Source organism: Oreochromis niloticus, linkage group LG22 (assembly GCF_001858045.2).
Source record: "Oreochromis niloticus isolate F11D_XX linkage group LG22, O_niloticus_UMD_NMBU, whole genome shotgun sequence".
NCBI lineage: Eukaryota > Metazoa > Chordata > Actinopteri > Cichliformes > Cichlidae > Oreochromis > Oreochromis niloticus.
The window spans coordinates 31,010,101-31,154,279 of NC_031985.2; the positions used below are offsets into that span (position 1 = coordinate 31,010,101).

Consider the following 144,179-nt stretch of genomic DNA (forward strand, 5'->3'; position numbering starts at 1 on the left):
CGCAGCAACAGTGCTGGTAAAGGAGCAGTTTAGGCTGGAAGCAAAGAAACTGAGATTTTTGTTTTGTTTTGTTTTCAAAGTTTTCTCCACAAAGTCATATTTTCAAGCTGTTGCAGCATCTCCTCTGTATAATCTGGGAATCGCTGAGCTGATATACACTCATGACTACAAACCGGCAACACTTTGTTTCTCACCTGAAAGATTTTTTGTTTTTAATGCCAGTTCACATGAACAACAAAAAGACCATCAATCAAATCCCTCGGGGAGTTTTTCTGTCTTTTCCCATATCAAGTCCTCCATCACTGTGCTGTCATTTTGGTTAACCTGATTGTTTGGCAGGTTCGACCCCCTCCTCACGTCGAGGTTACGCGGTCCTCCTCGGGTGTCGAGTCGAATTTGTCTAGTTTGGCCTTTAGTAAAGGCGCACACAAACAATGCGCACACATGCCTTGAGTAAAAATACACTCAACGCGAGCTGTGGGCGAAGCAGAGGGTGAACCCTCTCGACTCAAACAACACCTGGATCCAGACAGCTGGCCTGATGAGGTCTGATGTGGCCTTGGGCGGCTCAAACTCTGCATTCTCAATGGACTCTCAAAGCTACCTGCAGTGCTTCCTACAGTAGTGAGGTCAGGCAGACCATCCAGCCTCAGCGGCCAAGGCTGTACTTTAGATGAATTTAAAGAAAGCTTTTTTTTCATTGCTGCAATGTTTTTGCAGACTTCTGTGGAGCTCTACGCATCAAATCCCCTGAGCTTCTTTTCCTCATCCAGGAATGGCAGTTCAGTAAAGTCTGTGTTACTGGCAAAGTCAGCAAATAACAACCAAAAACTATATTTTCTATGGATTTCTACAGGGGTCATGTGGTGAGAACAGAATGTGAAAGTCTGTGTGCCCCTGTTAGTACACTGAGGAAACAGACTAATAAAGCATGGACATGGACTGCTCTAAACATGAAAATTATGCTTAAAAAACCAAACAGAGGTCCATAAATTCCCCTGGTGAAAAATCTGGACAATAACATTAACAGACTAACAGTGTTTCACATGAAAACATTTTTCTGTACTTTTATACAAATTAAGACTTCAATTACAGCAATATGCAATCTATCAGAACACACCCAAGATGACCTTGTCTCCTAACTCCCCACATACCAATCAAATCAAGCATGAGGTGCAAAGGATGGGCTACTAGCATCAGCAGACACAGGTCCTCTGTGCGTGCCCTGATGGGTCACGGCCATTTTGGCAGCACAAGGGGACCTCAAAAAATATTAGATCAGTGGTTTTAATGCTGATATTCCTCGCTGATATACACGGACGAGAGAAACAAGTACAGCATCTGTTATCCATTCTCTGAGCCTTTTGTCGTTTAGTCTTCATACCCGCTAAACCTGCTGTCAGGTCTTGTACTGCATTGCTTTAAATTTAGCTATTTTAGGTTCTTCCACTTTGACTTAGATGTCTACACGACTTTCAAATGGACCTCAAAGTGACTTCACATCATGTTCCTCAAGTGGGACTTCAACTGCTTTTAGTTCATAAGGGTCATCCAAACAGGAAGCAATCTGCAGCTTTGTGGTGACCAGAGATTTGAGCGTTACCTAGGTAACTGGACCCTGGCAACCAACGGTCATCTTCAAAAGCAATGCAAAGCAAGCGATTCAAATCCAACATGGACGCCTCTTTACCCTTGAGTAGGATTGCTTCTGCCTCCAGTGCTCACATTTCATAATGCAAATAAGTGATTTGCACAGACAAATGGAATCGAGTTAATCCCTCACTCCAGCTTCGCTATCTGGACTCGCACCTTGTAACAGTCGTTTTGCAAGGTGCACCTTGCAGCCTCTGTTAGCTCAGGATGAAACAGCTATTTTTCTGGGGGGTTTTGCATATTTGTCAAACTTAGATGTTTCAGATCAACAAACATATTAATGTTAGGCACTAATAACCTGTTTTTAAAAAGTGTGTGATTAAATAATGATTTGATTTATTGAAGGAAAAAGGCTATCCAACCCTACCTGACTTTGTGTGAAGAAGTAATTGTGTCTAAATCTAATAACTGGTTCTCCCACTCTTGACAAAAGAATGTAATCAAACGTTAGCAATGACAGTCTTTCACAGCCCTGTGGAGGAATTTTGGACCACTCTTCTTTGCAGGATTGTTTTAATTCAGTCACATGGAGCGTTTTTACTAGCATGGCCTGTTTAAGGTTGTCATAGCATCTCAATCTGAAAGTCTGGACCACTCAAAAACCTTCACCTTATTTATCTGAACCATTCAGAGGTGGACTTGATGGTGTGTTTTAGATCATCCTCCTTCGAGTCAGCTTGAGCTTCAGGGCACAAACTGATGGTTCGACATTGTTTTTCATGGATCCACCAATTACAGCAAGGCATCCAGGTCCTGAAGCAGCAAAGCAGCAAAAGAATATCACACAATGGAATTAGGTTACTTTTACGAAATGCTGCGTTAGTTGTATAGTGGGTGTAACGGAACTCAAACCTTCCAAAAAGATCAACTTTTGTCCCGTCAGTCCACAGAATATTTTCCTGAAATTCTTGGTGATTATCAAGATGTTTTTTGGCAAAGGTGAGATGAGCCTTTGTGTTCTTTTTGGTCAGCAGTGGTTTTCTTGTTGAACTGTCCCATGGAAGCCATTTTTGCCCAGTCGCTTTCTTATTGTTGAATCATGAACTCTGACCTTAACTGAGGCAAGTGAGGCCGGCAGTGCTGTAGATGTTGTTCTGGGTTCTTTTGTGACCTCCTGGATGAGTCGTCGATGTGCTCTTGGAGTAGTTTTAGTGGGCTGGACACTTCTAAAGGGTTCAGCACTGTTCCGGGTTTTCACCATTTGTGTATAATGGCTCACTGTGGTTCACTGGCGTCCCAAAGCCTGAGGAATGGCTTTGTAACCCTTTTCAGACTGATAGATATCAATACCTTTCTCAGCTGTTTCTTTAGATTGTGGCAGATTGTTGCCTTTTGAGATCTTTTAGCCTACTTTAGTTTGTCACACAGGTTGTATGTAAGTGATTTCATGATTCAGCAGGTCTAGCAGTAATTAGGTTTGGGTGTGGCTAGAGAAACTGAACTCAGCTCTCCAAAACACTGTGGCTGATTGATGACTTAATAAGAGGGGGTTGGAGAAAATACTTTTTTCACACAGTGCCAGGTACGTTTGGATATCTTGTTTCCCTTAATAAATGTATTTTTGTGTGTTAGCGAAATTTATTTGATGAGCTGAAACATTTAAGTACGGAAAAATATGCAAAAAAACCCCCTAAGAAATCAAGAAGGGGGCAAATACTTTTTCACAGCACTGAATATTGTTTACCTTCTCCTGCCTGGTGAACTAACCCACTGATTATGCCATTTTCGGCCCATTTCAGCTCCCTCGTCACTCTCCAGTGAAATACAAGATCGAGCTCGTCCTCATTTACAGGTTAAGCACACTTCAGCGTGCCCAACTGTGCCGTATGCGTACCTCTGCCATAAACACAGCACACTCAGTGAAATGATTCAGTGATTCAGTCACCTCTAAACTTTAACTACTTTTTTCTCCCCCCTTTCCTCCATCAAGCTCAACCCTGTGAGTTAAAGCAGCACGAATTCCATTAAGATATTCCGCCCCCACCACTCTCTCCTTGTGGTTTTGAGTATAATCTGAGCAGAGGAGTTAATAAGCGTATTAATTACCTGTGCAGAAGACAAACCAGCTCCCAGAGTGAGCCCGCAACCCACCCTCCCCGCCCCCTCGCCTCGTCCTCCCACACGCGCGCACAAATCGAGGATGGCCGCGTTTAAATGAGCCATCATCCTCCCGCTGTTTCCAAGGTCGGCCGAGACTCCGCTGTTAGCACAGAACCTGCTGCAGGAGGTCTCGAAAGCCACACTGTAATGAGAATAATTAGAATAATACAAGGTCAAGCAGGGCGCCAGAGGACACGAAGGGGAGAGGGAGTGGTGATCAGACAAAGGTAGGGAGCGAGGAAATGGCTGCAAATCCTCCTGGAGACTGAACGAAATCACGGCCCGATGCTTACGTTTCTAATTATCTCCCTGTCAGAGGGCCGGTTCTCCACATTCGCACGCTCAACAGACGGCACACAGCATGTCGAGGCTTCAACCTGTCCGCGCATCTCACAATGAAGGGGTTCGCTCGACTAAACATCAAACCACACATCTTTTTTCTCTCTCTCTCTCTCTCTCACACACACACACAGACTAAGCACTGTTAACTTCTCTGAATTTTAACATGGATGTATGTGTCGCTCTGGGCGTGCCGGGGCATAGGTGCACTCTCTCAGCAAGCTGTGGAGGAGGAGGAGGGAGCCAAAAGCAGAGCCTGAAAAGAAGAGCATCGGCTCAGTGTGTGCAGCACATACAGCCAGAGGTCAGCACAGGTCAGCTGGAGCTGCCCACAGCCCAAATAACAAGCAGAACAAGCAGCAGGATTTCGTTTCCCAGCCGCAGTCTTTCTCCTCAGAATCCTTATAGAAATCGGCAGCTCTGTCATGATAGCAAGCGTTTGACTTATATACCAGTCAGAAGTTTGGGGGTTTTTTTAATAAAAAATGGTGTTTCAGACTGCCTAACAACATCCAGCATCTTACTAGTAATTCCAGAATTTTCTCTCTGACTTTTCTTCTGCTCTTTTTTTTAACATACTGCCGAGAACCAGCGTTTGAGCTCATTTGGATTTCATAATTTCGGATACAAATTTTCAGCATCTGCCCCAGAATGAACAGTAGCTGCTCCACGCGGTGTAGGTGGAGGGACTACACCCACGGCTAATGCTCAGCCATCTTTGCGAGGGCAGGGATAGACATTAATGCTTTCCCAAGCTTTCCTATCCCACCCCCCCAAAAAATGGGCCAAACCCTAACATAACTATAATACTAACTTTTAAAACCAAGTCATAGCCTCGCACAGGCCTTTCAAGAGCTGTGGAGAAAACGAGAGCCTGCCAAAAAACTTCTACAAAATATTACCACGCTGACGATGCATAATGAGGCACGCTCTGACGGCAGCTTGAGGTAGCTGGCATAGTTTTATCCCATTTTATATATATTATTTTATATATTCTACATTTTAGCTTTTGGTTACCTGTGATCATGATTGTTCAGTTTAGACGAGCAGGTCTGCAAACACACACACAGACACACACACTCTGTCTTTCTCCGTCTCCCTGATTGGCTGCTGTACTGCTTCTTTCATAGGGTCATATACAGTAACTCATTAAAGGGGAGCTCCACTAATTTTAAATACCAGCCTGTTTGGTGGTCTTGGGACTACTTCACATGTACCAAAAAATTAAAAACAGCCTTTAGTGTCACATCAGGGAACGGCCTGATGTGCTTTCAAAGGATTGTTGAATCTTCTCATCTACCTCTTGGCAATAAAGCCTTTTTTGGAGCAGGAAAGAAGTCCTTTATACTTCTGAAAATGAAGATGAAACCCAACTGGTCATGAAAGAGCAAATTTGTCCAATAGTCCTTAGAAAAAAACATCAAACGATGGATCCTCTCATTTGATTGCTGGGCTATTCGACCCTGTCAGCAAAGAACTTTTGCATTTTGCCTGCCAGATTATCTATCTATCTATCTATCTATCTATCTATCTATCCATGGCCAAGCTTTAGCAGCTGACAACCTCATGTTTGACTCTAAAGGAGTTTGGGTCCTATGGCTAAAAAAATATTTGAGCTTACCCAAGATGTAACAGTCGGGCTGCACAACGATGGACTTCAAATTGTTTGGAAACAGCCTTCTAGGACTTCCCCAGACTGCTGGGCAGTGACAACTGCTCCTTTATTATCATGGCTGAACTGTTTTCCTCCTTGGAAAGAAGGAAGAGATGTTAATGAGGATGCTGTGCAGGTCTGCTGTGCTGAAGACAGAGCTGAGTGTGAAAGCAAGACTGCTGATTTACACTGTTACCCTCACATATGCCCATGAGGTGTGGGGAGTGACCAAAGGAATGACACTGTGGATACAAGTGGCTGAAATAAGTTTCCTTCCAGGGGATCCAGGTTCTCACTTAGACATAAAGTGACAATGTCAGTCATTGAAGGCTACATCCACACTAATATGTTTTCGTTTGAAAACGCATTGTTTTCTCTCCGTTTTGGCCTCCCGTCCACACTGAGACGGCGTTTTCGCTCAAGGAAAACCCAGCGTTTTGAAAACGCTTTCAAAAACGCATATATTTGAAAACGGTGCTTTCGCGTTGCAGTGTGGACAGCGAAAACTGAGACTTTTTGAAAACGATGACACATTTTAGTCATGTGATGCACTCAAGTGACCAATTAAACTAAGATAGCGGAGAGCACTGTACAGCAGTTGTTTTGTTTGCTCTCAATTTTGACAGCCCTATTAAAGATTAATATCAGTCTGTACATGCTCCAGATAGCTTTTCTTCAAATTCTGTAATTCTCACTCGCTTTTGCAACTTTGTACTTTTGTGTTACTCGCAGCAACAACTCCACCTCATTGTTAGTCCATTTAAAAAACTCGGTGCTTTTCCTCAACATTTTGCCGCGATGCTTCAAAGAGCCGGAAGTAAATAAATGGCTGACAGAAATGAGGCAGGCCGAATCTTCTTGCATTTCATACATGAGCAGGACTGGAACGTAAGCGTTTTTGGCCGTTTCAATGTGGACGCACAACTCTGTGAAAACGACTGAAAACGATAGTGTGGACGCGGAGCGTTTCCAGGCGAAAACACCATTTTCCAATCTATCCGGGCTAGTGTGGACGTAGCCAAAGAGTGACTGAGAGTTGAACTACTACTCTTCCACGTCAAAGCCAGCTGAGGCATCTTATGAGAATGCCTCCTAAGTGAGGTGTTTCAGACACCCCTAAAGGTACACCAAGGTTCTCTGTTTTCTGAGCGCGCAGTGTGTTTGGTCTGGGATTCAGTTAAGATCAAGCTGGACTGTTTGTTGCTCAGACCTTTTCTTGTTTTAGCTGTTTGACCCTCTTGCTGTGGTCCTCCGTCAACAGCCAAGTTGATCCTGTTCCCTTGAGCCCTCCTCTCTTTTCCATCGATCTGTTTACGGCTGCTGGCAGCGACGTGGAATTTACCGCCATTAGAAATTCGTCCTCTGCAAACAGAGAACATCTGGGAAGCCACTTCAATGCTTCACAGCGAGGACTGCCGCATGCCTGTTTTACTCCAGCAAACAATATCGAGGCAGGAAGAGGAATCAGCGCATGGCCGCTAGGCTTTGGCACCGGTAGCTGTGAGCTTTCTTCTCCAGGTTGCTGGTGTTTGAGGTATCTGCCGAATACTCACGGTCTCATTTGCATTCACACGATGACAGCGGCGGCCATAAAAGTGACATAAGAGGGAAGCCTAATGTAATGGCCTTTTTTAAAGTAATAATGTACTGAGTGGGTATATTTATATGGATGACACAAAGTGTGTGATGGTAAAAGGGCAAGAGTTACAGTGTGTGTGTGTGTGTGTTTGTTAGAGAGACTGGGCGGGGTGGGGGTTTATTTTCCCGCTTCATGTGGCTGCCGCACATCATCAGTGAAGTGAAAGACAGCATTCTGGCATCTTTTACACACCAATACACAGAGGAATAAATTCCCTCACTAGACCACCCTTTCTTCCACACACTTGCGCACACAGCCACACACACACAGCTGCATCCTCTTTCAAAAAAAGAAGAGAAAAAAAAAGCATAAACATCAGGAGCGAGGAAGTTGCTGAGAAGTGAAAAGCCGTCTAAGCTGTTGATCCTGTTTGCTGCTTTGAAATTTTCCGGGAAATCTTCCTTTTCAATCTTCTTCGCTGAGGGATGAGCGCGTGGCGAAGGAGGCTGGCGGAGACGGGAGGCTTATCTGTCGCGGGGCAGAGTAGCACTCTCCGGAGCTCAGCACACTCAGGTGCTTCATCTCCCGCGTCCCTCTGCCAGTAAGCCCAAAGCCTCATGAAACAGCGGGGTGGCTGGAACACGAGATCATGTGAGGGTGTGCCGCCCGGTAAGCCGGCATAATACAGAGTGTAAAAAATATTAATATATATCTAGAGATTATGTAGACTGGCTTTGTCAAGTCCTCCAATCACACAGTTTGTGTGCTGTTGTTGTCAAAACCACCAACATGATTCATATGATCTGCTATGCAAATGGCTCTTGATGGTTGGGGTTTAGTTACACTCACAGTTCTAAATGATTGCATGGACTGCTGAACATGGAAATGGCTGGAAATAAAAGTCACTTTGCAATGGTGTCATTATTCCATAACTACTACACTGTGCAATCATCATTTATATGGGAGAAATGTTAATACAACAAAAAAACCCTGCCTATTGCTTCATGACTGCAGCTACTTTGGAGGGTACGATGTAATCATAACCCATAGAAACCTAAACTGTGATGCTCCACCTTCCTGTTTAATCAAACAGACCTTTGTGTTTCAGGTGGACTTGTGCTCGGAAAGTAGTAGTGGTTTCAAGCCATGCAGTGTATACTGACTTTGCGTGCAGCTGCTGAAGGCGTCACTTTGACTTTGTTTGCAATCTGAAGATACATTAGGAAGGTTTTACCAAGTCACATTACATCAGCCTTTGCGTCTCAAAGACAACTCCATGAGATGTCGCATGTCACATGACTTTAGGTCTGCAGTCTGCATGAAAAACACACACTCTATCAGGCATAACATCAGCACCACTTACAGGTGAGGTGAATACCACCGATTATTGTTCCATCAGGGGACCTGAACAGTTTGCCCTCAAACTTGATGTGTTAGAAGCAGAAAATGGGAAACCATAAAGATTTGAGTGAGTTTGAGAACGGCCGTGTGGTTCCATCCAACAGAGGAGATGCTGTACATGAAATTTAATACTGGTTCTGACAGAAATGTGTCAGAATACACAGTAAATTACATTTTGTTGTGTTTGGGGCTGCATAGCCGCAGACCAGTTGGAGTGCCCATATTGACCCCTGCCCACCATCAAAAGCACCAACAATGAGCATCAGAACTGGACCTCAGAGCAATGGAAGAAGGTGACCTACACTGATGAATTGCATTTTCTTTTACATCACGTAGATGGCCAATGTGCATGTATCATTTCCCTGGGGAACACCTGGCACCAGGATGCACTATTGGAAGAAAGTAAGCCGGCAGAGGCGGTATGATGCTTTGTCCAATGTTCTGCTGGGAAACTTTGGGTCCTGCCATCCGTGTGGATCTTACTTTGACACGTATGACCTACCTAAGCATTGTTGCACACCATGTACACCCTTTCATGGAAACAGTACTCCCTTCTGGCTGTAGCCTTTTTCAGCAGGATAATGTTTCCTCCGACAAAGAAAGATAGTTGAGGAATGGTTTGAGGAGCACAACCATAAATTTGAGGTGTTGACTTGGCCTCCAAACTCCCCAGATCTCAATCCAATCAAGCATCTGTGGGATGTGCTGGACAAACAATGCTGATCAAAGGAGGCCCCACCTCACACTTACAGGACTTAATGGATCCATTGCTAATATCTTGGTGCAGATACCACAGCACACCTTCAAGAGTCTAGTGGAGTCCATGCCTCAGTGGGTTAGGGGGGCCAACATAATATTAGCCAAGTGGTAATAATGTAATGCCCGATTGATGTAGAAAAGGATATAACCACAGTGGCATCAACTGTTGGCTTCTAGACTCATTCTGAAGCTTGGTTAGCAAGCCGTATAGCTAAGCTGTATTAGTGTAACACAGAGGCACAAAAGCAGCCCATGTTATTTCTCAGATAATTCCATAAAAAATGGTCAAAAAGGAACCAACATCATAAACACAGTGAAGATGTTTTGGTTAGTTACTTACATTAGCAGACATGAGGCCAGGCAGCCTGTGTTCTTTAAATAAACGTGGCCACGCCCCCTAACTTTAAGCCTCAGTAAAATCCAAATGGGTGATATAAAAATTCACCATAGAGAACAAAACCCCAGTTGTTACCAGGTTGTACACATGCTATTTAATACTGTTAAGTTGGCCGTTTTAACATGAGAATCTATTGGGATTTACTTGTTTTGTGAGCCAGCCTCAAGTGGCCACTCCAGGAACTGCAGTTTGCTCCACTTCTGTGTATTTTCCTGCTGTGGAGATTTCCACTTTGCTGAAAACATCAGTAACCTAGCAACAACCCAAGAAATCAGACCCATTACTCATGGCCTGGGTTGACACCTAAAAACATTTTTATCTGCCAAGGATAGTCTGTCTTGTGGACCAACTCTCTGGACTGAAAGAATTCAAGGGTAGAACATGTTTTAATGCTTTGGAGGAAGGCGCACCCTGCAGGCGATCTATTCATTGACCAGCAGCAGACACCTGAGGCTGCAGGGGGTAGATCCCACTGCGAATGTGTGCAACAGTGTGTGAGACAAAGCGCACACATGCTTCCCCTGGATAAAATGAAGGTTAAAAATATATGTGTAGCTGTCGTTTGTGTCTTACTTGAACATTTGACAGCAGTAGGTTTGGTGTTTCAGTAACTAAAGGTTGGATTTCTTTCAACATGAAGGCCCGTTTTTTCTTTCTTTCTTTTCTTTTTTCTTTGCAGCCTGCAACCCCACTGAGAGGGATGATGATGGAAGGAGCAAAGTAAAGAGAGAAAGTTGCAGGGGCCGGAGAGGAAGACGGGGTGGAGGGAGGGAGAGAGAGAGAATAAAAAAGGAAAACTCATATCGAGCTCAGAGGAGAAGCCTCTGAGGAGAGGCGGGTTTTGCTCATTTTATTTGAACCTGCTCGTGTTCATTTGAGAAGTTTCTCCGTGCTGCTGAGAGATGCTCTGAATTATGGGAAGTAGGGGAGGAAAAAAAAAGCATGGTGAGACTGCGACAGGTCCTTTGTGGAAATTCTTATCTAACTGGAGGAGGGAGGGGGGGGACTAAGGTCCTGACAGATTCAGGGCACAGTGTGTCACTGTGATTTTTCTAAGTATGTGTGTGTAGTTTCCATTTTTTGTCCTGCAAAATAGGACATGGTTAAAAAAAAAAGGTTTGTACTCATATCTTCCAGTGTTATTCTTTCAAGGGCAAATACCAGAGTTTGGCTATAGCCAGTGCTTTATTTAAACACCCAAGCCAAACACTCCACTGGAAATCATGGTATTTCCTCTTACCATTACACAGATTCTCCAGTCTGCTGCCAGTCTGAAGGAAACCTCCCCCTCTGCTTCTTTATCCTCCATCAGTGTAACACCCCACTCCCCCACCTCATTTCTCACTTTCTTGTTTCTCCAGCCGCACAAAGCGACACCTCACAAAAAGGTGAGCCTCACCATTAGATGATATTTAATCAGGCATTTAATAGATTGCCAAAGGGAAGAAATAAACACTTTTGCTTTTCCCAACTGCCAGAAGTGACAGTCAGCTCGACAGGGGGGGGAAAAAAAATCTGCCTGTAATCAACACATAACTGTAACTGTCCACGCTGCGAAGTAATAACCACTGACAAATTGAATTGCATACTTTTCATGCCACTTGTGTCATCAAGTGTTTTGTGAGGCGGCTGAAAAAAGCCGGGAAAATCGTTTACCGAGGCAGCGGATGGCCTGTGCAGTCAGCAAAAAAAGGTGGCAGGTCATGAATTCTGTTTTTCCACAGGGGTAAAAGAGGATGAAAAACACTTCTGAGGGAATGAATGATAGAACGGGCACGGCGGTCTCAAAACCTGACGCTGCCAAAACCACCCCACTGTGTGTGCGCTTGTGTGACTGAATTGGATGCACGCTGCTTAACAAAGTGTCTGTAGGTGGGTATTTATACCTGAAAGGGTTTGGATTTGGACTTGGATGTACTTCAGTGTATAGCTTTCAAAAGGCATTTTGTTGTTTGTGCGCGTATTAACTCAGAGGTGCCACCTAATACTGACTCACAGTAATTAAGTCTCTTTCTCCTGGTCTTTGTCTATGATTGCCTGGTTTCCCTGGGAACTGGAAAGAGGAAGACCTTGAGTCATTAAAAAAGAAGAAGGCTCCAACATATAGAGCAGCATCAATATGAGATGATTGATCCAATCTCGTATATCTGTGCAGTCGTTCTACATTCCGATCATGTCGGAGAGAAGGATGGGAGAGACTGCTGTTTCTGAGCATTCGCTTTATTTAACATCTCCACAAGGCTGCCGTTCTTCTTTTGAGTACTGGTGGGTATATTAACAAACAAAGATGAAATAAAGAATAAATACACATGAGTTAAATATACATCATTTTATAGTCCTTGGAAAAAAGCTTGTTACCATTTTTTCCCCACTTACAAGATGGGTTTCTGGTGCTGCCATTCTGAAGAAGCCTTTTGTTTTGCTCAAAGTCCCAGTCTTGTGTTCCTTTTGGATATCCCAATGACAGATCTACCAAATGCAGTATTAAAATTATCATAAATATTTTACGTATGAAATAAAGATGAAAGACACGAAGATGAAAGTGATGTGTAGATTTGCCAATTCATGTTTCTTGTGTCATGTCGCAAGCAAATTGCTTGAGAGTTGTCCGTCATATTGACCTTTGACACTACTCACATGTTGTTACCGTATGAATTAGAACTATTTTCTGCTGCCTTGTTGGCTTAAGCAATCATAAAGCACAGAAAGAGAACTTTTGTTTTTATCGCTTTCCTCCCAAATTGGATTGCAGCAGTGAATCGCAAATAGTGGGAGCCTAAAGTTTACAGTAGATTATGCAATGAACATTTCATTGAAGGTAAGATTATCGAAGTGACCCATAGTTTGCATGGAAGATACTGTTTTGTATGCAGAAACATAGGCTACTACTACTAATAGCTAAATTTGAAAAGTGCATTTCAAACACAAAACAGAGAATGTTTATAGTTCAGAGTTAAAATTGTGTCTCATTTCAAAGTGTGCAAAGTTAATCTTGAAGGGCGATGGTCTCAGCAGTCAGTGACCTCCCCTCTGGGCCTGTGTCAATCAGGCTTTAACAATTAATTTTACACTGACAGCCAGAAACCTCCAGCAACCACTTGCAAACCAGTCTGGGAACATTTTTCCCCCATGACCAGTGTTTGCCAGATGCTTTCCAACTGGTTTCTACGCCTGTGTGAATGAGGACTTATTCATTCGAGCTTGCATGACCAAAATAGCAAGACAAAAAACTTGCTGATGCTAATGGCCTTAAACAGAGCTTTTAAAACAATCAAAACAGTTTTACATTTTACTAATGAAAGCAGAATAAGCACTTTAAAGGGGATGTTTTTATGTAACCAAGTACAAATTAATATTTGGTAACTGTGACAGTCCAAACTCAAATTCAGTGAGATTTTATTATGATGCCCATGTTTATGCATCACAATATATGGCAGCTATCAGTGGAGTAAAAACTGAATCAGTGGCTACAGAGAAAGTAAGAATACATTAGAAAATGGGTAATTATTAAAACTCTTTAGGACTGCTAGTCAGAAGGTGGGACTAGCTAGCTTGGCTAACCCAACATTTACCAACCTGCTCTCCTTCTCAGGGCATCAAATGCAGTTTTATCAAGGCTGTTTGCATCTCTGAGATATACACGGGCTAAGGACAAAACTGAATGCAAAGGGCAAACGCTCCTGCTTGAAATAAACATGAAACCATTACTGAAATCATACACACAAGAGTCAGGGAGAACAGCTGAAAACTGAGCATTTACAGGAATTAGTCACACTCATTTTTGAAAGTTTGGTCCAGGTTTATTATTAGCATTCACCATCATATCGATCTATGGGGAAACATGTCCACTTTATTTTTGCAGCTCATCATCCAGGTAAGACATCCAGACACTGATGTCAGATCAATACCATGGGGAAGTTTGGTATTAATCCCTAATAACACAGCGCAACTTAAAGCGGTATTCAGTTAAACCAACATGTTCTCATCCCAAAACGTAACATACCGACGCTATGTGCCAACCCGTCGGTATGTTGCGCTTTCGGCCACCCAGTCCGTCTGTATGTTATGTGTTCAGAAACATAAGAACAATTTGGAATGAATCTACACGTGCACATTTATTTGACTCGCTTTGGAAAACACTATCTAATGATTTAGGTTATGGTTAGGGCTGGAATACATCGCTGGAACGTGTGTTACCGCCGTGAGAGTCATTCTATTGGATTCCATTCACAATCCGGCGCGTATCATAGGAATGCGGAAGGTTACCGTTCGGGTTCCTACGGGGCGCCTCGGGACGTGACAAATCGTTGGTATGTTACGCGCTGGGAATGAGAACGGTCTCGCTGAACCCTCCCCAAATTTAAGGGCAATCAAGACAAGCAAGGAAAGCAGTGCTTGACCACTTAAAATAGAAACGAGACAGGCGAAGACGACATTCAGCTCACGTAATCCAGTCAATATAAAATTATTAAATGACACGTGTTTAGTCTTTCAGGCTGTGCAGGCCTGTCAACCTGTCATCAGACTTTTAATTAAGCTTGGCGTGGATCTTTTCATTTACCTGTTAGCTTATTTCAGAAGTTAAGATTTGATTCAAAAGCAAAAGATTTTCAGTAATGCAAATTACTACAGTTTGCTTCATCTCAGTGTGTGTTATCTTGACTCATATATGTTCTTGAATCAGAGGTTTTCATATTGATGGTCATATCTAGACTGGATGATCATAAAATCACAATAAATAAATAAAATAAAAGCAGCTGAAGCCACGCATCACAAAATTACTTTAAACTGACACATTTTCACAGCATGAATTAACTGAACACATGCACAGTGAGATGCATTCGGTCTGTAGGATAGGGAGTTTGCTTCAGGCAGGCTGCTAAACGTACCAGATGGTTGAGGATTTTACTGCAACACGATTATTCAAAAAATGCCCGACAACAGAAAAAAACAAAGGGAGCTGAGCTGATTTGACTTGCAAATACGTCAGTGTGATTTCTGACACTCGCTGACACTCATTGTCTTATACCAGCATGAGTAGGCGAAAAGAAATGTGAAGTCTTAGTAAAAGCACTTTCTCTTTCAAGTCATTTTTAACATGCAGGGTAAGATATTTTTTTTCTTTTTCAAAAGAAGATCCAACAGTTCAACATTAACACTACTGCCTTAAGGTACAGTAGGAACAGTGTGCTGACGATGGGGCCTAGCAAACAGCAGCAGACAATGTCTCCCTCATGTGGTTTAAGGAAGGAACAACATGTAAAGGAACTCTTCATCGATGTTGCCTAACATAGAGACAAATAAGTTTCAAAACTAACAGCAAGGACCCACGACAATAGTACAGACTCAGACTTCCAGCACTTTCTGAAACAATTAGATTTCTGAAGCATTAGGATCATCACTTTTATCATGTTGCTTGTCAATGTGTTCATGGTCAGTGGAGCAGTAATGTCTTTCTAAATAGCATTTTTCTCTTTAACCTTGTGCAGTTGTGTCATGCACACTGCTGAAACTCAATGAGTTAGAAATTGTGCAACTCAAAGTACATAACTGCAGTGCAGTACTAAAAGTTTATTAAAATTTAAGACAATCAGTTCAACTTTATTTACATAAAATCAAATCACAGTCACCTCAATGCATTTTATATTGTAAACACCCTACAATGATACAGAGAAAACCCCAACAATCAGATGACCCCCTATCAGCAAGCACTTGGCAACAGTGGGAAGGAAAAACTCCGTATTAACAAGAAGAAACCTCCAGCAGCACCAGGCTCAGGGAGGCAGACAGACACTATACAAAAGTTTCCCCAATTTCTTATATAAACACAAATTATTGAGTTGTATATATGTATTCATTATTTTTTTGGGAAATACTGTTAAAACTGTTTTTCAGCTGCTGCTCTGCCTGGTAATCGTCGTTGGGTCTCAGTAGGAATCTGTGCATTTCTTTACGAGTCATGTTTCTTGTGAAAATGACACACATCCAGTAAACTGGAGCCAATCAAAACGTGGGGCACGTTTGACACCCATCCATAAGGATCTCAGCTGGTGCAGAGATCACATAGGTAATTCCAAATATATCAGCTTCTGTATTTTCTGAATCAGCTCCCAAATAATTACCCACTGACTCCTGTTTGTACTTAGATGGTTTAATTACTCTTCCCTCAGCTCTTTATCTTTCTATTACACTCATTCCCATTCATATTTATTCTTAGACTCTACTGGAAATCACAGTTCATATTTAACTTACCTTATATTTGGCCCTGGTGCACTCACTCGGTCACTGTCTCAAACAACCTTCATCTAGATCAGCTTTCTTCTGATTGGCTGCCCCTGAGGAACAAAAGCTGTGAACACCAGTAGGGTGGGGGCTTCTGCGCAGCCAGACTTCTTTGCCTGTGAGGAGCATTTTCTTATTATATTTGGTGTTGTATGGAATTTCAGCCATGTTTAATAGGAGTATCCAGCACTTTTAAGGTCCCCTTCAACATTCAGCTCACACCAACAAACTGCCTACTTTACATGTTTTTCAGGCTTGATCCCCTTTCTTCACTCAAGCATCTTTTATGCACAGTTGAGTGATAATATTGCCATCCTGTGGTGAGAAATGAAGCACCACTTTACAGAAACAGGTGAAATTTGGACACCAGTTCAATGTGTGAATGAACTGAACTTTGATCTTGCAGTCAAATGTATTTTATTTTATTGTACAGGACGTGCTTCGACAGTCCTGTAGGCTGCTGGTGCTTCAAGTTGAACATTTTCAGTCATGTTGGATACGAAGGTTTGGTGACTTATTAGCAGCTAATATTTGGAAGATTTTCTCACCGTGTTGTTCCACTACATCTGTTATCTGCCAACATCATCTGTGACCCTGACTTTTTGCTCTGGCAGATAAAAATCACAGTGCTGCCACTTCTCCTGAGATCTGTGGTGCACTCATTAGAAACCATTTGCTTAAACTAACATTGAATTATGACTAACATTAAGTTAGAACTGCTAACTATTTCTTTCTTAAATTATATATAAATAATTCTGTTCTAATTGGTGTGTGATGAAAAAGAGTTTGAAATGTTTTCACCTTCTTATCCCTCAGTGAATGCTCCCACTCCAAAAACAAAACCTTAAAGAGGGCCTTTCACATTTAGTTGAGATTTTTATTCTTGGGACTCTATTAGAGTAGCTTTGTATGATTCACAATGATCCCCATTTATTTTGGGTTAGGTTTTGAATAAAGCTGCTTTTAGCTGCTCCCTTGTTCATAAGGGGCCACCACAGTGGGTCGCTCAGCATTTTTTATTTGTGTCTCCTCCAGAGATGGGCAGTAACGCGTTACTTGTAACGCGTTACTGTAATCTGATTACTTTTTTCAAGTAACGAGTAATGTAAGGGATTACTATTGCAAAAACGGTAATTAGATTACCGTTACTTTCACGTAGGAACGCTGCGTTACTGCGTTACTAAAACCGTGATTTTTTGCGAGAACGTCTCATGACAGTGACGTAAGCGAGTGCGACGTTCGTGACAACAGCTGTGTGCAGATCATAATATATCGAGTGCGGGACAGAGTGTAGCATGCAGCGTTTAAAGCGTGGAAGTACTGACCTTATTTTGAGTTTGATTCCATAAAAGTGACAAAAACATTAGTGTCCGTTGTGCGTGGGAAGAAAACTTCTTTTTACAGCGAAAAACCCCCTAAACTTCCAAGCAAGCACCGAGTGTACTACGACGTAATGTGAAATTCACAGAGAAACTCGCGGATTCTTCCACTGACCGCTGCGGCACACCTGCACCAGGGTAAACCTCCTCCGCCTACCCCAGTCCTGCTTTACAGGTGAAAATAGAGCAACAGGACCGCTAGTCTTTGATTTTATTTATTTTCTGCTGTGTTTTACTTGCATCTATTTGAAAGAGTGAGTGTAAACACAAAAAAATATTTTATTTTATGTGCTGGAATGTGCAGAAAATAGGTTTAAATGTTAAACAAATTTCTTCCAGTCAGAGAATGTTGCATATAATTAAGTTTTTGCTTGATGCATAAAGTTAAAAGATTAAAACTAATAAAACAAGTTTTAAAAAGAGACTTTTCCATTTGATTACATTTTGTATGATGGATTATGCAGAAAAAGTAGAATTGGGCTGAAAGATCTATCGCTTTATCACCTATTCAGGTTGTAAATCATGTTTTTAAAAAGTAACTAAGTAACTAAGTAACTAAGTAATTGATTACTTTTGAAAATAAGTAATCAGTAAAGTAACGGGATTACTTTTTGGGGGAAGTAATCAGTAATTAGTAACTGATTACTTTTTTCAAGTAACTTGACCAACACTGGTCTCCTCCCAGAATCAAACCCACTGCTCTGGGCCGTGAATGAGCTCCTCAGTTTATTCTCTGACTGAAACAAGCTGTTTTAGCCCCCTACTTTTTCCCGTTAAGCCGACTTTCTTCTGATTGGCTGCCCTTCTTGAACACAAAATCTGAACAGCAGGTGGGTGGGGCTTCTGTGCTCCCTTTTTCACGTGCAGGAACAAGATTATGTTGGGGATATTCGCTCTTGATGACGTCACACAAAAAAATAATTTGTGTTTCATGAGTTCATGAACATCATTTGTATTCAAGGAAGTTAAACTGTTTTTTTGTATCTCATTGTGATGACAGAATAAGTCCTAACAGATAACTACACATAACTAAAAATCAGTTTTATAGGTGAAATACTAACCTATTGTTTGAGCTTTACTAAAACAGCTTTGTATGATTCTTAGTTCATAAATAATCTCTACTGATCTTATATCGGCCTTAGCTCCGCCTGGCTGAAAGCAGACATTTTAGCTGCTTTCCCTTTTAGGTCAGCTTCCTTCCGACTGGCTCCCTCTCAGGAACAAGTGTTACAGCAGGTCGGAGGTGCTTGTGTGCTCATGAGCAGAGCTGTGCACCAAAAATGACCATATTAAGGTCCTCATCATAACAAGCCCAGAGTAGAAGTAACTATCTTCAACCACACGTTTAGAGGAATCTGAAGCCAAAGCTTTTGCCTCTCGGGGATTACCCACGCCTACACCGACCTCATCATTTGAAATATTAGCTGTAATATAACAGTATACATATAAAAAAGAAATAAGGAAAAGCCTAACCTAACATTACATCCTTTGAAATAAATGAAGACATATTCCACTGGTTGTGTACAATTTTATTATCGTTACTGGTTTCCCTTGTCAGATAAAAGCAGAGAGAGAGAGAGAGGAGCATTATAATCATAATGGCGTGCAGCTTTCCTGTCCGAAGCTGGACCAGGGAACTGTCTGAGGTGAGTATACATTATCAACACAGGGCAAACCCCAGCGCCATAAATGCTACATGACACTGTCCATATCATAAACAGTCACAATGAGGGCTGCTGTCAAAGCTTCGTGACACTAAACCCGTCGTGCACGCCTGTCACACAGTAACTCTGAGGTAAGCTTGAGTTGGCTAGTGTTGTACTGAGCAAATAAACCTATCTATTGTATAGCTATAGTGTTGTGACCATCACTCCCTGGTTTCTCTACCGTGGCATAGCTTTGGCATTAGGAGGTAACATGGTAGCCGCCCCCACCCGCAATTTGAGAACATGAGTTTTTGTTCATTATATGAACATCGAGGAGGTAACTTCCAAGGCCTTAGGCCAGTGAATATATGAGGGACTATGTAATGCAAAGTTTAACTATTCATATTTCAAGTCTGACAAATAAGTTTCTATATACTGCTAATGGACTGAAAGGAAAGCACCCACAGGTGTGGGATTTTTTTTCTGGGTTATGTACATGTCGGAGAGCTCCCCGAACACAATTCAGTAAGATTCACTCCGAAGTGCAGCTTTGCAGTCTGAGAAATTTACAAGCTCGAGCTTTAGCTTATCCCAATAGAAAGTGAGGGTAACTTGTAGCATTTATGTTGTCGCACAATGATTTTTGATCACATTTGTTTTAGCGTTCTTTCAAACGATAAAAAAGAAACAAGAAAAAAAACTGAGTAGACTTTATGTTTCTAGTCTAGCTTCATTGGCTGAGGTTGGAGACAGCAGCATTAAATATAAGAAAGAAGACAGAGAGTGTGATACTTAGTCCTAGGCATGTCTGGCTAATATCAAAAGGTATAAATAACACTTCCTGTTTCGGTTAAACAGTTAAGACGAAGAAAACGAAGCAAACGTTAAGACACGAAAGAAACCTGATGCAACCCTTCACCGCCTTTATCCACGATTTTTGGGATTACCTGAGATTCCGGTTGTCCCTCAGGGCTTTTGATGGCAACAGCACTCCTTGATTGATCGACTGATTGAATCAATCGATTGATTGATTGAGGTTGCAGTTTTACGAATCAGATGGAGGGAGGGGGGGGGAAGAGGTCAAGACGTTCAAGAAAGCAGAGGGCGTTTGTTTCGCCGCACGCTAGATCCTTGATGTCGCGCTTTATCCCCACCACCCCAACACACCCGACCTGCAGGTTCAGCACATTCCCGTCACCACAGTCCATCAAACAGCCACCCTTTAAAAAACAAAGCTCAAAGAAGGCATGGAGCACAAAAACAGAAAACGCTTAGCTTAAAATAGGCGAGGTATCACTTACATGATTCTCCCTCTAAGGAATTTAGGCTTTTTAATACCATCTTGGAATGCACTATATATATTGATATATATATTTAGATATTTATATATATATATACTGTATATTGCCGTTAATATAAGCAGGATTACTGTTGATAAATACAGTGGCCTCCTTACCATCTGAGGCACCTCAGCGAGCTTCTGCACCCTCCTCCCTTTCATATTTGGGTGACTCAGGCCCGAAAAGGCCCTGCATTGGTGGAGCAGGAGACACTTAATGTTTTCCTATTTCATCTGATTAAAATTCGAACACAGACGTGCCCGACTTCAGTCACTCTTCATCCACACTCTCCCTTTTTGAATCCTCTTCTTTTTGTTCCAGAACCTGAGGGCGGGGGCTCGGCAAGGCTGCCACCTCCGTAGAAGCGAGCGAGGCGGGATCCTGTTGGTCGACAATCCTCTGGGAAGACGTGTCTTCCTGTGGATGCATAAGCAAAACAGTTGGGACTTTAGTGTCACTTTTATTAGATATCACTCCATAAAGTGGGCCCCTTTTCTCCCGTATAGCAGCTCAGGCCCTCTTGTCAGTCTTAAGACAGCAGTTTGGGCTTGGGCAGCTTGTTAAGGGCAGCGAAGTGGCTGTGGAAGTGCTGCACACTGTGTTTATGCCTTGCCTGCTGTGACCAGCTAACAGCTGGCCCCAGCTTCTGCTCTGGCCCCAGTGACTTCCTGCGATTTGTACAGTTTAGTAAACTCTGGCTGCTACACCGTGTCTGCACAGAAGGCGTAGCGTGTTAGCAGAGCAGCAGCAGCTCCGTGTTTGTTCACACTGGAGGCGTTCGAAAAACTGTGTGAAAAATGCACCGTTTTCTTAGCTTAAAGTGTAAGCGGGTATGGGATCGCTAGGATTCTTGTGGTCTCAGTACTGCTTTTACAATTCAGCTTTGTGTATATTGTTCATGATGACCGTCGCCGCTCTGTGCTTTTAGTGGAAAAGATGTAAATTCACTGTTCAAAAAATAAATTAATTAATAAAGGAAAACTTTGAAAACACATCAAATCTCAATGGGAAAAGAATTATGCTGAATATCTGTACCGCTATGGGCTGAGTAATACATTAGCTAAGCCTTAATCCTGTGGAACACCTCTGGGACATCCGACCTCAGACTGTCCGGGAGTTCAGTGATGTTCTGGTCCAGATCTGGGAGGAGACCCCCAGAACACCACCTGTCACTTCATTGGGACCATGCCCCGATGTTTTAGGCATGCATACAAGCACATGGGGGCCACACAAACTACTGAGCACCATTTTGAGTTGCTGCAATGAAATTTGGGTAAAATGGACTAACCTGCTGTATCATTTTCTAAATTTGGGGGGTTTGTTTGAATTCAGCCCTCTGTATCAATATATCCTCTATATAGCATACATGTCCAGCATGATTACAGATCTGATGCGTTTTCAAAGTGCTCCTTTAATTTTCCAAGCAGTTTACAGTGTGACATGGAGCATCAAATCGAGCAGTTTTACCCGGCCTGTACGTGTTCCTGCTAGTTATTTGTTCTGGCCTCTCCTTGGGTAGAATATGGTCATGTAATTAAGCCCGTGTTTACTCACTTGCTCTGAGAATCGATGATTCACCTGATCCGTGAACTCCTGCATCTCTCCTTCCTCCCCATTCGAGTGGCAGCTTGGACTTGGTACCTCGATCCCATGGCTTTCCAAAATGGCAGCTTCTGGTTGGGTCACACGAGGAAGCAGAAGTGAGATAAATATAATGTGTAGAACATGTGCACATAAATTAATGAACAATAGCAGAAGCTAACATTTCCAAAAGCCTTAATCTGTCGTTCCTGTTTCCATCTTCCTCACCTATATTCGCTCTTCTTTTCATCTCCTTCCGACGATTGGCGAACCAGTTGTAAACCTTCAGCGCCGTCACACGCTCAAACTCTGACAGTTTACAGCCTGAAGGTTGAAACAAACCAAACATACAAAACAGTTAAATGTGCAAATCCTAAGGATTTTATTTTGAAATTCCAGGTGCTGCTTACACATCCTGTTTCTCTGCCTGCAGGCTGGCTATGTTGTTAACATGATAGTCCAAAACGTCCTTCAGCTGCCCCTACAGGAGGTCTCGTTTCCAACTTAGCTACTCCAACTCTGGACTGAAGTGTCCCACAGTTACCACCCTACTGCTGGTACTGGTTCAAGTGGCTCTCCAGTGGATCCATCAGTGGATCTTTAGAGCAGTATAACAATGTGGAGTTGGAGTCTGTCTGAAGTAGGAGAGACTCACTTGGAAAGGCAGCTGAGTGACGTGGAGGTCGGCCACAACAGCAGCCTGTGAATCTGCAGGTACGAAACCTCAAAAATAAGACAGAATGGGGCTAACTGGAGCTAAACTGGAACTGAAAGTTTCAAAGAATGAGTCTACGGTGTTTGTGGATTTCAAAGATGCTGCAGAGTGATTGAAGCAAAACAAGCGACCAGCACTGGAAAGTCAAACACAGTTACAGAGCAACAAACTTCCAGATGAGCAACTGGAGCGACGACTGATGAGAGCGAATTAAACTGTTTGTTGACATATGACCATCAGCTTCGAAGCGATGCACGGCGACCGATTTGCTTCCAGTGTGGATGCAGCTTCAGAATTCAGGAGCGGTGAAGCTGTTCTGTGATGAGGAAAAACATCTCTGGAAGGTTCTAACGGTCCAATCAAACTCCAGGAAAAAGCTCAAACTCTTGCTCACTTGCTTTCTCCAACAGCGTTTATGAACGTTGATGTGCATGACAGAAAAGCAGGTGTTCCCGCTCAATAAGGTGTAGGCAGCATTTTAACTCAAAAAAAGACTAATAATAGACGATGAGCGACAGCGACTGATCGCCCGTCAGCTGACATCAATTCAGCAAGATGTATTTTCAGAACTCAGAAAAGTGCGCTTTACTGAGGAACCCCTCTAACTACCTGGTTTCTGGATGACGGAGTTGCAGGCGTTGGCGATCTCCTCCCGCTTCGCCTCATCTGGATACTGGTTCTCCATGAAGAAGCTGGAAGACATGAAGAGCCGCTCTGTTGGCAAAGAGCTCAATCACGCAGGCGTCACGGGCATTTATTAGTCGACGTGCGGCGCCGGTCTGAGCCGAGCTAGTTACGCCCTAATTTTACACTTCATCAACTTTTCAGGCTTTTGTATTGAGCGGCAGGAGAGTTAAGGACAATGTTTACACAGCGAGAGAGCAGCGGGGAGGGTTCGCGCCGTGAAGGGACAGATTAACGAACCCATTAAGCGGATTCATTTCTGCAATTCAAGCTTTCTACACTCAAAACTCTAACCCTGTAAATACGACTGTTTTTTTAAATAAAAGATGATTTCTTTTTTAATCTAAATGAGGATCAGCGTAACCATTATTTCTATCTTTTTCTCTGCAAACTTGCGTTGCTCATATCTTGCCTTTTCCTGTCTCTCTAACAGTGAAAAAGAATCATTATTTCACATTAAAACACACACAGGGATCAATTTCTCCCAGCCCTCCTATCCTCTCACCTCCCTCCCTCCCTCCCTCACACACATCATCTTCACCTCTACTGTATCGTCCTTGGATCTGAACTAGCTCATAAGGATCAGCACTGCAGTAGAATTGCGTAATCCCGGGGTACTGCTGGTGAGTGTTGTCTGCGTGCTCTTATTACTTTGAGTGCCCAGACTGCACCCTATACTTACAGCAACCATTTAATAGAGAAATCAATTGCACACAGCGGGCACCGTGCTCCTCTTTCTCAGCATCCGTCTAGGTTACTGAGAAGACTGTCTGGGACAAATACGTACCAGGGAAGCAGGGTCACAGCAGCCCTAATGAAAAATGACATCATAAACTGAGACGGTTCTGCTCGCCACTGAGAGCAGGAAGCCGCGGCAAAGAAGCCATAAAGGACACAAATACTGGAAAGGTTTTTAATGCCGACCGTTATCTTAAGCGACGCTGCGCTTCTGTTCCAAGAACTCGGCACAGATGTGCTCCAAGTCATCTGAAGTTTTCTGCCGATCTCGGCTGCTTTCTATGAGCTTTTTATGCTTCAGAGCGGCACATAAACTTTATCTAAGTACAACAGGTGACCGCGGGAACAGGAACATCTAAAAATCCATTAAACTTACTTGATAAACTGATGATTTTAGAGCTGTAGCAATACGAATGGAAAATGTAACTGTTGTTCAGTTACATTTTCCACTCATTGTTTAAGGGGCTGCAGATGTTTATGGTGTCAATTTAGGATCTATCCAGAGTTATTCTAATTATGTAGCTTTACCTTAGGTTTTGTTAGTTTCAGTATTTGTTTTTGTCACTGCACTTCTTATTATGAAGAGGGGACAACTGTCAGCGGAAATATTTCGGAAGAACAGAACAGCTATTTCCCTCGTTAGGCGGGTTGTGGCAAACTTTAATTTTGTACATTTACAAAATCCTTGCAGCTGGTTTTATGGTTTTTTTTTAGTTCATATAAAATGTTTTGTCCTACCTGGTTTTAGATTTGAATTTAGTTTTAGTTTACTGTAATAACCTCGGTCCTATGAAGCAGTGTGTGCCTAAATGAATTTGAATTTCAGCTAAGTTTTTGGATTCCATCAACTATGAAAACAAGACAACCAGGATAAAACTGGGACTTTTCATTTTCTTTACACAAAGCTCAAATTCCATCTTGTGTCCTAAATAAAGCACATCTCTTCCCCATCGGTGCCGCTCCGTCAAAAGCCAAACTCACTTGCTCTTTGGTTGAGCTACAGCCAAGACCAGTCAAGACCATATTACAAAGGGTATCTGTCAGAGGTGAGGACCTACAGACGGTGGTAAAACAAACTATAAGCCTGACAGATGGTCTGCAGTAATGCTGAGATTATATTGCTCTGTCATGGTGAACAGAGGGCTGAAGGTTAAGTTGTCAATTTACTAGTGGCTACATTCATGTTTTCAACTATAGCAAGGAGTTGTGGGCTGGGACTAAAAGAGTGAGATTCTGGATGCAAGTGAAATGAACTTCCTCTGAAGGGTATCGGGTCACACACTCCTGTGGACCTCACCCTGTCCTTTAGTGATAGAGTGAGAAGCTTGGTCACTCAGATTAGAACCACCACTGCTCCACATCGAAGAGCCAGGTGAGGTGGTTCAAGGCCCAGGACACCGCGGTAGACTCAGGACATGCTGGACAAATTATGTCTCTTTGTTGGCTTGGAAACATCTGTGTTGCCCCCCCCCCTTAAAGAGGTGGCTGGGGAGAGGGGGGTCTAGGCTAGGTATGGGTGTGACTAGTTGACCAGACGATTAATCATTGCTCTTTCAGTATCATTTATTCTGTAAACACTTTGATGTTCATTGTCTGTAAATTTTTGTGTCCTAAATATGATGGCGCTGCAGCCCTGACACTGTTGTAGAAAAACGCCATAAGGCTGTTCATCTAAACGTGATCTTTTTGTTAAGCATATTATTATTAGATGTTTTAAACGTGACATAATGACATTGCAGATATAAGCAGTGGAAATCTGCTTTATCTTAAGGGTGGCTGGCCTCTCCATAACAGACAGGCTGAGGAGTTCGTTCATTTGGGAGAGGCTCAGACTGGAGCTGTTAGTCCTTGGCACCAAATGAGCCTGTTGAGGTGGTCACCTCCTGGATGAGGTGTCCTGCCTGGAGGAGGCCTGGGGGTAGACCCAGGACACGCCGGAGAGATTACTCTCTCGGCTGGCCTGGTACACCGCAGTGTTTCGCAGGATAAGCTGGAGGAGGCCGCTCTGCTCAGGCGTGACCCAGCCCCAGATAAGTCGAAGAAAATGTACTGATGGATAATAATAAGACTTGAACATCTTTTTAGTAACATGTTTTCATATCATATTCAACATGAACTTATTTTAACTGTTCTCTTTTTCCTTCTTCATTTTCATTTTAAAAAGTATAAAATGTTGTGTTCATAATCCATGATGTGAGGTGCCACACAGTTAAGCAGCATTTAAAGTGTGATTAATGTTTTCAAATGTCTGTGTTTAGACAGTTTTTGACAGTGTCCATTAAAAATTGGACAAAATTAAATTGACATCTAAGTGTTTATTAGTTTCACATTAGTTGGCTAGTCTAATATTTTTCCTGATTTAGTCACCAGGAACATCCCTAGTCTGAAAATCTCTGCTTTAAGTGCTACTCCAACAATCCAAACCTGATACACGACAGAAAATAAAGCTGAATGGAAAACCACAAGCCAAGTCTAATTTAGTGTTAAACCTTCCTCACCTCTCCATAATTGATTGGCATTCCTTTCTCCAGGTGAAACGGCTTCCTCTGCGCAGCCTCAGTGGACCGCCCACTATCCCTGCTCTGTCGCCTGCCATGATTCCCGTCCTCCAGTCAGGCTCTTCCTTCACCAAAGAACGCATTGATAAGGTAGCACCTGTAGAAGGGAGAGCATGCAACTTCACTTTCCAAGACCAGACCTTTACAAAGGGTGTCGCTGTGTCCTTCAGTCTGTTTCTCTTTACAGTGGAAGACTTGACATTGTCTTATCCAATGTGTAACACTTAGCCTATGAGTTTCTTATCCCTTTTTGGCATTTAAAAACTGAGGTTTAGTCACTTTTGTTCATTTTATGTTTTTGTCCCTCCAGACACAAACCCATTAAAAAAACTTTCAGTCTTCTGAAATAAGTTTTTTCACTCTGATGAAGTCATCTCTTGACCCAGCTATCTTAGCTAATTATAGGCCAATCTCCAACCTTCCTTTCATATCAAACATCCTTGAAAGAGTAGTTGTCAAACAGCTAACAGATCATCTGCAGAGGAATGGCTTATTTGAAGAGTTTCAGTCAGGTTTCAGAGCTCATCACAGCACAGAAACAGCTTTAGTGAAGGTTACAAATGATCTTCTTATGGCCTCTGACAGTGGACTCATCTCTGTGCTTGTCCTGCTAGACCTCAGTGCAGCGTTCGATACTGTCGACCATAATATTCTGTTAGAGCGACTAGAGCTGTAGGTATTACAGGTACTGCACAGCAGTGGTTTGTATCATATCTATCTAATAAACTCCAATTTGTTCATGTAAATGGAGAGTCTTCACACACTCAGGATAATTATGGAGTTCCACAGGGTTCAGTGCTAGGACCAATTCTGTTTACATTATACATGCTTAAATTAGGCATTATCATCAGAAGGCATAGCATACATTTTCACTGCTATGCTGGATCAGGTGACCCTGAATCCTCCCTTAGTTATGCTGCAATACATGTAGACTGCTGGGGGATTCCCATGATGCATTGAGTTTTTCTTCTTTAGTCACCTTTCTCACTCACCATGTGTTAATAGACCTCTCTGCACTGAATCATACTTGTTATTAATCTCTGTCTCTCTTCCACAGCTTGTCTTTTATCCTGTCTTCCTCCTCTCACCCCAACCGGTCGCAGCAGATGGCCCCGCCCCTCCCTGAGCCTGGTTCTGCCGGAGGTTTCTTCCTGTTAAAAGGGAGTTTTTCCTTCCCACTCTCGCCAAAGTGCTTGCTCATAGGGGGTCATATGATTGTTAGGTTTTTCTCTGTATGTATTATTGTAGGGTCTTTAACTTACAGTATAAAGCGCCTTGAGGTGACTGTTGTTGTGATTTGGCGCTGTATAAATAAAACTGAATTAAATTGATGCACAAGGAAACAGTGCTCATGTAGCCTCGGTGCACATTTTAGCACATACAGTCAGGGAAAAATTATATGAACCCCTGCTGATCTTGTAAGTTTGCCCACTAACAAAGAACTGATCAACCTATAATTTCAATGGTAGGTTTATTTGAACAGTGAGAGACAGAACGATAACAAGAAAAAAAATGCATTTATAAAAAGTTATCAATTAATTCACATTTTCATGAAGGAAATGGGTATTTTATCCCCTATCAATCAGTAAGATTTCTGGCTCCCGGGTGTATTTTATACAGGTAACAAGCTGACAATGACAGCCTTCTCAACTTGTTACTTGTATAAAAGACAGCTGTCCATAGAAGCAATCAATCTATCCAGATTCCAAACTCTGCATGATGGCGAAGACAAAGAGCTTTCCTAGGATGTCAGGGACAAGAATTTGGACCTACACAAGGCTGGAAGACAAGACCATCGCCAAGCAGCTCAGTGAGTGTCCACAAGGCCCCACCGGTTCAAGAAAGCAGATGTACAAGCCCGTTGAAGTATGCCACTGAACATCTCAATGACTCAGAGGAGGACTGGGTGAAAGTGTTGTGGTCAGATGAGACCAAAATTTCTTTGGCATCAACTCAACTCACCATGTTTGGAGGAGGAGGAATGCTGCCTGTGACTCCAATAACACTATCCCCAGGGTCAAACATGGAGGTGGAAACATTATGCTTTGGGGGTGTTTTTCTGCCAAGGGGACAGGACGACCGAACCGCATCAAAGGGAGGATGGATGGGGCTATGTACTGTCAAATCTTGGGTGAGAACCTCCTTCCCTCAGCCAGGGCATTAAAAACAGGTAATGGGTGGGTATTCCGGCATGCCAATGATCCAAAACACACGGCCAAGGCAACAAAGAATTTGCTCAAGAAGAAGCATATTTAGGTCTTGGAGTGACCTAGTCAGTCTCCAGACCTTAATCCTATAGAAAATCTGTGGAGGGAGCTGAAGGTTCGAGTTGCCAAAAATCAGCCACGAAACATTAATGCCTTGGAGAGGATCTGCAAAGATGAGTGGGATAAAATCCCCCCTGCGTGCAAAACATGTGGCCAACTACAAGACACGTCTGATCTCTGTGATTGCCAACAAAGGTTTTGCCACCAAGTACTAAAGCATTTTTTGCAAAGGGATCAAATACTTTTTTAAAATGCATTTTTCTGGATTTTTTTGTTAAAAAAAATTCTAAAACTGATACGATGCCTTGTCCTAAACAGTCCTTCAACAGAAGGCGTTTGTAGTGGTCAACTAAAAGGCTTAAACAACACATCTCAGCTGTAGATACTTCTTTTTCTTTTCAGATCACATTCATGTCTCAGGTTTTCAAAGGACATGATATCAACACAATCTGCATGACACAGACTTTGAATCTTTTCAACAGCTTTTAAAAGCTCAAATCTTACATGTAGCAGGGAAGAGGGAAAAAATGGTTTCGCTATACTGAACTATGTTTAAATATCTGATTGTGAATGTGAAGAATTTGGGGTACCAATCACAGTGCATGTCGGATTTTATATCAAACCCTATCAGAACTTTTTACCATCTGTACTTTGACTAAGCGAGCTTTATGAAAACACTGTCACAGAAAGGTTGAGTGTATTGGAACAGAAAGGGAATCTTAAACAGAGAGTAAGAAACTAATTTCTAAATAAACGCGTGAACTAGCTCTCGGATGAGAGGTGAAACGCATTTAAGAAACTTAAAGAAGTCCATTCACTTTTCTTTCCAAGCTCCTTAGATCACCATGACCTGGATGACTCAGAACGTACAGAGACAACTACATTTAAACCACACCCACTCGCTACAATGGAGAGCTGGATATGAAACGTCTGGAGCCATTTCTTTTTAGCATTAGAAATCTAAGTTTAGGAGCCATCTGAGACTGCTGTAAAACCCCGTGCTGACAAAGCAGGTCCAGGCTGATCAGCATGCAGACCCACTGTGGTGCATGTGTCTCCTGTGGCAAGCTGCTGATGCCAAGGAGGGCGGGGTGGGGATGCGCGAGTAAGGGCGCAGTTACCTGGCTGGGCTTGAGCAGCTGCGGCTGCAGCAGTGTACCACGGCAGCAAGTGCATCAGCAGCTCTCTCTGCCTGCTCCACGATGGATTGGGGTTGAGGTTGGTGTTGGGATTGGGGAGGATGTTGGGGAGGCTGCCGCTTGCCCCTGCTACCGTCCCGTCTCTGTCCCCTCCCCTGGCCCTGGGACTCACGCTGTGCTGGCTTTCACTCCACCTCAGCCCTTCAGTCGGGACAAAACCAATAGTCAGGCAGGCCACCGCCACGGGACACAGACACCAGCTGTGGCAACAACTGGAGGCTGATAGTTTGCATCTATGTCTCTGGATTAAGGGACACACTCCTGCAGACGTGCCTTGAAATGGTAACTTTATCAACAAATACACGCTCTGTAATTTCAGTGGATTGGCCGATCAGGAATCAATTTCACAGACAACACTGCTTCTTTACAGATTCATGGAGGGCAGGTCAATAAGAGCTCATGTAAGAAGCAAAGCGCTGTGGCCACTTTGGCTCAGAAACATTGCAGACAAAGTAGTTATTGTTAGTATCACTGTTAATAGCTTGTTTGTTAGCCATGTGGGAATGAAAACCAGCACCAGAGTACCTCCAGCGTCAGGGCTGGGAACTACAGAGGAGCTAAAGCGAAGCCTGAGTGGGACGGTGTGGGAGGGGGGGAAATAATAAAGCATTAAGATGAAAGGAGACAGCAGGGACAGCAGATGGTCCATCAGCGGCTTTGTTTATTTCACACACTAACAATGTAAAGATGGGACTTTTTGACATGATTTAGTGCGGGAGCATGCTGTTTGACAATAATCAATAAAAGCAGGGAGCATCTTGAGTTGACGCCCGTTTGTCGTGCCGTCGCCATTTTAATGCTTGCCGAATTTGCATCTCAGGACGAGGCGAGGTCAGCGCTGACCCGAGCTGTTACTCTAGACTGTGCGGAGAAGCCGGATTCGCCCGCTAAAGTTTCATTTCCCAACCAGAAGCCTTAACGCTATCGATTAGAATCTCCTGTGACGGGACTACCTTTATCTGAAAATATAGATTTGTCTCGTGTCCTTTCTCGACCTCGCAGCCATTGTGGACCAGGTTGGGGTTAAGCGGGAGGAATTAAAGGTGTGCGGGTTTACCATGCGGGAGGATGGTGGGCGGGTAAAGCGGAGGAGGAGGAGAGGTGGATGGGGAAGGGTTAGCAAGCGGTGGTTCGCATTCAAGACACACAAGACATATTATCCCTTTCTAACACGAGCCTTCTGTTATCTAATCTGCAGTGTAATCTTTCATCATTAACCTGACATTCAACCTTGAGGCACTGATCTGCACCTTCTCATAATTAATCCAAAATCCATTATTCCTGGGAGGATCTGTGTCCCGCTCCTCTCCTCTGTAAAAGTTACATGTTACGCTTGTACCTCTTGGCCTGCGTCTCACCTGGGTTGTTCCTCTCCAGCAGGTACCAGCGGTAGAAGGCTCTGCGCTTGGAGTCGCTCATCTCCAGGCCCTGCTGCAGCAGCCACTGAGAAATGTAGCTCTGGCTGATGCCTGCGTGCGGGAGGTGACACACGTTATTTTAACAGGTTGAGGACAATGATTTATGTCGCGGCGCACCAGCGGCGGCGGCGCTGCTGGAGAGATCGGCTGTGTTCCAGCTCTGGAATACTCCTGTTAAGCTAATGAAGCCATCCCCCGACATCGATACTTTAATTAAGGACGTGATGTAGTGCAATCCATTTTCAGGGAAGGAGTAGAAGTTTACTGACATGAACCTGCTGCTACTGCAAACACACATAACACAGCTGGCATTAGCTGAAGCCCATTAAAAGGCTCTTTAAAATCTTTCTGACTCGGTGTGCTTATTTTTCTTTTTCTTGGTATTAAAAGTCAGACTGTGCTCAGGTACTCAACTGTATTCAGGCTTTTGAAAGCAAGTCATAATTACCAGTTAACAGTTAGGTGCCTAAATGACAGTAATGTGAGTCTCTCTGAACTTTGTTAGACAAACAATTAATTTGAAGACTTTAATCACAATATTTCTTCAAGTGTTTTACCACTATGAGTTGCAAACCTGGCAACTCAATGGCCCTAAAATGACCACCAATACCAGGAAATTCTATATTTTAGGATCTTTATTTTAGATATAAGGTACAACATTAAATTAGCCCACAAATGGAAACCTGACGTATCTGAGGGGTAGTTTTATGGTTAGGTTTTAACAGAATGTGTGCAACTCATGTCTAAGCATCTGCGATGGCGCGGAATTTCCCCCATTTGGTGACTGATTGCAAATAGTTGTGGAAGCCATTTCCAATCGCAAGGTGATTGCACAGGTTGGCTGATAGGAGGCAAGTCTTTTCCAAACAGTCTTGACTCAGACAGACTGCTGAAAGTTTGCAAATAAGTGCCGTCTCATTTATAAAAGCAGAGAAATTGTTGATACATTGACATTAACCTGATTCAGTCTACACCGATAAGTGCAATTTGTCTACAATTTGTCTCTTTGCAGTACGGGACTCGACTCAACTGGTTGCCAACTGGTTATATTATTATATTACTATAACAGCAAGGTTGCTATGCACCTAAATAATTTTTCAGTTAAATCTCCGTATTGCAGCAACTACGTCACTATTTATATAGGTTTCTGAATTTCTGAGTCTATGATGTTCAGCACACAGTTCATCACAACTGATCACGATTGCATGTTGCAGACATGCTCTTCATCTTTAAAACCACCAAAAGCAACATGGCCACAATTTCACTGAAAACAATAATGTTGGTTTGTGTGCGTGGTCTCCCAACAGTCTTAAACTATCAACAAATTTAACCCAACAGGAAGTTAACAGCAAAACAAGAGCAGTTTGGAGAGATTTCACAACTTTAACAGCAACAGCTTTGCTTTATGTTTGCAGTAGTTTCAGTAGTATCAATACTACACATCAGCAGATGCCTGAGGCCAAGGTACAAGTATTGAATAGAAACTGGCAAAAGTGGGATGGGAGCATCTGTGAGCCAGTTACACTTCATTTTGCAGTTTAAAAAAAAAAAAACGAGACTGAATGAGTTGGCAGAGAGAACAAGAGCAAAAAGCCTGAAAGCAGCTTTTCATTGTTCAATACAGAATCGTTTGGTTTAGCATTTTGTTTGAATTAAATCAAGACAACAAAAGTTAAAATCTAATTAAATGCTGAGCCCCCCCGTGTTTCTCACTGCACGATCAACAGTATAATGATCGGGAATGTCACAGCAAAGCAGAGTACCTGTAACTTGGCCCACGATTGCCTGAGAGATCCTGCGGTTGTTCAGGAAAGTTTTAATCTCTTCTTTCACCAGGTTGCTGTCTCTCCTGCGAAAGCAACAAAAGGCCCCATCACTGCCAGAAGAACCATTACACGGTGGTTAAAACACCAGCCTTTGCTCCAACTAACCTTATTCACTGCTGCTTCTCCTTTCTCAGCCATCCCTGAGCACCTGACCTGAATTAACTGCATGTAAATTCTGAAGAATAAGCCTTCGCCTCTGGGAATAGTAGCTGTCATTATCTGATGTTATAATAGTCTCTCTACTATTCCTTTGGTCTCTCTTGCACCACAATCCTCCCGTTCTCCCTCTCCTTACCTCATGTACTCCTCCACCTTTTCCTCCAGGTCCCAATCCTCCTCCCCCATCATGTCGTAGCTGAAAGACCGCTGAACTGCCACAGTGGGAGGATAGAGGGGTGGGGGAGAGGCCTCGAAGCTGTTGCTCGGGGACAGCGCGGCGCCGTCCAGGCCGGAGGTCTGCGTGGTTGCTGAGGCCAGGGAGAGCGAGGAGGCGGAGGATGACGACGACGAGGATGGGGCTGGGGCGGCAGTGGCGGGGGCGTTGTTGGAAGGGGCCGGGTGAGAGTCACAGTGGGACGGGCGGTGTTCGGGGTCCAGCCTCTCCAGGGACTCCAAAGCGTGGATGATCTGAGGTTTGGTCATGCCGGACAGGCGCAGGCGCTGCAGGAGGTCAATCTGCTCGATGGTGTAGCGGGGCTCCACCTCACAGCACTCCATTCTGGCATCTAAAGTAAATGAGCCGGGTTTATCGAGGCGAAACCAATGAGACACAAGACCAAATATGTGAGTGAGCCTGAACCAACCATCACCCTATTAATACACCCGAGAGCAGCACGGACGGGCTGATTTCTCACCAGATAAACAGCACCACGAGACTTCACAGAGTGCTAACAAGACATAAACGGCTATATTTATCCCCACTCAACACCATTCACAGACCTTAAATAGAGATAATATGTTGCAGACTTTTTCAGAACCTGCAGAGAAATGATCAAAGGAATATTAATAGATAAGAAAGGCACACGCAGCAGGATTCAAGCACTTTGAAGGAGTTTATTTATACTGACACTTTAAATGCAAATCTGATCCGAGTATTTTGGTAACGTTAATACTCGAAAAAACCCAAATAACTTTGAGTGAAAACATGACGAGGTTATAAAAAAATTGCACTTAGAAAACAGAGCACTCCGCACTGTTCTCCTGCGAGGAACCCTTTGGGTCATTCAAAAAAAAAAAAAAAAAGTTTTGGCCACCTTTCAAATGCTTGGCACACTGCACTTAGGCTAACCTTGCTCCATTTGTCCTGGGTGGAATTAAAGTAAGATCACCCTGGCATACGTAACCTAACATCAGGTCCCACCTCGGCTGAGTCATATCCATCCTTTTAGGGGTTTTTTTTTTTTTATCCTAGTATTCACCAATGATTAAGATGCACTAAAAAGTAAAGATCACATTAAACTTTTTAAAAAAAAATTTTTTTAAGAAATGCAGGAATTTGACATGACCTTGCTTACTTGAAAAGCAGGGGTATTCAGAGTGGGGCATCAGGTAGCATTAGCCCCCCTCAAATTTGATTTTGTATGATGGTCAGTACCACTAGATGTTAGCACAGATAGGACCAGTGGTAGACATACCTCAGTGCATTTACTCAAGTACTTCAGTGAAGTACAGCAATGGAAGGAAGGGCACATGGTGAAAAAACTGTGCAAAGTAAAATATATGGATCAATTCATTGTGGTGAATCCTCTGGAAATAAGGTAGCAGCATTAAATATGTTTAATGCACTGAAGTACTTCTAAAGTATATTTTGGATAAAAATAATGATATAGTTGTTTATTACTTTGGTTTTGCATGTTTTCTAAAATATCCATCTCCTTAATATGAAGCTGTATTTTTGAATCTACCAGCAGTAACTAACATTAGCCTCCAGCTGCAGATGATTTTAATTCAACATCTTGCATGAAAGTCTGCATGAGTACTTTCACTTGAAGTGCATTAAGTACATTATGATGATAAAACTTTTGCACTTTCACCTAAGCAGGATGATACATTTTAAACACCCTGCCCTGTTCTTGGATGACAATAATCTACTGGAGTAATTTCTCCCACTTTTGCATAACTGTAAATAATGGATAATGCTGCTGCTACAACAAACAGAAAAAGTTCAACTTGTTAAATGTGTTGCAAGAACAGGAAACCTCCAGATCACTGCCGCCCGGAAAAAGTTAAGTTGTTGGATTTTTTTATTTTATTTTTTTTTACAAAGCTCTCTGCTTCAAAAGTCATGCGCTCCCAAAGCAGAGCGCAGTGATTTAACCCGCCACCTTTACCACACACGCATCTCTTTAAGCACAACTGTAACATCCAAATCTCAGCAGCTGGCTGACTTTGACTGTTTCGCTGTCTCGTTGTCGATCTTACCTGATGGAGGGGGTGACACGGACAGCCGCCCCGGGAGTGGTTCAGTGCGTGGGGTCGCAACGGGGACACACCACTGTCGCATGGCTCAGTGAAGTTCAGCTCGGCTGGACCTCTGAGGAGTCACACAGGAGACTTGCTGCAGTGTGTTGCGTTTAAATCGCCTCTATTAGCATCTTGCCAAACCTGCAACAACAGATCACTCCCCTAGCAGCCTGTGCTGGCTAAGCTAGCGCCGTCAACTCCAGTTGGTTCCCCTGAGCACCAACCTCCCATCAACTGCTGCTTAGCTGTCCTGTTAGCCAGAACGAGACTAGAAAGCGGAAGCGATGCTTGCAACCTCCAAAGTAAGACAAACTGGTAGCTAGATAACAATAACCATTTTTCACATTATACTGCATACACAGACAGAATTAAACTGAATTCGGAAGCATATAACTACTTTATAGCTATTTTACAAAATGAGTCTATTTTCCACCTCCTATTCTATCTGGGGCCATTTCCATTTATGTCTCAATTTAGTGTTAGATTTTTACACTTAACTCAGCCGTAAAATGATAGAGTAGCAAACATAAATAAACAAATAAAATACTTTTCACATGCCATGTCTTTTCTCAAACTCCAGTATCCACTTATACACACAGAATTACAAAGATGAATGTGAAACACTTAGAAAGTTAAATGTATTCACCTTTTGTGATCCATTTACTGAAATAACAACTATTATTTTGCTCCAATTATGAGCGCAAATTGCCCTTTTATTTTGAAAAACTGGGGAAACGATGCTACTCAGTCTGGGTACCTTGATAAAACGGTCTCTCTTGTCTCGGCTAACAACTTACCCAAAACTTGCACTTTAAGGGCAATATGAGCACTGTTTCAAACAAAGAACCGTTTACGAAACATTCACCGTTCTAGAGCGCTACAGCCAAACATTTTATGTGTTAAGTCGAAGGGCTGGGACCAGCGCCAGCTGCTAACGGGTTAGCTCGCTTGCTAGCTAAGTTAGCTGGTGGCTAGCAGCGGATTGTCCCGCCGCGGAGCACCTCTCTTACCTCCCGTTGCTGAAGGGAGACAGCTGCAGCCGGCTGGTCGGACAGGGCAGATAATTAAAAGTGGCAAAAAAAAGTAGCGGTTCACTCAACTCCGCTATAGGTAATAAGTCCTGGGTTGAAGGCGGACGGTGAAGTTAACGAGCAGAGGGTGAAGGATGCGGGGTCATGTTGTCTTTCGCTATGCAGTGGGGAAATAGTATATGCAAACGAGAGGAGTCTGTCTCAATTTGTGACCCCTCACCCGACAGTACCGTGAAGGCAGCAAGAATTATCATTATGATTTCCGGTTGTACAGTGCGTGCTAGAAAACGTCTACCCTAAATTCAAGCACGGCTGCAGGGCAACATGAAGCCAAAAGTAACGTTTTAACTAAAATGTCTGAAAATGTAACGATGCTCGTGCGTGCATCTCGCTCAGGCGGCTTTAGCGGCATTTAATCCCCATAATGAAAACATTTCTTCTTTTATTTTGGTCAAGTACTTAGGAAATATGTCACTAAATCGGTTATCCTTGACGCATCACCGCCCAATACATAAGTGGGTCTGTCTGCAGACTGTAATAAGCTTCCTTGCAAGCGTTTGCAGACGAAGCCATATGAACAGGAGGTAAACAACAATTATAATGAGTGGATAAAACGAGAGTGTGGCTGTTCTTGGCTTGGAATACCATGAAAAGTACTTAACCCTAATATGTATTTGCAAGGAGCATTTGCAGCTTTGTGAGGTAGTGCCTTGCAAAGCAGTCAGTGGGAGCCTAGAGAAAATCAGAAAAATCTATAAAAATTAAATACAAATATGGACAGAAAAAATTGGGGACAACTTTTAGGTTCTTGGGCATCACCCTGTACTTTAATACAGATGGTATGACTTTAAAAAATGACGGTGCACAAAAGTCTGAAAATGATTCTGCATTAACTATTTTTGCATAATGTTGGAAAAAGTATTTGAATCTTGTTTTAAGTAAGAATCATAATACTACAATATGAAGGTAAGTGTTTCCAAGTCCGGCAGTCAAACTCGTTCAGAATCTTTTTTAAATATGAGAATCTTTTTTAATGCCGCTATGCCAAAAGTCTACAAAATTATATCCTCTCATTCAGTGCAAAGAAAGAAATTTATCTTAAACTTTATTTTATTTACAGTATAAAACAATATATAGATAGATATATAGATATAGATATATGTATGTAGGTTTATGTATGTAGTTATTGATTGATTACTTGTAGTAAGAAAAAAAGCATTAGTGTTAAAATAGATCCATTATCACTCAGGGCATCTACATGAAACGTGTCATTATAATTCATAATAATAATGATTAATTAGAATTATAAATTTGAATGACTAAAAACCTATAATGTCATAATATACATTATGTTAGTATAACTATTAATCCACAAATAATAATAATGAATAACATTGGGTCAGGTCTTCCTGGGCCTCTCAGTCTATGTAGGCTGTAGACATAGGCACCTTCCTATAGCGTTGTTGCATCTTTGTACATCAGTACTCTCCAAGAGTGAATATCAACTGCCGATCTAATCTAATACAGCTGGATTTCATTGTCCAGCTTCACGCAGACACGTACAATGTCATAACCATATTATACAGTCTGTGGTCTAAACCCAAAGGATTACTCGACTCTGGCTGATGTGGTTCTCTATATCCACTCTGAAGTTATTGTCCACCATAGAGCTGTGGAGCCAGCCAGCAGACCGCCTTCCTACCAAGGGTTGATATACAAGAAAGTTATTCATCCAGGACCAGCTTCACAGGTTATAAAATTGAGAATGAGGTTATTGTAAGTGTGCTGCGTTTTGTCCAATCTGACAGGTTTTGTCTTGTGATTGTAACAGCTTTTTCACAAAAAAAAAAAATACAATGTTTTCACAGAGGTGCTGTGTCTTTGTATTTATAAAGGTTGTTTTTTCCCCTTTCTTTTATAATTTCACTAAAGAGTGAATCAATATTATATTATATTATAACCTCTGTTTTCTTTGTATTTCTGCAGGGTCTTTCACTTACAATACAATCCACCATGAGAAACTGTTGTTGTGATTTAATGCTATATAAATAACATTGAGTTCCTCATACAGGAAGGATGGGATTATATAAATCACATGTGATGTTTTGTCTTTGTTTCCAACTTATCCAAGGATAGGATTGTGCTGTTTTGGCTACATTTTAAATATACTGTAATGCTAAAGTCAGGAGAAGACAGCTTGGTGTGTATAAAAACTTTCCTCAGAAGTGAATACTCATCTGTCTCTTTCTAAGAAACTTCCTGATAGGCAGACTTTTTGTATCTTTTGACACAACCGAGCTTGTTGTATCACCTACCTTTTCTTATTTATTCTAAGTCAGGCTAACTGGCTTTCTCTGAATATAAGACTGGTAGCTTCCAGGATGGTGCAGAGCTTGTGTGAACTATTATTTAGCAGTCTCTCTCTGTTAGTCAAGGTGTGTGTGTGTTTTATCACCAGTTGCAGAAGTGACTGTAGCTGAAGAATGGGTCTATGTTTGCTTTGTTCTGTGTACCTCCCTCCCCTTCTGGCTGTGCCAAGAAGGCACAGGCAGGTATTAAGAAACATATTAAAGCGCCTTCGTGCTTGACATGCCCAGTTCAGAGTGCGTCCAAGCGAGCTATACCTCAGCAGTGGGTCCCACATTTTGGGATTTTTTTTTAGTGTTCTGTTTCTGAAACAACACCATGAACTGGATCTTCTTGGAGGGTCTCCTCAGTGGGACTAACAAGTATGCCACAAGGTTTGGTCGAATCTGGCTTGCCATTGTCTTCATCTTCAGGCTCTTGGTCTTCTTGGTGGCTTGTGAAAAGGTCTGGGGCGACGAACAAAAGGACTTTGATTGCAACACCCGCCAGCCTGGTTGTCAAAATGTCTGCTATGACCACTACTTCCCCATCTCTTACACCCGACTCTGGGCTCTCCAGCTGATCTTTGTGACTTGTCCATCCCTTCTTGTGACGCTCCACGTTTCCTACAGAAAAGACCGGGAGCGTAAGCACCGGCTAAAGTACGGAGAAGACTGCACACCTCTGTATGATAACACAGGAAAGAAACGAGGGGGTCTCTGGTGGACCTACTTTTTCAGCCTGCTGTTCAAGATAACTGTGGATGGCGTGTTTGTCTTCCTGCTGTTTTACCTCTACGAAGCTGCCTTCTTTCCTCCACTGGTGAAATGCAGAGAAGAGCCATGTCCCAATGTGGTGGACTGCTACATTGCGAGGTAAGGGATACCTTTATGGTTCTAAATGGTCAAAAATTTCGAACGCTCAATCCTACATTATGTTTTATCTCTTACACTCTGTTTTCCAGGCCAACGGAAAAGAAGATATTTACTGTCTTTATGGTGGTGACCAGCTTTGTGTGCATTTTCCTCACTCTTTGTGAGGTGTTATATCTGTGTGGGAAGAGGTTCAGGGAATGCTGCAAAAAAGGACCTCGCTCCATGAGAGACAACTCCTTCATGATGACCAGAGTTCCTCTGAGTGGTAATGAAAACTCAGCCTACAAAGAACCGGTTCTGGAGAAGAGTGTGACCAATGGAGAACCGGGCCAGAAGGGTTCAGCCCCGCCCTACACCATAGCCTGAGCTCATTATGTCCTGAGAGACATAATGAATTTTTAAATATCAGAATCAGAATCGTCTGCAAATGCTTACAAAGAGATGATGTTGTTTATTTTGAAACCAATTTTACATTCAAACTATTTTATGTTTTTGTTCCCTAACATTGATGTGTTGAGCATGTATGTACTGCTATTTCAATAAACGTTTAATCTGATACTATCAAAATGATTTTTTTATGGATTTATATGACCATATGTCAAGACTATCTCTCCACTCTACATATTCCACATGTTCACTGAACAAAAATCTAAACGCAACACTTTTGTCTTTGCTCCCATTTTTCATGAGCTGAACTCTAAGATCTGAAACGTTTTCTACAAACACAAAGGACCCATTACTATCAAATATTGCTCACAAATCTGTCTAAATCTGCATTAGTGAGCATTTCTCCTTTGCCAAGATTATCCTTCCCACCTCGCAGGTGTGGCATGTCAAGGTGCTGATTAGACAGCATGAATATTGTACAGGTGTGCCTTAGACTGCCCACAATAAAAGGCCACTCTGAAATATGCAGTTTGATCACACAGCACAATGCCACAGATGTCGCAACTTTTGAGGGAGCGTGCAATTGGCATGCTGACTCCAGGAATGTCTACCAGAGCTGTTGCCCGTGAAATGAATGTTCATTTCTCTACCATAAGCCATCTTCAAAGGCGTTTCAGAGAATTTGGCTGTACATCCAACCGGCCTCACAATCGCAGACCACGTGTAACCATACCAGCCCAGGACCTCCACATGAGCATGTTCACCTCCAGGATCGTCTGAGACCAGCCACCAAGACAGCTGCAGCAAAAATCGGTTTGCATAACCAAAGAATTTCTGCACAAACTATCAGAAACTGTCTCAGGATCAAGTGACCAAAGGTGGGGGGGTGGGGTTGTGGTATGGGAAAGCGTATGTTACGGACAACGAACACAAGTGTATTTTATTGCTGGAATTTTGAATGCACAGAGATACCGTGTTGAGATCCTGAGGCCCATTGTTGTGGCATTCATCCATGACCATCACCTCATATTAAAGCATGATAATGCACAGCCCCATATTGCAAGGATCTGTACACATGGGATGCTCTGGATCGACGTATATGACAGCGTGTTCCAATTCCTGCCAATATTCAGCACAGCTATTGAAGAGGAATAGACCAACCTTCCACAGCCCACAATCAACAACCTGATCGACTCTATGCAATGGAGATGTGTTGCACTGCATGAGGCAAATGGTGGCCACACCAGATACAGACTGGTTTTGCCACATCTGTGGCATTGTGCTGTGTGATCAAACTGCATAATTCAGAGTGGCCTTTTATTATGGGCAGTCTAAGGCACACCTGTGCAATCAATATTCATGCTGTCTGATCGGCACCTTGACATACCACACCTGCGAGGTGGGATGGATAATCTTGGCAAAGGAGACGTGCTCACTAACACAGATTTAGACAGATTTGTGAACAATATTTGATAGTAATGGGTCCTTTGTTCATGTAGAAAATGTTTCAGATCTTTGAGTTCAGATCATGAAAAATGGGAGCAAAAACAAAAGTGTTGCGTTTATATTTTTGTTCAGTGTAGATCTAGTCATTCCCCTCAGAGAACCTGGGTTACAATGTAACCAACCATTATGATTCTCCAATCTACATGACACAAATTTCTGAACCTGTGCTGAATGAATTAAAGTAAACTGATTTTTTCTTTAAACTACACCCAGAAAGAATTAGGATGGACATTATAACTTCTCAACAGTTTGTCATATTTTAGTTATCACCCACCCAGGTTAGATTTTCATTTAATTTCCACCACTTTCTACAGAATTTTTTACCTGTTTGGAACACTCAACAGAAAAATTGTCACGCCAAAATATATAAAAGTTTATTTGAAATTCTGTTCTAGTTTCTGTAAACTTAGCAAGTGGCTAAACCCAACCCAAAGCTGAGACAGATCACTGGTGTTCTGGTTAAGTGCTTGAGACAAATGGCAAAGCTGTAAAATGAACTAATAGAGCCAGACTGCTACTACCATACCATAAGACCTTTCAAAGTAGTCAGCAAAACCGCAATGTGAACAACTTTATGTGGTAAGTGAAGGGAGTAGCATTAAAAACAAACACTACTCCTACACTAGTTTCACACCACCTCAGTAAAAACTACATTTGGCATTCCTTCTACGAGCGTCATATCAAAGAACAGATTTGTACTGAGTGTACTTATAAGGTGGTGACTGCTGCACTTCCTAACCTTAGAAAATCAACAAACAAATGCATATACTGTTTAGCGATATCAACTTTCCATATCTCAGGTGCATTTTAGAGTTGTTGCTCAAACAAATGTTAGGTGGTAGCCTTGTTGACTAAGCACCTACCTAAGGACATATCTTCACATCTCAACTGCCTCGTGAGACTGATAAGGTACATAAGAAACTCAAATCACAGTGGACAAATACAATTTAAAATGTGCCTTATTAAGGCTAAATGGTAGCGTATCACTACGTATGTGTATTTTGTCATTTTTTGCTGCATTCATAACTTTAAGGAAGTGTATTGTCCAGCACTCCACTTAGCTGGGTAGATGCCAGAAGTGGACACACCTCTAGATTATGACCAATCCGTCCAGAGGTTGAACCAATGCTACCCGTTTAACTTATTTTTTTAAGAAGTTTATTTCCCAGACTGGACGCATGAAAGACTGCGTGCAAGAACAGAAGTCATAAGGTAAGTTTCCTTTAGATACAGTCTCACATTAGTTATTTTTCATTTTAAAACTTTACTTAGAAAAATAAATCCTTAAGTTTAATGGAAGAACTAAACGTGGAACACAGTTGAGGCAAGCTTCAGCTTAAACTCTTCTAAAGGTAGACGAGGTAGAGAATCAAGCTTTTTTTGTGCCGTAGAGGGATTTTATGTTTTAAACCAGTGAGCATTTCATTAATTATTAATGGCATATTTCTTTTAAGTGTCAAATTTTGAACATGAGTGAAAACACGCTGTGAGAAGTGGGAGAGCTTGAGGTTTCAGAGCTGCCGAGCAAAAGTTTGATCAGAAATGGGAACACCTATTTGAAAGACCCACTGAGCTGTTGGGAACAGATTTTCTCTGGATGATTGCATAACTTTGCCTTTATGTTTTCATTTTGTTCTGCCTCCCCAAATATTCACAGCTTAAAAGAAACGCATCGAAGCCTGAACTCATGGATTGGAAAGTTCTTCAGGGTTTTCTCAGCGGAGTCAACAAGTACTCCACCGCCTTTGGAAGGATCTGGTTATCGGTGGTCTTTGTTTTCCGGGTGCTGGTCTTCGTGGTGGCTGCTGAGCGAGTCTGGAGCGACGAGCAGGGGCACTTCGACTGCAACACCCGCCAGCCTGGTTGCACCAACATCTGCTATAATCACTTCTTCCCCATCTCCCACATTCGCCTTTGGGCCCTCCAACTTGTTTTCATCACTTGCCCTTCATTCATGGTGGTGCTCCACGTGGCTTACCGGGAAGAACGGGAACGCAAGTACCGAGCCAAGCACGGCGAGAACACTCGGCTTTACGACAACACGGGACAAAAGCATGGTGGCCTGTGGTGGACGTACCTGATGAGCCTCTTCATCAAAACCGGTTTCGAGATCACTTTTCTCTACTTGCTCCACTACATCTATGATAGCTTTAAGCTGCCCAGGAAGGTCCAATGCGATGTCAGCCCCTGTCCAAATCTGGTCAACTGCTACGTGTCTCGACCCACTGAGAAAACCATTTTTTCCTACTTCATGGTGGGAGCATCCGTCCTGTGTGTGGTGCTCAACATTTGTGAGATATTCTACATGATTGCCACCAGAGTGGTGAATCGAAAACAACATGGCAGCATCAGAATTGCATCGAGAAAGGGCCGCCCTGAAGTGGACTGCGACGGCTGCAAGTCCTCTCACGCTGAATAGCTGAAGACCCCTTTGGGGAAAAAAAAAATCAAGAAATCTTCTCATGCCCCTTATTAATCATCTTTTTTATGCATTAAATGTTAAGTAGTTTCACCTTTGGCTTTCAAATCTCTGATATGGTGTTCTGCACATTTGAAGATCCCATCCTAATATCATTCAAATGTAAGATTATCCACTTGACATCTGACACCTCATATCAGCTTCAACTGGACTTAAGTGTGTGCGTGTTTTGTTAACCTTCATGGATCTCTCCATGGCCCTAATGGACACGATGATAATTTAGACCTCTGAGTGTTGTTAAAAAGCACCCATGAAAAAAGGTGAACGCATTCAGCTTTATTGTATTTACATTTATAAAGTTTCCGGAATGTAATTTAATGTAAATGTTCTAATTCCCTGTTGTGATCTTAGAAATAAATGTTTAATGAAATATCAGAAACTGATTTTCACATTATGGGCTGAACATTCACAGATTTGTGACTACAGACAGTACAACACTGAGCAAAAGTGACTGTTAATTTGTTTGATTTAGTCGCTCAAAAGGACAAAAATAAACATTTCAACTTGCATAAATCTGTAAAAATCTTTAAAATGGTCATTCAGCTTCATATTTCTTCAATAGCGTCACTGATCCACTTGGTGGCAGTAAAGCCTTATTGGCATATGAAGGGACAGAACCCATCAGTGATACTCCCAGAGTTCCGTTGTTTTGCTTCTTTAAAAGCTTATTTTGCTGTAGTTGCTAAACATTCTTTTACTCTTGTGGAGCTTATTTATTTATTTAAACCAGCCACATATATTGAAGTTTGGACTTTTTTAATGGCAACTGTTTAACTTTTTTTTTTTTTAAAGTTGCATCACAGTCATTCAAATATTTTTACATTTAAAAAGAAATCTATTCATACGCCTACTATAGGCAGTGCCCTCGTCTGCATCAAGATTAGAGAATATAGACTAATTCTAATTAGTGAATTTACTTTCAAAATAAAAGCATGTATTTAAAACAATTAATTCAGGGGAGAAAATAGAGATATGGGTGCCTATAAAAGCCTATAAAATGGGAATTAGTTTAGCACGAATTATTTCACAGACATAATCCCAATTTATTTTTCCACACAAGAAAGAATCAGTTTAAAGTATTAAATTCCTCATTTATTTCATAATAACAAAATAGTTTTCAAAACTATTTTGTTTTGAAAACTGTCGATAATCATCAAGTATGCTCCACTGTCAGGGACACGCTACTGATCATTGTTTTATTTTGAAAAGCGTCGTGCAGAAGTGTCAGAGACCGTGACTTTCTGTCTGACGGGATTGTGGAGATCACTTTGAAGAAGAAGCGAGAGCACGCTGACACCCTCCCAGCGCAGGACTGCCTGTCATTTAAATTAAAACAATAATTAAAAAAAAAAAAAAACAAAACAACCGAATGGTGACCTGACAGAGATGGGCGACACAGGTAACAAACAGGAGTGTGGGGTTTTGGATTTAATCGCCTTTAGTGCTGTCAGTGTTCCAGACTTCAGTGTTTGTTTGGGTGTGGTGGTGGTGGTGGTGTGGAACTAGTTTATCAGGGCACTTTTGATACCGCAATAACAGAGTGACTGCTTACTTTGGGCAAGTTTCTCTAAACGTTATCACTCTTTACTGGCAGATTCAAACAAACCCAGCACCGTGTTAAATTGTCACACCTGTCACACCTGTGCGTGGATGTTTCAAGTGGCAAGAGGCGAATAAACATTGACCAGATATTTAGTTGTGAAACTGTTGTGGCTGGTTTAAAGGAATAAATATAGATTTCACTTGGATGGATCTCAGTATGAAATGTATGCGAGGACCGGTGTCACGTGACTACACAAACCCCATCAACATTCATTATATAAAATGAGATGTGATCCAGATTTCATAAGAAAGGGAGGCCTGTTTATGCTCATTTTCAACTTCATAATTTTAATTTCTACTTGATTAGCTTTGGCAGTTCAGAATAATCCTTCTTTCTATTAAACTGGGCCTTGGAGCATCCCTTGATTTTATCCAGCGTCTGAAACAAGCCATGTTAGTTCCTTTCCCCTTACTTTCTTCTGATTGGCTGCTTCTAGTAAACAGAAGGTTTGAACAGCAGGCTTCTACCCTCACAGGATGAGATTAAAGTTGATGTGCAAGCATAAAAGTGAATTTTGTTCTCACAAACAGGGCGGTGTGTCTTAGATGATGACATTGATGACATCACACAGAGCCAAGAGTAGAAAAACTTGTAAGCAACTGAGTGTCTGTAGCTTCCGCTTTGGAATTAGAGGGATTATTGTGCATTACTTGAAGCTACTGTGAGTTTATTGTGAGCATTGACTGGTTGAAAACATGGAGGAAAAAAAAAGCATAACAGGCTGAGTGTAGATTTTTTTTGTCTTTGGAAGTCTTTGGTCACCTCTTACACACTTGTTTAGAACAGCCTGCACTCAGCGGCTAATTATTAACACGGCGGACATCTCCGCCGTGGTTTTGACCTGGCCCCTGTGTTTCTGATCGATACGGCGTGGATGACGTAAAATCACCTCTCTCTGCTCTGCTGCTTTGGCTCAACTTGCTTCTCTTCTCTCTCCCCTCTCCCATCAGGACTGTGCTGCGACAGCCTGCAGGATCCCAAGGCCCTGATGAAGATGGGTCTGAGCGTGATTATAGTCGGTCACGTGAACTTCCTGTTGGGAGCTCTGGTGCACGGCGTGGTGCTCAGGCACATCAACATCCAAAACCAGGCCCGTACCATGCAGTACGCCATCGCCAACGTGGTGGCCATCGCATCCGGCATGCTGGTGAGCATTTCGGCACTAACAAGGACAGAGCTAGAGGACATCTCTGTGGAGGGAATTTTAGCAAATCTAATCTTTATTAATAACTTTATAAATCCCACTGTGGCTAATTTAGCTCAGAGCAGCTTGTTGTACATAAAACACAGTAACATCCAAACAAAAGCGTGAGCTAAATATGAAAATCTTACTAGCAGGTAAGGTGTAACGATGCCCTGAAGGTAACAGAACCAACCTGCAAGTCCACATTCAAAAAGAGCCAAAACACCCACAATCCTCCTCTCTGGAGGACTGGTTCAATAAACAAATGTCATCTTTGCTTCACTCCTGTGATTTTAAAACAGGTTTTGACTATTTAAAGATAAATCTTTGAAATGAATACTACTTCTACTATTACCACTATTAATACCACGGACAATAATGACAACAATAATAATAATAATGATAAAAAATATTGCCTTTTGGTTATTATTTATATTTATGGTTTTCCAAAATACCATATGCAAAGAATTACAAATAAACATATAGTTTTTCATGCTTTCTGTTAGCTTAGCGATGCTAAAGCTTGAAAATGTGCGACAGGCTGGAAAGAAGTTTGCCCTCAGACTAAAAGTTCACTCTCAGTGCTGCAGCCAGTGTAAACGTCCCAGCTGCCACTCCCATTCAGACGGGGAATACTCATTTTTGCCTGTGTGACTAAAGCTTTATTTGCTTGATCATACTCTGTCACCGAGAGTGTCACACATCCAAAACAGTGTGGACCAGTTACGGTCACGTGGAGCAGTGTGCAAATAAGGATGGTGGTGCGTGCTTGTTTGTTTTCTTTGTGCGGGGTAAGATTTCTTTTATGCGCGTACGTTTTAGTAAAGTATTACCAATGTTGCCTTTCCTTATGGTGGGGGAAGTACAGGTTAGAGCAACATGGAGAAAAAAACACAGAATTACCTGTTTTTCAGGATTCATAAGTCATAAATCTGTAGACAAATACAGAGATGTGAAGTAAAAATATACTTTACTGTACTTAAGTAGATGTTTCTGGTATCAGTACTTTACTTTTTCAGCTTTTTACTTGTACTCCCTACATTTTAACCAAGATATCTGCACTTTCTACTCATTATATTTTCCAAACAAGTTCTTTACTCCAGGCTGGATGCTTTTGAGGGGGCTATTATTTCCTGGCACTGCTAATGTTCAAACATTAAACTGATTGGAGGCTAAATGGGGAGAACAAGAAAAAGGACAATCGGTCCTTTTGGTGTCTCCATCACTGGTGCTTATCACAAACAAAAAAAATCTAAGAGGCAAAAAACCCCCCATATAATCATACAGATTATATAATATAACTTAATAAAGGATAGGCAGCATGGTGGCACGGTGGTTAGCACTGTTGCCGCACAGCAAGAAGGTCCTGAGTTCAATTCCACCATCAGGCCGGGGTCTTTCTGTGTGGAGTTTGCATGTTCTCCCCGTGTTTGCGTGGGTTCCCTCCGGGTACTCTGGCTTCCTCCCACCGTCCAAAGACATGCAGCTTGGGGGGATAGGTTAACTGGATAATCCAAATTGCCACTAGGTGTGAATGTGCGAGTGAATGTGAGTGCGAATGGTTGTCTGTCCCTGTGTGTTGGCCCTGCGATAGACTGGCGACCTGTCCAGGGTGTACCCCGCCTCTCGCCCTATGACAGCTGGGATAGGCTCCAGCGCCCCCCGCGACCCTGAGAAGGATAAGCAGAAGCGAATGGATGGATGAACTTAATAAAGGAAACACTTGACATGGTTACATTTTTTCCAGAAGAGAGTTTCTTATAAACAAAGGCATTTTTTCTTTTTCTCCGAATTCCTCCGAAAGTTATGACACAACGTGATGATCAGTTGCAGTGTTGATCCTGGAACAACATTACTATCATAACACCAGCACAGGGATATAGCCAACTACACCCACTCAGAGATGGAGAAAGATGTAAGACAGATAGGACGGGATCCTACTGCTCCCCCACCTGCTGAATCTCACTTTGCTTCCAAATAAGAGATGGTTATCGGAATTCAAATTTTAAAATGATAAGGTTTATATTCACGTTTGCGGGAGGTTCAAAAAGCTGGTAGAAATATCCAAAGAGTTACTTTTTACTTTCTGCTTTTTCTCTCTTACTTGAGTTAATAAATTGAATCAGTACATTAACATTTACCAAAGTACTTGTTACCACAAGCATCTGTATGTCTGCTTCAGTGATGAATGTGCTCACTTTTGCCGTCTCTGGACCATATCACAGGTTTCCTTTTCGTTTCTAATCTGCAGCTCTGGTCTTTGGCTAATTGAACTACCCCAACGCCAGTTAAAAGTTGCTGATGTCATTCACATGTAGGGGGTTGATGTGATGTGCTCGTTACAGATAAGAATGAAACAAAGTCACAATGACTTCGCTGTAAGCTGTGACCGTACTTTAAGACAGTGTTCATGTCTCGCTGTTCTTTGGGTTTGTGCCATAAATGATTCTCTTTGCTGCTATGAGGAAGCAATTCTGAGAATGACATGCAGCACATTTGTTTGTGTGTGAAAATAGGTCAGTGTTAAAGTTCATTAAAACCATTTTTACTGTATAAAGAATAATGTTTTATCTCTCTCTGAAAAATGTGGCTTGCGTAGCAAACTGAGTGGTTTTCACTTAGTTTGAACCACTCTGTGAAAATGCTGCTCTTCAGGTCTCCTAAAAATATCTTTCAAAAATACCGAGGCACTTAAAGATGTGTTTGAATTGCTTGCAGTGCTTCCCCTGTTTTTTGGTTGTTGTTTTTTTTAAATGTCATCTGTGTTCTCTCCGCAGGGAGTTGTTGCTGGTATTCTGGCTATCGTCCTCTCTAAAAACAAGAAGAGTAAATCCCTGGTTAGTATCCCTGCAGTATGCCTTTTAATCTCAATATCTGGAGAGTAGGTGCCTTTCTCCTTGTGTTATCCACCTTTTCTTCTTTGCTTTTCTTATTGATCTAACATTACTGTGCCAGAGCAGTACCTTCACAGCGCTCCAGCACTCTGCTCGCCTGCTTTTGCTTTGATATTTTACAGCTTCCTCACTCTTTTCTCCCTGTCGTGACTTAAAAAAAAGCCTGCGCATTGCCTCAGGTGTCTGAATTCAGCCCTGCAGAGCTGGAAGTGTGTGTGTGTGTGTGTGTGTGTGTGTGTTTCTGTGTTTCTGTTTTTTTTTTTCCCCTCTCGCTCTCTGCTTCTCCTCTCTGTTTATTCAGTTAGCTGTCGGGCTGATCAGACGGGACTGACGAGGCAGCTTGCTCATGAGTGAGCTGCAGCTTGTTAAACCACTCCCGGTTTCCTTTGTTAGCGAGTGCCTCTGTGAAGCAGGCAGGGCAGAGCTGTGAGGCTGCAGTTTGAGTCCATTACATCTTGTTATGTAACCCAGTCATCCACTTCAAGTGATGAGTGAACACGGGCCTTTCTTACATGTGCTGGCACACATGTAGGTGTTATTTTTTAAATTTCTCTTTTTTGTCCTTATCGGGTTTTGATTTAACAGCTCAGTCAGCTTTGTAAATTGACTTTAAATATCTGGGCACGCTGATTAGCCGCGTCTCACCTTCTGTAAATTCGGGATAGGTTTCTCCACCCAGCGTATCATTCATTATCGTGCATCATTTATTTGTAATAGAAGTATAGCTAAGGCTTGCATAATCAGTCTATTTTCTTATCATGCATGGAGGCTGGAGCTTATCCCTGTTGCATTGTCCGAGAGGCGTGCTACATCCTGAGTGGATTACTATTATTTTTTCTTTTTTTAAAAAAAATTATAAATAGTTCCTTAGCACAAGCGATGACTGTACTTAGGAAACACCATTCGTAAAACATCAGGAAATAAACTGCAATGTTTGTGTTCATGGTTAAATTGGACCATTTAAAATTGGTTTTAACCCAAGATTTTTATTGTGATCAAATCTGAATTTTCATTTCAAATTTATAACCCACAGTCTACGTGTGTTTTGTGGACTTGGAGAAGGCATTCAACCGCATCCCTCCGAGTGTCCTGTGGGGGGTGCTACAGGCTATGGGGTGTTTGCTGTAGATCTACTGCAGGAGCTTGATCGAAACTACCAACAATTACCCAGACTCGTTCCCGGTGGGTGTTGGACTTTGCTATGACTGCCCTTTGTCACACATTCTTTTCATAGATATTATGGACATAGGTTTTAGGTGTAGCCAGGTGGCAGAAGGCTTTCACTTTAGTAGCCTCAGAATTTCATCTCAGCTTTTTTTAGATGATGTGATTCTGTTGGCATCCAGCTGTCCTCGCAACCCAGCCCTGATCAATTGGTAGAAAATGGATGGATTGCTAAGCCCCTAATCACACAGACCTAGAGACAAAAAAATCTTATTCGCAAACTGGTTGGTGAATGGTTGTTGGCGGTTGTTTATCGTAATCCGTTACAGAGGGAGTGCTGCAGCAAACCCCCCCCCCGTGATTGCTCTGGTCATAAGCAGATTGCCATGGTAGCTTACATGGACAATGCCCAGTTGTCTGCAAGCACTCATTAATTAACCACCAAATGGTAGTGAAACTTCAAAAAAGTGACACAAACAGGAAACGGAAAGCTTTTACCTTTTAAAGTAAAAGTTGTGCCCAACCACTGAAACCAACACTTGTCAAAAGGAGCAATATACAAACAACAGGCAACCACAGCAATATTTTAGCAACAAAAGCAATTGCAAGGGCCGTCAGCACAGCTATATACGTTCTTACAACTAGTTTCACCTAGCAGCAGCTAACAACCTCCAGCAACCACTTGCCAACAATTTAGGGAATACAAATTTTTCCGTAGCAACTAGGGGCTAGCAGAAGGCATTTCAGGTTTTTAGGCCTGCGTGATTGGGGCTTTAGCAGTTAACATTTTTTTATAACAACCAATGGTTGCCAGGCTGTCTTTCAACACTCTTTTCAACGCTCTCTAATCCCGTGTGAGCCTAAGGCTGCTATCTGTAGCTTTTACTGTGCAGCTATCAAAATTCAAATCATAATGTGTTTTGAGAGCCTATTATGCTATGCGATGCTATTGCAGTGCAGTCAGGACAAGCAAGGCAAGAGAACATGTCCAAGCAGAGACAAACCAATTTCTTTTGGGGGTTTTTGTTTCGTTTTTTTGTAATTTAGGTTTTTTTCGTGTGTTGTGGGAGCTCGACTCTTTGAAGACCCTTTTTTTTCCAGAACAACAGAACACAATATTCAGGCAAAGGAGTTCTTTTGACAAGAACACTTATCTTGGTATATGAAATCTGATAGGCTGCGTAATGACAAATTGCGATAAATGGAGGGACACAACAATTTAAAGTCTACTTAATCAAAAGCATGGTTAAAGTCCAGCCATCCATCCATTTTCCTCTGCTTATCCAATTAAGGGTCACGGAGGCAGCCGGATCATATCATAGAGGCAGAGGACGACAGTCTACCACAGAGCTAACACAGAGAGACAGACAACCATTCATACTCACATTCATACCTATGGCCAATTTACCTAACCCCATTTGTGTGTTTGGACTGTGGGAGGAAGCCGGTATAACTGGAGAGAGCCCACACAGACACAGGGAGAACATGCAAACTCCACACAGAAAGGTGCTAACTACACCACTGTGTCGCTGCTCCCCCTGGTTGAAGTGAGGTTGTTAAATATCAAACTGTTTTGTTTGTTTTTGTCCAGTTAGTCTTGCTTTTCTTTCCATATTTCCAATATTGCGGGGCGATCGTGGTCAAAGAGTTGGCAGTTCATCTTGTAACCGGAAGGTTGCCGGTTCGAGCCCCGGCTCGGACAGTCTCGGTCGTTGTGTCCTTGGGCAAGACACTTCACCTACCGCCTACTGGTGTTGTCCAGAGGGGCCGATGGCGCGATATGGCAGCCTCGCTTCTGTCAGTCTGCCCCAGGGCAGCTGTGGCTACAACTGTAGCTTGCCTCCACCAGTGTGTGAATGTGAGAGTGAATGAATAGTGGAATTGTACAGTGCTTTAAGGGTCCTGAAAAGCGCTGTATAAATGCAATCCATTATTATCATTATTATTATTATTATTATTATTATTATTAATATGAACATCAGTCAAAGTCCTGCTCCTGCTTTTGCTTGCTTTTACTATCCCAACTAACCCTGTTTGTATTGTAAACTTCTTGTTGTGGGTGGGGAGGACGAGGAGTCTATGGCAGTGAATCAGCATGCACAGTAGCAGGAGTGGAAGTGGAACCAGAATCATTAATACACCTGTGCTTTTGTTGCTCTGACATGTTGGAGCGGCTGCTGTGAATAATCTCAGCTCTACTAATGTTTGTTTCTCTTTTGCCGTCTTTTTCTTTTCTTTTTTTTTTAAAGTCTATTTCCAGCCAGAGATGCCCCAGTTTCCCAGCTGGGAGGCATTTTTCCTTCCTGATCATCTAAGTTGTGCTTCTCTCTTCCTTTCCCCTAGACGTGGTCTCTCTTCACAGTGAGTCTGGTTGCGTCTTTCACGGCAGCGGCTTCAGCCATTGGCCTTTTTGTATCCGTGGTGAGGGCCATTGTTCACGGTGGGCGGAGCCTCATGACTTTCTGCCGCTTCCCCGACGCCACCGGCTACTCCAGCATCACCAACGAGTGTCCCTTTGACCCCACACGCATCTACGTGAGTGCATTAGTGTGCGCGCCACAGATGCTGAGATCAAGGCGTGACCTGTGACCTTTTCTGCAGCAGATGGCTCTTTGAACAGCTGACTGTTGTGACATAATCACAACAGAGGCTGTGCATCATGGTGGCAGCATTCCTTTTTGTACTGTGTGTGTGTGTGTGTGTGTGTGTGTGTGTACATAAGGGTGTGGGAGAAGGAGTGGGAGGCTGGGTGTCTGTCTTCGCTGTCACTCAGGCTGTCGCGCTTGTGCGGCTGACGCATTGGTGGCACAAACGCTGACCTAACCCTGTCAGCTAGCTCCGGGCTGTGTCCAGACACCGTTACACTGTCAGACGCACTAAGCCTCATGGAAACATCCACACATCAGCAACACGTTGGCGTTTTAACACCCACTGTAGTTGACAATTTGTCGCATCAGTCACCTTCATCTTAGAGTGGATTTATTCTTGGCACGGGGGGGTTAATGGCACAGCTGCCGATGCACGCAGTGTAGGTTATCATTTGTAAGTAGCACAGACACGGCCCTGGGCAGACGGTCCCCACCGCCGCCGTGTTTGTATTCTTTCAATCAATTTTGTGGCTCAGTGAGTGGGAGGGCTTCACTTGTCTCAATATTGACAAGGAGACCGCCATCGTGCAGTCGTGTCTGCAGTGCAGATTGTCACTCATCATGATAGAGAGCGGTAATCACAGGGTAGCATGTTATGCCTGGTTTCTACATCGTTTCTCTGGGTGAACAGATATGTTTCCGTTTGAATCAATACATCTGTGTAAGACATTTAACCGTGATTGTAACTGCCGGTGGGCCGCACTTTTATTTACTTTATTTAGTGCCCGATGATTGAGATGAGAACCGGGCAAATTCTGAAGATCACAAAAGAAGTTAAAGCAACAACTAACTCAGATGTACTACCTTTAATTCCACTTTACGCTGGTTTAAATAACACCGGTATTTTCACATTATAGTATAGCTGAAGAAGCCAAGAATGCACTAGTGCTGCTTGTTATTTTATTACAGTGGTCCCTTGCTATAACGCAGATTTTTTTGTGTGTAATTTTGCATGCTGGGTTTTTTTTGTTGTTGTTGTTGTTGTTTTTACAGTGCATTGTGTTCTGCGTCCTGATTGGCCGTAGACCATTGTCAATCAATCTCGTGCTGTGTCTCCTGTACAGTACAGAATGCGTTCAGCTTGTCAAATTTACATAAATCGTCGATCGCTAGCAGTGTGAGTCTGAGCTGCTCTACTGTGTGTTTGTAAGTTTTCTCCAACAAACGCAACAATGTCAACGTAACGTTTTGCACCGTCAAAGGCAACCGCGGGTGCCTTTGGTTTCATTCTATAATACTGGACTTATTTTTCTATGAAGGTTTGAACTTTGAGAGTGTTTAAACAAGAGAGAAAAATGTTCATGCCTGTCTTAGAAAAGTGTATAAAGCGTGTAGTGAGGGCTTTTACAGCCATAAAACGTCTATAATAATTGTAAAAAAATAAAGTTGGCAACTTCGCGGATTTCACCTATCGCAGGTTATTTTTGGAACGTAACTCCCGCGATAAACGAGGGACCACTGTATATGCAAAATTATCTTGTTCAATATTGAGATTACAATTACTCATAGACCTAAAAATATTTAATAACAAGTACATTTATTAGAATAGAATAGAATTCAACTTTATTGTCATTGCACATGTCACAGGTACAGGGCAACGAAATGCAGTTTGCATCCATCCAGAAAGTGCTTTAGTCGTGATATAGATATATTACAATATATATTAGCAATAATAGAGATGTGTAAGTATATTACAGAAATGGGTCTATTATGGTATGTTATAATGTACACAGTGTGAAGTATGTTATGAATATTCTATAACTATAAGTATGTACAGGCTGTAGTGAGTACAAGCTATGTACAGGATATGACAGGATATAAATATGAAATAAAAACTATACAGAAATCTGAGATATACAGTTATACAGAAATGTGAACTATGTAAGTTATAAACAGTTGTAGGATTAAAAATTATCGTATGTACAGAATGATATTTACACAGAACTATACAGTAGTGGTAAAGTGCTAGTGGTTGTGGGTGTGTGTATGTTCAGTCCATGAGTTTAACGTGGGTCAGATGTCAGGAGGCAGAGTTCAGGAGTCTGACAGCTGTGGGGAAGAAGCTGTTCCGGTACCTGGTGGTCTTAGTCCGGAGGCTCCTGTAGCGCCTCCCAGAGGGCAGGAGGGTGAAGAGTCCATGTGATGGGTGACTGGGGTCTCTGATGATTTTCCCAGCCCTTTTCAGACACCGCTTCCTGTAGATGTCCTTTATGGCAGGAAGTGGTGCTCCGGCGATGCGCTGGGCAGTTTTCACGACCCTCTGCAACGCCTTCCGGTCCGAGGCAGAGCAGTTCCCGTACCAGACTGTTATACAGTTGGTCAGGATGCTCTCGATTATTAGAATTTAAGCAAAGAGAAGAAACTTGTCTTGTTAATTATGTGGATTTCTTCGTGTTTTATTTAGAGTTCCTCTGAAATGGCTAAATAAATAAATCAGTGTGAACCTGCCACAGTCTGACAGGACGTGAACGGGAGTGGCAGAAGGAAATGAAGCTAAAAGGCAAAGTGGGGGAATTATGGCAAACCTGAGTACATAATGTAAAGCGTAATAATAGGATTCCCGTTGAAGCTCCTGGCACACAGTTTTTGTGCTGATGTTAATGCCAGAGGAAGACTGCGGTTACTGAGTCTGTATTTAGTATTTAGCGACCCTCGCCCTCCATCTTTACATCTGCTGACACTTTGTGGCTGCATTGCTGTGCAATAATACCACTTACCACTTGATCCTGAAACATCTAGGAGGGAAGACAAACTGTCTTGTTGCAGCAGTGCCATCCTATTACAGTACCATTCTCTGACCTCTTTAGAACGACCCTCAAAGACATGGAAAGACAGACTGCATGACTGGGTGCTTGATTTTATTCCCCGGTGGCAATGGGACTAAAAACACCTGAATTCAAAGATTAACAGGTGTGGCTCCATATTTTTGTTAATATAGTGAGTAGCTACCCTCAAAGCTTATTTAAAAAGAGAGAAAATGGGTTCAATAAGTCAACAGAGAGCTTTGAAACAAAACGTGAACAATATTTATCTGGAAATGTAGACAAGTTGTAAGATTTAAATCTCTTCTGCTTTCTGTCTTTTTGGAAATGAGGGTTGGATTATCATCTTCAGCGTGTTTCTTCCTCGTTTTATAGCCACATAAAGTTTGTAACAGACCAAATTTAAACTGGACCCCAGAGCATCAGGTTTGGTCGTAGTCTATTGAGACTGCAGACCATGCTGTTCACTCAGAGCTGCGTATTAGCTCGCGGCCTCCAATATGGCTGCCGGAGGGTACATTACATCACCTGAGAGTGTGTTTTGGACTTTTCTGGCACACATGCATGCTTAGAAGCAGTAATGATGGTTACGCAAGCCTTATTTTCTGTGCTTCCTGCATATTTCATCATGATTTACAAAGAGAGCTCCAAATTTCGAGCTGTGCACTTTTTTATTCTCTTTGTAGTCTGCGAGTCAGTGTGCCCAACAACAAAAGGCATCTCTATTTCTATTTCTCCCTCTGTAGCATTTCATGCTGATACTCTCTGCTCTGCATATTTTATTCAGCCACTCCTATGCAAACTGAAATTCCCAGACTTGCTGCGTTTTTTGGTTTGCAGCACTGCTGTGCTATCTGAGAACACGTTCACTTCTGTATCACATTATTATCTATACAGTTTCCCCATTTTATGTGAGAGTGCAGAGCACCTTTACACATATTGTTCTCTGAATGGTCCAGCTGGTGTTTTCCCCCTAGCTGATCTTCACCTTCTCCCTCCCCAGAGTACGACTCTGATCCTTTGGGTGCCTTTAATCGTGACTTGTCTCATCCAGCTGGTGTTTTGCGCCCGCTGCTTTGCTGTCTGCATTTCCTTTCTGGGTCTGCCTTGCTGCCCTACCAGGAAGAGACCCAGAGGCAGATCGGTGAGATTTTGACTCGAGCATCTATTGAACTCGGCAATCTGTGCAACATAACTAAAGCCAGTTTTTGGTGTCTCTGTAGATTAACGCTGTGGTGCCAATCGAGAAAGGCGCTTCTCCTCACTATTCTAGACCTCCAAGTAGCTATAATGAACCTGCCCCTAGGCATACAGAGCCACCAAGAACCTACAGCCAACCATCAAGAACCTACAGCCAACCACCAAGAAGGAGCACAGCAACTCCACAACGTCAGCACCGAACTCCCACCCCTTCACAGTATCTTCCCCGTCAGCACCACAGTCTTCCTCCCTCGGAGAGACAACCTCTTCGCCAGCCACACAGAGTGAGATCAGACAGAGAAAGGCAAGTAACAAGAGCTGGAAGCCAGCAAAGGGCGACGGAGCAAGACCGGCTCTTGCAAAGGGGTGCACTGGAAAGGTCCAGCTTCTGGATATAGTGTTATTTAACGCAGCAGATCTTCTCGAAGAGCCAGAAAAAGACTTATGAGGTTCCAGCTACAGTACTTGGAGTCATTCATGCTCATAACCTGTCAGTACTTTAAAGCTCTGGCCTCAGATGAAGATGTTTCTTTAAGAGGAACTGATCTATGAATTTTCTGAGGCCCAGATTATTTCCCAGTTATGGGAATTTTTCAGTTCTCATTCTTGTCGTCCTGTTCACCAAAATATGCAAATCAGGAGAGAAAACTTAGCTAAATGCTGCAAAGAGAGGACACAGTGCCAGGTCTGAATGGGATTATGAGAAATAGCGGGTCAGTTTGTTGCCAAGGGTTGGATGAACGATCCGATGCTGCTGTGATGTCAGCTGTTCGGACCTGCTTAAAACTCGATTCACACTTTCCCAGTATAAAGCCATGAATCAGGGCTAATCTGGAAGTTAGCGCTCTCCAACACTGAAATCTCTACCACAATTTAAAGCTCAGTATTTCACACACGCCAAAATGTGACCACAAAATTTTGTCATTTTGGGGGGTTTTTGGTGGGTTCTTTTGCACAATGCCAACAGACTGGGAAGAACAAGATGAAAATATTCTTTATTCTGACTTTGTTGGGATGTAAATGAGCTGCTCTCCTGGTGTAACAATGCTTCTTCTCTTTTTGCTGAGGATAGAGTCTCAGGTTTGCCTAACAGGGTATGAAATGCATTTGTTTTCTGCTTTTAGGTCAAGTCAAATTAGCACTGCACATTTTGTTTTTTATTTCTTAAGTAAATAAAGGTTTTATTCAAGAAACCGCACCATTGTTTTGTGTTTTGTTTCTGAACTTTGGCACCAAAACATTTTTAGCATATGGTAAGGCCAGCAGCACGTGAGTGACCTGACAGGTAGGACTGGTTATGCACGATTCTTAGCCAGGTTGGTACAAACCATCTGCAGGTGCACGTCAAGAAGTGCCTGGAATATATATGGAATATATATATGTCATGTTTTTAATATATTAAAGTTCAGCTGTCAGATCAGACACGATCTGCTCAAACATAAGGCTCGGGGACCAGAATTGGGCCACCACAGACTCCAATTCGGTTGACTGGGCTGCTTTGAAAAAAAGGAGAGAAAGGCGTAAATGTTGGATTTTCTTTTTTCTTTTTTTTGTACAATGGGTCCGCAAAAAAAGGCTATTTTATGTGAATTAACAAAAATCTTTCTGCTCCATAATTAGAGGACAGTCTGGGCAATGAGCTACTTTTTTCTGCTGATTTTTTTTCCCTTGTAATTTAAGTCCAAAGATTAATGCTAGCAGATGTTTTTCTTTAAAACTGCATTCTACATTTCTATATCATGTAGACAAAATGAGACATAATGTTAAAATTGGACTTCTTATTCCTATATTAAGATAATTAAATGTTTTAATATGATAACAATGTCAATGGTTTACAACTCTAAGCAGTTTCAGAGTTTCATTGGTTTGATCCAGTTAAGACAAAAGCAGGCTGTATGCCGACCCCTGTTTTAACGTTTTCCACACGTATCCAAAATGACCACAAATGAGGACGCAGTGCACACGTGCAGCTTAGAAACACATATATTTCGATTTCAGGTTCAACAGAATAAACATGACATCCTCACACGAGGTTTTCATGCAACAGAAAAGTAGGAAGGAAGGAAGAAAGGAGGATTGTATTTATCCAACACAAGGTACCAGTTCATCAGAGGCAGTGAGAATAGAAAAGGATTACACTGTAATAGATCAGAGAGTAGCAACTGTTGTTCTTTATCCTACCAGCAGAAGGCAGTGACACTAAAGGATCCCCAAAGCAGAGGTGCGGCTGGTTAGGAAGCTCCTGTGCGAGTGTTTAAATGTCACATAGATGCAGCAGCACCAGGACGACTCTCAGCCCCCACTGCTACAGTAATTCAGTAAGTTAGCTAAATTCTGGCTAATGATGTCAAGATAAAATTGAAAGGAGACAACAGCGTGTTGGCGTTCTGTCTGCAGAACACACCATTGAAATAAAATGCTGAACTAATATTACAAATCAGAGGTGCCATGCTAACTGAATTAACAATAATCCTAATATTTAAAAATAAAATATCAATGTTGTTTGAGTATTTATGAATTCATGACTGCATTCCTACCTCCTCCCTGCTGTGTTTGTTAAAGAAGACAACAGATTTGACAGACAGCATTATTTCCTATAAATATTGAAATACCGTTAACGTGATTTTGTGTTTTGCTCATCACGACAGCCATGATGACAAAATCCGACATGACAAACTGATATCCTTGAGTCCAACTTTCTTGTGCGCCATATCCACACACATTTTCTGTTAGCTTTGTCCCAGTGCTTGAATTTGAGTGTGTGTGTTTTACCTTGAAAACACAAGAGGGCAATAGTGATCTGACTATGGGGGCATTTAAGGCGTGATAAAGGAGAATGGTGCTGGCCGTGCTGCAACCAGTGACTATGTTTATTTCAGGTTCAGGTCTTCTTCACAACTGCATCTGGTCTTTTTAAAACCCCAACAATGCACAGTACTTATTTGTCACTGATACAGGAGACAAGCATATAATTTTTAATTTTTTAAAATATATTCAACATTCTTTCTGCTCTAACTATAAATAAGATCAAACAGATCCAAATTAGAACACGTTTCCGGACTCGCTGCAATCTTGTGAAACACGTCCCTTCATCTAACTGCTCTGCAAGCAGACTAATCCAGGAGGTTAAAAAATAAAGATAATAATAATTTAAAAAATCATTCGGCTAGAGAGTGATGAACAAGCCCTTAGTGAGTTCTCGGTCTGTCAGAGGAAAAGAGAGCGCAGGGGTAGGAGGGCCGTGTTGTCCCAGAGCAAGACAAATATCGAATCATTTCTGCCTGGGGTCCATGCTGAGGAGGCTGAAGAGCTACAAAACGTTACCGCTGTGCGTAAACTGTGTCTGTGGATTCTGTCGTCGCCTGGTTCGAAGGATCATGCAGTAGTACAGCGAACGGTTACAGCTATCTTAAGTTTACTGCTCATCGTTAAAGAACTTTAAAATACTTACAAATTAAGAAACAACACAACAAGATAATACTGTAAAAGTTAGCCTCAAGCATACAGTGTGTGTGTCCACATGCACGCGCACGCATTCAGACCCAAATGCACAGCCATACTTTTATATAAACACATGGCGGCTCGGCTGATATGTGCTACTGGTGTCATTGATCAAATGCAACAAATGGGATCCCGTTATTTTACAGGAATTCCTCCGCTCGAGTCCACAAAGAGGTCAAACTTGACTAGTTTTGTCTCTCTCTCTCTCCGTCACTGTAAACTGGAATTTGATCGTCTCGACATTATCAAAGTAAAAGCGCAATAATGAGAATAAAAACTGAATAAATAAACCATGAAGGAGGAAAACGGTATGTACAAAAAGAAAATAAAAAGCATTTTAAATAATAAAAAAAAAATCTAAGAAATCTGATGTACAGAAGTAGCCCCGCCCCCATCCCACCCCCCTTAAACTGTCCATTCGGATGTCACCAGGAAGCTACGCTACATAATACTGCCTTTCAATGGCAAAGAGTGTGCGCCCCTATATGAAGACAGATGCACTTTATCTTATGATATACAGGCGTACAGTATATACATGATGTACATCTACATGTGCATATGTGTAGGAGTAGGAACTGATTCCTCTCCCTGCGGAAAAAAGAAAAAAAACTAAACCAAACATCCACACGCCATCACAAGCTCCTTGGAAATCCAACGCTCCAGAGAGAGAGACAGATATTCTGGAACATTAGCAGGCGTCTCTGTTAACCAGTCATACCTAGTCCCTTCATTCTCCCAAACATAAACGTAAAATGACAGTGACGACTTTCCTTATCCTCCTCTATCATCCTTGCACACAGTAACAACAACAACAGAAAGATAATATCAGAGACGAGAACCATCATGCATTGATTTGAGTGACTGTTTCAATAGAGCAACAGAGCAAAGTTGTGGATAAAAAAAAGAAGGTTGCAGCAGGGGCAGTTTTAGAACTGGGAGGCCGAGCTGGGGTCACACTGGAGTAGCCGAACGATGGAGGGGTCACTTTTGGCACCTTTGATAAACTCCTCCAGGGATAGCTTGCCTGCAAGAGAGACAGGGAGACAAAAGAAATGCTGCTATTATTTTGTGGAGATATGACAGATCAATGTGTGTAATATGCTGAAGAAGAGTGAGCAAAGGAAGTATGATTAAGAAGTATCAGCTACTGTACCTACACTGTTACTATAACTAATGTTCTGATAAAGAGGTGTGTCAGCCTCACTAAAGCCCTGTCCACAAATATTTGCTTGTTCTACACAATACTACAGCTGGTGACTAGTTGATAGTGCACATCCCAAACTAACCTACTAATGTATTCAACACCCTCCTCCAATATAGAAGTGGGAAAATGGTATTTCCGTGTGAAATGGCCAACTTTACAGAATTACCCATATGGAAAAGATATATATAAATCTTATAAAGTTTGTATCAGTCTTGTGTGAAACTTGTATGAAAAGCATACAAGAGTGAAAACAGATATAAGATCCCTTGAAAAATTATATAAATGAAACTTGTATGTTTTGGATACTTACTAAAACTATATATGAAAATAATGAGAAAGTGTCCACTTTCATGAGTAAATCATATAAGCCTTATATGATTCACTATATGAAGTAGGCCACATCTTATGCAACTCTTTTATAAGTTTTTACTATTTCTTTTCCATATGGGTAAAATGTATGTTTACAGAATATACAGTGTGTGTGTTTGGGCTGTTTAAAATGCACCTTTTGGAGCATTTTATTGGATTATCAGACGACAATTAGCCAATGTGTCTGCGCATTGTATCCTTACAGTTTATCAGTGCTATTTGTTAGCCAAGCTTGCTAGCATTAGCTGATAAATTAGCGCTCTTTGCTTCTGGCAGGAAACCAAAATCATAACAACAAAAAGAAACATGATGGCACCAAAACACTAGTGTAGCTTCAAATATGTAGTTAGCTCTCCATTAGTGGCATAGCTATGATCATGTCCTTGTTTTATGCTAGCTTGCTACATACATGCTGTAGTGTTTCTGTACAGGAACTTTGACGCTTCCATTTCTGTAGGAGCTAATGTTAGCATAAAATTTCAACCAGAAAACAGTTTATCTGAATGTTTACTAATTACTACTATAATGTATAATAGAATATATATCTATAATGATACATGTGTGTTTGGTGTGTATCTTTACACCAGCAGAAACCACCTGATTAACACTTGCTCCTTGCTCTTATGTGAGGCTAAGCTAATTGCCCCCAAGCATGTGAGAGTAGTCTGTCTTGTATTTGTATACGTATTTCATTAAATATCTAGTTAGCTTTAATGGGGGTAGGTAAGGTATAAGTACAGATCCTTACATCCCATTCATCTTCCACTTTTCTTTGTCTTTTATTTCTTGCCTCTATTTTTCTTCTGTTTTTAGATAAATAAAAACCAACACTGGAACCAACTGGAAGATTTTTATTCAGAATCATGTAACGATCTTTTGTGGTTTATGTCAGAATTATGGTTAAATCATATTTGAATCAATCCAGTGTTTATTTCGACAGTTACTGCAACATCTTTCTAATTTTCATTAATGCTGGCCTCTTCCTGTGCAGTTACATCATTACAGCCTTTAAAGCCTCACTTCTCTGCGTCATGGACTCCACAAGATGTTTGAAGCCCAATCCCAATGTCCACACTCTCAGACTTACAGAGTTTGAGTTGCGTTCCTCCTAAATCAGTCAGGGCTTATGTCTGTTCCAACCCCAAGTTTTTAAGTACACGTGGGCTCTTTGGCAAACACTTTTGTTACGTCTGAATTTCTGTTGACTCTGCAGATTTACCCACAGTTCATTGTGCTGATGTTATACATAGAGTTACAGTTAATGCCTTAGAAATGCCTTTTGGGAAGGACAAACCTACCCAAAAGTTTAGCTTTTAGTAAGTAATCTGTCAACCAATGACAACCAATATATCTGTCAATCAGCCAATAGTAAAGCCACATCCCCATGCCAGTTAAACCATTTTGACATAACTTTTGCTTTGGGACTTGGTGCGTTCTGAAAATAGCCATGGCCATAAAGGATGCACAACAATAGGCAGTGATAGTCTGTGAAGTTATTTCTTTTTGCACACAATATCAGACAAAATTACAGTTACCATGGTTATCTTCCAATTTACACAAAGTATAAAAACTTCAGCGAGGGTTTGATCTGTCACATGAAAAACCAAAAACCAAAGTAATCAGTTTAGACTTGAGAGAAAAAATTGTTGATGTGCACAAAGCAGAAGATAGATATACAAACCACAGCATTTGCAAGTGTCAAGACCTGGAGTGAGAAACATCATGAAGAGATTCTAAGACAGCTGCAGTGTTTTAGTGTCATGGCAAACAGAGAAAGCCTGGCAGCGGGAAGAAGTGAAAGATTTCAGACTCTGGAAAGAAAACTTGTGAGAGATGTTTCTAAAGAGCCCAGAACATCTGCCAAGACACGAGTGAATCTCATAACCACTTTGGGAATTGTAGTCTCAAAGAAGACAACCACTAGAAACCTGCAGAGGTTACAGACCAAGAAAAACTGCTGTTCTGCAGAAGACACACCTTCAAGCCACACTAAAGTATGCTAAGGATATGGAGAGAAATATGTCTGCTTTCAAATCCCAGTGTAAAACTGGGACATCTGGGCTTCCACTGTATACCTGACATTTCTTTTTCTAAAAACAAACAAACTAGAAAACGTGACTTACCAATTACAGACACTACATAATTTTGCTTTTGTGTAAAAAAAATAAAAATAATGTCAGAATACAAAATCAAACCTTTAAAGAGCTAAAAATCCTTTGCTCTGTTTAACAGCACTTGGGAAATACTTTAGTAAAATACAATTTTCAGAGGATGGCTAATAATTCTGGCCTCATCTGCACTTTGTTTATTGCTATTCTAACATGACACATAAAGACACATAAAGACTAATTGCGTTCATTAAACACATGCGCACACATAAAATGGTTTGTTTTTCACGTGTGAATGAAAGCCGCATTTTATGTTTGTAAATGTTTGACACATATATGCTGTTTGAATTCTGTACAAAGTCTTTTGTCCCCAACAAAATTAGCACATTTCAAAGATGATCTTGTCACATTCACCCAGCGCTACCCTCATTTCTTTTTCTGTCTCTCCCCAGCACCCTCCTTTTTGCCATTTCCTCCTCTCACCATCATTATTGAGGTCCATTTGTCTGAAGATCTTATCCGTCCTCTTCTCCGGCGTGGATTCATCCTCTGGCATCTTCATCACAGATGACACCATCTTGTAGATGGCCTGAGAGATGAGAGAGAAAAAGAAGGAGAGAGAGTTACAGGGTGGGTGGTTGGGTGGGTGGTGGCAGGAGAACAAGAAAGATAAGTGAATTCAAGCCAGCAGGGACCCATTAAGGAGACTCAGCAGGAAAGAAGTAAAACATAACTGAACTAAAAAAAATAAAGTCACTGCAGCTTTCAAGATGCTGATAAACAGCCTTTCTGAAAGTCCACATGATTCACTGACATTTGTTGCTCCTGATGCTAAGAGCTGCTCCCTGGGCAGCTTTTCCACAAATACCCACGCAGTGTTTGTGTGCCTATAGAATCGCTCCATCGCGCCACGGTGACATGGATCACATGTGGCAGCGGGGTAAAGGGAGGGAGGGCTTACGAGCAGAGCTTACGCTATTGATCTCATACATCTTTATCTGTTGACCGATATGAGCACGCCGCGTCCCCTGATAGCATTAAATTAACCTCTGCAAGAGAAGCTCCGAGTATCAGTTGGCCTCAGGCGCGGATCTAAAATCAGCTTACGTGCCCATTAAATCTCCTCCGCTGGGAGTATAGGGTGTAAAAGTGACTGTAGATCGGTGTCGCAGGAGCATCGTCACGGAGGCAGGGAGCTCGCAGGAAATGAGCCCTCTGTGCTTTTTAGAAAGATACACTGGCTCTAAAATGTTATCTCCTCTGACTATACAGCACATGCCCACATCTTCCTTCAAAAAACTGTAGGAAAAAACTCCAAGGAGGAAAATAGTGACAAAGGCGTCAGGCACACAGAAATAATCAGGTATTTTACTGCTTTAAGTCTGAGCACAGATGATTCAGCTATGCCATCATTAGTGTGCAACAACCCTTCAGTTTCATGGTTGGCTCCTTTTATCTTTTCACCAACAATGAATGTCAACCTAATGCCAACAGGTGTGCCAGGTGGCTCCCTGTAATGAGAGGTATCCTCAGATGTGCCTCCCAGGAAGGCTCACTAATGACTCGGGACCACACAGTATTTGTGTCTATTAAAATGGGTGCTTTGTGGCTCGACTTAGCCCAAACACACCACTGACCATCAAGAACGTAATCCAGCAGTGTCCTGAGTGACGGTGGCTGAGATTCCTTTTGGCGCCTGCCATCACGAAAACACTGAAGCGCTCATTGGGTGAAAAACCCCCCCAAATGTCGAGATGTTTCGAAACGTCAATATCTATCCAGTGCTGGCCACATTTTCTCAGTTAGACCTCTGAAATAAAATATAGTTTTAAACAAAAACCAAACTGATCTGTAGCTATCAACAGAATCTGAAGACACAACAGCGATGACGTTGTGTCCAAGATGTCTGTGGACTTTGCTGCAGAGATATCAGCTCAAGTTGAAATGGAGCCCAGCTGTACTCTTGCTTTATACAATTTTAAAGGCATATTGTAGCATCCATCCATCATGAGACAGACAAACAGCATTCAAACCAGTGTTAGCTCAATATTTGATTAATATTGTCCTGAGCTGACTTACTAAGGTAGCTAGAAAGTGGAAAAAATAAAATGAACATAAGAAAATTAGTGAGAAAACAGGGTTTTGTAATACACAAGTTTTGAATGTGGACGTTGTCTCTGCATTTGTTTAGGAAAACTAAAACTTTCAACACCAGGGGGCAGCATTTTACAACTGACTGTGTGTAACTTTTGCTATTCCTCTTAGTCCCTCCCCCGCTCAGTTTTTAATCGACTTGGCTGGTTAAATTAAATGTTATAGTGACTCTTTGCACCATCTTGTGGTACAAAATGGTATTACAACTTTGGATTATATATCTTTAGCACATTTCATGGATGTGAATATTAAGCAGTTGTTTCTTCACATTCTTGTAATAGTTTTGGTTAATCTTTTAAAGTTTTACACTTTAAAAAAATAGAATTGATAAAAAGCACATTTAGACATGAACTGCAGGGGTTTACTCAAATGAAGGTTATGAGTACAGACATGGATTCTAAAATATTAACGTTACAGAAAATGATACATTGGAAGAGCAGTTGTGATACTTGTTAATAAGTCAGCCAAATTTCAAGTGTGCCAGAGTAGAAAAAGCGAGTCCACCATAGCAAGGCCATAGTCTGTAAAGGCTTCACTGAAGGCCACAGCTTGTTAAAAACTAGTAGTGGTTGTAAGTGAAGAGTTTTTCTTGGGTGCTGCCTTTAAGATTCCCCACAGCAGATCATCTGAATATCTCAGCCTATCCCGAACATCCTCCTCTGTCACACCAACCCTCTGGAGAGGAAGAGGATGAGGCTCATTCCTGATGTAATCCCACCCCCACTTTGGTTAGTGTTAGGGTTAACTCCCTGTCACTCCTACCGCACACCTCACCACTGTCTTGCTGTCCTCATACATGCACTGCACACCCACATCTCTCCCACTCCTGACACTCTTTGGCACCCTATAATCTGCTTTCTCTACATGCACAAAGACACAGTGGAGATCCTTCTCCACACTTCTCCATCGACACTCTCAAAGCAAACATCAGATCTGTAGAGCTCTTTGTCAGTATGAAGCCACACTGCTGCTCACCGATCGTCACCTCTCTTCTCAACCTAGCATCAGCAGCTCTTTCCCATATTTTCTTGGTATGGCTCATCACTACTACAGCTCTGCACATCACACCTCCTCTTGAAAATCAGTAGCAGCAGACTTCTCCATTCCTCAGTTATCCTCTCACTCTTGAGGATTGTGTTGAACAATTTGGTTAATAAGTCCACCGCCCTCTGTCCCTCATTTCCTCCTTACTAATCCTCTGCACTTCCCACTTCACCATCTTTCCCCATTCTGTCATTCATCAGCTCTTCAAACTACTCCTTCCATGTTCTCAGCAAACTCTTTTGCTTGTTAGCACATATCTAACTTTAACCACCCTGACCTGCTGCACATCGGTTCCACCTCGACCTCTCCGTCTAACCAATCTACACGAGTCCTTTTCTCCTTCCTGCGTGTCCAGCCCCACATACAACTCACAATATGCAAGAAATTGAAATTGTGGTTATTATGGTGGACACGTCCATTGATCAGCAAAAGTGTAGAGTTTTTATTAATCTGATAATGTGGTGTAAAACAAATCTGACCTCAGTCATGACCCTCCCACTCTCCTGCTCACTCTCAGCACATAATGGTCCCCTCCTTTCCCTAACGGTGTGTAACCTCAGTGAGCCTGTAGATAATCCTAGCATTCTGCACACTCAGGGATAAACTCAAGTTAAATTTAACTTGCTAATCCATGAGAACCCAGAAGTGCATACACACACACAGAATACACAGCGAGATCCTCAGTCCAATATCTTGACATATGAGTCCTTCTGCTTGTTCTCTTCAACAGTGAAAGGATTAGATGCAGCACTACTTAACAGCCTTCCTGCAAACTGTTGCCTGTGCCAATGCTGCACTCAGGGTGCCTATTAGAGCCTTTTCATATATATCTACACTCAAGCATTCATCCACATACTTAAATGAATGCATTAACTTACTTAACATAACTAATGGGAGTATTTATTAAAGGTGCTCTGTCTTTTCTTAGTATTGTATAAATCACTGTGATTGGCTGATCAACATAAACTGTCATGTAGTTTGCACCATGTGCTATATGAAAATTTGAAGGACCAATGGAAAGAACAAGCAGGAAAAAGCAAGAAGACATACTGAGTCTCCAGGTGAGATCAAATTTATTATTCAAGAACATTCCTGTTTCAGTCGCATGATGTGTGTTTATTAAAAGGAAGGTCAGGTTTGGGGATTTAGAAGATGAAATGGACCATAAATCAAAGTGCTTTTCTACTCTTACTGAGTGCTTTTTACTACAAGCCACATTCACATAGCATGCCCACACTGTCACAGGTGCATCACAGGCAATTTGGGTGTTAAGTATCACCTACCTGGTGGACGACCCGCTCTATATCCTGAGCTACAACTGCTACAGATATTAAGGGATTTTCTACACATATGGCAAGCATACTATAGAGTGTACATTAGTGATTTCATTCGTGATTTAATGTATTCGAAATTTGTTGACTGAGTAAGTGTAACGAGTTATAAAATAGCTACTTTTTCAAAAGCAGTCAGTGCTTCTGTCTGTATGTCAGACCCTATAGCTGTGTCACTTCCGCGTTAGCGCGGTTAGCTCGGTTAGCTCGTTAACGCGTTGACGCCGTGGAGTCCCACGCACGGGGTGATCCGCGGTAACTCACTAACGGAGATTTGCAGCGTTAATGCGGTTATGGCGTTAACGTCATTTTAACAAGATTAAGGCTGACAGCACTAATATTAAGGCCTGCTAGGAAGATGACAAAGTTTTTTATTTAGTAATGATACTAAATGTATGTGAGCTGCTAAGGCACTCTAACTCATGTTCGCAAACTAGGATGCTACTAATGACTCCAGTGTTACAACTTCAAAACTGCCATGGCTAACTTTTTATCTAGCCTGAGTTTCGATTTAAAGGGAGTTAATTAGCTTGTTGTTGGTTATGTGGTGGGGGATATGCTACCAACATCAATTCACTATGCAATTAGGTAAGCATATAGAGTCAAGAGGTAAATGTAGAGTAGGCTACAAGCCCTCTGGATGTGTGACCTAGCTAAATGCAGAAGATAGCACTGCAACAACAGATTGCTTTTAAATGGCAGTAACCTTGTGGCCCTAATAAAAGTGTCATATTGAGCTATAACGGAAGGTTTTGAGACAAATGGCATGGTCTACATGTGACAACCCCTCCAGGCCAGCTTCCCTTGCTTACCTCTACAATTTCCAGCATTTCCTCGCGGCTGATGTACCCATTTCCATCCAGGTCGTACATACTGAAGGCCCATTTCAGCTTCTGCTCCAGTTTTCCTCGTGACGTCACACTCAAGGCAATGATGAACTCCCGGAAGTCTATTGTCCCGTCGGCGTTGGTGTCAAAAGTTCGGAAGACATGCTCGGCAAACTTGGAGGCATCGCCGTAGGGGAAGAAATTGGCGTAGATCTTCTTGAATTCCTCCACATTCAAGGTCCCACTGGGGCAGTCCTTCAAGAAACCCTGAGGTTAAAGAAAAAAGCAGATATTAGGTGAGACAAGGTTGAAAATAAGTCCTTTAACATTTTCTTTATGTCGATAGAACAACATAAAACAACTCCAGTTCCAATAAAGTTGGGACGCTGAATAAAGTGCATTGAATTTTAGGTGATCAGTGTCTATTTTGGACTGTAGGCAGGCTAATCTAGTATCCAGATTCTTCTATTATAAAGCCTTGCTGTTGTAATAAATGCAGTATGCAGTTCAGCATTGTGTTGCTGAAATATGCAAGGCCTTGTTACTATCCAGAAGTAAGGAAACTAACATAACTTTTTCAAAACATCAGAACAGTCAGAGATCAAATTTCTCAATCAAAACTTTGAGTAGTAACATTTTCAATCATGTAACTTCTTATTCTGATAAGAATGATTTTGAAAAGGAGCTTAGTCTTGGATAAGAAAAGCCAACGCTATCTTCTATTCAAGCCCTCACATTTGATAAAGCGGCATTGTGCCTGAGGAAAAAAAGGGAGGTAAAAGTCACTTCAATCCCTGGTCTTTGTTCAAAAGAAATAAAGCTCTTTTACAAAGACCTTTAAGATGGAGGCAATGTGGTAACAAAACCATTTTTGATGGCTGGGATTTTTACTCACAAGTGTAGGGGAAAAATCAGCAGGGTTGAGCTCCTAATAAATATTTTTTTAATTGACAGTGTTCGAAATTTCACAGTGTTTAGTGAAGCATCCAGCATCTCCCACATTCAGAAGCAGTTAATCTGCTGAGGGGTGCGACCACTGTGACAGGTCAGTGAGGGAGGGGCTTTAACCTGTACAACTCTTATTCAGGACAGCACTCACTGCTGTTCCATAGGTTTAATCCATGCGTAAAGCTCTGCAGCCACTACACATATATCCATGTGCATAAGATGAGATAACTCGTGAGGTCAGGTCACTGTGGCATTTCATAAGGCTAAGCTCCCCACTGAATAAAGGACTGGGTTTAGAAAGTGCTCTGTGGTGGACAGAGATAAGCATTGAAGACTGCTGTCCGTGTTACAGATCACAGATAGAAACATGTCTGTACAGAAGACGCACGGATGTCCTAACAATCATGATATAAATCATAACTCTGCTGTGTGACATATTTGCCTAGTTTAGAACTTATTTTTACCAACAATGAAGGGATTCAAAGAGCTATTGAAATGTTTGAAGATCAGGATGATTCTGATTTTGGAGAAAAAATAAATAAAGAGTTTTATTTTAAAACATGCAACTTTGATATCAGAAGATGATAACTCAAGCCACGCTGTTCAGACGTTTTAGTTAAAGGTGCAACACTGAATATTTTTATGACATCAATGGATCCGATTGTGCTGTGTCATATGCGAGGTGACGAATCTACTTAAATCGACCAGATTATTCATTTTTATGCTCTGGGTTATTGCTTTTATTAGTTTGCTAATGGGTTCAGCTAGTTGCTAGCTAGTTGTGTTGCTCCCAAATAGCCAAAGAATCTGAGAAAAACGGTTGTGTTATCAGCTAACACTAGCAAGCTTGGTTGGCATTGTATGAGTAGACGGTAGTAGATCGTACAGATACCTGGTATCTGTGTTTAAGCCAAGTAACATAGCCCACTATACCAAAAAAGGCTGATTCTGTTCATCTGCACATAGCGTTTTCAATGGGAGAAACGTTTTGTCACTCATCCAAGTGACTTCTTCAGTCTCAGCTGACTGCAGGTTTCCTCAAGTACATTTGCACAATAACTGAAACCAGCCCACTGAAGGCTGAGGAAACCTGCAGATAAGTGACGAAACGTTTCTCCCACTGAAAACGCTACATTTACTTACTTGGATGATTGAGCATGCATCAAGATATCCCATGACAGAATAAAAGATTGTAATTCAAACAACACAGGATCATGGATTTGTTGGACAATCTGTCTGTATAATAACCAAACTGCAATCCATATTATTTGCTGGATAACTTCAGTGAATATGCTCCAAAAGGCACCAACACCGCAAATAAGAGATCTGGTTCAGTGATTCGAATTGCCTGAGCTGAGCACTATTCTGTAGCTCAAAGTTGCCCCACCCTCATTAATAGTTAACATTTATCCCTGTATAATGTTAAATGGAAGAGTTGAAAAAACCACCTCCTGCACAGTTGCCCTGGTCAGAGAACTTGGGCAGTTTATTTCTGTACTAAAGTTGAGCCTCAAGCCTCAAATGGCCGTTTGAGAAACTGCAGTTTTTGGTTCATTGCTGTTGGCTTCATCGTATGGCTTTATAAACATCTATGCCAAATGATACCTCTTATAGTTATATTAGTATTACTGGTCCATTATATGTAGATGCCATATAAATACCAGATTTGTCATTATATACAATTCAATACAAATCTGCAAAACAAAAAGATACAGTATTTCTCTTGGAAGTACAGTAGTGTAAGACTACAGTTATAGTACAGTACTGTGCAAAGGTTTTGAGCCATTCAACATTTATTTTAATTTTCTGCATTCCTTCTCATGCAGCAATTTATTGCAGCATGTGGGAACACAATTAGAAATACAGTATTTAAAGCTTTAAATTTAAAGTTTGTATAGTTTTAATGAGCTTGAAAGTCAATATTTGGTATGACTGGCCTTACTCTCTCACACAGCTTGAACTCTCTTAGGTCAGCTTCCTTAGCATTTTTTTTAAGTATCTTTGGGAGTAGTTCTCCAGACTTTTTGAAGGACAGTCAAAGCTTTTGTTCTATTCTCTGTCAGGATGATCCCACATTGCTTCATAACATTGAATTTTTGGCTCTCAGGGAGCCAATCCATGACTGAAAGTGTTCTATTGTGTTAGTTCTTCTACCAGGAATGATTTTACTGTATTGGCACTTTGATTATGATCATTGTAATGCTCTAAAATGAAGCTGTGGCCAATCAGACACCTTCTAGATGCTACCGAATGGTGGATCAAAATCAGAGAGTACATTTCCATCTTTTCCATCATCAACCAAAAGATCCCTAACACAACTGTCAGCCCCAAACCATGACAAAGCCTCCATCATGTTCTACAGATGGTTGCAGCAACAGACTGTTGTACCTCTCTCCTGACCTCCTCTTTACATGTTGATACACCAAATACAGCTGAAGAGCCAGCTGTAAACTCTCAGGCATCTCAGGTCCTGTGTCAGGTCTGTGCTGGATTTTATCCTGTTTCTTAAGGATGTGACTTTCAGATACTGTTCATCTACTGATCTGTGGTCTGTCATGTGTAGACACAACACTGGTTAGGTGCCTTTAGGTGGCATTAGGTGCCATTTTATCCTAGAATGAATCATACGTCAGGGTTATGTGGCTCAACAAACAAGAGAAAGCATTCCTGTGAAAATGATCGAGTGTAAGGACTTGCAGTCAATGTCTAAAGAAAAACTTTGAACACCTTCAGAAAGCCTGGAGAACTATTGCTCAAGACCACTTTAAAAATTTACAATAAAGTCTTGCTCCTTGGAAGGAGAGCATAAAGAGTTGAAGGTGGACTCGAGACTTTTGCACAGCACTGTATCGTACGTGTTCGGGGTGTGAAATGTGCACCTTGTACCACTCCTGCAACTCGTGGTCGGAGAACTCGGTATTCTCACGGAGATCCTGCAACACCTCTGGCCGCAGTTTGCTGTTCTGTTTCCCCATGGCAACGGGATGGGACTTTGGGTTTCCTTGACAACAACAGCGACTATAGCACTAGCCAGGCTGCTTTTCACACCTGTCAATCAGAGATAAGGAAACAGTAGGTCAGCAACAATTAAGAAGAGAGGAGGGTGAACTCGAGTGACAATTGAGAAGTGCAAACAGTGCAACGTCACCAAAGCTGCTCGGCAACAGATGAAAAAAACAAAAACAAAACATATGAGGGATTAGAAGGGAGGGTTCGCAGAGCTACAATTAAAACCAGCAGCTGCTTTCTACTTGAACAAATAAAATGATCGGGAAAACCATGAAACAGTAACATAGACGCTTCCAAACAGACAGCACAGCTTTGCAACTCACACAAAGTCTTTTAATGGAATCAAAGCAAGCCTTGTGACGGTACTGTTACCCAGTCCCTTTGACACGAGATGTTACGCAAGTCTTTAAACTGCCGCATCACAGTCGCAAAACGTTAAATAATCCTGAGCGCGCCCCGGTGACGTCAACGCTAGCCCACTGATCACATTTTTATGGGATTATTTAGCCAGCTGCGTGTCTGTGTGTCAAATCAGCCGTGTGGTGTGTGCCTTCAGATCTCCTAATCTTCATGTCAGATCAACCTGCTGCACAAAATGCGATTTGAATAATTCAACTAAACAATAAAACCATTACTATGAAAAGGAAAACATAACTTATTTAAAATCAATACCTATTAATAATGTAATGAAGGTACTTTGGAGGCAATTTGTAGATTGCAATAGTGGTTAAAGATTAAATACATAGAGTAGGAGATTTTAACAGTAGGAAAAAAAACTAAATATACCTTAAATTGCCACCAATTAGGGTTGAAATGCAGTGATTGCCTCATTTAAAATAATGTCTTTGTGGTATTTCTTGTGGTAGAGCTTTCTATACATACGTTCATATAGTTCTGCACTGTAACATCTTTCAGTAAAAGAAAAGTCCAACAAACTTGTGCTTGTTAACTTTGTGTCCTTACTTGGACCACTAATTAGCTTGTGCTCAGCCATCAAAGTGTTTGCTTCTGTGTGTGTGGCAATGCAAATTAAAATTACAGTATCAGTCGGGCTTGAACACCTCCAACGAGACGCTTCCTGACCTCCACTTTCTCCTCAGTCGAGCTCGGTAATTACACCGTCGGCTTTTCGTGTACGTGCCCAAAGAAGCGAGAACAAGCGCGGGCCTGTTTGTGTTTACTCGACCTCTACAAAGTCAAAGCGAGCTGGTGGGGCATTTGAGGTGGACGGCGTGGGCGCTGCAGGTGTTTATCACTGACTGGCGAGAGCTGCACCATCGCAGGAGCGAAACCCACGCACTCAACCATCTCTTTACTCGGCTAATAAAATTAGACTCATATTAAGTCCCTCATTCTGAAGGCTTTACTGTAAACGCTTGAGCACTGACAGTAATTCTTGTAGTCAGTCCCCAGCCTGCTGACGCTGGAACTGCAACCATCACTTATGAGTCCTTCCTGTTTGGGGTCTGGGGAAAGTTGCAGAGGGAGGACTGGGATGTGATGGAGGTTGGGATCGTGTTGTCACCAACAAAGTGCATTATGGGTGCATAAAGAGTTATCTCATTATGGGACCATTGTTCATGCAAATCCAAGTTGAGAAAAGCATATACAGAGACTGAAGCTGCTTTTGGGTCATCAGAATGGTGAACTGCTGTGACACAGCCGTGTTCTACAGAGTGGAGGAAGAGTTTTGCTCTGGTCATGAAGCCGACAATGTACGGCTCCGGTAGCAGTTTGAAGACTTTGTAGGGATTTTGCTATGTGGCAGTCCTGCCTGGGTGCTGTCGTTGCACTTCAGTTACACATCTACAGTATGTGGTTACAAAAATATTAGTTAATAATAATAATAAAAAATTTATATTTTATTGAATTGGAAAAAGACAAAACATATTGAGTAAATACCTGTTGATGTCTATCTTTACTTAGGTTTTGCGCGAACACCAACATAGTGGCAACTACCCAGAATGCATTGTGATTATCGACCATTTGCCAGCTGCCACAAAAATGCAGTTTACTTTCACACAGTATGCTTTGTATTATTTCCCTAAAAGATATAAGAAAATGTCGTTTGCCATCCCTGGACGACAGTACACCTCCCATTTAGAGGTGAACCCAGGCAGATGACAATGAGGCGCAGCGCCAATGTTTCCCGTCAAGTTCAAACCATTTTCAGACGGAGCTGCTTTGATTCTGAACGAACTAGGGCGTCAGGTTTTGGAGTTTATTTTAGAAACACCTGAGGACCAATGCTTTCTTTTTGTTTTTTCCTAGAAGAGCTTGTTCCTTTTTGTTCACAAATTCAAAGTTTGGCCAGGAAAATTTCAAGTCCACAATGTTTTTAAATAGTTTGAGTGATCACATTTTCAACACACAAACCTCTGAGTTTTTACTCTCAGCAGAGTTCGGTTTGTCTTAAACATCATGTGCAATCCAACCACAAAGACAGACATAAATCCATTTCTCCTCAAGAAGTAACTGAGTGGTGGTGCCTGCAGCGCTGAAGGCTATATGTGAAATGAGTAGGTAGTCGCTGTAAACCAGTAATTTACGTTTTAGCTGAACAGACTGAGTGCACCGTTGTGCCTTGGATGAGCATTTGGAAAACACACACCTGTCACGCACTCACTGATGCACACACTTTCTAGTTCCTGTAACGATTAATAATTCCTTCCCACGCTGCCCAAATGTGAAATTTAATTGTTGAGACAAAGGTGATTAAATAACAGCAACAAAGGTTTCCTGATGACAAACAGAAACAGTCAACCTCTGCTTCAATTAGCCACGAGGGTCGCTTCCACATGATGTCTCTGTGGAACACTGCAGATGATTTGGGCTGATATCCAAACAACACGAACAGAAAGTGAGTGAGTTTGTGAAGACCTGCTAAAATGTTCACATCAGAATTTTTGAGGACCTTTTGAGGACTGTTCTGTGAACAGATCATGGGATTTTCCTCTTCTCAGTGAGGTCCAGTGTATTTATTGTTGGTGGAAAAGCTCAGAATGGGAACCACAGCTGCATCCTAAGAGCAAGCTCACCCAGCTTTTGAAGTAACTGACTTAAAAAAAACAAAAAAACAAACAGTTACCCTATGAGGTCTTTACTTTAGGCATGTGTTCTTCGTAGTCACGCTCAAGGCCTTTACACACCGGACACAGAAAATATTTTGTGTGTTAAAGAAAAGTTGGGGCCTCATATTATATGTTACAAGTTCACATATGAAAAAATCTGGAATGTCATGGCGCTTTTTTGCAATCCGCTCGGCTTTTAGATCTGAGTCTTCACAACAAAACGAATACGATTGTTAATCACTGTGTATTAAACACAACGGTGATCTTTACAATCATATTGTATTATTATTTCATCGAGACCTTCCCTAAAACTGAAACAAAAATGGCTACCGCTACGAGTCAGTCAGATCCTGTCCTAAAGACTCAATAATGCAAAGTGATAGGCTGACTGCCAGTACTCTACGCTACAACTGCACAACAAAACCTATTCCAGCACACTGACCCTTTCTGTGAACTCACAACTCTCTTCTTTCCCCCTAGAATTGTGTTCTTTAACCAAGCTGTGATCCACAACAACTCTGTGTGCATGTCAGTCGGTCAAAGAAGCCACAGCCACAGTTATTTTAATCCCAATCTAACTCCCAATCCCTACTGTCCCTTTATTGCTTATCCTTCCATCCTGAAACATGAAAAAAACATTAATCCATCTCCCCAGTTTAAGTGCCCACTGCTTGTTAGTTGCTGTTGTCAGGCCCCGTCATAAGTCCATACGCACACATACACAAACCCTGTGAACATCTGTTTCAGAGCTGCTAAGCGGGTCACTGACTTCTACCCTGATGATCTTCGCATGGAGAAAAGAGAGAAAGGCAGGCGAAGAAGAGAGACAAAGCTACACAGACAAATGGCTTCAGAACAAAGCAGGATCACAGAGAGAAAGGGAAAAGAGGTGACAGAAAGTCAGATCTGTGGATTTAGAGGTGCTACCTAACTGTTTTTTCCCCAAGTACCTTCCTGAAAATCCAAAAACACCATTTCAGAGCACTGCAGTCTGACACTCTCACTAATTAAAAAGAAATGTGGTATTTTTGAGTAAACACAAAGCGATTCACTCATTATACGTCCCTTTGTAGCTGATGTATGGTTCATAGTAGCCCCTCCTGTTTAGGTAACAGTCTAATGACTTTACTAAGTTTTCATATACACACCCTGATAACTTCACATCAACTAATGGCCCTTTTCTTTAAAAGCTTGGTACTTAGTTTGTTTTAGAGTGAGTCTGATCGAGGTATCAGCAAAACGTACAGTTCAAAGCTAGCTAGCTAGCTTGGCTCAAGAGCTGGAGGTGGGGGATACAGACTAACCAAACCATTCAAATCCCATCGAACAAAGTTATGTCAACACGTTAGCTGCCTTGCTAATGTTAGCGACATAAATTGCAGTATTAATGAATCACATAACTGGGTTTTTCAGTGTTACTTATGCTTGTTAAATTAATATTTAGTTAGCTGCTGATGCTAAAGCTCTATTTATTGTTGTTGTTTGCTTTCATGTAATTGGAAAACTAATATGATAAGAGTTTTTTTTTCATAGCATTCACGATTTCAGCCATTTATGTAACACATGTAGAAAAAATTTCTCCTCTTGGCCCTGCAGATGGTCCATCCTTCAAGCTCGGGTCTGCCACCAGAGCCCTGGGAGCTTGAGGGTCTTGCACAGTATCTTAGCTGTTCCCAGGACTGCGTTCTTCTGGACAGAGATACCGGATGTTCTTCCTGGGATCTGCTGGAGCCACTCGGCTAGCTTGGGAGTCACTGCACCGAGTGCTCCGATTACCACTGGGACCATTGTTACCTTCACCCTCCACATCTTCTTGAGCTCTTCTCTGAGCCCTTGGTACTTCTCCAGCTTCTCTTGTTCCTTCTTCCTGATGTTGCTGTCATAATATGCCGGCCACTTGGTTATAGCGTTCCATGAATGCCCTACCTGCTAGCATCTTACACCCTGCTATTATGTGCTAGATACATTTTATATAGATAGATAGATACAATTATATTACCCAGAAAACCCATCAGAAGTACCTTAGAGCACATCAGTTGATTCTACAAGTAATTTAGTTCTTCTAGTTGTGTAAGCTGCTCCTTAAGGAGGATTGAAGCAGGTTTCATTGCAGGTTTTACAGACCGTTCAGTAAAATCCTCCCACACCAGGCTGAAATTATTTCTCTGGGCGCCCATGTGAAATAAAAAGTATTAAAACTATATTGACTAACTGTGGTCAGGGACGCACTGCCATTATAAAAGAAGAGGACGACATTGGCTGGCCAATATCAGGTTTTTAATAAAAGGCTTTTACAGAACATCTGCCCAACTTTAGCAGCAATAAATTGAAAGAGAGAGTAGTGAGGTAGAAAAGTTTGAGATGGAGAGGTGGAAATGGGAAAAGAGGCAGGAAGAATGAAAAAAAAAAGGCAAGCTAGAGAGCTAGAGATAAGTCCAAAGTTCAATTTAACATTTCAGAGAGTTGGTCTCTTTCTCGACTGTTTAATATGCTTTTACGATGAGAAAATGTCGCCTTCATATCGCCTGCCAGCAGCTCAGTCATTAGGGAGGAAAAGGGATAGAGAGAGGGAGGGAAAAAAAGCAAGGGGACTGGAGAGAAGACAGACAAGAGGGGTGGGGGTGGGGGGATGCTGAAGTGGTATACGGTACTTGAATAAAGCACACCAAGCTGGTGCCATGTGAAAAGAGCGACAGATCAAAAAAACTGACAGGCACCATTGATTTTTTTTAAATTATTCTTCACTCGAGTGTTTTCAGTCTGCCGTCTCCCGTTGCTTCTTCTCAAAGAGCCAAAGAGCAGCAATCTGAGAGGCCACCTGAGATGCTGGGCAGCTTATACCTTTCTTTTCCTCCCCGTCCTGCTCTTCATGCTTTTATCTTCCTCGCAATTTTCCGTAATTTCTGCCCAACAATTTCCTTTTCTTCTATTGGAGCAGCCCTCCTGGTGCTTCTCCCTGTCACTCTGGGGATAAGCGATAGCCTGGCGTGGTCTCACAGTGATTGTTCTCACAAAAGAATTTGAGTCTTATTTTTTGACACCTTTTTCTCACTTTTGATGATAAATGTATTTGTGCACTGTGTAGGTGACAAATTAGAAAATGGTAACATAGTAAAAGATTGAAAGATATTTGCATCCTAACTGCTCTCTTTTTAGGGATCGTTGTTTGGTCCTCTCCTGTTCACCCTTTACGTACCCTTGCAGTTTCTAAAGCTTAAATGATACGTTTATATTTTTATATTTACTGCCATGAATCTGTGTAGAGTCTACAACGAAGCCTTTGCAAGTGGTCAGCACCTTTGAGGTGTTAGCTTACACCTCAAAGGTTCCAGCATAAGGTTTCAGAAATATTTTACACAGAAGTATAAATCAGTTGTATGTAATGGGCTCATACTTTAATTTACAAAATGAACATCATGTTGTATTCAACGAGATTTAAAACTAGCAGCCAAGCCTACAAATGTATTATAGTGATTATTACAGCATTTACTGAGCTCACAGATCCAGCGCAGGGCTGTTTTCTCATATAATTCTATACAAATGCACCTCTTTTTGGAACCGGAGGAGTCGTCCCCTACTGTACATTAGAAAGAATGCAGATTGAAAAAATGAAAACGCACCTTAAGACTCTCAAACCTACAAAGAGTGAAGCCGGTTTTCACAGATTTTTGACAGACTTATTTCCAAATGACTGTAAGTTTTGGAGGAATAGATTATTTGGAAATAAAATTATTTGTGAACACGTAGAAACAAAAAGATTTGTGATCGACGAGTTATCAGATCAGAACTGCTGGGTCATTGTGTCATTGGCTGCAACTTGCAAATCTTATTCCTGAAACTTACTTCTGAATTTCACTCTTCCTTTATTGCTTCTGAAATCGTATCTCCGTCATGACATCCAGTCGCTGCCAGAATTCTTCATGGTTTATCCTCTAAAGGGCAAAATAATTCATGAATGCAAATCTTTTTTTGCAGCATCCCTGAAGGCACCAATGAGGAAAGTCAATTTTAGACCTCGTTTAAAAAACGAATATATTCACATATGAATATATTCAACAGCGCACTTATGGTGAACTAAAGCATTGAGCAGAGTTTTGAGGATAATGAAATACTGATACAATGGGATGAGATTTTTGGCAACTTTAAAGCTACTAACTATTAATAATAAAAAAAAAAGTTGGTACCTAATGCTATCAACAGAATGCAAAGTGGTGGTATGATAGATGCAGTAATGTAAGATTAAAAGAATAACTGATCATGCCGAGTACGATTGAACTGGGACCATTTCTTTTGAAAGGCTAAGATCAAAGGTCTTAATGCTAATGGTTGCTACGTAGCAAAAGCGGTAAAACACTGTCCCCTGATTGTGAACATTTTAATTACATTTTACAAACGGTGATGACATTAAACACCTTTTATAAATGGTTACAAATGCCTTTGAAGCAAATGGTAACATTAGCACTCCATTGCTAGCATTAGTTAGCTTGTTTGCTGAAAGTAATGAGGGAATGTTCAGATCTTTAGCGACGAAAGTCTGTGCTAAAAGTTTACTAGTTATTTACTTTGTCTGCTTTTTGAATTGGGGTTTATAAGACTTATAAACTTATAGAGACGTATAAGACTAACCCCCCCCCCCCCCAAACACGTGATGTTATGGGACTAAATCAGACAGAAACTGGAAGATGCTAAAAAGCTCAGTACAACTTAGGGGGAATGTTGATTCAGGAACAATTCATTAGTATTTCACAAAAATGAACCAACAAAGAGCTTTTCTTGTGTAAATAATAGATATGATCATGGCCCTTTAAGAATAATTCTCCCATCAACCCCATCCTTCCTTTCCTGAACCTGCTCCATATTGTGCCTTGTCACTGCCTGCCTGGCAGAGGCAGCTGATCAATACAAATCAGTTCGTCAAGTCTCCAAATTCTTGTGCTTCCATCTTAAGAAGCGGTGGGAAAAAATAGATATAAAGAAGCAGAGGCAGAGGACAGGAAGAAGGATTGTTGAAGAAACAGAGAGTTACTGAAAGAAAAGACATTAATGGAGTGGTTAAAAATAAGAATGAGGACTGGTCCTCAGTGTGGAGCTCTTTGCTGCTGCAGAGAGAGTTTTCAGAGCAGGACTAAATGCTGATAATAACTTGCTATCAAAGAGGGAACACACACATTACTGAGTAGTCACAGATATGTGAACACACACACAGACACACACACACACAATGCAATACAGTATGATCTAAAACCGTTCCTCCTTCATTCAAAATGACTAATGTATAAAACGATAAGAAGAGAGCGGGGTATGATGAAGTAACATCTAAGGTCACATAAGTGCAGCAGGCTAAGGCTTAAAAGGCTTATGTGGCATTCACCTCTCTGAGAGACGGAGAGAAAAACAGAGAGATGAAGAGGAGAGTTTAGGGGTAAATCAGGGACGCCTTTTTTGATGGAGCTTTTCACATGATTGAAATAGCTGCTAATCATACTTCAGATATTATTGCAATCGATTCAGAGAACTACAAACTGTTTATTTTATCTTTCCTATTTGTTCAATATGTATTCTGTTTATGAACATGATCAATGGATATCTATTTATTCTGTTTGCACCAAGGTCGCAGTGTCCCACTCCGGTTTGTGGTAGGGCTTTTTTTTTATGGAAAATTTGCCCATTTGAGATGGGAAAAGCTTATGACATACAAGTATGAGCCTTTACTTAAAATATAACGTTTTTTCTAAAAATGTGCTGGCTTAGCATGAGGCTCACAATCATCCTAGCTCTAACCACAGACACTTATATGTCAAGAGGTTAATGCTGCAATTAATAGTGAAGCTAAACATTTCAAGGATGCTATAAATTACAGTCGAATGATATTCCATTTACTGTCATGCAAACTCACAAAAGCAGTAAATCCCCACTGTGAATTCGAAAGGTCAAACTGAAAACCTATACTCAGTGACTGATCGTGAATTATGATTATAGTCGCTTTGCTTTTATGACCAAGAAGACAGAAAAAGAATGAATGTGATTAATGGTTTCAAATGTCTTTGTTACTGGTTTTTGACATGGTCCATAAAGCAATTCTCAAATTTAACTTGATATTTAGTGTTTCTTAGTTTTAGACTAGCGGTCAGTCTAATATTTTTTCCTTGTTTAGCTGAGTAAGAAGCTCACCAGTTACAAGCAATCTTCTGTTTGGTGCAATCCCACTCTCTACGTCAGATTCACCTACAAAACAAAAACTACTCGGGAGTAAGGACCACTGCGAAGAGACCAAGATGTTGACCCAGACTCCAAACTCCTTGAATCCCAAAGGGATCTTCAACAAAATCTTCAGAATGAACTGGGATCGGTCCAGTGCATGGAGGCATATCCCTGGAAACAGGGTCTACTCTGTTATACCAAAACTATTAATGTAACACAATTATGCATTACTGGCCTTACTGGCCTTTTGAAAATTGCATCTTTTTACAGGGAATTTTTGCAAGTTAAAAATCTAATTTAGATGAAAAACAAAGAAATTATGGCACAGCCTCCACCACAAGATGCTGGATCTGTAGACACAGGCAGCTGCAGAGAACAGTTAATGATCTTGTCAAAGGATGGAAATCTTGTTGTGACTTTGACATTTTTCAGATATAGTGTTGAGGACCAAAGGTCCTTTTTCCATTGTCTCGGCTCCATCTGAACTAAACAGCGAGTAAGTTTGGGGTTTTGAGAAGGATGAATGAGCACTGCTTTAATTGAAAAGGGTCCTCTTGGGGAAAACCTTGTAGTGCAAATATATGGAAAAAATAATCATTTTAACTGGATTCTCTTCTCTTAAAAGTCAACATCTTAATAAATTGAAGTCTAATTAATCATCCAACCCCAGTGCACCAAAATGTAAGGATCTATTGCCAACATCCCAGTGCCATGCTAAAACAGCTAAAAGTGGTTTCGACGTCTACACACCATTAAGGCAGGTGGTATTAATGCTGCGATACCACCAGCATTCCTTCTTCATCGGCCCAATTGTAGACCTCTTTTCAAAAACTCAGACCTCCATCTGGGAGGAGGCTGACCTCATTTATAACACATCCATCAGAGGGCAATGCTATTTCCATCTAGGTCACAAAGACAGGAAATAATGTCCTGCATCCAGGAGTACAAATCTCAATTTCATGACTGAAAGCATTGAGCAGTCCCCCTCCCCCACAACTTATCTATTTCCTTGGGTCGCCAACAGATCGGCAGAATACAGATTGGCTCTCTGTTAGCGAATCTGTTTAACCCTTGGAGGTCTAAGTGATTGTTGATGATAACCCTAAACTTAAATCTATGCTAGCAGACACAAAATAATCATTCAAACTGAGAGAAATCAAACTCTGGAAAGCAGTGATAGTGGTTTGTATAGAGTTACTGGAGACTCAATAAAGATCTGTATCCAGCCATGAACACTTTGTTTAATGGGAACAGGAATGGTTCAAAATGAAATTACTGTCCGTACCACCAACTGCTCTAGTTTTTGACTGACATGTGGGAAAAAGGTTTACCTCCATGACTTAAATACCTTTACCCCTTTGTGCTTGAAGTCGTCATCAGCAACACCATCAACCCTATCCCCAAACTCCAACCCCAACCCTAACCCTTTGTTTTAGGGGTAAGTAAAAGTACTTTTATTGGAAAAACATCAAAATCCCAGTAAGAATGTTTACTACTTTCTCCTGACTGCCAAGAACCAGAAGAAAGAGCTTTTAAAAACAACAAAATTACATATTCTGGTAGCACAGGGTTAGTGCAGGGTCACCATAAATGATCATTTAGACCTCAGAGGGTTTGTGTATGATAAAAAATAGGGAAAAAAAAGATGCACATGCCCAAATATGTCAGCACACAGGAATGTACCCATATTCTTTAATTTTTGCTCATAGGAAAGATATATGAGCCAGCCGGTCCCACATGAGAAGAGAAGATATTCATTTATATAATATTTATGTAATATTTTTCTAGAAGCCAGACTGGTGGAAAGCCTACTCACAGCAGTTCCTTATAAAATATTGACACTGGGAAGCTCATCTTCACAGTCACTAAGGCAAAATTCACCATGTAGCCAGCATGCATTTGTTAACTACTTCATCCTGCTCCCCTCACACATGCATGGGGCAGAACTGCAGAGAAATTCTGCGTTGAGCGACTGCAAACGCACACAACCGCTGCGTCCAAGGCAAAAGCAATTGTGTGCTGTAACTACACACTTTTTGTTATGAATTTTTAGGCTGAAACAGAATCTGAACAGTATACCTTTGGTAATGCACTTCGTGCTGTTTACACTAACCATTTCATGTATGGAAACAGAGCAGGGAGAGTGTTCATAAACGGGAAGGTGTGGGCAGCTATTACAGCCTTATTTTTTGATTTCATTGCAGCTAATGGCGAAAACACATCAGTGCGCCGTAAACATGTTCAGACAGAAAACGAAGCATTTGGCTGACTGCACGAACACTCTGAGCTGTTGCTTTGAGGAAGACTTGTGTGCTAGCCAGCATACGGCTCAGGTCAGCTCTGCATCTGTCTGCACATTCACAGCACGGGAGGGTGTTCTAGCTAGCTTCCCAACTGAAGCGCACCATGTGCTTGTGTGGGAAGGGCCAGGTTTGAGGAGACTGCGAGCAGGGTGTCGGCACAGTTGGCGCATCAAAGGGAGCCGAGCTTTTTCCTTTCGATGATTAGACCATATGTGAGACCGAGAGACATTATGACTGAAGAATGTTTGCGAGGTTAGGTTTCGCTCTGTAAAGGTAGCAGATTAAGAGGAGGAAAAGAAAGAGCAAAAGAGGAGCAATAAAAAAAGACTACACAAAACAAGTGGAACACTGATGGATAATTAATGTGACTTTTTCCTCTTCCTTCCTCCCTCCCCCCCTTCTCTCGCCGTCTGTTTTTGTCTCAGTATCTGCTCTATGCACCGCTCTGACCTTTAGCGAGTGTGTAATTCTAGCACAGGGCCTGAGCATAATAATATATGAAAATCCATAGGGTCTGCTGCTCATTGTGCAAACCCAAGACAGGAGGCAGGCTGCTGACAGGCTGAATCGTGGCCCTCCACTAAGACAGCCTATTATATCACCAGGAATCTAGCTCCCATGGGGAAGGAGGGGTGAGGGTTGGTGATACAGCCGCAAGTTTGCTCATCTTCCTCCTGGAGACAACTTGACCTCGGCAGCTGAGCCTGGCAAGTCTGTAAGACAATATTAGGCAATAAGGTTTTCCATTGTCAGACATACAGCTTCCACCAAGAAAAAACCAATATGAAAACCCGCCCAGAAAACTACCAGCCACTATCATGGGTTTTCAGACAGTTAGGAAACCTTTCACAGCTTTTTTAAACCAACGTTCTGAGGTAAATATCATGTCTGATCAACATTTCCAACACACAGACTTTATTTGCCCTGGTATATTAACCAACCACAATTGATTTTCTAGAGGACAGTCCCTGGCTTTTTGGAAGTTCAGTTGCTGCTAACCAGCTAGCGCTCGCCCTTCCTTTCTTGTGTTTTCCTGCTGGCAGGGCAGGTAGATCAGTTTTGTAGTAATCTTAAATATCATTCAGCTGTTCCTCCAGTGAGTCTCTTATCCTGTGGTTTTTAACTTGCCCCCTGGTGTGTCTCCATTGTTATGCCATGAAAAGTAAAACAGAGCTATCCATACTGGACTTGGGGCTAATAAATCTCCAACTAATTTTCACTGAAATGCAGAAAAGAAAGACAACTTCAGAAACTCTCGAGCCCTCACACAGATTATTTAATTCAATTCAATTACATTTTATTTATACAGCGCCAAATCATAGCAACAGTGGCCGTTTATATTGTAAGGTAGACCCTACATTAATACATACAGAGAACCCAACAATCATATGACCCCCTATGAGCAAGCGCCTTTTAACAGGAAGAAACCTCCAGCAGAACCAGGCTCAGAGACAGGCAGCTATCTGCCACGACCAGTTGGGGTGATTATTAGATTATTATTAGATTATGAAAATAAGAAAATTGGCTACAACTGCATTAGCATTAGCAAGAGCACGCTAGAAACAAGTAAGCTTGAACTAATCAATACCATGTTTACTATCAAACAGACCTATCACAATCGTTAAGGTGTGCGATGCTATGTTGTGTAGTTGTCAGATATATGTCAGGCTACATTGTAGGGTGCTGGGCTACACCAGCTACAGCATGAATTAAACACAGTGTTTTAAATCAAGAAGGAGAACTGGTTCATGTCCTACTGAGTTTAAACAGCAAAAAGCATAAATACTACTATTACTGGCTACAGTCCATGCCTGTGGAGCCAATCGACATGATGAGAAACTTGCTGAGGGATTGTCAATAATATTAATCTGTTACTTTGTCTCAAAGTACTCGGTTATTAAGGTATTTGCAGATGTACATCTTGTCTGTCTCCTTTCATGTGCAGATGTATATATACCAAAGCCCTAGCAGAGATAGAATCTAATTCTATGCATGGGTAATAATTCAAAATAATTACCCATCAGACTGAGCTGCACCACTCATTTAACCTGATGTCCTTTAACTCATCATAATCTGAGCCATTTAGTCTCACGCTAACATGCTAGTATAGCAGCCACACAGCTATCAGGGCATGGTAATCCTCCTGTGGATGGACTAAGGATTATAGGCAGATTATTGGAGCAGTTCTCACCAATGATACCACATGTAGGAAAATATTAGTGTACATGAAGTAGAGGTGGAAATTATGGTCATTTAAGATTAATAACCATTAATATCTGAATCCTTGTTTGCAACAGTCTACAAGTTGTGTTCCTGATCTTTAGGGTTTGTTCTGTTCAGTTCAATTTCTAACAGCTTTAATTTAAAGTGAGAAAGTTCTTGTTTTTTTCCCTCACTGGTACAAACCAGCTTATTTAGAAAAAAACCAAACAATGTCACCAATCCCTATCTGAATCTGATGCAGATGTTTGTTACTGATGATTTTTAATAAACTGAACCTCAGGATGTGCCGATGGACGATGATGTTGGGGATTGATCAGCAGTGATTAATATGAGGTTCACTATAATTTCATGTCGCATCTCCACATATACCGATCACTTGCAGCACAGGCATGTCTGGGCATACACAGGCACCTGCACACAAGGTCGTGCCTACACTTCTGCATACTTTGAAATAAACATGTGTGTGTGAGTGGCTTCATCGATCAGTACATCATTATCAACCTATGGTAGACCTACAGGCTTAAGGTCAAAAAGTAAAGAGCTAGCAAATGTTATCACTTAATACTCTTTTTGTGTCTGGCTCATATCCATCCTCTTATGTTAATCTTCCTTCCTTGTTTTGTTTTGTTTTTGCGTTTGGGCCCCACACTATGCACCATAGAGGATGGATATTACTACACTCTCACATTAACATCCTGCTGCCCGGTCAGCGACACTATCAGTCATTGGCAATGCAGCAACCACAGGATGACTGGACAACGGAGCAAACTGTCCAGCTAGTTTATAGCATTCCAAGGTCACCATCAAGGATATAACTGAAATTGTGTCTGTGAGACTGTCCCCTAAACTAATCTATAGCATCCACAGATTCCCCCCTGGAGTTACAAGTGCAGCTATTCCTGTCGCTGAGGTGAAGGAGGATCCTGATATAGTTCTATCCTTAGCTGGAATCGATCTGCTGACATACCACACCTGTCTTCCCTATCCTCTCTTTTACCCTCTCCTTTTTCTTACCCTCTGTCCTCCTTCCAGCATCTTCTGTCCACTCTAAACCATTTCTAGTGTCAGTTTGTATTTTTTAACAGCCCTTGATCTTTAGTAAATGCCTTGGGCCTAGCTTGCTGCTGTTTGTGCTCCCCTGGTATCACTGCTCTAGATCTTTCTGTCCCACTCCTGCCAATGCAAATTGGCAACAGAACGTAGAACCCAGCCCTGTGGCCTTTCTCCTCCTTATTAAACTAACTAAAAGTGGGTTCAGATGTGCCGTGCAGTGTCCTGGTTTTAGCTACCTGACTATTAAAAAGCTGACTAGTAAAGCCAACCCTCTACCATCTAAGTCACTGCAGCAACCCCAGCCATAACCCTAAAGCTAACCCTTAGCTTGCCCGAGTCTTGGCAATCAGAGAAAACAAGAAAACCATAATTCTAAGTGACAAAAATTAAAAACTTTAGCAGCTCTCTGATCTTCTGAAAGGCTTCTGATTAGCTTTAATATAATATAATCAAATCAAATCAAATCAAAGTTTATTTATATAGCACATATTAAAACAACAGTGTTGACCATAGTGCTTCACAGTCAGTCAAAACACAAGACAATTAAAACAAACAATAAAATAGGACAACAAACAATAGGTAACAACACAATAAGCTAAAATCAGCCAACTAGTTAGAATCAAAGGCCAAAGTAAACAGATAAGTTTTAAGACGAGATCTAAAAGACTGGATAGACTCGGCCATACGAATATGTACAGGGAGGTTATTCCAGAGTCTAGGTGCCATGATCGCAAAGGCCCGGTCTCCTCTCGACTTCATTCGAGACCTAGGTTGTGCAAGGAGCAAGTGATTGGATGATCTAAGCGCTCTGTTGGGATTATATAGGTGAAGTAGGTCAGAGAGATAGGTGGGCGCTAAATTATTCAGAATTTGAAAAGTGAACAAAAGAATTTTAAAATCTATGCGATATTTAACAGGGAGCCAATGTAGTTTGGCTAAAATAGGAGTTATGTGTTCATGGATTCTTGTACCTGTTAAAAGACGCGCAGCTGCATTTTGAATTAACTGAAGCCGATAAAGAGAAGAGTGTTGGAGGCCCGAGTAGAGGGAGTTACAGTAGTCCAATCTGGATGTGATAAATGCGTGAACAAGCTTTTCAAGTTCCTTTAAAGGAAGGAACGACTTTGCTTTGGAAATCTGACGCAACTGGTAAAAGCTGTTTTTCACCACAGTGGACACCTGCTTCTCAAGTTTAAAAGAGCCATCCAGGAATACTCCGAGGTTTCTTACAGTGGGCGAGAGATGGCTAGCGAGAGGGCCTAGGGCATCAGTCAACTGGTCTAGCGGGGTGTGACTACCAAAGACTATGATTTCGGTCTTATTCTCGTTTAATGTAAGAAAATTATGTGATAACCAAATTTTTACTTCATGCAAACAGTTGAACAGAGGTTGCAAAGAAGCAGACACATCGGATTTCAAAGGTGAATAAATCTGGATATCATCGGCATAACAGTGAAAGGAGATGTTGTATTTTCTAAAAATTAATCCCAACGGCAACATGTACAAAGAAAAAAGAGCAGGACCGAGCACGGACCCTTGAGGCACACCACAATGAATAGGGGCAGAAGCCGAGGAGTGTTGCCCCATAGCAACAGAGAATGACCTCTCTGAGAGGTAGGATTTAAACCAAGATAAAACCGTACCTTTGAGACCAACAACATGTTCCAATCTTGATAGAAGAATGTTGTGGTTAACCATATCAAAAGCAGCAGTCAAGTCAAGTAAAACTAAAACCACGGAATAACCAGAGTCAACAGTTAAGAGAAGATCATTAAAAACTCTAAGTAAGGCTGTCTCTGTGCTGTGGCGAGGTTTAAACCCGGACTGAAACTTTTCATTTATACCATTTGCATCTAAAAATGCCTGAAGTTGTTTTAGAACGACCTTTTCCAATATTTTGGAAATAAAAGGGAGTTTGGAGATCGGCCTGTAGTTAGCAAGACAATTAGGGTCAAGATTTTTCTTTTTCATAATAGGTTGCACAACAGCATGCTTAAAGACAGACGGTACACAACCTGATGACAATGATGCATTCAGCAGAGATAAAATACAAGGACCAATAATATATAAAGCTTCCTTAAAGAAACGAGAAGGAAGAATATCGTGCGGGGAACCAGAGATTTTGAGATGATCAATTATATCTTTTAAAGCAGAATAAGACACTGGCTGAAACTGTTGAAAGACAGTCAAGCATTCAGCGGCTGGAACTGGGTCTAATACTGATGAAAAATGAGATGGATGAGAAGCCCTTAGAGCTGAGATTTTATCAGAGAAATACTTTAAGAATTTATCACAAAGAGCAGGGGAGGCATCCCTAAAAGTGACAGTGCAAGGGTTTATCACAGAGTTAAAAGTATTAAAAAGGGCTCGGGGATTGTGGCTATTAGTCATAATAATACTAGACAAAAAGGCAGATTTGGCAGCTTTAACAGACTTTTGATACTTAGATAAACAATTATGGAGGATGTCCAGAGAGACGTGGAGTTTGTCTTTCCTCCATTTTCTTTCAGCACGACGACATTCGCGCCTAAGGGCGCGAGTAGTATCATTTAGCCAGGGTTGTGAGGATTTGGCACGTTTAATCCTCGGAGGTGCCACAGAGTTAAGAATGTCAGCGCATGTAGTATAAAAGAGGTTAGCAAGCCCATCAGCTGATAAAGCCCCATTACAGTTAGCATCAGAGAGGGGAGAGTCAAGGAAAGCATCAATGAAGTGGGCGACTGACTCAGAGTTAATCGTGCGCGTTTGCCGCACAGGATCATCACTGTTCAAATCCACATCGCTCACTACAGTATTAAACAAAACCGGGAAGTGATCAGAAATCCCAGAGTCCTTTATGTCCGTGATGCAAATATCCAAACCGTAAGAAAGTACCAAATCAAGTATATGACCTTTAGTGTGAGTTGGTTCACTTACCCACTGTGTGAAATTGAGGGTGCTAATAAGAGCGAGGAAATCCTTGGCTAGCGAATTGTCCTCACAGCAAACATGAATGTTGAAGTCACCAACAAGTAGTATACGGTCATAACGTAGCACAAGGCTCCCCAGTAGATCAGCAAATTCTGGAAGAAAATCCTTGATATGTTTCGGGGGGCGATACACCACAGCGCAGAGGATGGAGGGGACACCGTTCAATTCCAATAACTGCACCTCGAAACTGGGGTACAGAACAGGTGGCAGCTGCCGATATCGAAGTTTGTCTTTAAAAACTGAAGCTAGCCCTCCACCTCTTCCAGTGGTCCGGGGTGAGCTAATAAAGGCATAGTCAGGTGGGAGCAGCTCCGAGAAGGGAAAAAGTTCGCCGGGGCGAAGCCAGGTTTCCGTCATTTAACTTACGTTTAATGACGTTTAACTTACCATTACATAATGGTAAGTTAAACAAGATACTGAATCAAACCTCTCTCCTTTCAACCTGCAAGCGGTATCACATTGCCTGGGAAGTGAAATGTCTTGTAGGCACTGATGAGGGAATGAAAGGGTGGACTGCACTGTTTTTGGAGCTCTCCAGGGTGCTAGAAAAAAGGGGACATCCCTTACGGAGCGACACCTCCAGGGTGAAGAGCTGTCGAGGCACTAACGTGTATTTTAGCTCATGTCCCACAGCAGCAACCTGCACTAGCCCCAAGGACGCACTCGGAGCCGCGTGCAGGAGTCCTACGAGACAAAGACACACTGCAGTGTCACACACACTTCCCAAGATGAAGCTGGTAATTATTCTCTAAGCATCAGCTTCCTTCTTTTGTTGCTGAAGGCAATTATTCGCTTATTCAGGTCAAGGATTGCTCTGTGATGAGAAACGAGTAGAGGGGAAAAAAGACAGGCCCGTGGACATCACTGTGGCAGTCCCCACGTTTTAGCCTGAGAGAATTCAGTTTTCCTTTTTAATATTTTACTTGGTCATATTGCACATCAGTCTTAGGTGAACTGAAAGCACCTTTTTTATCTTTTACATGATACAGGATCATTCATGTCCTTGGATCATGAACTGACAGTGACAAACCAAATGTCGATACTGTGTCTGCATCCTCGTTTGTTTCATTTACCAAAAGAGACACACAACAATAAAGTTATAGATTAATTTGGATGATAATGATACCGTTTGCTTTTTTACATTTTCTGTTGCTATCACAGTAATATTATCCTTTTTTTTATATCAGTCACCGGGAAATTGTATCCTGATTCCTAATTTCAAGGTAACAAAGCAGTTTGTTGTCATGAATATGAATCAGTTTATTTCCTTATCTTATGAAAACAAAAGGCTGGTTCCTCAAGATAACTGCCACAAGAAAAATGACTTGATAATGATATTTATGGAGAAACAGTCTGAGCTGCGACTGTGTTAGGAAGAACGTTCAGGTCTCGGTGTTGGCAGGCTTCCATCATTACTGCGCAGGTAGTCTGAAAAATTCACATCTTTGTCAACCTCTTAACACCCACCTGGACCCTGGCAACCCATCTAGGTTTAGAGTTAGAGCTAAGGGTAGTATCTGGATCCGGTCATTATCCAACCCTCTTTATAGAATTTCACTTTTTGGATCACCTGCATGGAAAGTCTTTTGATTCCGCTGAAATTTAGATCATCATAAATGCTATTCCTAATATTAATCTGGAAAAAGATCAAGCTGAATTTTAAAAATATACAGTTTTGGAATTATTATCTTCTTTGTTTCCTGACTTGGGAGAACAACCTAATAAAAGTAAAAAATAAATATTCTGCTTGCCTATGGTTGCAGTGAGGATTAGCTTCAGCTAAAGTCATGTTGCAATGAAAATTTACTAAGAAAAAAAATAAAACACTATTAACTCTACATGGACAGCGACACCTTAAAGTTGGTAACCCTGTTAGCTGTGTTCAAAAGAAAGAGTGACTCTTCTCCATTCAGTGGCAAGTGGACTTTCAAGTTGCCTAGGTAACCCTCTAATGTACTTGACCCCAGCCTGAGCCTTAACGCTGCACTTTCGAGACTTGGAAAAACCATGTAAGTGCGTTTTTATGCAAACAGCTTTTCAATGTGCGTCATTTTTCCTCTCATTCACGATGAAAGTGTCAATGCATGTCATCGTGTTTTTTTCACTGTGCATTAGTATTTATTTAGTTATCGTCTCGTTATCGTTAGAAAAAAAGTCGTGTGGGAAACAAAAATTATTGATCAGTGAAATGGGCCAGTGATAGAAAACAGAAAAAGTCACAGTTACATGAGAAGAAAAACGAGAAGCTTTGGTCATGTGGAGCTGATGGTTGGCGGGGCGGGGTGTGAAAGGCAGATGGGAGAGGCAGGAGCATCAGTCTTTTCCAGCTGCTTGCTGGCACAAACACTGACGACAAGGTTACGACCCTTTCGCTTTTTTTGTCCCCTCTCTCTCGCTCTCTGTTTAGCTTTCCACTTCATTTTCTCCGTATCTGGTTCCCTTCATTCTCCCTCTACCACATCTCTCGTGCCGACGTTGCATGTTCTCTGTGACATTTGCTAATCGTCCAAGGAAAATCACCAGTAACATCCCCCCTGTACTTCTTGGATGAATTCCACCTCGCATCATCCATCATATGGAGATCACACATCCTTTGCAAATACGTGACTCACAAAGCAGAATGTACTGAATGGAACTTAAAATATATATAACCTGGCAGTGTTTCTGTTTGCAGAGCATGTGTAGGAGAACTGTAGGTGCCATATTGCTTCATTTCACACATTATGTGACAGTATGTCGAGTAAAGACGTTCATTTTTATTCATATCACTTCCTTTTTGCACTGTCCAAATAATTTAGACTAATGTTGTTCCAATGCTTTGACAATATTACTTCTTAAAACTTTCTTGTCATTAAAGAAAGGAAATGTAATATTTACTCATCATTGCATGTCTTTGGCTGCTATTCAGAATAATCCTATTATCTGTACATAACGCAGAGTTGTCCTAAGAAGATCCTCCAATCCCTTTAGTGTGTTACACTTGGTGATTACACTGATTCCAGCTCCGATGAGTATCCCTGTTGCAGAAGAGGGAGAGATCCTGCCCTTAAGTCACCATATTAAAATGAAGCAAAGAACATTGCCCTCAAACATACTTACATAAAGAGGATTTAACCCCCACTTTGTGTTCTCACAACCATAATCTAACTCCTGCTCAGCCTTGCCTATTTCACTGTGACTTCTCTCTTGTCACAGCGATATTTGATTGAATGTAGCTGATGACGCGTCCCTGAATGTGCAGCGGGTTTGCTTGCCCTGGTCTGATTAAGAGAAAAGGCAAGTAAAGTGACATTAAACAATTCAAGAGTGAGGAATGTATGTAGATCCTTTCTTAAATGCAGTGCTATATATGCAGAGAGATGGATTAAGCCTGGGACAGGAGACACAGGGACAGCTAAAGAACACACTCCACACCTTCCCACATTATAGATGTCTCACTTTCAGATTCACTGAACCAGCCACGAAAACAGAGGAAGCATTAAATAGAAGTCCAGCCCACCCTCAGCCTTTGCCGTGAAGGGAGAGAGCCAGCTCAGCAAGAATTTCCCCTTCAGAAACGATCGCGTCTCGCCGATAGCTGCGTGATGAAGATATCCCACAATGCAGTGCTGTGACTTGCAGTGTATTGAAGTGCAGGGCACGCTCATGCGTTCAGGCAACTTCATGTCTCTTGCTTGTAGACTCTCTTGTTCTGACACTCTACCTACTCCTTCTTTGTCTCCTGCAGGCTGTGAAGCACACACATCAGTCCATCGACACCGAGCAAAGAATTCGTGCTGCTTAGCCGCTGCTCGGGTTACTCGTTTTTATAATGCAACCACTGGAAGAGAGATTCCTTACTGCACCAGGATATGAAGTGAGGCAAAAAAAAAATGAAATGAGCTCTGCTTCTTGTTTTTCTTGTTTACTGTAAACAGTGAGTGTTTAATGTACTCAGCATTTAAATTCTAGGCGGGATCCTTTGGGAAAAATGCATTTGAAAAAAAATTCAAAAGGCTTCAAGAAAACAGCAAACTTTCAACGCAATATCTGACTTACAAGAACAAGGTACAGTTTGGTTCTGAGCTACAGCAAAGATCTAACTTGCTTCTGAAAAACAAATTCAGTCCATAATGGAAAACCTCAACTTGGAGTTTAAGTGTTTTAGAGGTAGACTGTATATAAAAGATGGCAACTGGAGGTCAGTGAAGAGCTGTTGTGAAGCCCTGGGCAGACAGTTTCCACTATCAACATCTTGGTGATAGTGGAAACTGAAGAGTGGACGTGACACTGCATGCTCATATGAGAATGACTATGGGCCCACCCTACTTATCCTCTAATGGGGACCAAAATTCACAAAACAAACATTGTGTTGTATTCAATAAAACGTAACTAAAAGCAGAGACAGTAAACGTGTTGGGAAACATTTTACTGAGGTCTCAGGGCAAGACAGCAGACATGTCGTTTTCCCATAGGTGTCTATAGAAGCAGACTTCCTTTTCAAACCAGAAAAAAAACCTTCTATTGGCTATTAGAAAGACTACAGGTTTAAGGCCCTTCAACACTACCTTTGCTTTTCAGATCCCAAAGCTAGAGCTAGTCTATTTTCTTATTTAAGTGGGACTACCGCCTTGCCCTTTAATTAAGTAAGCTAGGTTATTTTGGTTTATTCTTTAGTATGTCAAGACTTGAAAAGAATAAATACATCACCAAACCATCTGAGGAGCAGTTTGCAAGGGCGCACAGTTTTCTTCTTAACTGCATCATGAGTAGTTTAGTGTATAAACCATTGCCTCGTCAAACTGTTTCATGTTCCAAAGTTGAGCTATTGAGACACTTTGAGTGAACAGATTAACTTATGTCGTAATCATAGATAACATGGTAGCATAAAAATGCTTTCGGGTGGTCTTTTGCCCTAAGGGGTCACCACAGCAGCTAGCTCTGCATCTTTGATTTGGCAGTTTTACACCAGCGGTTGGATCTGTAGCATTATTAAGACTAAAGGTAGTCCCAGAGCCTTAATGTCAGTAAAATGAGTCAAATGAAATTTCGAATAAGTCAAGTAGTTAATATTATAATCCATTGATCAATTTTACAGAGATGTGAAGTGAGCAGCTTTGAATATGACAGAGAAATTTGTATTCAGAGGCAGGGACATAAAACACTGATGCAACATGTGACATCAGTTAAGTGATGCAGCAGAAGCACCACAGCTGAAAGCAACGGCATTAAAACCACAACTAAGTTTAGGATTAGTGTGTTTAGGTAGCATTACTATTAAATTAAGTAAGGTTATCCTATTATGGGGAAATCTTTCTATATGTGCATTTAACCCAACCAAGTATTAAGAGCAGTGGGCAGCTGTGTGCGGCACTCAGGGACCAACTCCAGCTCTAAGCCAATCCCAGAGTCAAGGGTACTTTGAAGGAGAATTAGCCGATCATGTTTCTCATGGTGGAAGAAACAAAGAAAGATATTACAGTTAGCATTATTTTTATGTGACATTCATTCACAAACTAGCGAGTTTAGGGAGGGGTTATTTACAGAATGATTTGGGGGTAAATTTCACAGTATAAGTGTTAAGATATAAGACCTGCTGACAGCGGTCTGGGGTTTCATGCAGCATCTTTTAGTCAGAAAAAGTATTTTGCCATTGTACTGCAAAGATTCAGCCATTATCATCATGAAGTCACAGAATGATGTTTGACCCCATGAGAATAGCTACAAATTAGAAAAGAAAATCAATGACTGAAAAGAATAATGTTTGTAATGTAAACCATTTTGCATGGCACCAGTTCAGCCCTGGCCCAAATCAATAGGTATTTTAGGATCAGAGGAATCTTTTCATAGTTCTTATGACCTTTAATGGAAGTGTTCCTTTTTGTGTATTGACACTGAAGGAATAGGATACTATCAAAGATCTTAGAACCCCATCTGTGGATTTTTTCCTGCCTTTTATTTCAAGACAGATACTCTCCAGCTCTGTGGAGGACCGTTTGAGTGATGCAACTGTACACTGATTTGTCTAGATGTAAGAATGCCTTTAATACTGCGACACAGAGAACTGCCAGATAAGAAAAAAATACACAAAAAAAACATTAACAGTGGCATTATAGTGGGATTTGGGCCTTAGCTGGCTGAGAAATAGTTTTTTCAATTTGTTAAAGCTTCATTAGCACTTCCTCTGACTGGGTATTCACATAAAGTGAAACAATGTGCTGAATCTGAAATTAGATAACAATAAAGTAAGTAAAAACAGCTGAGGTGGATCTGAATTCCTGTGTTTTACTAGATGCTATCCCTCACTTCAGTAAGCCAAAAGATTAATCAGTACAGATGGGAAAATTGGGAAAAAATACAAAATGATATCCTGGTAATTACTCGACTAGATCTCACACCACCCTGCTAACTGCTAACAGGCTAACTTTACGCAGTTACACTCTTCCACATTTCATTTTCAGTTCTTTCTAAATAGTCTTTGGTTTTCCGAGCTTCTCCTGCTCGTTCAGTAGCTTCTAATGTCACCACGCCACACCTGCCACACCTGCCACACCTGGAATTTAGTAACATGTTTTCCTTCTTGTTTGTGTAATGGGGGCTGGTAAACACTTTTCAGGAGCACTAACACCACCTTCTGACAGTTCCTTTTGCAGGCTATTACCATCGACACCATTCTAGCTGTTGCTATGCCAACTAATATGTCACACTAGCCCTCCTATTGGCTGTAGGAAGGCAAACAGAACAGGAAAGCCCCTAAAGGTATGTAGTACTCAGGGGAGCACTGCAGTGGGTAGTTACTCGCAGGGAGTCCACAGACCTGTATGATCCCTTCCTCATACGATGCCATTGATTAGCAGTAATTCAAACCAACAGCTCTGAAGCAGCAGCAGCATCAATACGTGCTCATTAGTGTGATCAGTCAGTATGCAAAAAGTCATATTCCCAGTTGCAAAGGAGACAAAAGAAAAAGAGTCTCCAGAAACATACAAGTGACTGTGTCAGATGAGGGAACGGGGGAAAAAAGCTGTTCACATTATAAGAGCACCATGCCATGGCCTGAAAGACAGGAAGCGCATTTACAGTAACTGAGTGGACTCCACAGAATAATGCTGCTCTTTTGCTCACAGTTCGACAGGAGGTTGCTGTGCGATTGCACCAGCAGCCGGAGAAATGAGTCTGCAGTTGTTACGGCTGCTTGTAAATGCATCCAAACCGGCCGATGCCAGATCGATTTTCTTATTTCTGATTGGCCGTCTGTTACTGTCGCGGGAGCCCTGCAAGAAGGCTACCGGTGGAGAGCGACAGAACTGACAGTTCCGAGGCACGGGCTGAATTTGTCACCGGGAACATTTTATCTCCGTGTTCAATACAACTAGAGTGACGTATATAATAATAAATAAATAAGAAAACACAGACGCGACAACAACCACCACTTTGTTTATGTTTATGAGACTGAGGTGGAGACACAGCTGGTGGTTATTCTTCCATAAAATTCCTCGCATTATGTTCAGGTGGAAGGGAGGCATCTAAATTGAGAGAGAAGGCCCGGAGGAGCGAAAAGTCAGGGGAGCGCCCCGAGAACAGGAGATATTTTCGTTTTCTCGTCTACTGTACAGCTTCTTGGAGTGAAGGGACTAATTAAACTACTTTTCGCTTCTTAGGGAGCCTTTTGAAATGGACAGAGAGACAGACAGAGAGACGAGATGAAAGGCATTTTCGTGGAGGGACGGGAAGAGATTTGATTGAACGGAAGAGAAGAAGAGAGAAATCGCTTTAAAGACACTAAAGTGAAATATTTTCGTGGTCTGGGAGAGACATGGGAGATAAAGCTGCACTGAGATATGATCTGAAGCGTGTGTGCGTGTTTGTGTGTTCCCCACCACGCCTTATCAGTTGAGAGCTTGTGGCCCTTTTATGCTAAAGAACCTGCTCTCACACATTTTTTTTCCTCCCCTGGCTTCATTAGCCAAACTGCACACCGAGCTCAGGGAGTAATTGGCTGCCCTTTCAGCCTCCTAATGGCAAGAGGAGAGGCAAGGAGAGATCAAGAGGCAAACAAGCAGAATTACAGTCATTTCATAAATAAAACCTCCACTCAGAGTCTTCTTGCTTTCCTGTGATCTGTTTTATTGTTTTTCACTAGCTACTTTATTGTTTTAACTCCCTGCTCTTTTCTTCTTCGCTTATTTTCGGTCCTTTTATTAGAGAACAAAAAGAAGCATCACAAACCACTTCTGTCAAATCCAGAATTCACATTTCAGACAGAGATTTGAGACAGAGTAGCTAGATCTCCTTACAATAAGGAGCCTGAACAATAGTCTTGATTAAGCTTCATGTCTCATTTGCTTGATTCAAAAGCTGCTCATAAAATGCAAAGCATTACTGTGCTAATTTACCCAGGATGGATGCTCTAATAAGCCCACAAAGTAAATGGAAGTTCACCTCGGACTGATGGGTAAAATCTTTGGATTTTAGCGTTTTGCTTAAAGCCATCCACCTCCAGTAGAGCAGCTGCTCTCTCGGCCTTATCGCAGTCATTATCAGGAGACGCCCCTCCCAACTAGGATCAGAGCAGATTATGTGGCCGGAGGCGCACATGGGATGCATGGACATCGCGTTAACCCTTGCGGGTTACTCCCCACTCCCCGAACAGATCACGTGAAAACACATCCACACACAGAGATGACCATGAAAACATCTCTGTCTGAGTTGCTGATTCCCACTCATCCCATAATGATCATGTAGCATTCACGACTCTCAAGCTATGTGTGAAGTTTGGTGTAGTTTTGTGTCTTTTTAAGGAGCACTCCACTTGTTTTACACATGTGTGAAGTGTAATCAAAAAATGCTACTCAGTCTAAAAAAGCAGTTATAGTTGAATACCTTCTGTAGCTTTGTTCAGAAATAAGTAAGTGTGACAGAAACAGGAATTATGTCAATTTGAGCTAACATAAGCTTAATAATATTACGCCTCATGTTGGAATCAGGCCATATGGGATGTTAAAACCCCGGTCAGACAGGCCCACAGACCAGTCAGTGACGATATGGCAACCACAAGTTGCGAGGGAAAAATGCATATTCCAAAACCAGTTGGAAAGTTTGTGGAGGCTGCTGTAAAATCGATTGTTAAAGCCCATTGTACACAGGCATAAAGAGAGGCTGCTGGCGAACACTAGTGTGAAACTGGTCGCAGAAAGGAATACGGTGCAGCACCAAAAATCTCCTTGTTATTGCTCTGGGCACCAACCACTGGTGGCAACAGCAATCTGCTAGCGACCAAAGCAAGCACACAGAGGTTTTTGGTGCAGCTTCTTCTTTGCAATCGGTTGGCAACAGCCACCAACCTCCACCAACCACTCACCAACTGGTTGGTGAGTCTAAAATAACTTGCTGTGCCACCTTGTGGTTCAAAGTGATATTACATGAGAGTACAGCCTGGAATCATTTCAACTTCAGTTGATATCTCTGAAGCAAAATGCATACACATTTGCTATTTATAGTTTCGCTAGTTTTAGAAGGCTTTGAAGTATTTTTAAAATAAAGTGCTGTTTACAGAGAGTGCCTATAAAACAAAGGGGGGCTGTGTTTTTGCTGTTTTAGCTTCAACACTTACTATCAAACTCCCCAAGAGTTGAATCTGTTCATCTGATGAACAGATTCAACTCTTGAGGATTTACTTACCTGGATGATCGAGCATGCATAAAGAATCAGACTATTTCTGTTAGTTAACATTATTACTATCAGCACAGTCAGTTGCTACAGTTTTGAGGTTCCATCTAAATAAATTAGATTTTTGTCTTTTTAACACTTTAAGCAGTGTGGTCCCATGAATACCACATTATCTGCTGTGGTACAGAAGGTAGAGCAAATCGGGAGGTCGGTAGCTCGACTCCGTGCTACTTCTGCATGTTGACATATCCTCAGACAAGATACTGAACCCCAAGTTTCCCCCAATACATCCATGAGAGCGTGTTAGACAAGGCATTTAGGCATAGAAAAGAAACTGTCTACATGAATGTTTCTAACTGGGTAAATGATGCTTGTAATAGAAAATGCTTAAAGTGTTCACAATGAGTAAGTAGTAAAGCACTTTCTATTACAAGTCCATTTACCAAAATTTGAAACATGCAAATCATAGAGAAATCCTGCCAAGACGTTGAGTCATTAACTTAAATGAGGCATGGCTCTATCGAAGCAATCAAGGTTTATAGCGTGGTTTATAGTGTTATTGATAGAAAATTGTTACAAAACTAAGATGACAGCAATCGCGTACCAACGTTACATAGATGATCCAACTTATTGTGGCATTAAGGATGTTTTGTTTTTGTTAGTTATGTGATTTAGGTACAGTAGGTGAGTATCATGAATTGGAGTCAATGTGTCACAGAATCAACATGTGGTGCTAAAAAATCCTGTTCAAATTTCATTTTAAAAAATCACAGTTTGACTATATGGATTATTTAAGTTGCTTATCAGAGAAATTTAAACGTGTGTGAATCATTTGAACAAAGAAAGTCTTGTGTACATTAGTACCTAACACCATCATTAAAATCCAGTTATGATGGTTAATGGGAAAGTGACTGCTCACATTTTGCTAATTAAATGTAGCATCACTCTTGTAAAAGATAAACAGAATGATTTCCATTTCCACCCATTACTGTGTTATGCTACAGACCACAGATCCATTTTACACTCGTTTGAAGTCTCTCTTCTCTTTTGGCATAATGACTGTGTTTTGTTTTGTATTGTTTTTTTTCCCGGAAAGGCCTTGGAGTTCTCCTCAGAGAAAAATAAATAAAAATCCTCTGACCTTTCGAATCTATCAGGTTACTGGAAGATGTACAAACAGCACACTTTTGCAGGGGCGGGGTAGTTAACCCAACTTTAAGCCCGGAGCCGTTTTTGGATCCATGTACGTTTCCCCGGCCTCAGTCACATGGTAAATGGTAAATGGACTGGTTCTTATATAGCACTTTCCTACTTGAGCACTCAAAGCACTTTACACAGCACGCCTCAATCACCCTTATTAATACAAGCACTTTGATTTTACACACATTCACACTCCGATGATAGCATCGGAAATGCAACTTAAAGTTCAGTATCCTACCCGAGGATACTTTGGCATGGATCGAACCATGTAGATGACCTGCTCTACCTCCTGGGCTGTGGCCACCCCAGATTCACAGGATTTCCTTGTGTCTCTTCAAGAAAGATCTCCAAGATGCTGAGTCTGTATGTCCCTACTGACCTGCCTTCACATGTAACCTTAATTGAAAGTGACTTTGAGGCTGCGTACTTATGTATTCCCATGCATGCAAGCAGTCAGGGGCATCTATCTTGTCAAGAATTTCTGGCGGCATCATGTGAGAGCAGGGTCACATAAATGAGCAAGGCTACATTGTTTCCCTTAATGTGAGAGCCTGCAGTGTAGAACATAGAAAGGGATGCATTATTCACACAGAAGCGATGCGTGAAAAAACCACCAAACAGAGTAAGAGATACTAATGAGGCCATTTCCTCTGCTCTGCAACTCACCTGCCTCATTGATATACACGTTGACTGCGACATCAATCTTTTGCAAGGTGCTTCAGGGTTAAAACCTCTTTTCATGTGTATATACAAGCACGAGTTAGAAGTGTGTGTGCAGGCGGTGGTGCTCATGAGTCCAAGTGACTGAGAGAGTAGTGCTCCAGCGCACATTTATCTTCTTATGTAACAACTAGACAAGCAGATGCAGGCTAAATGCTGCCTCTACCCACCAAAAACAAGAGCAGCACAATTCTGCTGGCTTCAGACAGAATTCAGCAGGTTCCCTTACAACAAGAGCCCCAAACACGGATCAATTTGTTGGGGCCATGCCTCCACATTTCCATTAACCTGGGGTCGGGCTGAAAATGGCCATGTTAAAATGGTCTCTCTCATCATTCTGTTCGTCATTAGCTGCCCTAAATGACAGCTAGAGAATGACCACAAAGGCTTTTACCCCCACCCCCCCACCATGAGCTGCCAATCATGTGGCTCCTTTGAGTATTCCTGACTGCCTGCACAAATTTCGCTTGTCTGCGCCCTGTGCCAAGCCTGATGGTAAATCTGAAAGGATTATACAGAAGGCGAGCAATAGCTGTGTGGCATTTAGGAAAGAAAAGGCAGAGACAATGTTTCGTGTTATCAGCGAAGCACGGCAGAAGCTGGTGTGCTATCTCAAGGAAAAAGCAGAGCAGAGGTCCTAAACAGGGGTGCGCCTAAAGCAGGGAAACTGGGGTGTCACAGCCTCATCCTTAGGGGGGTTGCCCTTTGAAAAATGATATGTTATGTTAAAAGTACCATAAGTCCAAATTATGTTGGAAAAAAAGGTTCCACTGTCTTCCTTTTATGCATCACTGTAAATAATATTTAATTTTAACTAATGTAACATTTGGGGCTAGTCACGATTTTCTAATACTCAAAGAGTCATTAAGTTGACTGTCCTTTGTCTTGTCTACATATCTTCCTTGATTTTACTGCTGGGTGGTTGAATGCAGTTTACTACTAATGGCAAACAAGTGTAGTAATGTAATATGTACTTTAAAGCTAAAGAAACAGAACAACAAAAATTATAAAAATGACCCACTAACTACCAGCTATTCCACTGGAAAAGTGTCTGTCACAGTCATATTTGGTGCTGCTGTACAAACAGGTAATAACAAGCACAATCAGAGATGACGACAGCCAGCAAAACATCTTTTTCGGAGCGCGTTCAGAACTTAGAGGAAGTCCAGTTTATCGTTATGTTGTACCATTAAGCTAGCACATTACACATAAGCCCGAAAAGTCATTCCTGAGTTGTTTAGAGCAGCGGTCCCCAACCCCCGGGCCACAGACCAGTAATGGTCCGTGAGTTGTTTGGTACCGGGCCGCGAGAGTTGAGGCTCGTGTGTGAAAGTCATGGTTTTCTGGGTTTTTAGCGTTATTTTTTTAATCATTTTTATCATTAACTCGGGTTCCCTGGGTCTTTTCCCGTGTGTTATGAATAAATCTTTTTTTTGGGGGGGTACTGGTACTGGTTTTATTAATTTGTATTTATACGCAACACCTTAAAGGCCGGTCTGTGAAAATATTGTCGGACATAAACCGGTCCATGGTGCAAAAAAGGTTGGGGACCGCTGGTTTAGAGCATGAGTGGAAGAACAGTTCCCAGTGAATATTGAATATATAGTTTACTTGACATGCCCATCCCTAATCATGATATGTTCTTTATTGCTAATTCGAGATGCAAACCATTACAATTTTCCTCACAATGTGCCTCACACTGGTTTGATTCACTCCTTCACACTGCAAAAATGTGCTTAGATCTTTAATTCTACCAACATATTTACTGCTATTTGTTAGCCCCTGAGTTGGATGTTGTGCTTTAATGTCCCTGGCATATCGTTACGGGGCATACATGTTTCATAATGTATATTTATGCAGGCAGGTCTCTTCACAATGCCAACTTGTCAATTTTCAAGTAGTTTATATTTATATTTGATAAAGTTTCTGTTTCCCACTCATTGTTTCTTGGTTCTCTCTTGTGCACACCCCACCCAGTTCTCAGTCCAGTATAGATATGTAATAATTACAGTGGATTCCCAGGAAAAGTGTTAACAACCAAAAGAGTGAGCTAACCTCACTCACAGAGGAAAAAAGACATCACATCCTGAAATGTTGGGCTAGTCTTTGTTGGTACTATCTTATTTGATAAGCAGGCATACACAGCTGGTACAAAAGAAACAAAAGTGTTAGTTTGAAATCTCTATAAACTCCGCATTAGGCAAAAATGCATCATGCAATTAAAGAAGGGTGATTAACGTAGGCTCCTCTGTGCACTCAGTAGTAAACTAGTAACGCATTTACTATCAGGCTAGAAATAAGCCAGCAGGCAAAGATGTTGCCTCTTTCTCCGGAGGCTTCAGTGCAGCCCAAACCTGAGACCTCAGAGCAGGGAAGGAAGTTCCAGAGAAGCGCCACGCGCCTCCATCCTTTTGCCCCGCGTGAAGATCATTCATAAAAATGGCAGGCCTACACTGCTCTCATCCTATTGGCTGTACAAAAACAGCCTTGTTTTTTCTCCTCCTTTTATTTTAAAGAAATGTCCGAAGAACGACACAAACAGTCAAAAACACACACACACACTACAGGCGGGAATATTTTCAGCTCGGCTGGTCTGTTCACGCGGTTTATCAGCACCGCGCAGCCGGAAGACGAACAGTTTCCGCGAGTAAACAAAAGCGTCTGCGCTGCTTTCCAGAAACTGAATATTAGCCCTAGAATACATTAGGCATAAAAGCAAGCTAAACTGAAGCAATAACGTCGACCCGCTCCTCTTACCCGAATAGGCGAGGCAGTGTCGGTGCCCGAGATGAGGGTATCCCTGCTGCAGGACAGCCGGGGAGAGATGCTCGTCTCGGCTCGCTCTTGTGCGACTTTCTCCGGAGCTCCTGGCTGAATTGCGTCGCTGGACCGATCGCGTGCTGTTACTGCCGCTTCTCAGTGCACGCTCACACACATCCACACACGCGCAGGCTGAGTGACTGACTTAGTGGCCCCTGGCTACAGCAGCCGAACCCTTCAAACCATGATACCGTGCAGGCGACAGGCATCAGTGATGGTGCTGCTGCTGTGGTGGCAGCTTTCTCTCCTCCAGGAGCCTGGGCTGGACAGGACGGCAGGGGAGGGCAATGTGTTTAAGTGGTATGCGCCGGCGGAGTGGATTTAAACGGGGGGATGGTGTAGCTGGGATTACGTGGTAGGGGTTTAATTAGATAGCCCTGCGCCCATTGGCACCAACGCTGCGCACAGCCCTCCCCTCTCTCTCCTCTCCTCTCTCTCTCTCCTCTCTCTCTCTCTCTCTTTGTCTTTGGCAGTAAAATAGCTGGATGTGTGGATCTCATCACCGGCTGATGCCGCACCACGCTGTGTGCTTAATAATATTTCATGCGCAACCTTTTTATTCCAAGTCACTAGCGATGAGGACTGCACAGGGGTCAGGAGCGTTCAGCCGTTTGTACAGTGAGGTGGCCTCATCCCTCAGGAAAAAATGCAGAGGGAGAGGGGTGAATGTGTAAATGTTGTTTCTGCATTTTCACAATAATGTTGGTCCAGGATCATCATTGCAACTGACCAATCACGATGTTGTGATGTTATGGCTTTGCAATGTGGGGTGAAAAATACAAAAATGTATTTCTTTAAATACACCACTGTTCTGGGGGGTTGGGGGGATTGTCAATTGTCAATTGTCCTTTATTAATTTATACAGTATAATAAATATGGCCTCAAGTTAGCTTTGCTGTTATCCAATTTCCACATAGCAAAATTGGTATGGCCCGGATCTGGCCCACACAATGTGCTTACACATGGCCCATACCACAAAGAATGACGGCCCTTTGGTGGCCCAGATCTGGTTTGCCAGAGGTGGCCCACACATGGGCCAGCACAAGGCCAGTTGCAGACAAACCGCTGGCCCTGTGCTGGCCCAGAACAGTTTCAGCTCTGGCCCCAGATGTCAGCCTAACGTGTACCTTAATCAAGCCATGTAATAACAACATGTGCTGGAACATAATAGTGCAAAAGTAACATGACAAAACTCTGTTCAGACAGTGAATGTAATTTATGTTGGTTTGCTGGTGTCAGTTTTTAAAGGCATTAGCTAACATTAGCTGGCTAATGCTAATGCTGGCTAATGCTCAGACAACAACAAACATTTTTATTCTCTCAAGTAATAGAATTAGCTCTGCGACATATACTCCACTTCCACTCCGAGTTTAAAAAAAAGGTTTAATTTCAGTCTGTGGTGCAAAAGATGGTGTGAGATTGTGAGATTGAACAGAATTGAATGACACAAAAAATGTGGATTTTATTTTAGTTTTCAAAAATATAGTATCATTGTCCATATGTCCAAGTGGAAATAAAAAAAAATAAAAATACTTACCATAGTTTTAATACCGGTAAACTGATTTTGCCCAAGTGATAGCATTCTGCTACTTCCTGCTGATCAATATTTACAACATGACACACTTCATTTAAACACTACAAATAGAAGTTAAAAGGTATACCACAACTGGAACTTTTGTGCAAGTATAAGTAGTAACTGCTCCCAATAGAAGGCTGCCGCTGCAAACTCTTGAGGACGGAAAAGAGGCCCAACAGTGTGTGTATACAGCATCTGTAAAACACGGTGGAGGCTCTGCGATGGTTTGGGGCTACAGCCCTGTGCAGAAACATGCTATCAGATTTTGAACCACCACACAATGGCAATAAACACACTGCTAATGCACTACAATAACACCCAGATAGAAAACAATGAAACACTGTGAGTCATAGCCTGGTTTTCTCAGAGCTTGGACTGATCATCATATTACTGATCATCATGACAGATAATGGAACAAAATGCAGCCAAAATCCAGGGATGAGCTTTGGAATATCCTTCATGAAGCCTGGAAAACTAGCTTACTTAGAAATTAGAAATTGCCAAGAGATTTCAGACTGTGCTGGGTCAACTGGGTCTTTGATAACCCATGTAGGGTTAGAGTTAAGGTTCCTGTGCCGAATTCCCATCAAAGGGAAGTGTTGGCCAGGTTAATCAAGCGTGCTGCGGAGGACTTAGGTCCTACACTACTGCACATATGCTACTAAGCTAGACATTTCGCTCGAGACTACAAGGAACGACCAACCTTGTCACCTGTTAAGTAAAATTGGTGACTGTGGCCGTGATTCATTTGAGAGAAATCAAGAGCAGTTGCTTCTGTGTCTATTGCTCTAATTTGAGACCCACATTGAACTCTTTCTACTGATTTTTGGAAAGGCTTTTGAGGAAAAATATATGGAGTTTCATTGGAGGCAATTACGCCCCCCCCCCCCGTTTTTTGTAGCTGTAAATAGATTTTGATTGATGTCAGGATAATTACTGTCTTTTACACTGGAGGTAGAACAGGTCATCTACTAATCAGTTTGGTGGTTCAATTCCTGTCTGCTCCAGTGCCAAATATCCGTGGGCAAGATACTGACCCCAAGTTGCTCTCTGATGCATCCATCAGAGTATGAATGTGTGAAGGCTAGATAGAAAGCACTTACATAGAAAAAAGTGCTTGTGAATGGGTGCACCATAACAACCTGTTCGTTTACTCTTCATGATGTGATGAGAAAATATGAACGTGTGAAAATATAAAACTGAGGTAAGATTATCATTGTTTACAAAACTGTTATTTTCATCCCATCCATGGTAAATGGGCTGGTTGTCATATAGTGCATTTCTAGTATTGTCATTATTATTATTATTCCATCATGATTATTATTAGTAGTAGTATCTTTGGTGTTTGCTTGGTAATCTTGATAAATCTAATTATAAAAGAGTTGCCATTTACAATATCCATGAAAAATGCATCCACTAATTCAATCAGTGATTTGGTCTCTTTCCAAAAAATAAATAAATTAATAAAAGTTTTTTTATTTTTTAACTGAATTATACATAATTACTTAAACAGGAGGCGCACACAAACTCACATACATTGGAAAGTAAGAGGCTTCAAGTGTGACTCAGACTTTGGAAAGTGAAGGATGGAAGCTGTTGATTGGATAAGCTGGGAAGCAGCTCTATCACTCTCTCTCTCTTGCTTCCCCCCCCCCCCCCCCCCCCCCCACACACACACACACACACACATTCTGAGGTTTACCATCTGAGCCAGACATCAGCCGTTCTTTGTCACACCTCACAGAGCTTTAGCAAGCTTTGGGGAGGTTTTTTTATTAACTCCAAAAGCTGGAGATGACTCACAGCCAGCGGTCTCTCTGGACTAAGTTTGGCTGCTCATTGAAGGGACATCTGGCCTGTGCAACCAGCGTTTCCTCAACAGAAAAATCTAAAATGACATATTCCTAACAGAAGCACGTAAGCAATTTTCCCGTGATAGCCTGGACCATAATGGATTTTTGAAGAGGGACATCAGGAAAAGGGTTGCAAAGATGGCTAGCTCTTTAATCATCTGCTGTAGTGTGCCATGATCATGTCTCATTAGACCTTAGTCATTTAGACAACACATAAGCTGTTGACGTGGCCACTGGGTGCTCTCTGCTCCAATCACAATCACTTCTGCTGATCAATCCTATGTACAGTACAGTGAAATGAACCACTTCAAAATGCATTTACAACATCGCAGTCAATTTACCCACTTTTCGAAGAGCGGACAAAAATTGATTCAGGGAGGCCTGTAAACATGGGGTGGAGACTGTTTGCAAATCAAAAGTTGTGTGTCTGATTAAAGGGAATCATTAATAGATGAACATCATGGCATAGACATCACACACAGGCATATAAATGGAGAAGAAGAGAAGAAATCACAGCAGGGTTGGCTAAATCAAGTGCAGAATGAGATGCAAGTGGAAGATGGCAAGAGTGGAATTACAATTTTCTGCCCTCAGCATGGTTTTCAAATTAAGCTTAATGGGCGGGTGTAGCCAAGTGCATTCAAAGCAGTGCTCCATCAGGGCAAACAAGGCATGCAGTGCTTGTCTATTAGAGAAATGTAAAAATAGACAACAGTTAAAACATACCAGTGAGTGAAAGTGATCTCTCCCCTTTCATCTCAAACAGCTTTCTGTCACCACGTTTCTCTTATGCCTCTTTATATCTAGTCCTTTACATTAAATCCCTTTTGTGGCTGCACTGGTTATTGCTTCTGGAACAATCAACGTCCCTTGATTTGGAGCCATTAAAATCTATATGGCATAGGCATTGTCATGGGTGTGACCTGTCCCAGTTTATTGAGCTAAGAGGCCAGCAACTTTTACTGGCTGTATCCACGTGAGCTTTGTGGATAGCAGTCTGGTCTTTGATGGGAGACTGATACTAGACAAGATGTCACTGTCTCTGCTTTCACTGCCCTGAGATCAGTTAACATCTGTGCTTTGTGTGGAAACAGAGCTAGCTTTTGCAAATACAGGCACTCTCATTTAACATCATAACAGGTGGCTTTTCTCTCAGTAACCATCTCTGCCTGGGACGTAAGATATGAGAAACCTTTAGTAACTTGTTTAGCATTTTAGTAATGCAAGCTTTGATGATGAAGAGGGGAACTCTACGGTGGCCCTGAGAGGCCAAACGGACTGCAACTTAAGAAAACACCAGCAATAAGAAAAACGCTGCAAAAGCACAAAAAACATAACGGAAATAGGAAAAAAGAAAACAAATAGAAAAAACGAAAACATAAATAGGAAAAAAACGATTTCCAAAAGCACAAGAGAAGTGTTTCTGGGGAGACAATAACCCGACGGACCAGTTGCAGGAACCAAAATATACTAAGAATTGCGCTGGGAGACACTTAAAAGAAGTGGAGGATCGATCGGTTTTGTGAGGAAAGAAAAGATGAGAGGTAAGTGTGTTAGCCTAGCTATTAGCCTAAAAATCCCTCATCAGTATTATGTGAATCATGAGATTAAAACACGCGTACCTAGCATATTTTGGTTCCTGTAACTGGTCCGTCGGGTTATTGTCTCCCCAGAAACACTTCCCTTGTGCTTTTGGAAATCATTTTTTTTTTCCTATTTATGTTTTCGTTTTTCCTATTTAGTTTTTCCTTTTTCCGTTATGGTTTGTGTGCTTTTGCAGCGTTTTCTTATTGCAGTTTTTCTTCAGTTGCAGTCCGTTTGGCCTCTCAGGGCCACCATAGAACTCCCATTAAATTGAACAGGTTTAGGTTCCAGCATGTTAGCATCTATAAGAAATCACTATATATTTATTGAATCTGCTTTTTGAAATCAAGTTGTATGTCTGTTTCTGGGCTGATTAAAAGTTGATTTTTTAAGAAATATGTGGTCCTCACAGCACACAGATTATGATACATTACTGCAGAATAAACAGAACATAAAATATTTCAGTTGACCTTAAACTTTAAACATCTGCAGGAGTTATACTGAGCCACATTTGCTTCAGAGTAAGTACTTTTATTTCTGATACTTAATAAAGTTTGCCAGTAATACAGTTTTATGTGTAGTGAGGTGTTTTCATAGTGTTTCATTGCTACTTTTGTTACAGGAAAATGTTCTAACAATTTCTCCAGTACCCATAACTGCCAGCTAATAGGAAATATTTAGATGATAAATCTAGAAGTGATAATATTTTGATCAGGTGCATTTTTTAAAATGCATTTTGTTAATCTTTGTGGTTAGCATCCATATAGAAATATCAAGCAATGGCTAAATATGGAATTATACAGTTTAATTGTAAAGAATTAAGATGTGCACTTAAACACCTGAAAGACCACACATGTGAAAAACTGTTTCAACCTGACCTCCTCAGAATCAGCCAAATATTTCTTTATACAACAGCTTTAGCATATCTAATATAACTGTGCAAAACAATATTTTACACAATATTACCATTTTATTCACATCAACTCTTAAACTGTCATTGTATTTCTCTGTCCAGCCTGTGAAAGTTTTCTTTTTCCATCAGATGACACATCCCTTTTACTCACTTTAGACGGGGGATATCAGATTCCTATGACACTTGTGTTCAGTGCAGCGTCCTCATCCGGTGGCTCATACTTACACCATCCATCCCACATATTGCACAAAGTGATATGATCTTTGAAGGTTTACCCAGAGTGCACTTTCTATAGTCCTAAATATTAGAAAACAGATAAAGCATGCAGAGTACCAATATTTGCGATACTTGCCTGTGTTACTCTATATCCCTGATATTAAGTTGGTGGAGTGTTGCTACTGAAATCTCATGATATTGATACTCAAAGTGGTTACAGAGATATACCTTTCTGACCGGTAACACCACAGAGCCACAAACAGAGGCAAAACATATTTGTGCTATGCCACGCTCCAGTGGTTTGCAGCCAGAGGTTAGGTGAGTTATATACGTAGCTGGATGAATGTTCTTTTGTTTACAAAGTACTCTTTGTAAACCAACCGAGAATTAAAGAAAGAAATAATATAGCAGAGGTTTATTTATGACATTTCAAAGTAATCATAATTAGCAGCTTTGGACTTAAACTGACATTAAAGTTGTAATTAGGAGGAGACATGGGGTTTAGTAACAAACATGCAAGCCTCAGAGTAACATATACCACTGTTCAAAGCAACTGAGAGCAGTTTTAATGGCTTTTTTGTCTTTGGTGCAGTAAAAATGGATGTTCCTCTGATCCCATAACACCCCCAACTGGCTCTTCATAGGGATGGTGCCGTGGTTAAGACTTGGAACTGGATCCCTGCTGCATTTTTCTGACCTGGGGGGGTTGCTGTGTGGATGTCACACTATGAACCTCAGGGAGAAGAATAAAGGAAGTGTGGAAGATGGTGAAAGGCTGGAGGCTTGAACAGTTCTGTTTTTTAATCCAGATCGCATGTATATGTGTGTGTGTGTGTGTGTGTGTGTGGTCATGCATGTGGTCTAAAGCTTAGAGCAAAGGGATGACGGATGGGGGGGAATGACCTGATGGATTGGAGTTATTATAGGATGGGTCTTTCTCTGTCTGTCCACTTCTGTTCCTGGTTTCCTGCCCTTGCTTTCATCCCTGTTTTTGTCTCCCCCCTTTGTCATTTCCCAGGGATCGTGACAGAAGGAAAATATCTGACTCAGCTTTTGTTTATTTCATTAGTGGTTTCTAACTCTGTGTCCTGCGAATGAGGACACTGATGTGATTGAATTACCCCGTCCTCCTCATCCTCCGCACCCCCCGCGTTCCCTCTTCCCTCTGTCTTTTTTGTGTAACGTTGGCACTTTCCCTTCTCTGTGCCAGGGTTCAATGCTGCTGTTGCACTTTCCCTGGTCTTGCATAACTGCGCAGCGGTCGTGTTGCATTGCCTCCTCCATCTCTTCCTCCCCAGGCAGGATGGTCACTGTGGGAAAAGACGGCCCAGAAAACTGACCTTCATTTCAGTATTCTAGGAAGACTTAACTCGCTGTGCGTGGAGCTCCGCTCACCACAGGACGGCATCATCAGACCTGTTTGACCTTGACTGAAGTAGGATGAAGCTGGACTAAAGTTCTTAAATGACCTGAGGAATAATGAGTTTATTTCATTACTTATTGATGGGAGTGTTTCAGCTTTCTGCTGTTCTCAGTCTCATTTACCACACAGGAACGCACAGGTGTTTAAATACAGTGATTCACAGGGTGGAAAGAGTGCAGAGTTTCTCTGAGACTTAAGTGTTTTCTTGGAATTTGAAGAAAGCAAAGAGTGAGGGAGAGAAATAGCCTGAAAGAAGTGAGATGAATATATTTTTTTACTCGTTAATGATACATAATATAGATTACCAGTGTGTGACAGAATGCCCCAAGTCCATGCAGTGGGGAAATAATTATTTGATCTCCTGCTGAATTTGTAAGTGTGCTCATTTACAAAGAAATGAACAGTCTCTGTTTTTTATGGGGAAAAAGATTCAGAAAAAAACATGACATAAAAGTTTTAAATTGATTTGCATGTCTTTGAGCGAAAAAGTATTTGATCCTCAAGCAAAACATGACTTAGCGCTTGGTACAGAAGACCTTGTTGGCAAGCACAGGGGTAACATGTTTCTTGTAGTTGGACACCAGGTTTGCTCACTCCTCTTCGCAAACTAACATCAAAGTTAGAGACTGTTCATTTCATTCTAAGTGAGCAAACCTACAGATTCACCAGGAGATCAAATACTGATTTCTCCCACTGAATTTCATAAGCAGTTATTTGCATTTCTACTGGGAATCAATTTTACATAACAAAGTCTGTTTATTTATTTTGGAAAGCAAGTACACAATTTTGACATCTAGCCCACTATATTTTGGATGCAAATATTGCAATTTAATATAATTTAATTTTGGTTTTTGATATAGCAAAAAAGGAATGATACATATCAACATTATTCCATTCAAACAAGGTTTAGCCAATACATTCTACATAGTTATCGATACAAATATAGAATAGAATAGAATAGAATTCAACTTTATTGTCATTGCACATGCACAGGTACAGGGCAACGAAATGCAGTTTGCATCCATCCAGAAAGTGCTTTAGTCGTGATATAGATATATTACAATATAAATTAGCAATAATAGAGATGTGTAAGTATATTACAGAAATGGGTCTATTATGGTATGTTATAATGTACACGGTATGAAGTATGTTATGAATATTCTATAACTATAAGTATGTAAAGGCTGTAGTGAGTACAAGCTATGTACAGGCTATGAACAGGATATAAATATGAAATAAAAACTATACAGAAATCTGAGATATACAGTTATACAGAATGTGAACTATGTAAGTTATAAACAGTTGTGGGATTAAAAATTATCGTATGTACAGAATGATTATCTACACAGAACTATACAGTAGTGGTAAAGTGCTAGTGGTTGTGAGTGGTGGTTCAGTCCATGTTATTATTGTGTGTTTGAGGGTACGGTTGTCCATTGTGTGTGTGTGTGTAGGTGGTTGTGGGTGTGTGTATGTTCAGTCCATGAGTTTAACGTGGGTCGGATGTCAGGAGGCAGAGTTCAGGAGTCTGACAGCTGTGGGGAAGAAGCTGTTCCGGTACCTGGTGGTCTTAGTCCGGAGGCTCCTGTAGCGCCTCCCAGAGGGCAGGAGGGTGAAGAGTCCATGTGATGGGTGACTGGGGTCTCTGATGATTTTCCCAGCCCTTTTCAGACACCGCTTCCTGTAGATGTCCTTTATGGCAGGAAGTGGTGCTCCGGCGATGCGCTGGGCAGTTTTCACGACCCTCTGCAACGCCTTCCGGTCCGAGGCAGAGCAGTTCCCGTACCAGACTGTTATACAGTTGGTCAGGATGCTCTCGATGGTGCAGCGATAGAAGTTCACCAGGATGTCTGAGGACAGGTGGTTCTTCCTCAGAGTCCTCAAGAAGAAGAGGCGCTGGTGAGCCTTCTTGACCAGCTTGGAGCAGTTGGTCGTCCAGGTGAGATCCTCGGAGATGTGGACTCCCAGGAACTTGAAGCTGCTCACACGCTCCACAGCCGTCCCCTTAATGTGGATGGGTGGATGTGGGTCAGCATTCCTCCTGTAGTCCACGACGAGCTCCTTAGTCTTCTCGGTGTTAAGCAGCAGGTTGTTTCTGTTGCACCACTCAGCCAGACGATCCACCTCCTCCCTGTAGGCGGCCTCGTCGTTGTCACTGATGAGGCCAATCACCGTGGTGTCATCTGCAAACTTAATGATGGTGTTGGAACCATCAGCAGGTCTGCAGTCGTGGGTGAAGAGGGAGTAGAGGAAAGGGCTCATCACACAGCCCTGTGGTACACCGGTGTTCATTGTGATTGTTGATGAGCAGCGGTTATCCAGCCGGACATGTTGGGGGCGGTTGGTCAGGAAGTCCAGTAACCATTTGCAGATGAGGGAACTGATGCCCAGGTCTGTCAGTTTCCTGATGAGTTGTGAGGGGTGGATTGTATTGAACGCTGAACTGAAGTCTATTAACAGCATTCTGGCGTAGGTGTTGTTGTTGTCCAGGTGTGAGAGGAGTGCAGTGCGATGGAGACTGCATCCTCTGTGCTCCTGTTCTGTCGGTATGCAAATTGGTGGGGGTCCAGGGTGGGGGGGAGACAGGATTTGAAGTGTGCTAGGACCAGCTGCTCTAAGCACTTAGTGATGATGGGTGTGAGGGCTACTGGGCGGTAGTCATTGAGGCTAGATGGGTTGGAGTTTTTGGGTATCGGGACGATGGAGGTGGATTTGAAGCAGGCCGGTACCACAGCGTGGGCCAAGGACAGGTTGAATATGTCTGTGAGCACTCCTGCAAGCTCCCCAGAACACGCTCTGAGAACACGCCCGGGGATACGGTCCCAGACAGTACACTAAACAAACACCAACTACTACAAAATTACAAAAACAAACTTAAAAGAACAACTGATAAGAACTACAAAAAACCCATTCCAATAATTACAGATTTGCTCTCATTTAAACCATAATGCTGCTGCTGCACTAAAAATTAAGATCATTTAATGTCTTTATTTCTGGGAGAAGACTGTCCCAGTGGACCTTTAACTGTAAAAAAGGACTGACTAAATGTTTTACATTTTAGTCATTTACAGCAGCGGTCCCCAACCCCCGGGCCACGGACCAATACCAGTCCGTGAGTCGTTTGGTACCGGGCCGCGAGAGTTGAGGCTCGGGTGTGAAATTTATGGTTTTCAGGGTTTTTATCGTTAACTCGGTTTCCCTGGGTCTTTTCCCGTGTTGTAGTTGTGTGTCTTATTTTGAAAGAAATATCTATGCGTTACCATAGTGACCAGAGAGCATTAAGGGGCAGAGAGGAGGATGTTAGTCTCAATGTTGTTGGTGCATTTCAGGAGGACGCTGCTAATAAAGTTACACAATTACACAGTGAAAACGCGTTTATTATTATATTTACAAAATACCACCGTTTTTGTCTTGGTCGTATCATTTTATTTTGTTGTATTTATTTGCGACACCTTAAAGGCCGATCCGTGAAAATATATCTGACATTAAACCGGTCTGTGGTGCGAAAAAGGTTGGGTGGCCGCTGATTTACAGCCTCCTGGATCCCCTTGTAGTTATCTCTGCAGCTAAAGTTTTTAATCATCTGAGTGAATTTGGGGCAGTTTTAGTCAGTTTTAAAAGGGAAAAAAATGAAATAAAATTCTCAGGGCCTAACTATACAAACGGAATATTTTAAATATTTATTTATTTTGGAGAGTTTAACTTGATTGCAGCTGTTGCTCCTAAAGGTGGACCAACCAGTTATTAGGATTAGGGGATAATTACTTTTTCATAGAGGGCTGTGCAGATTTGGATTTTTTTTTATTTCCACCTTAATAATAAACACCTTTATTTAGAAAATGCATCTTGTGTTTACTTGTGTTATCTTCGTCTAATATTTACATTTTGATGATCTGAAGAAGAAGCTGAAACCAGACAAATATTCAGCTAAGAGTACATCTGAGATGACTCCATCCTCAACATGGGGTCAGTCACTGGTTTGGATTACTCGCTATGCACAAGTCCTGACAAGTGAACATTTTTATTATGTGTTTGTGTTTGCTAAGACAATTAGAAATGAAAACAGAAGGAAGACTCTTGGCATATAGAGGGTGGGAGCCAGAACGTTTTATTCCTCTCATGGCAAGAGAAACACATGACAGAAAATTCTCGGATTAATCCAATGAAAAATTTGATGTTGGCTTCACTGCTGAAGGTTAATTCATTATTATAGAGTTCTTATTAGATTCCACAGTTTCTAACATGTAGTCATGAATCACAACGCTGTCAGGGCTAGGGTGGCTGCATCTGAAATCAATACGTGCCCTTTATTTTTTCTACCTTTAGTTCCAAAAACCCTTTTTGACACCAAATTGAAAAAATAATAATGACTATAGGACAATGGGACATTGTGATTATCGTGCAACAGGCTCACTATAACAGTGTTCTCAACTAACCTTAAAAGAAAGTACTCTTAAAAACTGCAACACAGCTTTTAAGAATACAACGTCAAAAGCGACCAGCATACAACTTGTGTGTTTTGTTTAAAATTACAAATACTCAATGAAATGGTTTATTCTAGTCACCTGTAATAACCTCTTCTCTTTATTAAACGATCATGGTCTCAGTTTTATTCCAGATGATCCTTAATTAACATGAACCTAACAAAATAACCATGCATTACTATATATTTTTATTTCTTGTTTTTACACATTATCAGTATTTGAAGCATCCATCCATTCATTTAACAAAACGGGCAAAGTAAAAAAAAAACATGCAAATGCATTTGATAAAGTTTACTGATATGGGAATTCATGGAACATGCTCACATGCTTTACATAGGTAAAAGCAGTAATGCCACAAAGTACAAATAGAATGTCTTTACTGCGACTGTAACATGTACAGTTTAATTAACCCTCATAATGTCCTCCCGATTTCCATACAGCTGTTGTCCTCAGGGGTCAAAAATGTCCCCACTTCATTTGAGTGTTTTTTAAAGTATAAAGTATAAATTGTCAATCAATTCAGTGTTACACCTTAGTTTTACTTAAGACCAACACATTAACACAAAATTTACCCAACATTACACATTTTAGGGCCACAAGACTTGTTTACAAAAAATACACCCTGTTTTTTAAGCGAAATAAAACAAGAAAATAAAATATTTAATTGTTTAGATAATTTTGACTATCTGACTAACTACAGAGTGCTGTATGTTGAACTTTAGTGAAAAATTTGTTTTTGAACCATTTAACATTTTTAAATGGCAGCACATAATCACACCTGTGGTCCTCAGGGGTCAAAAATGTCCCCACTTCATTTGACTGTTTTTTAAAATATAAATTATAAATTGTCAATCAATTCAGTGTTACGTCTTAGTTTTACTTAAGACCAACACATTAACACAAAATTTACCCAACATTTTACATTTTAGGGCCACCAGACCTTGTTTACATAAAGTACACTGTGTTTTTGAGCAAAAATAAAATGAGACAATGTAATATTTAATTTTTTAGATAATTTTGACTATCTGACTAACTACAGAGTGCTGTATGTTGAACTTTAGTGAGAAAGTTTTTTTTGAAGTGTTTATAATTTTTAAATGGCAGCACATAATCACACCTGTTGTCCTCAGGGGTCAAAAATGTCCCACTTCATTTGAGTGTTTTTTAAAATATAAATTATAAATTGTCAATCAATTCAGTGTTACACCTTAGTTTTACTTAAGACCAACACATTAACACAAAATTTACCCAACATTACACATTTAAGGGCCACCAGACCTTGTTTACATAAAGTACACTGTTTTTGAGCGAAAATAAAATCAGACAATGAAATATTTAATTGTTTAGATAATTTTGACTATCTGACTAACTAAAGAATGCTGTATGTTGAACTTTAGTGAAAAAAATTTTTTTGAACCATTTACATTTTTTTAATGGCAGCACATAATCACACCTGTGGTCCTCAGGGGTCAAAAATGTCCCCACTTCATTTGACTGTTTTAAAATATAAAGTATACTTTGTCAATCAATTCAATGTTACGTCTTAGTTTTACTTAAGACCAACACATTAACACAAAATTTACCCAACATTTTACATTTTAGGGCCACCAGACCTTGTTTACATAAAATACACTGTGTTTTCGAGTGGAAACAAAACAAGAAAATAAAATATTTAAAAGTTCAGATAATTTTGACTATCTGACTAACTACAGAGTGCTCTATGTTGAACTTTAGTGAAAAAGTTTTTTTTGAACCATTTATAATTTTTAAATGGCAGCACATAATCACACCTGTGGTCCTCAGGGGTCAAAAATGTCCCCATCTGGTTTGATTGATACTTAATTACTATGAAGTGGATTTTTCCCCCACTTTTAATTAAAACTTAATTCAAACATTCTGACACATTTTTTTTATTCCATTTCAAATTTAAGTCTGTTAAAAACCTCATAAAAATGAATTTTTTCTTTGTTTTCGGGTAAAAAATAAATCAAATCATCAGTTATTGTGATTATCGTTTCACAACCAGAGTCAGTTGCTTTAGCAGATGATCACAGACGGGTATATGTCAAAGTTAATTTAGAAAGCTGTTTTTAAACTACTTCAAGTTTTTACTGGCAGCAAATAATCACATCTGTTGTCCTCTGCGCTCAAAAATGACCCTGTTTGCTTTGACTGTTTATAAAGCCATAAGTATAAAATATCATCCATCTCTGTGTTTCAAGGTTTTATTCAACTTTATTCCAACTCATTACCTGACAGTTTTCTATATTTTGGCATGGTAGGACACCAGGGCATGGGTCTGAGTGAAGGCAAACTTTCATGTCCATATTTGACACAAGTGCAGGAGGAAGCTCAGGTTTATTCCTCTGCACTGGTCCCATCATGGACAGCTTTCTTTTCTGCAGTTGCAGGCAAGGGTCATATACAGTAAACAAGTTGTTACAGATGATTGTTTTCTTTTGGAAACCTGCAATGTTAGGGACAACTCGCGTGTCCTGACTGCAGGCAGACGTTTGCCATCGGTACACTAGCATGTTCCATGTACAGCTGGAACTGGCATCACATACTGCCATGTTTTTATCTCATAGGTTTACTTGGGATGTTCTGTTGGAATGGACAGAGTCCTCTGAACGGGACTTTGTGCTCATACAGTCACATCAGTATCAGGATCTTACATCACAGCAGGAGAAACACCACTTGTTCCATACACCTCAAATGGGAGCGCGTTTGTGTCATGAACGACAGGGCTCGCAAAATCGCTAGCCCAACGTCGCGGAGCTAGTGATATCTCCAGTCGGGCGATCATATAGCCCGACGGGCGGGGCCCTGCACGATGATCATCTATTGTGTCTTTATCAAGAAATTATATCCTTTTTGCGCTTCTATGATTAATCTTGTGTCACCTTTAAAACTGCTCTACCAGACTCAGGATGTCATAAACTGTCCGTAGCGACTCCACCGGATGTAGAATCAACATACCCACATAAGACTACAGCTGCATTCGATCCATTTTTTTCCCCTCTTGTTGTCCCTCCTTGTTCGTCATTGAGTTAGCTGTAGAGCAGCTCATCTGCTAATTGGATGGTTGTTGGTTCAGTCTCTGTGTGCTCTAGTCTGGAGTTCTTACCAAGGTGTCCTTGGGCAAGTTACTGAACCCCAACTTGGTCTCTGATGCATCCATTGGCATGTGAACGTTAAAAAGCAGAATACAAGCAGAACACTGTGTATAATGCGTTCAGTGCTCGAGTAGAAAAGCCAATGAAGGAGTATGGGACCTGGCATATGTGCTTGGACTGTGATAGATTATCTTTCTCTGTGGCACATGAGAGTGTCATGCATCGTCTGTCATTGGGATGTTAGAAGACCAGATCAATGTTTCCTCACATTACTGCAAATATTCCTCCGTCTCAGCTGACTCCTCTTTCCTGCTTGATTCTTTGTCTTCATCATAATTGAAATGGATGATGTGCAGTCCTCTGACACATCTTCTATTCCAGTTTCACATTCTGAAAACTCAAGAAACTTCAAGAAGCCCAGTCACTTTCTTCCAAGTTCCTCAGACTACAATGCCCTGGATGCCCAAGAACCTACTTGAACATAGTTCAGATTCTTCATCACTTTTCTTCACTTCATAGCCTTCTTCCACTTCTGCAGGTGGGTGATGTGCTTTTCAGAGAAGGTAGCATGTGCTCTAATATGACATATTTTCTATATCTTCTAACCCTGGATCTTCCTGAACATTGATTCTTCCTCCTCATTATACTAGAGGACAATATGTGCTTTGTCCTACTGGTCATTGCTTTGCACAACATGGTAAAAAAAGTATGCTCATCAAAGTATGCAAATCTCTAGTGCAATGGAGGCTGGAGCATACTTCTGTGTATGTATTATTGTAGGTCGACCTACAATACGAAGCACTTTGATGCGACTGTTGTTTGATTTGGCGCAGTATAAATAACATTTTATTGAATATAGAGCACCTGCTCCTCATGTGCTGCCTGTTGTTGTTGGTTGTGGTTTTATGACCATGCTTGACCCCAAACATCATGATCCAGATCAAAGAGTATGTTGAAAATACGGCCTTTTGCACACTTTGTACTTTGGGTCATTTTGTCCACGGGACAACAGTGTTAAAAACGAATAAAACCATAAAAAATCAAATTATTAAAATTTTAACTGATAGTATATAATGAAACTTCTGTATTTCAGCATTGATGTAAAACATATTGATAGCAAAAGATTCTGTAGGACTGACCGTGACAACACAAGTTAAATGCAATGTCAACAGTGCAAATGCAAACTCTATAAAATGTACAAGAGATAAAAAGAAATACAAAAGACAAAAGAAAAATGTGTTACTTTGTAGCTAAGCAACTCATGTTCTCCAGGATTGGAGAGCCATGAAAAAACCTTGAAAGATCATAAAATCAAACATGAAAAGCAGAGACGGTGGCTGCAGTAGATATGTTTCAAGATTTTGAACTCTCAGATTCGCTTCAGCTCTTTGTATATTATAACTTTTTTCTCCTTCTTGGCTGACTCACAGGCCATCAACAGCACAAGCAAGAGTGGTTGTAGCACATACTTTAAACACTGCCTCCATCTGAAAAGATAGCCGACTGCAGGCAGACGGGCAGTCCCTGGAGTGGCATGGACAGTGAATATGCTCTCTCTGTTTAATTAAAAATTCAGCTTGAAATGGATCTTTTATCACGTTACTGGCCTTTTTGAGACAGACGAAACTACATAGGTCCTCCAGAGTAGGGAGGGGGCATCCAATAATTTTGGGGGCTGGGTTGGTAATCCTCTGGAAGTCTTTTTTGTGTGCCACAGTGCAACAGGAAAACCACTCACTGAAGCAGTGTATTGAAATGCTGTCTATGGAACCATGGTAGAAGGACGCAACTCTCTTGTCTTGGACGTATTCAGGAACAACTTGGTATCTCTGCACCACTGAGACAGCTACTGGTCAAGACACAAACACTCATCCCTGCAGAGATGATCCCCACACTGTGGTGTCATCTGCAAATTTGACAAATGTGTTGCTGGGATGGGCAAGGGTCATAATCACATGTATAGACAATATGAAGCAACAGTCTTAGCAATCAGCCTTGTGTGGATCCAGTGCTGAGACTGACTGCTTTAGAGGTGTGGAGATGTGCACTAACACTTTATCTGGGTCCTGACAGGAAGTCATTAGTTCAAAGACATGTATGTTGGGCCCAACAGTTTACACTCTGTGCGGGAGGATGGTGTTGAATCTAGAGCTGTAGTCCACAACAAGGAAACAAGCCTATTTTCCCTGCTGCTCCAGATGAGTTCACACAGCATGGAGAGCCGTGGCTATGGCATCTTCTGTGGACCTGTTTGTCCTGTATGCAAAATGATATTGGTCAGCGTTGGAGGTAGTAATGTGATGGGACTCCGTACTAGTTTTGCAAAACACTTCATCACCATTAGGGATGAGACTGCTAATGGCAGGTTCCTTAGGCAGAGGGACTATGGTGGAAGACTTCATGCAGCCATCTGTGACAGAGACTCATTGAAAATCCTAGTGATGACTCCATCCAGCTGGTCTGTGGAGTCCTTCAGTACACATCCAGCGAAATCATCAGGTCCTGTGGCCTTCCTCGGATTAACAGCCCTAAATACGCTTCTTACCTCACGTTCTTTCCCACTAAACTTTAGACATCAGATAGACGTGCAGATCTGTGTCTATATCTATACGATGTCCAAACTAGGTCCACAATTTGGGCGTTCAAACATTACCAACCTTGGACGTCAATATGATACTTTTGAACTTTGGACTGGGTAATTTTTTTAAACGTCTATGACAGCTGCAGGGAATTTACATGATTAATAAATTGAATATTTTTATTTACAAATATCAACATTGTTGTTATCAATGTGAAAGGTATGAATATAGATTATTTATGAACAAACATGATTTATTATGTCTTAGCATACTGATTTATTCAGTACACATGGGTGTTTCTTTTGTCATGTTATATTTTCCAGTCTTTTTTATCTCAATTATTTGTTTGTAACCAGGTTAAAACTGCTATTTATTAATACCTGTTGAAATATAAACATGTTAAAATCCATGTTAAAATGGAAAATAATAATACTCATGCAGACGACAACACTAGATGTCGCCTGGTTACAAAACAACCCCTCCAGTGGACCAAACTTGGACATCCAAAAACGACGTATAAAAGACATTCAGGGTGAAGCTGCTTTGGGCTCCTGAGTGGCTGCATGTGGTGACTCCACATCAAAGCAGACATAAAAAGAGGTTTAACCCCTCTGTCAATGTTGTGTCACCTTCAGCAACTCCAAGGTTGGACCTGAATTCGTTGAGATGAAGGTGGTTTTGCTCTGTTTCAGCAGGTGCTGGACCTCCCGGGTCATCCAAGGCTTTTCACTGGGAAAAAAGTGGATTTGTTTCTCCACTGTGACAGTGTCAACAGACTTTGTCAGAGGACACCTTCAGAAAATATTCCAATTAGTTCTCCTGAATCAGTCATGCAGCTGTGTAAAGGCTCCAGGTTTTAATAGTTCTGGTGGCAATAAGAGTGGATCTCCTCAACAGTGTTGGTCAAGTTACTTGAAAAAAGTAATCAGTTACTAATTACTGATTACTTCCCCCCAAAAGTAATCCTGTTACTTTACTGATTACTTATTTTCAAAAGTAATTAATTACTTAGTTACTTAGTTACTTTTTAAAAACACAATTTACAACCTGAATAGGTGATAAAGCGATAGATCTTTCAGCCCAATTCTACTTTTTCTGCATAATCCATCATACAAAATGTAATCAAATGGAAACGTCTCTTTTTAAAACGTTAAATCTTTATGCATCAAGCAAAAACTTAATTATATGCAACATTCTCTGACTGGAAGAAATTTCTTTAACATTTAAACCTATTTTCTGCACATTCCGGCACATAAAATAAAATATTTTTTTGTGTTTACACTCACTCTTTCAAATAGATGCAAGTAAAACACAGCAGAAAATAAATAAAATCAAAGACTCAGCGGCCCTGTTGCTCTATTTTCACCTGTAAAGCAGGAGTGGGTTAGGCGGAGGTTTACCCTGGTGCAGGTGTGCCGCGGCGGTCAGTGGAAGAATCCGCGAGTTTCTCTGTGAATTTCCCATTACAGTCGTAGTACACTCGGTGCTTGCTTGGAAGTTTAGGGGTTTTTTCGCTGTAAAAAGAAGTTTTCTTCCCACGCACAACGGACACTAATGTTTTTGTCACTTTTTATGGAATCAAACTCAAAGTAAGGTCAGTACTTCCACGCTTTAAACGCTGCACGCTCATACTCTCTCCGCACTCGATATATTATCCATTGTTGATCCGTGAACAGCTGTTGTCACGAACGTCGCACTCGCTTACGTCACTGTCATGAGACATTCTCGCAAAAAAATCACGGTTTTAGTAACGCAGTAACGCAGCGTTCCTACGGGAAAGTAATGGTAATCTAATTACCGTTTTTGCAATGGTAATCCCTTACATTACTCGTTACTTGAAAAAAGTAATCAGATTACAGTAACGCGTTACAAGTAACGCGTTACTGCCCATCTCTGCTCCTCAAGGGGGTGTAAACAGTGTATTGTCTTCCAGCATCTAACAAAGCCAGAACCGACCCAGAGCTCTTGCAGAACACTTCTTATTTAAATGTCACTCGAACCACAACTTCTTCTGGCCTGGAGTCGTGGCGCTCCCCTCTCGTGTTGCATTTAGCGACAAGCACAACATGGGAAATTTCATACATGACATTCCCCACTTTAAGAAAATATGCCAACTTCTCACATTGCATACCTTATACTCCATTGCTTAATACTGTTGCACATTAACCCAACATAATATGAATTTCCATTCAATCTCTTTCCAATTTCTACGCATTCTCCATCTTCCCTACAACCTTCCAAAATAAAGACGGCTTGCTACATCGCTGCATCACTAGCTGTCTCCTCTCTCAAAGGATCTGCTGGGCTGATCCCAGTGGATCACACTGGAGTAGCTCTTCCTGCCTGAGAATAGTTTTTGCAACCTGGACAGCTCTCTCAGCATGTTCTTTACTCTGAGCATAATGAGGACTAGATGTTACATGGTGTCATGGTCCGGTGACTGGCTGTGCACAGTTTTGCTGAGTCCACCTCTGAGCGGAGCCCTCATCAACACACCTGCCATACTCACCTGCCTGTGATCTGGGATATTCAGCCAGCAGTATTTAAGACCAGCGCACCCAACTATCCTTCGACAGTTCATCTGCTAACATGCTAGTTATATTAATCATGTTATTGTTAAAATGGACCTTTTTTCTCCTTGTGTTCTTAGTAGCTTCACGGATCCTTCATACTCCACAATTCACTCACCTGGATGCTGTTCAACCCTGGAACTCTGACTGTTGGTTCATGCTCAGAGACTCATCACTCTTCACCTGCCTGCCCCCCTGCTACTGCAGTCCTAGATCACTGGATCATTCAGGTTGGACTCTGCTCACTCTCATCCCGTCTGGACAATTACCCGGACAACACTGCCTCCCCCCTAGGCACTCTCTACCTACTAGCAAAGTAAGCCACAGGAAACCATTAGTTACATCACCTTCCATCTTCCATCTTCCAGCTCCTAACCTCTTTCTACCTCTATTTCAGAGACCCTCGTTCAAGTCTCATGTGCCACGAACTATTTCCTGACCATTGTTCCAGTTTCACGCTCCATGCATTATTCCTTTGATTGTTGCCTTCTTTTGTTTTTGTAAATAAAGTCTCATTAACCCTGATCCCTACTGTCCTGTCTGAATCTGCATTTGGGTTCATATTCACGTACTGGCCTTGGCCCGCCTTGGCACATGGACAAAATCATATTCTTCATTGAACTGTTTGAACTTATCTAAAACAAGGTATTATCACACACCAGCACATCTGGAATACCAGAGAGCAGCGGTCCCCAACCTTTTTTGCGCCACGGGCCGGTTTATGTCCGTCAACATTGTCACCGACCGGCTTTTAAGGTGTCATGGATAAATACAACAAAATAAAACCAGTACTGGTACCCCTCAAAAAAGAAGATTTATTCATAACACACAGAAAAAGACCCAGGGAAACTGAGTTAATGATAAAAACGATTTAAAAAATAGCGATAAAAATCGATATAACCCCTGAAAACAATAAATTTCACACCCGAGCCTCAACTCTCGTGGCCCGGTACCAAACAACTCACGAACCGGTACCGGTCCGTGGCCGGGGTTAGGGACCGGCGTTATTTTTGTGCCTCTATTCTGAGGGCATGTAAAAAAAAAAAATAAAAAAAATTTGCAAGTGTAAATGTTGCATTTTTATGAGAAAATTATTTTAAGCGATGAAAAGTTCAAGTTGAGTGAATCTCCTCAAAATCTACTCAAATTGCAACATTTGCACTTGCAAATTGTATTTACGTGTTTAGAATAGGGACACAAAGGCCTGTTCTAAAAATACCTCACCATAGCGCCACTTACCAGTTGCATCTAATTAATTTTTTTATTTTATTTTTTTGTATTCTTTTTTAAACCACACTTCCATTGGCGTAAATTTGAAAAAGATAATATTAAAAAAAAATTAAATAAAAATAAATAAACTTTTAAAGAAAATTCATATTGAATCAGAGGTAGCTGGTCTCCACGGAAACGGTTGCCGTGGAGACCAGCTAGCAGGCCAGTAAAGGTGATAATGAAAACATACCGTTACAGTGAATTGGAGGAAGAGTTCTTTGTTACCACCGTGAAAGATGTTATGCGTGTTACTGTGGCAATGGCAAAGCGGCACACACTGGAGAGACATTTCCGAACGTGTCACACAAGCTACCATGCTAACTACCCAACGGGCCACACACTACGAGCGGGGAGAAGCAATGATAATTAAAGCTGCAAGCAGCGATATGAGGGCCCTCGCACCCCCGGCGCGTCGAGCCAAGCCCAACACCTAAAACCAGCGCTTCCGATCTGATGTCACATTGATGGAATTCATGCATTTAACCACCAGCTAAAATTTCATCTCATTCAACCATTATTATAGTCGTCCCACTAGGTGGCGCTCTAACCATTACTGACAAATGGCATAACAAACATTTCCGAGCTCGAGTCTCATCACGCCTGCGACCTTTGGGAGAGATTGGACATTGTGTTTTTGAGCGACAGCAGGTTACTGCTTTTTGGCGAGTGATTGAAACTCCACGTGCCGCCATAACCACCCCGTTTCCCAGAACGTAAAAAGCTTCGCAATTTAACATCACAAAGGTCTTTAGATTCCACACACAGGAGATCGCGTAAATCTAATGAAATCCCTTGGAGGAGTTCGTCAAAGTATGAGGCCTGAAAAGAGGGGAAAATGTCGCCAAATTTACACATTAATTTTAAAATGGCTGACTTCCTGTTGGATTTGGGATATTGCTCCAAGAGACTTTTTTGTACATCTTGATATCTCCAATAAGCTTGCCAGGTTTCAAACTCATACATAAAACACAGAGCAGGGGCTGTTGTTTTGAAATTTTGTAGGGGGCGCTGTGGAGCCATTTTGCGCTCTTCAAGGAAAATGAACATATAAAAAGAAATCCCTCATCACATTAGAGGTGTGCGCCAAATTTCAAGACTTTTTAAACTTTTCAAGCCCCTCAAAAGCCACTTCATCTTTCATGGTGAACTGCGCTGCCACCAGGGTGCGCCGTTCAGTTTATAGTCACAATTTTCTCACTGAAGCATCAAGAGGGACTGATGGTGATATTCACCGCTTTTGAGGTGGCCATGATGAACCTGTGAAAATCAGTACAACAAAATGAAAGACATGACATTTCCTGGTGCCACTAGGTGGCGCTCTACGTATTCCTGACAATGGGCATATCAATCTGTTCAGGGCGGGTCTGACATCATCCCTGTAAAATCTGGTACTGATCAGATTGGATTTCATTGAGTTACACTAATTTGTTTCTTCATGGCGAGACCTCAATGTTCGCCATGCTGCTGGGGTCACACCCTTCAGCGAAAACTCACAGTTTTCTCTGTAACCCAAGACCAACTCCTTAAGGCTTTCCTGGAGAAATTTGAGGCTGCAGATGTCACCCATTACAATACTGTACCCCAAAGTGTAAAACATGACATTTCCTGTTCCCACTAGGTGGCGCTGTCCCTGGTGTCAAATATGGCAGTTGAAATATGTTCAGGGGTGGAGCCTTATCATATGTGTCCACTTTGGTCAAGGTCGGACAATGTATGACAGAACGAGAGGCAATAAGATTTTCATGGCGAGTCATCGAAATTCGCCGTGGCGCCACGGCCTCACAGTAACCCGAAAACTCAAAAGCTCCGCAATTTAACATGGCCCAGGTGTGTAGTTGACACTGACCAAATATGAAGCTTGTACGATGAAATTCCAATGAGGAGTTCGCAAAAGTTCGAGGCATGGAAATGGCAAAATTAGAGCCAAAATGTCACCTTCACTTCCAAATGGCGGACTTCCTGTTGGGTTTAGGACATGGCCATAATAGACTTTTATGTGCGTCTCCGAACGTTAGATAAGTGTTCCGAGTTTTATACATGTAGGTCATACCCATCTCGGGGGCTCGCGTTTCTCATTTTTCTAGGTGGCGCTACTGAGCCAATTTTCCCTGGACATGTCTAGGGACATTAAAATACGTAAATTTTCACCAGACCTGACGCGTCTGCAAAATTTCATGAGTTTTCGAGCATGTTTAGGCCCTCAAAAGGCCGATTCATTTGCCGAAATAATAATAATAATAATAATAATAATAATAATAATAATAATAATAAGAAGAAGAAACAGAGCAGATACAATAGGGCCTTCGCACTTTTGTGCTCGGGCCCTAATAATTGCAAAAACTGTGCTTAAAGACGAGAAATATGGAACCGATGTAATCTCCACAAGGTGATCGGTTTCGGGCACGTCATGACTCCCATCGTGAAAATCATAAACAGCATCCGCTACAGAGCTAAACAGCACAGAACATTCAAGATCCTATTGGAGGAGCTGTCAGATGAATATGGTGACCTGCTACTATACACGGAAATCCGATGGTTCAGCAGGGGACGAATTTTGTTTCGTTTTTTGTCACTTTTGGGTGAAATCAAGGAGTTCATTCAGTCCAAAGGCGAAGACACCTCGCTGCTGGAGGACATTGAGTGGACACTTGACCTTGGATTTTTAACGGACGTTACTGGGAAACTGAACCATTTGTAAACCAAAGGTAAGACTCTTGCTGATGATAAGTGCTTTAAATGCATTTAAAGCCCAGATGAAAATTTTCTCTGTGCATTTACAGAAAAAAGTGCTGCACTTTCCGTCTGTGCAGATGGTGCTGAAAGACAATGCTTCTGCGTCTGAGACTTTTGACAAAGTTGCAGAAAAGTTCTCTCAAGTCATAAACTGACTTGGGCAAGAGTTTGAGAATAAGTTTTGTGAACTTGATCAGCTTGAGCCATGTGTGTCGTTCATTTCCAATCCTCTCATGAACACGGACAGAACATACATGCTGAGCAACAAAGTGCAATGTTCAGCTTGGATGCTGGACAGGTGGAAATCGAAATTGTAACACTGCAAAATGACCTCCACCTCAAAGCCTATCAGGGTGCACCAAACCTTTGGTGGCTTGTTGACACAACAAAGTACAGTGGTGTATGCACAGCAGCTATAAAGGTTGCCAACCTGTTTGGGTTAACCTGACTTTGTGAATCAGCCTTTTCTGACTTGAACTTCATCAGTAACAAACAGAGAAAATGCCTCTTTCATGCACATGGCAATGACTCACTCAGAGTTGCAGTGTCAAGTTATTAGATTACAACACACTGGTGAACAGCATGCAATGCCAGGGTTCCCACTAACAGACAAAGAAAGCAATACTAGATGTTCTCGGTGGCAACGTGGCAGTGTCATTGTAAAGTTGAATCTAGCTATTGAAGGACAAATGTGTTCGTTAAATGTAACATATGATGATCATTTTTAAAATGCTGCAGATTTGGTGACAAGTTCAGTAAAATCTGAAAGTTGATTTTTTGATTGTTACATATTTGATAATTTGTGCAAACACTGTGCAATGTAGTGCATGATTTTTACAAAAAGTGTTAGTGGCAAGTGAAAATGTTGAAGAAGTAATCATTTAAAAATGTAAATACTTGCAGAGATTTATAGAAATGAAGTTAAATATTGTTATTTATCTGTTTCCTACCTTGTTAAACCATTGTTTATAATTATGGCGAGAAATCATTAACTTAATCATTATCTCTACATAGATGAATATCATTAATTATTAATGATAACATATAAAGGTAAATTGAGCAAATTTGTTCGCATTAATCAGTACTCAGTTTAAAAAAGGTTGGTGACCTGCTGAGTGGCCAGGCAACCCTACCTAGCTGTGCTGTTTCACTGCCTGTAACTGTCTGAACTTTGATTGTCTGCATCTTCTGTTATGTCTCAAGACAGACTCAACATGAACAGCAACATCTTCACTTGATGTGTCATCTGTCGTGCATGGCATTGGCCTTCTGGAAAGAGCATCAGCTACAGCCAGCGTTTTTCCAGGTGCGTACACAGCTTCAGCCTTGAAATGCATTAGTCTCATAAGAAACAGAGCACAAAATTCAGGTTACTCTTAGCTTTTCAAAGGCTGTCTGTTGAGAGGCATTCCACCTTCATATTTGCAGCTCGTATAGAGGTTGGCCCACTGTAGACAGATCTGAAATGAACTTTGGCATATAGTTGACCATTCCAAGAAACCGTGTGGCTGTGGAAATTCCTCAGTCCCTGCCAGCTTCACTGGGTCTAATCACATGCCGTTCTCATCACAGATGTGTCCAAGGAACCGAATCCTTCTCTGCCTGAATTTGCAACTAGTCTTATTTAGCTTCAGGCCTGCAGCTTGGATCACCCTGAGCACTTTCTAAAAAAGCGTATCTCCCAAAAGGTGTAATAAACATGGTTAATCTGCAGCTTTCCTTATAAAGCGAATCGGGTAGAAGTCATTGGCCGCATCAAGTGATATAGACACTTTGGATCCTGAGAGTCTTGACATGATGTTGTCTACTGTTGGGAGCACATATTTCTCACCTTTTACTGCCTGATCCAGTTGTTTCAAATCAACACAGCAGCAAACTTCCTTTCAGTTTGGCTATAAACCCGTTTTTTTGTTCCGCAAAGATGTTGTAAAGTGGGTAAATAGTGAGAATGGACAATGTTCTGCACCTCCATAGCTGACGCTGCTGCAAGGAGCTGCCTCCGCTGGATGGTTAATGCCTATCGTGGTGGTGATTAGGACAGGCACTGTATTGTCGTGTACAGTTTTCAGGTATCTGTGCTTTACTTGAGTATTTTTTTTCTGACTAATTTTCTTTTATTTTACTTTTTAATTGTTACTCCCAACATTTTGAAACATGAGAGGAGTTACCTGACATCAGCGCGAGGATTCAAATATCAAACCGATTAGAGCCTTAACAGAAACACGTCAAAGGTAATCCTCATTGTTTATTAATTACCAGGGAATAAAAAGAGCATAAAAAGAGATGAGGTGTGCCAAAGTCAGGGGTTAAACTGGGCAGGGTTGGGTTTTTTTTTGCTTCAACACCGGAATGACTGGAGGTGTCCATAAGTTACAGTTGAGGTACTTCAGCATCTAGCTAGCCTTATAGAAGAGGAATGAGCATAAAGGGAATAATATATGGCAGGTAAAGCTTACATAAGTCTCCACATGTGACATGTTTTTTGATATTGTGAGACATGCGGGAATGCAAACTGAGGTGGACTAACTGTGTTATTTAACGGTTGCTTGAAAATATTCTGAAGGTTAGTGCACAGTGGCCGTCTAATATACACAGTATCCATATTTTATTTTCCTTCTTTTCCTCTGGTCATGTTCTGTTTAACTGTACATTTATTAAATTAAAATAGAATGAAATAAAGTTTTTATTCCCATCTTCTAATATTAAGTTATTATTACATTAATATAGCACAAGTTTCATTTAGCTTTGCACAAAAATAGGTGGTAGAAACATCCTCCAAAGAGCTACTTTGTACTTTGTTACTTTGGTACTTCTACTTAAGTACCAAATGTCTGTACTTTTGACACCTCTGACAATAACAGACCTACCAAAAATGTCAGGCATAGATTAACAGAGCTATGACGTTTGTCTACAGTGATGTTGGGGCTGCAGCTCCATCTAGTTGCAGATGGCGACATAACATTTAGGACAACAATTTATCGGCATTGGGCATCAGTTAACTAGTATGTCTGATTTGGACTAGTGACATTAACTGTGATTAGGTTGACTAATGGTGGACATCCATAGGTCACAACAAGAAGAGTTTGAGCCCATTGCCTTTCTGGGTGGAGTTTGCATGTTCTCCCTGTGCCTACTTGGGTTCTCTCTGGGCACTCTGGCTTCATTCCACAGTCCAAAGACACTCATGTTAGTTTGACTGGATATTCTAAACTTGTCACTGGTGTGTATGTGAGGGTGAATGGCTCTCTGTCTTTCTTTGTTATCCCTGCAACAGATTGGTGAATTATCCATAATGTTCACCATCCATTGCATCATCTGGGATAGCCCCAGGTCTCCACCACCCTGAGTGGAAATAGTAAATGGGTAGTTCCTTCAGTGTAAAAAGAGAGAACGTTTTTTCATTTCCCTTTAATTTTTCAATCCAAATCAACCCTTTTTATTGAAAGGATTCACCTCAGGCCTTATTGGCTTGGTTTAGGGCTTAAAGTCAGGCCTAAATTGTTTTTTTAAACATCAATGGAGAGAATGAATGCAAATTCACTCCCTTTTCCATTTTGCCATCTTGGGACAGTGACTGGCCTGCAGCCACCCTCTACTCTATCTATCCATTCTGCTAGAAAACCATATGTGCTCTTGGCATGATTTTTAGGTTGACTAAGTAAAATATCTGTCAGACTGTATTATAGATCTATATTGTCACCATTACAAGAACAATGAAACACAGTTTGGCAACTCTACGTTAGCAGCCTGTAGAGTTTTACACTAAAGAGCCTTTAGAATAAGAGAAAAAAAAAGAGAAACCAAAAAATACAGTTAAAGTTAAAGAGGTAAATACACAGTGAATGTATGTCATAACGTAAGTATGGCGTTATTTTTGTGCCACTATTCTGAGCGCACGTAAACAAAATTTTGAGCACACGTAAAAAAAATTTGCAAGTACAAGTGTTGCATTTTGAGGAGAAATTTATTTTGAGCGAAGAAAAGCTAAATTTGAGTGAACAAAATTCATTACTGTGTGCAAAAAATGTATTTCAGTGTTGCTATTATCCATATACACACACAATAACAGCCGCTCTCGCTCAGTTTTTGCATTTGCTCTTGCTCAGATCTCTGCGGACCTGCTTGCAATGTGCTGCTTGTGCTCTCAACATTTCTGCTCCTGCGAATTCAACTCATTCTATACACTGTTACCAACCAATCACAGACTTGGATGCAAAAAATTCTGATTGGCTGTTTTGGTCTCCAGTCAGCTCCCTAGCTGCTGTAGCTAAACCCAGGCAAATATCCCAGAATGCATTTCATCCAAAATTCAAACCAGGCAGTGGCGGAGGAATGCAGAGTGGCGGAGTTTGAAATATTACCCTTTCTGGGTCACAAAATAAACTTTTAAGATATTTTCAGACGAGAATGGTGCTGTGTGAACTTCAAATATCTGTTCGATTTATAAAGACATCACATATTTGCATAAGTGCTCTAACGTTTTTGGAGATGCCTGTTACCCACCAGCAAATAAGACACACAACTACAAAACAAATGTAAAGTACATGAAAATATATAATTCACCATAACGCTAAATCAATGAGAGCCCTGTGCTTGTTTCTCTGCAACGAACTAATGATGGACGATGGGGGACAATGACACCCGAAGTGTGCCGTCATATCCCCCTGATGTTAAATGTTCTGTTCTTATTTAAACAGCTGACTCTGAATTAAATCTAATATAAAAAAATATTTAAATTCAGGAGGAAACATTTTCATAATATGACGGGTGAAATTCACAATAGACTGACAGCTCTCCAAGTAAGACTTAAGTATTAAATAAAACGGTCCAGTTATGAAGCTGAACTTTAATCTCAGCCAAACCGATTTACTCGGGAACAAATCAAACATTGAAATAAACCAAACATTAACATTTAGAAGTTATCTAAGTGACTTATATATCATGTTTAATCCAAGTAGCGAAGGACAGCGGGGGGTTTGAAAACGATGTGCCAGGAGTCCGATCAGCCAGGGCTGGACTGGGACAAAAAATCGGCCCGGGTATTGACTAGACCACCAGGTATTATAGGAAAAACCATAAAGCTTTTGAACAAAAAGAAACGCTCTTGTGACAGTGATGTACACTGTCTTGTTGCAGCTTTTACGGCTGTGGCTCCAGCAAACATCAGCTGATACTAGAAAGTAATTTTAATTAAATTCTAACAACAGCTTATCAAGCTTAAACGTGCTGCTGTTGTTTAGCTCAACATCAGCTGGTTTCCTCTTTCTGGCGCAAAGCGGGCGATAAACAAACAAGAGAGACAGGACTTGTGGCAGAAAAGCCGATCAGCTGATCATTGATCAGTTTCATGATTAAAATAGCAACAGGAGAGGGCGGGGGAGAGAATGACAGAAGAACAGGGAGCTGTGCAGCGTAAAGACACAGAATAACTCCAGCTTTGTGTCTTTTTTTTCATTCTAGTTGACGTACGGGACAAATCGCGTTCCTTTTCACCTCAATATGGATGTATTGTAATTGGTCCAGCCCAGAGTTGATCATGACCATGTCACAGTTCTGGGTCATTCTGACCCAGCATTTTCAGTTTCTTATGTTTTTGGTATTCTTCTGTATTATAATTTATGTTCTGATTCTTTGGCTATCCTGTGTTGATTATTATTATTCTATGTTCCAGCTTATTCTGGTTTAGGGTTTAGTTCTTAGGTTTTGTGCTTATGCCCTCATGTTTAGTTTAGGTTTAGTTCTGTGCTTAGTCTTCTCTGCTCGTGTGTTCCCTCTGTGTAAGTCCGCGTTTCTTAGTCTGCGTCTTTGTGAATTGTTTCCTGTTTTATGTTGAAGGGTTATGTCTTATGTCAGTGTGTCTAGCTTCGCTCCCCCGTCTCGTTAGCCCTAATCTCTCCCAGCTGTGTCTCCCTCCTGTTTTCCTTTCCCTGATTACTCCACTGTGTATATAAGCCCTGTGTTTGCCTTTCCTCTCTGTCGCATTGTACCCTCAAATTGTGCCTGTGTGTTTCCGGTCTAGGCGGTCATTGTTCAGTTCATGTTTTGTTCATCGCCAGCAATAAAGCTGCGGTTTTCAGTTGCAATTCAGTCTCCGAGTCCTGCATTTGGATCCTCACCTCCGCCTGCCCACACACAGAGCCCTGACAGACCAACTGGCTAATCCATCACCTTTCATTGTTTATACAGTTACAAAAACAAACAAACAAACGTAAAAATGAAATATTACCATTGGCCCACCGGGCAAATGCCCGGTATGCACAATGGCCAGTCCAGCTATTCGGCCAGCTGGTGGATAACAGGCATCTCCGAAAACGTAAGAGCACTTTTGCAAATATGTGATGTCTTGATAAATCGAGCAAATATTTGAAGTTCACACAGCACCATTCTCGCCTGTAAATATCTTAAAAAGTTTATTTTGTGACCCAGAAAGAGTAATATTTCAAACTCCGCCACTCTGCGTTCCTCCGCCACTGCCTGGTTTGAATTTTGGACGAAATGCATTCTGGGATATTGCATTTTGTCATTTTGAGCTGATTGGAGACCAAAACAGCCAATCAGAATTTTTTGCATCCAAGTCTGTGATTGGTTGATTTTGTAGCACAAATATACAAGTGTACAGAAAGAGTCGAATGCGCAGGGGCAGAAATGTTGAGAGCGCAAGCAACAATGCAAAAACTGAGCGAGAGGGGCTGCTATTGTGTGTGTGTGGATAATAGCAAACAATGAAATACATTTTTTGCACGCAGCAATGAATTTTGTTCACTCAAATTTACGTTTTATTCGCTCAAAATAAATTTCTCCTCAAAATGCAATACTTGCAGCTGCAATTTTTTTTACGTGCACTCAGAATAGTGGCACAAAAATAACAGCATACATAAGTATCTACACAGATATGTCAAGCAGTCTCCACAGCTGAAAACCTGCACCTTCAACAAATACAGCCCAAGCTACAAAGATGAGAAAGATATTTGCACTCAAAATTTTGACTACACCTACACATAAACGGCTTAAGCTACAAGTGCTACAAAACACTTGTTTTAAGTTATTTATTATTTTCTATGCTGTTTTGTATGCTCAGGGTCAAGTTTACTCTTTATTTCAGTTAGCTGTTACTTAGTTCTGTGAAGGGAACCTGCAAAGTAAGAATTTTATTGCTCTGCGTAACCACTTGTGTTTTGCAGTGTATATGACAATAACCTTCCTGACTCTTGAATCTTGAATGAGCAAAGAGTAAATGAGCAAGAACAGGAGGAAGATAACTGACTAGACGGATATTAATGGTTAAACATTTACAATTTATTGAAAGCAAAAATTGACATTGCAAAAATGGATAGGTTTATTTAGAAAGTCAGCTATTTACATTTAGCCTTTTGTGTTCGTCACAAGTAGGAGATTTTGAATTGAGTCTAAATTGACCGCAAATTTACTTAACTAGTTAAAATCAAACAGGCCATTACTGAAGCAGTCGAGGAATTACCTTTGAGACCTCAGTCATAGTTATTAATGCAAAATCTAACATTACACTAACCTTATATTGTTGGAAAAGGCAAAATTGACTTTTTCCGGGGTGGGGGAGTGTTTCATGTTTGTAAGTTAAATTGTTATTTTTGTTGTTTCCTGATTTATAAGAATTGGGAGAACAATTACATGCAAACAAAATGATACATTTTGGTTGTCCATGTTTGGTGTCGCTTTGGGCTTAGGTATCTGTGAAGGTTCTCAGTCATCCAGGTCATCGTAGTCAAAGGAGTTTGCAAAGAAAAGCGTCTGGACTTCTTTAAGTTGCTTGAAGACGTTTCACCTCTCATCCGAGAAGCTTCTTCAGTTCTAAGGTCAAATGGCCGAGAGTCCCAGATTTAAATCTGAAGTCCAGACGCTTTTCTTTGCAAACTCCTTTGGGCTTAGGGTAATCACTGACGATGACTTACATCTGAAAGAGTTCAAAATGAGAAAACGTTGCTCTAAAACATGTTGACATGGCAATGAAAATGAACAATAATCAAAATTGATCATGCAAACTAAAAGACTAAAACTTAGTATGTTTCTCTTGTTACTTCATTAGCCTCAGTGTTCTCAGATCATTCTTTACATAAAAGCACCCAGTTGTCTTGCAAAAAATATGTAGGATTAGTGAAATCACACACATTCAAAGATACTGGTAGTTATTGTTTCAAATGCCTGTTTCATGACACCCAGGCTAAATTCGTCTAAGGGAGTATGAAAGAGATTATCTAGATGCTGAAATGATTGTTAAAATACATTCGGCCAATAATAGTAGACCTGTGCTACATTTGTCCAGCTAGGCAACACATATTTCTGCATAAGAGATACATGAGACACCCTTTAAATGAGCAAATTTCATTCTTAAAGCATGGAAATGCAGCCAAAATGGACCATACAATGGCCTCAGTGAACACATCAGCACATAAGTAGAGATGAGGAAACACAATCACATTAGATATTAAAATTACTATGAGTAAATTATATATATTCTCTATTCTTCAAACCATGTAACAATATGATAATCACACATGAGAACGACATTTCCAGTTAGAGAAATTTATTTTTTTTCAATATTAAAGAAACCAATTATGTGAATAAGAGCTCACCACAAGAACATCTCCCAACCCAGTCTTACAAAGTTGCAATCAGGCAAACAGATGAATGCATTCGTTCAGTGATATGAATGATGGACAATAAAAACTGGGTATGGAACATGAACTGTTGGTGAGCTAAAAAACAATCCTGGTGCTGATGCTTGTCACTGAACTTTTTGGACAGAGCTCTTGATTGAAATGCGTACCGTTGTGTGTAGGCATTTCAGTCCAGATGTTATGGAGTTCAGTTCAGCTAAGATGTATTTCTAAAGCACCGGATTGCAAAAATAGCCGCTTCACGGCTGTTTATATTGTAAGGTGAAGACCATACAATGTAAGAGAGAAGACCCCAACAATCAGATGATCCCCTGTGAGCAAACCCTTGATGACAGTGTCTGTGAAGGTTCTCAGTCATCAAGGCCATAGTAGTCTAAGGAGCTTGGAAAAAAAAGCGTCTGGACTTCTTTAAGTTAAACTTAAAAAGTCCAGACGCTTTTTTTCCAAGCTCCTTAGACTTGGTGACGGTGGGAAAGAAAAACTCCCTTTTAACAGGAAGAAACTTTCGGCAGAACCAGGCTCAGTGAGGGGCGGCCATCTGCCTCGACCGGTTGGGGGTCAGAGCTGTTATAAACCCTGACGCAGCATAGCTTCTAAGTCTGAAAGATGGGTAAATACCTTAAACCTGCACTCTATGCAGGACACCAGGTGATGACAAGACTTACAGTACTATAGGAGTCTATGCAGAAACTGTTTTCTCTCTTGAATCTCTGTAATTGTTTTGCTACTGAGTGTCCGGGTACAGTCACTCATTTTGGGCCAATTAAGTCAAATGTCCATTGTCTAAGTTATACCCTCCCCCCTTCCCCCTCCCTATTGAACCTGCGTTAACCAGGTTTAATAGGGAGTGCCAAAGTCGTAGTTGTGCTAAAACTCCTCGAATTCTCCTCTGAGATTTTCGAGCAGCTGCCTTTGTTCTTGAAAGTTTTTTTTCATTTGTCTCATCGCTTCCCGTCCATTCCACACCTTTTTGGTAAGGTCACTAACCTTATTTTCTAAGGCCTTATTTTGTTGTAAGAGTGCGTTAACTTGGACATCGTAGTTGTTTATCACACTGTTATGTTCTTCCTGTGAAACTTTGGGAGTCTGAGCTTGGGTTTGCAACGCCATGTCTTTTGCTTTCATGGCTTCCTGTACATCACACAGATTTTTCTTGACCTCTTCAAGCTCTCTTTTCAGTGCCTCACATTCATGGCACAACAACTCCTTTTCTCTGCTGATCACGTTCAAATAATGTTCAGAGTCTTTCTCAGTGGCTTTGAACATCCGTGATTCTCCTTTCACACCCTCATCATGTGGTTTCAGTTCTTTTTGACAATCACCACTCCTTTTGGAAAGCTCCTGGAGGTCCTGTTCAAGAAGTTCGTTATGTTGCCTTAATATGTCAATTTCATGTGCAAAGCATTGGAGTTCCAGGGTCTGTCTGAGCTGTGCACTGTTCGTTGTTTTGTTTTCCTCATTCATGATCCTTTTTCTTTCTTCACTCTCTTGTAACTCTTTAAAGGCTGTTTTTGCCTGATGGAGCTCATTTTTAACAGCCTGTATTTGCTGTTGCATGTCATCTTTTTCCTTTTCAAAGTCCCTTTTCATCTCACACATGCGTTTTATCATCACATCATTTTCCTTTCTTAAAGACTGGTTGTCCTTTTCCATGCCTTTCACTTTTATAACATAGCCTGCCTTTTTGCTTTGCAACTCTCTGATGTCATCAAACATTTCCTGCATCACCTCGTTCTGTTGCTGAATTTCTTTGGTATTGGAGGTTTGTGAATCCTGTAGATCTTTATTCAAATGTTCCAGCTCTTGAATTCTGATGTGAATTGTTTCGTTCTCTAGTTGCAGGTCTCTTTTCCTCTTGTTTTTAGAGAACCCACTTAGTTTGAAAAGAACTTCAATGTTTTTTTGGAGAATTTTGTTCTCATTTATGAGCTCTCTTTTTTGCTGCTTAAGGTCGGCGTTCTCGACTTTAAGGTCACGTATGGTAGAGTTTTGTTGTTTGAGAGTTTTATTCTCATTTTTGAGCTCTTTGATTTGCTGTTTAAGTTTTTCGTTCTCAGCTCTCAGGTTGCACACAACAGGATTTGACAGACTCATGTTTCAAATTGAAGTTGATGCTAAATCTCTGTACTAACTTAAAGATCTTTTAAAAATACTGTCAACTGTGTGAGAAACAAGTTTCGAGTATTTTAAGTGTTTTCCTGCCTAGTGAATTTTTCCACTATCTTTGAAAGACTGATAAGAATGGGAACCTTTCCCCTATTTAAGGCTTTTAGTGTGCTGATGTCATAAAGAAGATGATAGATCAAAGGGATTCTGGTGGAATGTCACTGTGTCTGGTCTGGGCAGTTGGCTAATTGAATAATAACAAAATGCAGACTTATGGTTATTGTAATTGATGATGGTTACATGAATTATAAACACCCAATGAATATTATTTAGAAAACCAAACTGTGGTGGAGGTGTGGTCCCTGGCTCAGCCGCAGGGGAGGAGTGATGCAGTGAGCTCAAGGGGGCGGTGCCAGGGAGGCTGGAGAGACAGGTGGTGATGATTTGGCTAACGAGATTTTCCTTTTTATATAGTCAAGCCGGAGACCTGAGTGAGCAGGAGCGTGTGCAGAAGACCAACTGGAGAGTTGGTGAACAGGTTAGCAAACCATGAAAGACATATGTGTGGTGCTTCAACAAACACTTGTCCAGACTGATCAACATAACAGTGTGTCGGGCTGACCTTTATACAAACAAAACAAAAAAACAAAAACATGTCATTGTGAAGCTTTGGCAAATACTACATTGGTCAACTGATGGGCTGTAAGCATCTGTCAGGTTCTTTGACAGTTAGGTAGTGTTGCCTACAGTTAAAATATGTAATTTTGGTGAAGGGTTAAGTATGTTTTTACATAAATGGAATCCACATTTAGGAGCCCTTCAGTAAATCCAGACCAAGCTAAGAAGATGAGCAATGAGAGAAAGACCAAGGACAGAACACATGGAGATGACTGACCAGCGAGCTTTTAATGGTTAAACCTCGTCAAAGTAACTTTTTGTTGTCACTAAATTGTAAAAGGGATATCTGTGTACAGGGAGTGCAGAATTATTAGGCAAATGAGTATTTTGTCCACATCATCCTCTTCATGCATGTTGTCTTACTCCAAGCTGTATAGGCTCGAAAGCCTACTACCAATTAAGCATATTAGGTGATGTGCATCTCTGTAATGAGAAGGGGTGTGGTCTAATGACATCAACACCCTATATCAGGTGTGCATAATCATTAGGCAACTTCCTTTCCTTTGGCAAAATGGGTCAAAAGAAGGACTTGACAGGCTCAGAAAAGTCAAAAATAGTGAGATATCTTGCAGAGGGATGCAGCAGTCTTAAAATTGCAAAGCTTCTGAAGCGTGATCATCGAACAATCAAGCGTTTCATTCAAAATAGTCAACAGGGTCGCAAGAAGCGTGTGGAAAAACCAAGGCGCAAAATAACTGCCCATGAACTGAGAAAAGTCAAGCGTGCAGCTGCCAAGATGCCACTTGCCACCAGTTTGGCCATATTTCAGAGCTGCAACATCACTGGAGTGCCCAAAAGCACAAGGTGTGCAATACTCAGAGACATGGCCAAGGTAAGAAAGGCTGAAAGACGACCACCACTGAACAAGACACACAAGCTGAAACGTCAAGACTGGGCCAAGAAATATCTCAAGACTGATTTTTCTAAGGTTTTATGGACTGATGAAATGAGAGTGAGTCTTGATGGGCCAGATGGATGGGCCCGTGGCTGGATTGGTAAAGGGCAGAGCGCTCCAGTCCGACTCAGACGCCAGCAAGGTGGAGGTGGAGTACTGGTTTGGGCTGGTATCATCAAAGATGAGCTTGTGGGGCCTTTTCGGGTTGAGGATGGAGTCAAGCTCAACTCCCAGTCCTACTGCCAGTTTCTGGAAGACACCTTCTTCAAGCAGTGGTACAGGAAGAAGTCTGCATTCTTTAAGAAAAACATGATTTTCATGCAGGACAATGCTCCATCACACGCGTCCAAGTACTCCACAGCATGGCTGGCAAGAAAGGGTATAAAAGAAGAAAAACTAATGACATGGCCTCCTTGTTCACCTGATCTGAACCCCATTGAGAACCTGTGGTCCATCATCAAATGTGAGATTTACAAGGAGGGGAAACAGTACACCTCTCTGAACAGTGTCTGGGAGGCTGTGGTTGCTGCTGCACGCAATGTTGATGGTGAACAGATCAAAACACTGACAGAATCAAGGCTCAAGGCACACTTTAGGTCGCGGGCCAAACAAGATAAACATTAATTGAACACACTAAAACAATGTTTTTTAAACATAAATATGAATAAAAACAGGCAGGAATATTATTCCAGAATAAATAAACTTAAAAATGAACTTTAACTTTAAATATTTTTCTCTTCATAAAAATATATCCTGTCAAAATTATG

The 144,179-nt window shown here is 41.4% G+C and overlaps 6 protein-coding genes and 1 long non-coding RNA gene across 10 annotated transcripts in view; 4 read left to right on the forward strand and 3 right to left on the reverse strand.

The window, feature by feature from the left end:
• Window positions 1-19,051: 19,051 nt before the first annotated feature.
• Window positions 19,052-38,077, reverse strand: zgc:91944 (homeobox-containing protein 1). 2 transcript variants are annotated; one of them, XM_005450764.4, is made up of 11 exons: window positions 36,989-38,077; window positions 35,937-36,048; window positions 33,811-34,240; window positions 33,453-33,538; window positions 31,630-31,740; window positions 30,194-30,412; window positions 26,746-26,902; window positions 23,435-23,517; window positions 22,339-22,434; window positions 22,084-22,202; window positions 19,052-20,946 (listed from the first exon to the last, which is right to left on the reverse strand). In XM_005450764.4, the coding sequence occupies exons 2-11, from the start codon at window positions 36,016-36,018 to the stop codon at window positions 20,800-20,802; spliced, it is 1,530 nt and encodes a 509-aa protein (XP_005450821.1). In that variant the 5' UTR covers window positions 36,019-36,048; window positions 36,989-38,077; the 3' UTR covers window positions 19,052-20,799. The 2 variants fall into 2 exon arrangements, with proteins under 2 accessions (XP_005450821.1, XP_005450823.1); XM_005450766.4 differs by lacking the exon at window positions 30,194-30,412 and having other exon boundaries at window positions 36,989-38,070.
• A 713-nt stretch (window positions 38,078-38,790) lies between these two features.
• LOC100690730 (gap junction beta-4 protein) lies at window positions 38,791-40,835 on the forward strand. Its single transcript, XM_003443763.5, has 2 exons — window positions 38,791-40,230; window positions 40,320-40,835. The coding sequence occupies exons 1-2, from the start codon at window positions 39,695-39,697 to the stop codon at window positions 40,594-40,596; spliced, it is 813 nt and encodes a 270-aa protein (XP_003443811.1). The 5' UTR covers window positions 38,791-39,694; the 3' UTR covers window positions 40,597-40,835.
• Window positions 40,836-43,148: 2,313 nt separating this feature from the next.
• LOC100702981 (gap junction beta-3 protein) lies at window positions 43,149-44,635 on the forward strand. The gene is made up of 2 exons (XM_005450762.4): window positions 43,149-43,335; window positions 43,781-44,635. The coding sequence occupies exon 2, from the start codon at window positions 43,811-43,813 to the stop codon at window positions 44,540-44,542; it is 732 nt and encodes a 243-aa protein (XP_005450819.1). The 5' UTR covers window positions 43,149-43,335; window positions 43,781-43,810; the 3' UTR covers window positions 44,543-44,635.
• Window positions 44,636-45,810: 1,175 nt separating this feature from the next.
• Window positions 45,811-59,031, forward strand: tmem54b (transmembrane protein 54b). 2 transcript variants are annotated; one of them, XM_005450761.4, is made up of 6 exons: window positions 45,811-46,001; window positions 47,156-47,352; window positions 50,166-50,225; window positions 53,790-53,981; window positions 57,860-58,000; window positions 58,080-59,031. In XM_005450761.4, the coding sequence occupies exons 1-6, from the start codon at window positions 45,989-45,991 to the stop codon at window positions 58,452-58,454; spliced, it is 978 nt and encodes a 325-aa protein (XP_005450818.1). In that variant the 5' UTR covers window positions 45,811-45,988; the 3' UTR covers window positions 58,455-59,031. The 2 variants fall into 2 exon arrangements, with proteins under 2 accessions (XP_005450818.1, XP_013125953.1); XM_013270499.3 differs by lacking the exon at window positions 53,790-53,981.
• Window positions 59,032-60,021: 990 nt separating this feature from the next.
• On the reverse strand, window positions 60,022-107,108 carry LOC100690456 (hippocalcin-like protein 1). The gene is made up of 5 exons (XM_003443762.5): window positions 106,698-107,108; window positions 74,422-74,590; window positions 70,580-70,861; window positions 65,722-65,827; window positions 60,022-62,581 (listed from the first exon to the last, which is right to left on the reverse strand). The coding sequence occupies exons 2-5, from the start codon at window positions 74,515-74,517 to the stop codon at window positions 62,484-62,486; spliced, it is 582 nt and encodes a 193-aa protein (XP_003443810.1). The 5' UTR covers window positions 74,518-74,590; window positions 106,698-107,108; the 3' UTR covers window positions 60,022-62,483.
• A 23,569-nt stretch (window positions 107,109-130,677) lies between these two features.
• Window positions 130,678-144,179, forward strand: part of LOC102078854 (uncharacterized) — a 100,522-nt gene continuing 87,020 nt past the window's right edge. For both annotated transcript variants that reach the window (XR_003215884.1, XR_266023.4), the window contains exons 1-4: window positions 130,678-131,051; window positions 132,283-132,385; window positions 133,054-133,148; window positions 142,314-142,377. This is a non-coding gene — a long non-coding RNA (uncharacterized LOC102078854). The remainder of the gene's footprint in view (window positions 131,052-132,282; window positions 132,386-133,053; window positions 133,149-142,313; window positions 142,378-144,179) is intronic.
• On the reverse strand, window positions 140,197-142,282 carry LOC109196333 (daple-like protein). The gene has a single exon (XM_019350311.2). The coding sequence runs from the start codon at window positions 141,825-141,827 to the stop codon at window positions 140,601-140,603; it is 1,227 nt and encodes a 408-aa protein (XP_019205856.1). The 5' UTR covers window positions 141,828-142,282; the 3' UTR covers window positions 140,197-140,600.

Coding starts and splice junctions, on each gene's coding strand:
- zgc:91944 (XM_005450764.4), bottom strand. CDS start 36,018: ATGCGACAGTGGTGTGTCCCCGTTGCGACCCCACGCACTGAACCACTC. Junction 33,539..33,810: donor AAGGTGGAGGAGTACATGAG/GTAAGGAGAGGG, acceptor TTGCTTTCGCAG/GAGAGACAGCAACCTGGTGA. Junction 20,947..22,083: donor ATCATCGATTCTCAGAGCAA/GTGAGTAAACAC, acceptor ATGCATCCACAG/GAAGACACGTCTTCCCAGAG.
- LOC100690730 (XM_003443763.5), top strand. CDS start 39,695: ATGAACTGGATCTTCTTGGAGGGTCTCCTCAGTGGGACTAACAAGTAT. Junction 40,231..40,319: donor GTGGACTGCTACATTGCGAG/GTAAGGGATACC, acceptor TCTGTTTTCCAG/GCCAACGGAAAAGAAGATAT.
- LOC100702981 (XM_005450762.4), top strand. CDS start 43,811: ATGGATTGGAAAGTTCTTCAGGGTTTTCTCAGCGGAGTCAACAAGTAC.
- tmem54b (XM_005450761.4), top strand. Junction 47,353..50,165: donor CCATCGCATCCGGCATGCTG/GTGAGCATTTCG, acceptor TTCTCTCCGCAG/GGAGTTGTTGCTGGTATTCT. Junction 53,982..57,859: donor TTGACCCCACACGCATCTAC/GTGAGTGCATTA, acceptor CTCCCTCCCCAG/AGTACGACTCTGATCCTTTG.
- LOC100690456 (XM_003443762.5), bottom strand. CDS start 74,517: ATGGGGAAACAGAACAGCAAACTGCGGCCAGAGGTGTTGCAGGATCTC. Junction 65,828..70,579: donor AAATGCTGGAAATTGTAGAG/GTAAGCAAGGGA, acceptor CTCATCTCTCAG/GCCATCTACAAGATGGTGTC. Junction 62,582..65,721: donor AATGGACCTCAATAATGATG/GTGAGAGGAGGA, acceptor TCTCTCTTGCAG/GCAAGCTATCCCTGGAGGAG.
- LOC109196333 (XM_019350311.2), bottom strand. CDS start 141,827: ATGAGTCTGTCAAATCCTGTTGTGTGCAACCTGAGAGCTGAGAACGAA.